This window comes from Seriola dumerili, unplaced genomic scaffold, assembly GCF_002260705.1.
Source record: "Seriola dumerili isolate Sdu_G_001 unplaced genomic scaffold, Sdu_1.0 BDQW01000191.1, whole genome shotgun sequence".
Taxonomy (NCBI): Eukaryota; Metazoa; Chordata; class Actinopteri; order Carangiformes; family Carangidae; genus Seriola; species Seriola dumerili.
In genome coordinates, this window is record NW_019174446.1 from 9,357,005 (window position 1) to 9,465,447 (window position 108,443).

General features: G+C 39.0%; 4 protein-coding genes across 4 annotated transcripts; 3 read left to right on the forward strand and 1 right to left on the reverse strand.

The window, feature by feature from the left end:
* Positions 1–755: 755 nt before the first annotated feature.
* LOC111227876 (F-actin-uncapping protein LRRC16A-like) lies at positions 756–65,380 on the forward strand. The gene is made up of 37 exons (XM_022753604.1): positions 756–1,316; positions 10,649–10,699; positions 17,459–17,518; positions 19,195–19,316; positions 20,018–20,115; positions 20,349–20,419; positions 20,762–20,835; positions 21,049–21,124; positions 25,051–25,139; positions 25,989–26,083; positions 27,323–27,409; positions 28,959–29,062; positions 30,240–30,317; positions 30,910–30,986; positions 32,368–32,475; positions 32,916–32,985; positions 34,865–34,946; positions 35,101–35,200; positions 36,359–36,413; positions 40,615–40,787; positions 41,432–41,500; positions 42,795–42,888; positions 43,118–43,216; positions 43,843–43,971; positions 44,116–44,247; positions 44,493–44,668; positions 44,781–44,868; positions 45,350–45,490; positions 47,456–47,522; positions 47,766–47,992; positions 48,271–48,380; positions 48,588–48,845; positions 48,959–49,169; positions 51,062–51,098; positions 53,034–53,294; positions 53,596–53,745; positions 62,093–65,380. The coding sequence occupies exons 1-37, from the start codon at positions 756–758 to the stop codon at positions 62,263–62,265; spliced, it is 4,653 nt and encodes a 1,550-aa protein (XP_022609325.1). The 3' UTR covers positions 62,266–65,380.
* Positions 65,381–65,578: 198 nt separating this feature from the next.
* LOC111227755 (secretagogin-like) lies at positions 65,579–79,757 on the forward strand. Its single transcript, XM_022753452.1, has 11 exons — positions 65,579–65,750; positions 66,159–66,229; positions 69,412–69,504; positions 72,937–73,026; positions 73,788–73,844; positions 74,313–74,390; positions 76,525–76,580; positions 77,014–77,059; positions 77,190–77,249; positions 78,675–78,743; positions 79,177–79,757. The coding sequence occupies exons 1-11, from the start codon at positions 65,681–65,683 to the stop codon at positions 79,303–79,305; spliced, it is 819 nt and encodes a 272-aa protein (XP_022609173.1). The 5' UTR covers positions 65,579–65,680; the 3' UTR covers positions 79,306–79,757.
* Positions 79,758–92,855: 13,098 nt separating this feature from the next.
* Positions 92,856–96,848, forward strand: nov (nephroblastoma overexpressed). The gene is made up of 5 exons (XM_022753357.1): positions 92,856–93,044; positions 93,592–93,820; positions 93,975–94,229; positions 94,796–95,025; positions 95,230–96,848. The coding sequence occupies exons 1-5, from the start codon at positions 92,988–92,990 to the stop codon at positions 95,521–95,523; spliced, it is 1,065 nt and encodes a 354-aa protein (XP_022609078.1). The 5' UTR covers positions 92,856–92,987; the 3' UTR covers positions 95,524–96,848.
* Positions 96,849–100,485: 3,637 nt separating this feature from the next.
* LOC111227887 (E3 ubiquitin-protein ligase TRIM39-like) lies at positions 100,486–102,595 on the reverse strand. The gene is made up of 2 exons (XM_022753622.1): positions 102,503–102,595; positions 100,486–102,406 (listed from the first exon to the last, which is right to left on the reverse strand). The coding sequence occupies exon 2, from the start codon at positions 102,397–102,399 to the stop codon at positions 100,603–100,605; it is 1,797 nt and encodes a 598-aa protein (XP_022609343.1). The 5' UTR covers positions 102,400–102,406; positions 102,503–102,595; the 3' UTR covers positions 100,486–100,602.
* Positions 102,596–108,443: the final 5,848 nt, after the last annotated feature.

Below are 108,443 nucleotides of genomic sequence, written 5' to 3' on the forward strand. Positions count from 1 at the left end.
CGTGGCATTTATGTATTTTGGTCAACACCTCTTCCCTGGCAACTGTCCATATCACTGGATGAAAGCTATGTTGCACCTGCTGGATCAACCAGTTGATCACCAGCTACTTGCTGGAAAATACAGCTGGATGTATTTCACCTAGGATCTGGATGAAGAGTGGAGACTAAGGACACCAGAGGATTACGAAGAAGTAACTGGTGTTGAGCCAGTAGTTTTTGAGAGGTTTTTGGACTGGGCTTGGAATTAAGAGGATGCAGTAAAGAGATATCCAGCGAAACTCAATGATCTTGAGTATGAAGACAGGATGGCATTTTTAGACCTCCAGAATTGGTGTCTGTATCCAGATAATGAATGCAGAGTTACTCCCAGGAGAGCCCACAAATACCCTTATTTAACAATGGTTCACCTGGTTGATAAAGTGGAGACCAGCACCTATGCGGACTCTGCCATTCAGTTCATTACTGTTTCCCCCCAGCAACATTTTGATGGATCATATGATGACTGGGTTTATGAAGAGTCAGCCTTTATGAATTATTATTGTCATGATTCAAACGCTGCTCTCATGACTGACTTACAGACAGAGCCATCTACTGGAGAAGATTCATCAGCTGACATTTTCTCTGTTTATGATGCAGGCCTTGAGGATTACAGGGCTGCAGATTCAGACACTGTTCATTCTCACCACTGGAACTCACAGATTGAGAGTTACACTGAGAGCTCTAGTGGAAATGTTGCTGATATTGACTCTTCTATTGATGAAGACGGTAAAGAACCAGCCACCGGTGACTCAGACGATGGAGAATCATTCTAGCCACACCTTAGTCACAGTGAGGATATTGACTCAGCCACCAGTGGAAAAAGATGACCTGGAGTATGATCCAGCGAAATGTTGTTGCGGTCATTCAAATACTTGCAATGACACTGATACCAAGACCTCCAGTCAGCCAGTCACCAGTGACCCCCATGAAGAAGACCCATCTCCCACAAGCCCCACCACCAAAGATGACATTGAGCCAAGCAAGCCACCTGGACCCTCAGCAGCAACTGACCTTTATGATGGGGTCAGAGACACAGCCACTCCCCCAATAGAAGAGCCAGGCACCACTGCTACCCTCATTAATGACCATACAAACGTCGATTGTTCACCAGTTGCTAGTAACACGCCTGATAACAGACCACCATCCGACGTTGTCCCAACTAATGGAGCTGCAGCTGCCATTAGACCCGCTGATGCTGATGACGTCAAGACTGGCCCTGATGGAGTCCCCCGGAAGAATGTATTTCAAAGAATCTGCAAATTCTTCCGCAGTGAAAAAGTGAGTGGCTTCCATCTTTAAATGCTGAAATAACTAATCAGCAATTATTAAATAAATGAGGACAGCACAGAGCCAGTTTATTCCAAGTCATTCTTGTGAGTTAAAGTTAGACCCAGGCTTGCATTTATAAGAATGACCACGAGACAGCCCTGTGACAAACTTAACCCATTTCACCAACGCAGTTCCAGGGTCACTTTAATTTAACTGCTGCCTGATCTCAAACCAGTTCTTTCAGTTTCAACTGCTAAAAAAATCAGCTCGTGTTCAGGAGAACTGGTTTGAGAGCGCCAGACACCTTTGCTGGTCTAGAACTTGGTATACCCCCACCCCAATCATTTCTCTCTCTCTCTCTCTCAACCCAACTGGTTAAGGCAGATGGCTGCCCTCCATGAGTCTGGTTCTGTCGGAGGTTTCTTCCCATCAAAAGGGAGTTTCTCCTCTCCACTGTCGCCAAGTGCTTGCTCATGGTGGGAACTGTTGGGTTTCTCAGTCTTGGTTATGGGGTGGTAAATGATCTGGGCTTGATGTGAACTGTGCTGAATAATAAATAATAAAACAAAAGTAAAAAATATTAACATATTTTGTATTATTTTCATATATTTATTTTAATTGTATTAATTATCTTGAGAGTTTTGGGTATGAAAAATGCTTCCAAACTCATTTATGGAATAAGACAAAACTGTGTTTAAGTTTTAATTTAATTCTAAAGGTTTGCAATGACAAGGACAAGTGTTGAAATTATTTGCAACCTGAATGCAGTTGCAAGGTGTAACATTTCAGAAAACAGCTACAAATTGCTTTATTGCTTTAAAGTAAAAACAAGGAATAAAAGTGATAAAAACATGAAACCAAACCAAGATAAAAAATTTAAACAATTACAGAAAATATCATCAGGTAAGAAAAAACCATAGGATAAAAGTGAGTTTCAAGAGGGGTCTTAAAGATAATACTGAGTTTACCAAACTGAACCAAGGGGGAGTGAACTGTGAAAATGAATTTCAGTGATTAATCATTAACCAACAATCAGACATGTGCATATTCAGACTACATCAAATCCATTACAGTTTAACTAAATAGTTTGAAGTTGGGTTATACGTTTGGGAAATTATTATTCTGTTTTCTTGAGGAGAATTACATAAGATCAATACCACTCTAATGTCTGCTAGAAGGTGGGTTTTGTCCAACGAGCTGTTTTCCAATTTCCATTATATATGCTAAGGTAAACTTATAATTTCTTGGCCATGGCTTCATACAAGCCTATAGCTGTGTCTTGCTTCATGGACTGCATCTTTCGGAGGACACGGAGGAAGGCCGAACCAAAATAAGACGGTCTGGCCTATAGAATTTTCGCTTCGCGTCACAAGCTGTGCCTGCCCTTCCCGTTGCGTCACAAAGCATCACTCTTGTTTCTGCACTGCTTGGTCGTATTTGAAGGAGTCTTCGAAATCGGACCGCCTAGTTGCACTGCTGTGATGCAATTGCTCTTCAAATGCAGCCTCCGAAGGATGCGGCACCTGGATTGGAACACGTCTTACATCAACGAAAACATAAAGTGAGGCGACTTAGTCAGTACAATTTCTCCTATGGAACCAAAAAAATGAAAACAAGTTGCCAGTCGTGTCAAAAGATTCAGCTCTGAGGACACCGTGTTGCACCCCTGTGCATCAATTAGTGATCGTTTCAGTGCCACTGCTGATAAACAGCAATAGGCAGGTGCACTGTCTCAGTACCATCCCTTTTTACATAGGAATAACATAAACACTAGGGCTATGTATTGCCACTGATTTCCTGAATTGATTCGATTCCAATTCACAAGGTCCCATTTCAATTTGATATTGAATTAGTCAAAGATATTTCAGTTATAACATCAATTTTTCTTGGATATAAACGAGATTCTCTGAGTAATACTGCTGTAAATTGTTCCTTTAGCCTGGTACATTATTAAAAACATTAATGCTTACATTATGAATGGACCCCAAAGCAGTTACATTAATGCTTTTTTCTATTCAACATGACCTACAGTTTAGACAGGCATCTCAAGAAATAATAGATTTTGGCTAATGTGTGTTGTTAACGTAGGCTACCCCAGTGCACCGGCTACAGTGTGTATGAACAGGTACACAGCATCTTCTTCTCATCTTGCTCATAGCTTTGCTTTTCTTCCAGCTCTTCACTCTGTACACAGATTTTAAATCTGAAATGCGGCCACACATCCGTCTTTAGACTTGCCGCTGACTTCATTGGGACCTCATCTGTCATTTCTTTGTTCCTCATTCAGAGATGTAGTGCTGTTCGTTTACGTGCTGGAGCACACGCGAAAGCGCACGCACATGGTTGAATAGCAGCTGGTTTCAGAGGTTAAGTAACCACTGTTCCTACAATGACACGTTTTAATCAATTTACTGACTTGTGTCAGCAACAGAAGCTGCATTGGAAACTTCCATTCAGAGGAGAAGGGATCAAGCTTAGCTAACAGGCTAGGCTATAAAAACGTTGCTAAGCTAACAAGCTAGGCTATGACAACGTAGCTAAGCTAGCATTCTGTCCAAGTGTAACAGACTGACTTTGTCATGGTTCTGTGTAAATGCATCACAGATAAAGAAACTGTCATAGTCATTCTTATAAATGCAAGTCTTGTGAGAATGACCACCAGACAGCCCTGTGACAAACTCAACCTGTTTCACCAAGGCAGTTCTGGGGCTGGTTTGAAACTGCTGCCTGATCTCAAACCAGTTCTTCACGCTTCGACTGCCAAAAAAACGGCTCTTGGTCAGGAGAACTGGTTTGAGAGCGGCACAGACACTTTGTTGGTCTAGAACTTGGTTACTTGGTTATGTCTTAGATACGGATCTAAAATGACTTAAAACAGAAGCATCCAGGGAGGATCCAGTTTAAAATTGGAGAGAAATTGTCAGTAGAAGGAGAAGAGCAGGTGGATGATTTTCAAAGCGCTACGTTCCAGGGTTGACAGAGAGATTTTACTAAAGTGAGTTAGTGCTGAAGATGGGCAGGATTCCACATGAAGCCCTCTGAATCCAGTGTTAATGTGCAGCCACTATCCACTATCTTGTTATAGAAATGATCTATGCTCTCATCCTATCTCATCCTAACAGCCCCTTGTAACACTGAAAGTGAAACATGCTTTTGTGAACAAGTGGGGGAAAAAAACATACAGGGTTATTTTAAAATTAAATATATCTACATATACTAACAAGCTCTACATTGCTGAATAAGAACATGGGAACAAGGTTGCTGTCTCTTGGAGCTTTAACCTCAGAGTGGTATCTAAATTCCCATCTAAATTCCCATAATGTAATTTCCTCAAGGACAGGATACAAAACAAACTAGAATACTACACATATGTAAAAAGAACTAGATTCTTTTTTGCAAGGGACTTATTTTTTCATTGGTTACATTTTCAGCAAGATGAATCAAGCGTACCTCAGGGTAGGGCTGAACGATTTGGGAAAATAATCTAATTGCGATTTAATATGCTGTTATTTATTTATTTTTTTTAGAGTTCCTTATCTCCTGTATTATTCAACAAACACAAGCAATAAATCATTCTATATTATGACACAATATTAGGTAGATTAAAAATAATCAGTTCTTTCCTGTAGGCCAGGCATATTTGTCATGATGAAATTAGATGATGCATGAATTGATATGAATGACATATTTTTATCTCACTACTTAAATCACAAGTATATCGACCGATTTGTTTAACTTACAGCCTTGTAAGCATGTCAAATTGTCCGTAGTTATGCAGACATGGTTCTCTTCATGGATGTCCCAGCTGGTCGAAGTCTTCATTAATGAAATGCACCGCAAGACTCTGATAGGGCTCCGCTGTAGTAGCGAAAAACTCTGCTGTTTTCAGCTCCGCTGCGACTCTCAGCTTGTATTTTTTATATAGCTCCGGTATGCCAACCTTGCTAAAATATGTGCGGGAGGGCATACTGTACCGCTTATCCAGTTTATTTATCAAAGCTGTAAACCCAGGCTTGGTCACCGGGCTGAGAGGCATCGTATCTTTCCCTTTGAACTCTGCTAATGCCTGAGTAATTTCCCCATGCCGTTTTGAATTATGCTCATATGGAGGTATGCTTTCAAACGTTTAGGTCAGTAATCTTTGTCGGTTGGTATTTGGATAACTTGACACACTGGTGGTAGGCATTTTAGCCATGCAACTATCGTACATGGCTTTGTTGTGCTGATTTTTTCTTTTTATTATTATTTTTAAAAAAATTTTGGCTTTGTTGTGCTGATACAGGTTGGTAGTGTAGCCCTGTGACGTAGCAACGGTAGCAAGGCAGGTTCTGCACAATACCTGACGCTGTGCAGCCTCTAAAGCCAAAATAGTTCCACACAACTGACGTACTGCTCCTCTTTGACACTGACGTTTCCGCAGTGCCAGGTTCTGTCGAGCCTGAGGCCATTATATAACAGGTCAAAGTGTAGCGTGCCAAGTTTTTGCTCCCTCTTTTAGCCGACTGCTCTACTCTCGTTTGCATGTCACGCGACCAAAGTGTATTCGCAGCCTTTGCGGTTAGAAAATCGCATTTGATCATATCGCGATACTATCGCAAAAGCAAATAATCATTCAGCCCTACCTCAGGGGGGTCAAACATGAGGCATTTGTAGTTAGCATTTTTTTATTATGTTCTTTGGTGCCAACAGTTTTTAAAGAAAATGTTCTCACCCAAACAAACTGAACCAAAGGAGTGAACAGTAAAAATGGTGTAATGGATATAATAGAGTGTGAATGCACACCAAGACATGATGGATGAATAAAGCATTTTTGGCGGGGGTAGATTTCCTGTGGCTGAGTGCTGCCACAGCTTGAATGACTGTGGATCAAACACTGCTCTGTATTGCAGAGATTCAGTATAACTGTAGGCCAGCGTGAACGTTGTTTAAGGGGCTGAAAACTCATTGACATTCTCAAGCAAGGCTTGGCACTGCAGAGTGCTACTTTCATGTGTGAGTGTCTATCAGTGTCTGTCTGTGTGTGTATATTCACAAATGTGTGTGTGCAGTATGGGCTAGCTGTTACCATAGTAACACAGTGTGTGACTCGCACATGTGGGGTGGGTACATGGGAGGGGGGAGTGGATGGGGTTTACAGGTTTGACAGAAAAAAGATAATCTGGGAACGGTAGTCCTGTAAATGGACTACACAGCACACAGACACACACACACACACACACACACACACGCACTCAGAGGGACATACACTCCACGGGCCTGTGTGTCTATTACTGACCCTTTAATGCAGTTTGAGACCTTGTCGACTATCTTTCATGTTGTGTCTTTAGTGTGGGTGTGTCAAACATAATTTATGAATAGTGTGTTGTATATTCTATGAAATTGCTTTTAGACATGATTATTTTATCCATATAAAATAACAAAAAATGTATCGAAGAAATCTGTGTCATATTTTCATAAATAAATGGAATTGGCTTAGAAATTCTCCAGTGGAGCTCTGTGCGCGTGTGTGTGTGGCATGTGTCTCAGGCCAAGGAGACAAATGGTGCTTTACTGCCTGTGGCAGTTAACTTGTATGTGAGCCACCAGTTTTGGTGTGTGTGTGTGTGGGTGTGTGTGTGTGTGTGTGTGTGTGTGTGTGTGAGTGTGAGAGAGAGAGAGAGTAATAGCAGATGCTCTCTCTGGTCTTGTAGACATGCTCCAATGCTGCTGCCATCTGGTTGGCTGAGTAGAGCTAAAGGCGGGATGGTGGTTGCTGTGAAATCATTGGCTGATGGGAAGGCTCAAGGCTTTAAGTCCACTTAAGACTGAGAGCAGAAAGAGAGAGAGAGAGAGGGACAGAGAGAGAGCTAGTAGGGCAGTTACAGGGATGAGGGGGGTCATGAAACAGGGGCGTTATGGCTTTGTCCACTCAAAAGGGCAGATGGAGAGAGCACTGCACTGGGAAAGTGCAGAAGGCAGTCATGCATTGACAGGAGGAGGATGGGTGGAATGAAAAACTAAAGGGAAATCCAAGAGGCTGTGGCAACAGGAATCAGAGTATGTTTTAAACTAAGTTGGAAGAAGCAGTCACAGAAGTGTCCTTGTGTCCATTTTTAAAATATCTGGCTACTGTTGACTGATTGCTTAAAGCCTTAATTGATTATCAAAGTACTGAATGATTTACTACCCTAAGACTGCACAGAAAAGAAGACTCCTCAGTGGACAGTTGGTGCCTCCCCTTCACTCACAGTCAGCAGGTTCTTGGTCATTGCAGGGTGAGATGGCAGCTCCTTTTCAGCTCCTGAAAAACCACTGATGTGTATTGTTCCTTCTTTAAATCTTGGTGTTTTTTACTTATACTATAGAACTAAAATTATTACTCGCTGCCACCAGACACACACAACCAGGGCTTCATCAGTGGGTAATAAAAAGGAGGAAGGCTTGTTGTGTTACACAGCCCAAAGGACTTTTTTCTGTTACACAACTTTGAAGTTCTGCAGCCAAACTCGTATGTCCACAAATTGCATGTTATACTTTTTCACTTCTGAGATCATACAGACTTTCAGAACTCCATTATTTTACCTACTGGCCACTCTTCTGCTGTTGCTCTATGTACTTTAAAATGTGACTTAAGGATAATTCCAGTTTATTACAACCTGGAACTTATTTTCAAAGTCTTGGCCATAGTGCGTATTGGTTATGATAACATCGCTTGCACAAAAGGGATTGCTGAGATCTCTGATCGGAGTAGATGAGTATTTCTGGGGAAGTCACAAGAGACACAGTTTAAAAATAGTGGTCAAAATCTGTGCAGCGGAGGTCGTCTGACTTCTTAGTTCTTATTATGGGTCCAAAATAACCCTGATGGTGTCATCAGGGTTAGACCTTTACTTTAGCTTTGGAAAGTCCCTCCAGAGCACAAAATACATTATAAGGTGTAATATCACCTATCCCCATCTTAGCTTGTCCATTGTGTACATCCATCACCATTTACTGTATTTTTGGCTCAGACCTAAATTGCTCATCAAAGTTTGCTGATATTTTAGTGAACAATGATTATTACAAACATTTTTAGTGAGTGAGATAATCTTCCTGATAACTGTTGGCTTGTTTTCAACCTGTTCATCTGACCAACCAAGTTTCCAGCCGAGCTTGATGTTATTTTAGCAATGACACATTTTCAAGTTTCCATAACTAATATAGAAATAAAGCTCAAACCCATGAAAATAAGACTAAAGCTAAAGTAAACCAAAATGATCCTTTAATAATAAACATTCAGATAATTTAATGTAGATGTAGCTTTAAAAATGAAGCTAAAAGATTCCATCACATAGTGTGTATTATAGCTACCTTCTAGACAACAGAAAAACTGAAAATGAGAGGGCGAGTTGAGTGAAGCAGTGGTGACTGGTGCTCTTTAGGAGAGGTTATCTTTGGTCACACAGGCCTGCCTGTCTGTCTCCATCACATCAAACCACACAGACCCTGCTGAGCCACAGAGGGCTGGGAGATACTGTCATCCTTTTTATCCCCGTCTCTAATCCCTCTGTTTCTTTTTTCACGTCTTTTAAAAAGATTGTGATTGTTCATAGACTTTCCTTAATCTTGTTTTCTCTCGTGTGCTCTACCTCCTTTCCTACTTTCTTTCTCTCCTTGCCCTTCTTGCCAGTCATTGTTTATTTGGGACTTGTTAGTATGCTGTGCTCCCCCTTCCCTCCTTTGTAGTCTTATTTTATCTTCTGCTCCTCTGCTTTAAAACCTCATCCTCCAGTTTTCTTTCACCTTTGATCAATCTTTCTGCTCCCTCTCATTTCATCTCCTTGATGTCGGTTTCTACTTCTCTACATGTTTCATCTACTCTAACCCAAGCTCTTTTTTTTTTTTTTACTTCTCTTTATTCTTGTATTCCCTGTTTCATCCATTGGCATTTGTTTTCTGTGGCTTTTAACCTTGATCTTTTTTTTTTTTTTTTTTTTTTTTTTTTTTTTGGAGCATTCAAAACTGAGCAGGTTTAAGTCGCCTTTTTCTTGGGCTTTAAAGCATCTTACACACTTGCCCTTTTAACACAAAGATTATGACTGTTGTAGAGCTGTTATCTCATGCAAGCTCATTGCATCTCCCTCTACAGAAAATTAATCAGCAACAATTTTCTAACCAAGAACCCCCCCCCCCCCAAAAAAAAAATCACTTATTCTAGTTTCTAAAATGTGAATGCTTTTTGGTTTTCTTAGTTGTCTATGATAGTGAACTGAATATCTGTGGATTCTGTTGGTCGGACAAATCCAGCCATGTTCGACAATTTCCTCTAGAAATGAGGCATGATACATATTTTTCTCAGCGTTTTAGAGACTTTATTAAAAGATGAAAAATTATCTAATCAATCTATTGAAAACAACTGTTAGTTGCAGCCTTTCTTGGTATGTGCCTTTGCTGACCAACCAGGATGTTTCTCTGAAAAAGGTTGATGGTAATGTCCCTGTAATGGTTTTAAAGGTCAGCCTCTGGTGTGTTGTGATTTCTTTTTTTTTTTCTTCAATCCAGTGTCATGGCACCAGACATTTAAACAAAACTTTTTATTAGGTATTGAACTTAGTTTAGTTTCATAAGTCTTAAGTTTTTCCTTGTGTTGACCTTTGATCCTCTGATGGATTATTCTATGGTGCATAATGTTGTTACTACGGAATTTGATATTGTAATGTGAATGTACAATGATGTAATGTAGAGAATACAAGAGACTCAGTGTAACGAGTGTTCAGTATAAGCAGCACAGGGCAATTACGTCTTTGTCTGGGGTAACACATTCTTCATAGCATGAGTTGTGCAAATCATTGCTATAACAATGTCACACTCTATGGCAACAACAATAAAGCAAGGCTGTTTGTCTGGATAGGAATGTCAAGTTTATGTATTCCAGTTCTGCCTCCTCAAGCCTGGACTTTTTTTTCCCATGGCTAAGCAACAGAAGCAAACTCAGTCCTCACCATGTGCTCTAATAAACAGTGGCAGTTGGTGTCTCATTTGCTCAGCAGGAAGAAGCAACACAAGCAAGAAATCAAGGAAACCACACTGACCTATGATAGTCTCACTATGACAGGGTGTATTCCTATAAGAACAAAGGCATCTTGGCTGCATGTAATATACCGTACACCTCAGTGTGTTGTGCTGGTTAAGACCAGGCACTCGAGCAATATTTTTCCTCACTGACAGTCCTCAGACAGAGATGTTTCAGGGTCACAAGCCTTTTCATCTTGATGAGTCAACAGGAGAGCTCCCTGTGTTCTTTGTCATTTCCTTGTTCTTGTCATTCAAAGTGTATATTTACAGCTACATACTCATTATTCTCTCTGTTCTCTCTGTCTCAGGCTCTCGCGTCTCACCGAGCTTACCTCTTGACGGCACGTATTCCCACCAAGGTAAGAGCAGTAACACAGTTTTATGTGTATTTTGTGCTGCACAGTCAGCACACATTCTAGGGACCAGAAATGAAAAATTTAAAAAAAACTGTAATAAAATATATAATAAGAGTATTATGTCAGCAAATGTTGTAAAATGTTTTCTCCTCCTCAGAAGTGACCTTAGAATAGTTTTGGAACTTCCTCCTACAGCCCCAACACAATCTTTGATTGACATCACAGTTGCATTGAAGGTTTTATAAAACCAGTTTTGGTGATTGGTTCATGGTTTAATCTTCCTCTAAATTCCGTGTCCATTCTTTAACCTTAATTCTTTAAAGCTCCATTAGATTAACTTAAAAAAGCAAATTTATGTGTTTGTATTTGTTTAGATGTTATTGTTTCACTGATTAGCAACTGTTTGCATGCCCCTGCAGCCCTCTTTTAGTCATTTCCCCAACTCACCCCTTTTGCTATAACTGTGATTTTGTGTGTATATGTACATGTGTTTGTGTGTGTTGCATGGGCCATACAAAAGAGTAGATTAAAGCTAAAGTAGTAGCTCTGTGTGGCAGGTTATAGTGCAGTTTTTTTTTTGTTTTTTTTTTTTAAACATTGAATCACTTTGCCATATGCAGTACAGATGGCAGTTGTTAGCCCCATCACCAGCAATGAAACATCTGTCATCAGCTTTACCAGCATCGTTGTCACCACTACCACATAAAAACCAGCGGTGCAGTAACACGATGCAGATGTTCACTCAGACTTGTAGCAGCACCGGTCAAACAACTATCACTATCACTACTGCCATTATTAAACTTCACATCAGAGTCAGGTGCCTGTATTATAACCCCATTAGCTGGGACTGGCCTGCTAGCTTTTGAAATTGGGCCCACAGCAAACGTAAATAACATCCTTTGCTGGGATGTTCATAATGAATGTACATAAAGAAATACCTGTTTGTAGACATTTCCATATGTGCAGGGGTCAGCGGTTAGTGTACAAATCACTTTGCTTTAAGAGTTTCAAAGTTCATTCTTGACCTTGGAAATAGCAGTTGGCAAAACCATATCACCTCATGGTCCATTTAGTAGTTGTTCTGGGGCCTTTCAGTCATAAAACATGATTTTCATCAACAGATCTTTTAAACAGAAACTTTTAATTCCACAGAGATGGTGAGAAGTCTTTTAAAATGCAAAAACTGAACATCTGCAATTCCGTGATGAGCAAACTCCATCTGGTGATGATCATCTGATATGATCAAAAGCTCCAGAACAGCTGCTAAATGAACTGTGAGATGAAATTGTCATGTCAACTTTGCTGTTTTTACAACCAGTGTGCAAACAACATATGTTGCTGTAAATATGAAAATGATGCTCTGTACGACTTTCATATTTGATCAGGATCTCTGCAATATTTATGTAAAATGGTAGAAACACACTCACCAAAACATAAAGTTACAAAACCAAACAGTACTGTGATTGTATATGGAATATACAACAACAATACCTACATTAGCTGGACTGACGATCCCGCCCGCAATGAAAGAGTAGAACTTAACAGTATTTTCCCCAACTCATGAGATCACATAACAACATATCTTGTACCAGGCCCAGGAAATACTTAATGGCAGCCATTCAAATAGATGCTTTCCAGTCAACAGGATGCCTCCAGGGACAGTTTAGGTGATTTATTGGTTGCTTGAAAACTGATTTATAGGTTTGCTGGGGGGGGGGGGTCAAAGAGGCCATAAAGAACATTCAAGCTGACCCTGTTTTTTACATGACGTCATATGTTTCCAGTGTTATGAGCCGTTTATTTACCTTGCTCTGCTGTTTTCTATTTGTGTGCTTTCCTCTGACCTGGAGGGATTAGACACTGGCTTCATGAAGAACTAACCTCTCTGCCCTACTGTCTACTGTATATCTCACCCTGTCTCTGTCTCTGTTTTTCCACGCTATCCTTTTCTTGGTCTAATTTTTTATACTTGTCTATTGTATTTTCTCTTCTGTACTTTGGATGTTACTCTTGTTTTAATCAAGAGAAGCTACTGTAAGTTACTTGATGCAACTTCTCAGAGTATTGGCAGTCAGGTCTTTCTATTGCAGCAGACCTCTATCACTCTCTGCTCTTAGCCAGATTATAGCCACAGATGACCTTTGCTCTCCTCTCCTCGTTTCCTTAAAGCTGTTCATTGAGGTTTCTCACTGTTTTACCTTCTTTTTCAACAATCCAGATTACTTCCTTCTCTCTTCACCCCATTCACTCGCTCTGTCTCTTTACCTTTATCCTCTTCCACTCACCACTGTGCCAAAGGTTAGCAGGGATAACCTATACAACATCTTAAATCCAGTTGAATCTGTTGGTTTTTATCTCAGAAGTAACCAGTGCAAGGTGTTCCCTCCAGGAACTCTCTGCAACTGAATATAATTATTGTTATCACTTAATCACTTATCAGTAAATAAATAGGGAAAATGCCTGATTTTAATTGTTTTTTGTTGCATAGCAAAAGCAGCAAATTTGAGAAGTTGGAAAGGTATTCCAATTTTTCCTTGATAAATATTTTAAGGGATGAATCATTGTTACAGTTATCAATTAATTTCTGGTTAATCAAATTGCTGTTTAATTGGCTCCTCATTTTGGAACTAGCAAAAAGGTTTCCAATCAGCCAAACTCTGTATCACTTAAGGATCTTTATGTGTTCATATTTCCACATTGCTACCAATAGTGCAAGTGCTGGGTGGGTTCTTGCTGCATCATGACATCCTTAAAAGATGAAGCCTGCTAACATAAGAAGCTGACTGTTACAGTATTTCTCCTCGTATTGATTTTTTGATGTGAAATCTATATCAGAGTGGACACCAGTCAACTGCAAATGAAGATTAGACTTTGCTCACTGTTCCAACACATGAACTATTGACTCTATTCATCTGTAAAAATCTGTTTTTGTTGACAATTTCGGCTGTGTATGCTTCTGGCCGTCTGAATGCATTGGAGACAATGCATTTGTTTTATTGTATGTATGTAAAAGTGGAACCCTAGAGATGCATCTAAACACCCAAGAGAGCAATCTGTTGGTGGGGATTTTGTTAGTATTGTTTTTCCGAGCAGAGCCCAAGGCCTTAATGTTGAAGTGTTGTGTCGCAGTAAACCTCAGTTAAACACTTACTGTGTATTCCTCTTCTCTCAGTAATAGTTGAAATCCCCCCTCCAGCTCTCTCATGCACCTCTCAGTGGGTTTTCTGTGTGTGTGTGTGTGTCTGTGCGTCTCCAATTGATGGTTTGGCTCCTCTTTAGAAGCTGCAGGGCCTTACAGTCTGTCAGTGTCTCCTCCCAAACATCACACATGCTCTCTCTCTCTCACACACACATACATTTTCATTCATATGTCCCTCCTTTCCTTGTCTACAGCCTATTGTTGCTGTACATTTTATATTCCTCTACACTCTTTATCCCTCTTTTGTCTCAGTTTAACATCAGAAGTAGGAGAGTGGGAGAGCTTATGTAACATAAGATTGGACTGATCTTTCATAATTTAGCTACCCAAGACACAACTTGAACAACAAAACATCTCATAGAAACCTTAAGTTACATTTGTTCATGAACTATGCCTCACTATATAAAACATATGTTTATAAATCCCAATAATCCCAAAAACTACAGATTACTGTTATAACTGACTATAGCAGCATCCTAATTGTTCAGTTATAATCAATCCTAATGACTAAAACTACACATTGACTTTTTCATGAAAATAGTAAAAATAAAAAAGAGTGGATAAAGTTAAAGTGACAGATGGACAGTGAACGAATGAGTGAACGATGCAATTACTCAGGCTCCTCCTTGGTTCCTCCCCACACCTCTCAGCATGAAGCCTGCCATTGGCTAGAGCTCAGATTTATCAGCAGGCAGCGCTCACTCATCAATGCCTGGTGCTCAGTTCAGTATGTATGCTATCATGGCAGTTACTGGCTGTATGAATTGAACTGATTGACCCTTTCAAGTTAGGTTTGGACACTGCAAACTGTAACATACAATACATAAATCAACAAAATATATACTATAGACTGCTGTTCCACTTGCACCACTCTATAAAATGTACAATGCTTGTACTGTACTACTGTACTAGCCTGTCTATGGGGCTAGAACGGAGACAGTAACATTTTGACATTGAAATTCAAATTTGGCGTTAAAAACAAAACCTGGACTGAAAAAATAGATAATGGCATTGAAACACTTGTAATGGAAAAAGTTGTATTGCCACTGGAAAGGTTCCACTGAAAAATAAAACACTGGCATAAAAAAACAAAACAAACTACAATTACAATCTTATTATCTTATTTAATTTTGATGTTTTTTGTATTATGATGTGTTGTCTTCAGTCAATCAGTTAGTCAATCAGATTTCTTCTCCATGTTTATCCTTCTTCAGTGACAGGCTCCCAAATTGCAGGTAAGTCTGCTTATCTCTGTTGCTGTTTTTTTGACAGGGAACCAGACTGAGTTAAAGTTAAATTTTAACAGTCGTTATGCTCTTTTGGCAGACGTCTATTGCAACAAAAGCTAACGTTAGCTAATACAACTCAGTTAGCTAACCTGTGGTTAGTGGTCGCTGAGTCTCCCGCCCTCTCCTGTCTTTTGTTCAGCAGGAGATTGAGGCCAGTGCTATTGCTGCTGCACAAGGTCTCATCAACGTGCTAAAACAAAATACTCAGCAGCCTCAAACCGCAGCACAGTAGAATTCAGTGCAAAATGAGCAGCAGACTTGGCTAAAACCCCAAAACAAACAGTGCAGTAGGAGATGGCCAGGTTTTGAACCACAGGTTTGCTAACTGACTAGTATTAGCTAATGTTTGCACTTGACCTCTGTCAAAACAGCATAACGTCTGTGAAAAAACAGCGGCAGAGAGAAACAGAAGACAGACATGAAGAAAAAATCTGAAGATTCACACTGAAACACACCATAATACAAAAAAAAAATAAAAAAAGTTAAATAAGATAATTGTAGTTTTTTCGATGCTTATGTTTTTCTGTTTTATTTTTCAGTGGAACCATTTTCTTGCCAATATTTATTTCAGTGTTTTTCAGCGCTGTTGTTTCCAATGTCAATTTTTATTTTTAATGCCAGAATTTAATGTCACGTCATGTTCTAGACCCATACCTGTCAGACTGAGGTGTTTACACATTGAGGGTTCGCTGGATTAACATAAATAATTTCAGTTACTTACGTGTCATGTGTCAGACTTTATCGTCATACATGGAAGGTTGTGTAAAAAGACATAAGTAATAAACTGTTAATATTAACATTAATAACCATCTATACTCTCAATATGACAAATTGTTCAGCAGTTCAGTTTTCGAAATCTACATTAGACAGTGAAAAGACTCCTAAATTGACCCAGAACTTTAAAATAATTGGTAAGCAACTGCATTTATAAATGACTCTAACGTATTATAAAATTTATGAAAATGTTGCCAGATTAGTCTACCTAATAGACTTTTTTAGCAGCTATTTTACCTGCTCCATCTGTAGTTTTAAGTTATTTCTGTTTCTGCAAATTATTTGATCATGAGTGAATAACCACAAGCAACACTGAAATACAGTACATGCACATATGCACATGCACGCACACACACGTGCACACACACACACTGCACGCTCCAGTCAGACAGTAGACAGACAGTCTACTTATCCTCTCCCACCTCTCATCTCTGAGCCAAGCCTCAGGAACACAGTACCCACCTGGAATAGTCTGCCCTCTCTTCCTGGCCTGCCCTCAGGTGCTGGACTGTATGTGTGTGTTTGGTTGTGAGAGAAAAAGAAAAAGAGAGATGCAGAGACAGTGCAGGGAAATCATCTGCTCTGTATATAGTATCAGGAATTTGTATTCAAGCCCCCCCCCAGTCTCACATAAGAGAATCTTCTCCTCCTTTTTAGGTATGGAAAGGCAGGCTGCTGCTTTTCTTTGTTTGTCCTGAAATACGCTCTTGAAACAGGATACATTTTTCCTGAATTGTTTTAAAAAGGGTGTCTTTTGCATGTGAATAGAAAAATCATGATGATAAGTCCTTTTTTAATTTTCCAGTTTTTGTCTCAATTCAAATAATTCACGGAGTGAATTGAAAACAGTGAAAAGGAAAAAAATGCGTATTAGTTCTTCAGTGTTCTTTTCGTTACTGTAAATTATTCAGAACAAATGCAAGCAAACTGCATACTAAGGTATTATACATTTCAAATGTATTCAGCATGTGGACATTAAATACTGCTAGCTAAGTGGGACAGAGGAGCTGATTTAGTTAAAACAATGAAGTATCTCAATTCCCGATCTTGGTTTTCATTTGAACCTACAAATGTGTCTAATGGTGCTTTGAAAAAACATGTGAATGTGTGAATCAGTGAAGCAGTCTGCACAGGAGCCCAGAGAGAAACAAGGAATTACTGCATCCCTACCTGTTAATTATGGATCGACACACTGTATTTTTACACAACATTCCTCAGTCAGAAAGTCACTGTACTAGACTGTTATTGGCCACTGCAAGATCTCACACAAGCACACTAACACCACACTTACACATTCATTCATTCAAATACTTACACCCATGTTTGCACTAAAAATATAAGCAGCTTTCCTTTCTCTGATAATTAGGTTAATTTAATGTCATGTTTAGTAGACAGTCATGCACAATTTTTCTTGTAATGTGCCTCCATTAACTATATCACCCATTGATTTAATAGTGGTATTATAAGTATTTTAATGGTGATTTCTATGCTCTTTTTTAGGTGGAACACTCCTTTAATTATCTGGAGATCCAGGGGATCGCTTGTAACAAGCCTACTCAGGTACAGAACCGTAGTCCAAAAGCACGTTCGACTAAATATTAAAGCAATAGCTAAACATTTTGGGAAATTAGCTTATTTGTGTCCTTGCCAAGTGTTAGATGAAAAGATCGATACCACTCTCATGTCTCTGCGTTAAGTATGGAGCTGGAGCCGGGACGCAATTAGCTTAGCGTAGCATAAAGACTGGAAGCAGGGGGAAGCGGCTAGCCTTGCCACCTCCAAACCCCCGTCCCGCCTGCCCCTCTACACCACGTAACTCTGCCTAACATCACGTCGTCTTTACATTTCTGTTAGTGTGTAGACTAAACAAATGAGATACAATGGCATATTCATAGTCTGGACAGGGCTAGGCTAGCTGCTTCCTAGCAGCTAGCCTAGCCTTGCCAGTCTTTTCGGTAAGCTAGGCGTCAGCTAGCTCAAGATCCATACTCAGCGCATAGATATGAGTGGTATCAATCTTCTCACCTAACTCTCCACAAGTAAGCAGGTAAGTGCATTTTTGTAATTATGCTGTTTTTATGCATTCAGGAGGATTGTTATGTTGTCATGGTAGTTTTAAAACAGACAAAACTTGATGCTAAAACACTAACAACTATAGCAGCATAGAGTAAAGGGTTATAATGTGATAAGAGTGCATTTCAGTTTGGTTCTTGAAAGCTACATTTTTCTAACAAATCCAATCAGAGGAATTCTCTATAAGGTTACCAGGTCAATGCAATGTATTATTTTCACCTCGAATCCCTACTGTAAAGTAGCAGATCTATCAGTGGTACAGGGATCAACACTACTACTTTTGTGCATTAACTTGTCTCCAGTGAAAGGTCATGGTCAGCTACAGGACAGGTGCTCAGGATTCAGTGTCTTGTTTAGGGACACTTCAGCAGAGTGGGTGTTTGCTGATACCTTCAAGTTTAAGGTCAGTGGTTGTCATCACAGCAGAGGCTTTAGTGAGTGAAGGAGACACAAAACTAAGAAGATGGCTGAAAACACATCACAAAGCCTTGTATAATCCTGAAAAAAAAACTCATTAACATATGTGACACCAAAATCTCTCTGAGTTGGGTGTTTCCCATCTGGAGCGAGCCTCAATTTGGCTTTTTGACCAGAGCTGGCTAGCTGTCAGTCTACAGGATCTACCTACAAAATATGATAATCTGTCACGAACCACACTGTTCCTGCAGCGCAACCTCTCTCCCACTCATCTCAAGAGATTTCAGTCCTCTTAATATCTTGACTGATGGCCTCCTGTACCATCTAGGATTATGTTAATTTTGGCCTAAAGAGGAGGCATATATCACCTTACATCAGCATTTGCATAATATAGCTAGTCTTGGTAAATGTCATTAAATCTTCATTTTTACTTCATGCAAAGATGTGGGATGAAGATGTAGTTGAGTGGATAGAGGGTGTTATTCATATTATCTCTGGGTAAATTCAGTGGCTAGATACATAGAAGTACCTGGGGAGAAAAGTTGAATATGAAACGGAAAGGAAGAACTATCCTTTTCCAGTAGATTTTATTTTTTTGAAAGTAGACAGGCGTAGTGGATGGAAAAGTGTAAAGGAAAGAAAGATGACATTTTACAAACTAAATTAAGTATAACTGTGATTGAAGCAGGTGAAGGTACAACCATGCATGCCAGTGTGAATCACTGATCAATGTTGTGTTCTTTTAGCTGCTGATAGAGTACGAGCGTGGCTCCTTCTCTCTGAAGCTGCTCTCTTCAGATGAGGTTAATGAGGTCGTCGCTCACATAGGAAACTGCCTGCTGAGGATATGTCCTGGTCTACCGCCTAGGTGAGTTTAGCTTCTGTACGTGTGTACAAGAATTTATGCCTTTCTTTGTGGAGTTATTATGATGCTAATGTGCCTGTCAAGACGTGTAGAGATTTGAACCAGTAATTCATTTCATTTTACTGTTCTGTTGATTTTGCATGTCATTTGTGAACCTGATCTCTACATGTTTCACTTGGTTGAGGATAAGAGCTACAGAATATTGTATTTAATATCCAAAAAACCCGATACTTACAGGCATTGTAATGCAGATGTGAATCCCATTTGATATATTTTGGTGAGAACAGGAAGCATGAATATAAATGCAGAAATGAATACAGATGTAAAACCATAAACTTTTATAACCTCGTCTTGTGAACAGGACAAAGTCTTTGAGTTGATTGAGAGGCAGTCATTTGTTCTTCTGAGCTCCAATCAATTCTATGTTGCTAATGCTCTTTTTTTTTTTTATTTTCCATTAAACATCAAGTTGTGTAATTCAGTTAGCTTCATTTACCATTATTGGAGCACTCTGCAGTGCAGCGACTCCCTGGTTGCTTGCTTGGTAAATGTCCATTGACAAGTAAGACAGCGAGAAAGTAGCCTGGAGCTGCTTGATTGAAAATCTTTTAACGGGAGTGGAGGATACGTTTTTGAAAATTTCACCAGCTACAATATAGAAATGGGATGACTGAATTATGTTTTCATTCGTCTTCTCTTCTCAGCAAAGTGATGAAGAAGCTCTGCATGGAGCCTCCAGACAGGCTGACCTCTCTGCAGACTCTGTGGGAGAGCAACAAGCCTGCTGAACCTGGACCCTGTGGTATGAAATCTGTGACTGTGTTTACTTTCTACAAAACATTTGCTCTAATGTATGTGTGATGTGTGCACATAGTCAGTTATAGAGTGTTTAACATCAGTGGTATTGTAGTTTTACATAGTTAATTAAAGCAATCATAGTTTGTTTATACATTGATTTTAGTTTTAAGTTATTTGCATTTTTGTAGAATCTTTGCCCAAATTTTTTTTGTTGGGTTTTCCGTCTCTCTTGTGCAGGTGGGTTTTCTCAGATGTACAGATGTGTTTGTGACTGGTTGGGGTTACCTTACAGAGAAGAGGTGCAGTGGGTGAGTATCATTTACATTCTTTTATGCAGTTGTACAGGATTGACAGATCCCGGTTCAGCTATGCTTCAATGCTTTTGGCTGGATGACATAAAACTGCATAAAGCCCTTTGATAAAAACGACAGCCACAACAGTTCATGAATATATATCTCTATATTTCTGAAGATCTTCTCCAAGCTCCTGCTTCTGCTCATCCAAAATGAAATGACTTCTTCTCTGCTGTATATATTTCATCTGCTCTGTGCAATTTCTTGTTTGTATATGACTCATCAAGAGCGAGCAGATGCTTTTTTTAATAGCACACGTTTGTTAATATCAGCTGCGATTAATTGTTTCCTTTCCAGGATGTAGACACCATCTATTTGACACAAGACACCAGAGAACTCAACCTGCAGGACTTCAGCCATCTGGAGAACAGGTGAGTCAAAATGAAACCATAAGATAAAGAGAAAAGATGAAGAGAAAAAACAGATAAAGGCCACATGGCACCATACAAAAGAAACAAGAGGTATTGTACGTGTGACATGATTTATGTTGTAACGTAAAAATGCTGAAGTCACCACATAGTCGAAGGTGATACTGATGAAGAAGAATATTTTTTTCCAGCTATGACCTTTTGTCTCCTCCTCAGGGATCTGGTGGCCATAATAGCAGTCCTTGAGTTTAACCAGTGGTTCACCAAGCTCTCCACCAAGGACTACAAACTGGTCAGTCCCCGTTCTCGCCATCCTCTTCCCGTATGTCTCACTGTCTTCCAACCTCATTCCACGCTTGTCTGTTCTACCCACTGTCTCACGAACTCCTTCCTTTTAAACTAAACACACAGACTTCTCTGCAATCATATAAATAATAGGGTGTAGTGTGTCCCTTGACACCAAAGGCAATGAATAGGTTTTATTACCTCTTCCCATTCCAGTAGTTCTTTCACAGTACTTATGTTAACCTTATATTACTATACATGTTTAATCATGATGCTGGATAAACGGTTAATGTTAGTTAGTTAATGCTGCCACAAAATAATCCATATTTAATCTTGCTGTGTGTCCCTGTGTGTCCCTGTGTGTCTCTGTGTGTCTCTGTGTGTGTGTGTGTGTGTGTGTGTGTGTGTGTGTGTGAGTGTCCCTGCCTGTCAGATTCTACTCTGTTCCTGTCACCTTTGTAAAGGTCCTGCTTCTCACTTCCTTACCGCTCTACTCCTCACTGCAGTGGTTTCTGCGTTGTTGTCCAAAAGGCAGCCGACATTATTTATCTGACATGTAGGGCTGCAGCTAAAGTTTTTATTATTATTCATTAATCTGCTCATAAACCCAAATATATTCAGTTTCATGTCATAAAAGACATTAAATCAGCAAATATTCACATTTTAGGAGCTGGAATGTAATTTTTGGCATTTTTTCTTAAAGATTACTGAAACAAATAATCGCCAACATCGTTTCAGGACAGTGTTCTGTTTATTGACTAACTGATTAAGCACCTAATTGTTTTAGCTGTTCTGACATGTTTTACTTGTTTATGCATTTTATTTCTGTTTTTGTCTCTTCCCATATTATATATTTATAGTATCTATCGCCTCTGTCCTTCTCTGTCTGTTAACTTTTCCATCTCTCCCTCTACTCTACCTTTGCCTAACAGTGTGTGTAGCTGTATGTTTCTGACTGTCCAGAATATCTCTCCTTTGTTTCTTCCACCTTCCCTCCTGTCTGTTGACTGAGGATCAGTCCAATGTTCTTGTGTGATAAGACTCTTAATCCTAACGAGACAAAGGGGCTCAATGTCTAAGGCTGTTGCCCCCCCTGCAGCACTCCATCACTAAATCTCTCGTCTTGACGCTTCGCTCAGTCTCACCAATTACCACACGCAGCTTCCTCAGTCCAAACAATTATCTCATGCCTCCGTCACAGACAATTCCTTTTGTATTGAATTTTAAAATCCTGCCCCTCCCCATGCTGTGCACATATCTAGTGACAAACCCTTGCGCAGGCACATGTGCAGCCTGTGTCTAACATGTGTCTTTTCTATCGCAGGGTAGTGTGTATTATAATGGATGCATAGGGTTGTGTGTTAGTAAGGTTTGAGCGGATGCTTTTTCAGATGTTTTATAGAGTGTATTTTGGTGATGTTAGCCACAGATGCCACTGTTTGAACAGCGTCTGACTTGTGTTTGAGCCAGATCTGTAAAGTGCGACAAAGTCTCCTCTGGGTGTTTTTAAGGAAAATATACTTCCCTTTTTTTCCTTTTTCCCCAAGTGTGCATGTTTGCAGGTGATAACAGAGAAACTGGAGAAACAAAGGCCTCAGGGATGTGCTCTGGAGCATGATTTTGAATTTTTTTTGATCCTGTGCCAATGGGAACAATAACAAGTTAGAAAGAAGAAGTGGAACACAGAGGGAAAGAGAGAAAGTGTTGACAGCAAACGGAGCAGTGAGACAAAAATATGAAGGTCAGTGTAGAGGTCAGTGAGAGGGAGAGGTGTCAGATGAGTCGGGAAATTAGTCAGAAGGTTTTTGGCAAGAGAATTTAGATCTGACGAATGAAGGCAGAGTGGGAGACAGACACGCTTGGGAAACAAGTTTTTACTTTCCACAACCAGTAGTTAGTCAGTTGATGTCCCTGCCAAATCTATTGACATGCAAAAGTTCAACTCAAGGGCAACACTGCCCATCAGCCTGAACTATTGTATCCGTGCTGGTGAACCATACAGTCGCATTAGGAATATCTAAAAAGATATGTCTGTGGAGCATAAAAAACGAAGAAAAGAAAAAGTGAATGAAAGGGAGACGTGGAACATTAAATTCACAAGCCTCAGGCTTAAATTACAATCCAACTATCTCTACAAACAGATAAGGAATATCTCAATGCAGTGGACTGGATAATATAACACACACACACACACACACACACACACACACACACACACACACACATACATAACACACACACAGCCGGCTATCACAGCGAGGGATTATGCTGCTCGTCCTCAGTTCAGTCAGGCTGTTTGTGTCGTGGTGTATAATCAAGATGCTGAGCCATTAATGAGAAAAGAGGAGAAGAAGAGGAAAAGACAACAGAGATAAGAGGACTTGCCTTCTGATCACCTCATGATCACACTGTGTGTGTGTGTGTGTGTGTGTGTGTGTGTGTGTGTGTGTGTGTGTGTGTGTGTGTGTGTGTGTGTGTGTGTAAAAGCGTGTGATATTTCAGCAGGACCTTGGGTCAGAGCAGCACAGCATGACAAGACTGTTATTTAATGAGTGGTAAATGGTGCAATAGACACGCTGCCAGTGTCACCCAGCAGTTTTGTTGTGAGTCTTGTGGAAAATACAGACCTCTTTGTGCGCCTCTCTGCCTCTCTGTAAGGCTGCAACCAACCGCTCTCTCTCTTCTTTTTCTCTATTTCATCCCTCACTACCCTCAAATCTCCTTTTTCTGTATTATGTCATCCCCCACTGCCCACCATCATTCTTATTCCTCTTCTGTAATACTCACAGTTTCCCAGAGTAAACATGTGAACAACAGTCCCTTTCTTCTGTCTCTCCCTCTCGCTGTCTCTTTCTCTCTCCATTATCCCTCTCTCCTTTCCTCCCCTCTTTCTCTCCCCGTCGCTGTAGATAACAGTCTGGGACAAAGTCGCCAGTGTTTTGGCCTCACAGAGGCAGCTGGCTGAAAGAAACAGTCCCTCATAGCAGGAATGTCAATGACAAAGAATAACAACAACACAATGATCCATTAAAGTTCAGTTGTTACGATGGAAAATGTTTGTGTTGAGAGTCTGTGCAGATAATTAGAGATTTACTGTAACACTGTAGCAAAAGCGGAATGTGTGGGTGTGTATGTGTCTGGGTATGACACAGCACACATTGAACTGGGTCAGCGAATATCTGGGCAGGGCACTGACATGGAACTGTTGAATTTTTAATTTTTATCTAAATATGAGTGCTTTTGCTTCCTCAACTCACCTCCTCTCCTGTGGTGTTGAGACCACAGAAGCAAGACAAGTTTCTCCCTCTTAAGTGTCCAGACTCTGCTCTCCCCAGTCTCTCCTTGTCACGCATAAATGCTCTTTAAGTGAAAGAGATGGAATTTACTGCTGCTTTTTTTTTTTTTTTTTTTTTTTTTTTTTTACATGCCACAGTACAGCTTTAATTAGCATCAATGAACAGCTTCCCATAGTGGTTTCACCACATTTTGCACAGGAACACTTGCGGGAACATCATGTGTCCCAAAAGTAAATTTCTGTGTTAGTCACATGACCTTGAAAGTTTCTGTTCAAGGTTTACTGTTCCCGATAAAATAGGAACGTAAGCCTCAGAGATGATTCAGTTGATTAGTATCTTTTTTATACGTTTAATCAAAAGTGATGAAGAAAAGCACTAAATGGATCAGTGAGATAAGACTGCCGCTGCTCAGCTGTGAATGTGAGATGCATAATATGTAAGACTGTGTCTCTTTCTCACCTTTCATATCACTCATACATCTGCTGTTTTATAGAGAACGCAAAAATGGTAAATTTTCTTTTCCCTATGTGTGCATGTCTATTTTTCCTTATTTTCATTCATTATTACTACCCACAAATCTTGATCTTAACTTGTAACTTAACTTGCATCTGTTTTGTGTGTGTGTGTGTGTCTCCAGTCTGCAGATGTGTGTGAGCAGATCCTCAGGGTGGTATCTCGATCCAGTCGACTGGAAGAGTTGGTTCTGGACAACGCAGGACTCAAAACGTAAGGTCATGCAAGCTATTAAAATCGCACTTCCAACAATTTTACATGTCGAGATCAACTAACTTGTAACGAGGAGCACCACTCAGCATGTGAAACCTGCAGCAGAGCTCCATCAAGCACGAGAAAAGTATATGTACTTATATATAAGTACTAGCACTAGTACTAGTATATATTTCAACTTGAGCTCAATTGCAGACGGTACCCTGCATCATGGGAAATGTAGGATTCAGGCTTTTTGGAGATGAATCCATTCTAGTGACTAAAAGTTGCATCAATCTATCAATCAAAGTCTCCTAACTTTCTGACGATGCAATTCTAAAGTGCAAGATTTTGAAATAAAATGTCAAACTGTACTGTCTGACATTTGATTTAATTTCATCTTTGTCTTTGTAACAGAAGTAAATGTTGCACATTTACAGATATTGTCAGGATAACAAAATTCAGACTTTTAAGACAATATGAAGTTGCAATGTTAAATATGTTCTGTACATATATAGACTTATACAACTGCAGCAGCTCTGCAGAGGACTATGTTCTATGAGAGGAATGGTTCTATATTACACTTCTGGTCCGGCTTTGTTGTTCATCTCAGTGCTGACATGCTGGATTGTTAGATGCTGTTTCTGTTTATTTAGCTGTTAAAAAGATTTTAGTCTTGCAAAACACATTTTATAGCTATTTTTTTACAAATTACACAAAGAAATTCAGTGCTAATGTACCTCTATTCGGCCTTGCTTCTGGGTATGGCTGGGTTTAGATAGTTATGTTGCCAAAGCACTTTGATAAGTTGCACATGTACAGCACATTGGTCATACACACATTATGGATACGCTCTTTGTCACTCAACAGTGATTTTGCCCAGAAGCTAGCTGCTGCCCTGGCCCACAACCCCAGCTCAGGACTCACCAACATTAATCTTGCCAACAATCCGCTGGAGGACAGAGGTATGATACCTGCTCTAATCTAGTCTAATGTACTCATCTCTGGTCTGTTATACTCCCCTCTGTAATTTATTCTCAACGGCTGGTCGAGAATCCCAACGGTTTCTTCTATCTCCAGTATGACTGTACTGAAATTTGCAATGTTACAGCAGCAAAGTGGGCAGTACAAAGAAAGAAAAACTGTGAAAAGACAATATCAAGTACTTAAAATAGATAAATAATATTATAATATAGTTTGTACAATAAGGCATTTAATATCACAAAAACAGGAAAATAGCAGCAGATAAGTGATATTGCACAGATAGTGAATTAAATTATTGCACATGGTGATTTGTCAGTCTGTTGGTGTGTATGATCTACTAGCATGAGTAAGAAAGTCAGTTATGGATATCATGTGTGAAAAGTAATTCTCCTAAAGTGAAATATTGAATCCATAAAATGTCATTCAAAAGTCAGGTATCACTTGCCAAGTTTAAAATGCAAAACATGTTTTATTTGGCACTGTATATGTACTGTACCACAGCCTGTCAGAGGTGTTAGGTATGTTAATGTACAGTATATTCAGTTTAGGTTCCCTTGTTACAGTGCAGAGAGTGCAACAGGTTTAATGTTTCATCGCCTCTAGCCTAAGGCCTGTTTTTCTTTCCAGGACACATAAATTAAAGATACATTCAGGCAGCCGCATGTAAACATACAACACCACAATGATCTTTTCATTTTAAGAATAATATCATATTTACTGTCATTTTGACTTCATCATTTGGCCTTGATAGATCTTTATATATTCATCTTTTCAGGTGTTTTTTTCAAGTGAAGCTGTTTTGCCTGTTTACTAGTCACTGTGGCTGATTACATACTGCAGATATTTTACTGGAGCAAAAGGAGGCTCCTTCTCCAAAACAAACATAAGAAAATAATTAAAGAGATAAATTCAGCCACATTGTTGTTTCCCCCTTGAGATTTGTGTGTATTGTTATCTGTTTTAATTTCAAGCAGGATTTATCAGTGCTAAATCAATGCTGCAACCTGTTTTAAAATGAGGCTGGATTTTAATGAAAGAAAGAAAGAAAGAAAGAAGTCGGATGAGGACATACACTGTTGAATAAATGTGCAAAGTAGTTTTGCATTTAGAGGTGAGAAGTTATAGTAGCTATAGTCACGCTGGCTGTCGATGAAAGAAGCTACAGCAGCCCCATGGGAGAGAAGTGACATCGTCTCTCTGTTTCCCCTCTCCTGCTGTAGGTATCTCCTCCCTGGGTTCTCAGTTTGCCAAACTTCGAATGGGACTAAAGCATTTAAACTTTTCCAAAACCTCACTATCACCCAAAGGTATGTGCTGTCTTCCCCTGTCATTTGTTACAAGTAAAGCTGCTAAAACTGGTGAATGGTAAATAAAAACTTGGGAGAATCTGAGATAAAGTTGGTTGATTTTATTTAAAAAATAATATGTAAATGCTGCTTTGTGATCAGCTGGCTTTTTACAGGCTCTGCGATCTCATGCAATTCACATGTTCCACTAATCTGATCACACTTACCACTGGGATGCAAATGACACTTAATTATTGCACTATTACCACTGTGAGTATGGGGTGGGGGGGGTGGATTATCAATGTGTGAGTGCACAAAGCCAGTCTAAACAATATGCATGTTTTCATTTGCATCAATGTTATTCAGTAGATCACTTTCCTTCAGTCACCAGAGCCACAACTTCTTGGCATTATGAAAAAATCCTTCTGCACTAATGTCCTTAAATGAAATGCCGTGAAGTTGGTTGTGCAGAGGCTATTCCGGCAGATAAAAAAAAAACAAAACTGCAGAGGATTATCATAATTTCCAGATTAAATGTGGCTGTTGTCACTTGCAGGTAAAATTTCCTCTTGGTTCTCATCCAAAGTGCTGCAGCACCAGGCACCATCTGTAGGGACTCACTGTAAACATGCTCTGCTCTCAGGCAATCAATGAAGAGCTATCATATTCCACAGTGTAGGGTTGGTGAGGGGGCTGCGCTGTTTTAACTGAGCCCTGCTCGTCTCGCTAAAGGCCCGATCCATAATCCAAACCCCCAAAAGCCCCCAATGCTCAGAGCAGATGTAGAGGATTGAGGACATTTTATTCTTTTTTTAACACTGATATTTTTTTTTGATGTAGCTTGTAATTCAGCTGTTTGAATTTTAGTTTCAGCTGAATGTAACTTGAGTAAGTTGAATCCTTTGCATTTGATATGAAAATCTTGAATACAACAAATATTCCTTTTCTTAATCATCTTTATTTTTTCCTTTGTTGCATCTCTTTTCATCTGTATCTCTTAATCAAATCAGTCATCCGACTGTCATGCCTTCATTCACTGGCATACAGAGTCAGAGTCAGGACTTTATAAAAGTGCAAGTTCAGTGTGTCAGTCATGTGATAGATGTTACACGGGTTAACACATTTTATCAGTTGTATGTCAAAATACAGCTCGTAATGTGGCTGCTCAGAGCTTCATTTTACATCATTATTAATTACACAATCCTGCTTTTATTGATTTAATTTTCATAAATTATCTTATGACATTTAAAAACTGTTTTTTAAGAATATATAAAAAACAGCTCAACATAGCGTGACACAGCCTAAGGCGTAGCATAACATTTACACGACCATGAGAAGGCCTTCTCTTTTCACTTTTCCATGCATTCACTCTGCATTCTGCTCCTGTTCTTTCCTGTCTTCACCCACTGCTCATTTCCTCTGCTATTTCCTTCAATATGCTGTCAAGACATCAGGGGGAGACTTGAGGGTTGAGATAATGCTGACACTGTGTGTGTGTGTGTGTGTGTGTGTGTGTGTGTGTGTGTGTGTGTGTGTGTGTGTGTGTGTGTGTGTGTGTGTGTGTGTGTAGGGGTGAACAGCCTTTGCCAGTCACTGAGTGCCAACCCGTCCATCCCCAGCAGCCTGGTCCATCTGGACCTCTCAGGGAATATCCTCCGAGGAGACGACATGCAGGTACATACGCACAAACACACACACAGTTTCTAATCCATCTCAGAGCTGGTATCAGTAACGCTTAATTGATTGAAACAGTTCAGTGCTGCAGTAGATATGGGGAGGCCTTTTCAGACCGTTATAAATCAGTTAGCGAGTCACTCTGTAGCAGAGCATCAACTCAGGACATTCAACGTCTATTCAGAGCACAGATACTGAGATGTGGGAGAAACTCTTTACTGTGGGGTTACAAATCAGAATCCAGTCAAGCACACCCAATCACACCCATCACAGGGATTTACTGTATTTGTAGCTGGACAATAAATCATGATATATACAAGCATCAAGGTTAGTATTATGGGAATCATGCTTATTTACTTTCTTAGCAAGAGTTAGATGAAAAGATCAATACCACTCTCACATCTGTTCAGTAAATATGATCTGGCCTACATGCAGCACAAGAAGTGGAAGCAGGGAAAACAGCTTCTACAGATCACTGAGTAAAGGGGTGAGCTTTGAAGGTGCTGGTAGGCAGACTTTGTTACCTGACAGAGCTAAGATAGTTCTTTCCCCCTTTTTCCCCTCTTTATGCTAAATTCAGCCGCTGAAGCTAGATTCATATTTACTGCACAGACACACCAGTCAAGTCAGTCCAACTCTAGGCAAGAAAGTGAAACAATGTATTAACCAAAATGTAGAGCTATTCCTTTAATTTGTGTGCAGGAAAACTACGGGAAAACATTAACTCCTATTACTAGATCAAGCTGGATTTCCAAAGACGGAAATGAATAATTTCTTTTGTACTACACTATATGGAATAAGCCAGTTTGTCTGAGAGACAGAATCTCAGTTTTTCTTTAAAAAGAGCATCTAGCAACTGATTGAAAAGATCTGGTGACGTATGAAATGATAAGAGGTTTGATGTGGGAAATCAGAAATGATGGAGAGGCAGGAAAGGTATGAATGAAAATTGATGAGGAAAGAGGAGACAGATGGTAGAAACTCAACAGTAGGAGAATAAATCAGAAACAGTAATCTACAGCAGCACATGAGAAGTGCTTTCTCACTATGGTCAACAACACGGCAGTCGACTAACATACATTACAGATGAATGGTTACACCCCTCTACATTAACGTGGTCTCATCTTCTGTTTTGTAACGCTCTGTGCTGTGGTTTGTTTTATGCTCTGTTTTCTAGCATTTCTGCCACTTCCTTGGTCAACCCAACGGCCTGGTAACCCTTGACCTCTCCAACACTGACTGCTCATTGGACCAGGTGAGTCGGGAGGCACCCACTGATATGACATCCCACCTGGTGCTCGGAGGGAATAAATGAGTAAAGAGATACAGTTTTATAATAGTGAGACCCCTACGAATGAGGCCCTAAATAAACAACCTGCAGCTAGGGTTATATCTCATTATACTGCATTGTAAGATGAAGTGCCAGCCATTAACATCTGTGTTGCAGGGAATGTAATCCAATTTTATACACCCACTCAATCTGAGTTGTTGTCTGCTGCTTGTGTAGTTGTCAGAATACTGTGTGTGATATATTGATGTGGGTCTGAGAGCCAATACAGCTTATTGATTAGTCTGAGATGTAGCCAGCTGTCAGCCTGTCATTGAAGATATTGATTAGCTCTTAAATCATATTCTGTCGCTCTCACGTGCAGCCACATATACATTTACACATTTGCAGACTTGTATACACACAACAGGGTTGGAAGGTGCAAAAAAAGAAAAAGAAATTGATATTAAAATTTTCAAAATAAGGATTTAAAATGTAATTGAAAGTAACAAATCAAACAATACTTGAGACAGTTTATCCAGTTCAGATGTTACAGTGACACATTGCGTGTGTATTCCAGGTTTGCTCTGCTCTGCTGCGAGGTTCGGTCCAACACCTCTCTGTTCTCAACGTGTCAAAGAGCGTCTTCCCTCACAGGTGAGAACTACCACCAGGTACCTGATGATGAAGAGGAAAATTCTTTTGTTGTTGTTTAGTTTCATTCCTCCAAGGTTTATTGATCAAGTGTACATTTTGAATGACTTTTGCATGCTTCAACTGAAAGCAGACAGTTGCACAATAGGAGATTAACGATAAAAAAGTCTGATATAATAAAAACAAACTGTGTAATATAAGTAATAAACAAGGCAACTACAGTAGGAATTCACTTAAAGAATTGGTCAAACAGGTACAAAAGCACAGCTGTGGTTATGATAGCGTTAAAGAAGAGATTTTAAAAATGAGTCACCTCGGTGAAATTAGAGAAGCCCAACTGAACTGTCTTCTCATTCCTAAACAGTTCAATTCTTAATTTTTAGCAAGAAAAAGATCTCTTTGTTTTAATATGAAATTTATACAAAGCCATCCATCATGTGAGTGATGGGAGATTGGCTTTTGTCCATAACCCATCAACCAGAGTTTCTTGCTGTGTTTACAGTAAGTTGCTTATACAGCATCTATCGAGGGCTAGTCAAGCTTAATGTAGGACTTTGCCCTAAAATTCAGATTTGACCAGACATGACCATGAGCTCTAACCATGTAGTCTGTATGTTGGTGTGTGACACCTGCTGGTGACAACATGCTATTACAGACAAGATAAAATACAGGATCAGGGTGACAAGTGTGTGCGTATGTGTGTGTGTGCATGTGCGTTTGTTGAGTTTGTAGATGTGCAAGATTCAAGACTGTTTAAATTTCAGTGCGTGTGTGTGTGTGTGTGTGTGTGTGTGTGTGTGTGTGTGTGTGTGTGTGTGTGTGTGTGTGTGTGTGTGTGTGTAACAGATGGGTGATGGGTGGAGTTATCGTCCCATTATTATCTCTCTTTCCAGTGTGTCTCTAGGGAGTTGAGGACTTCATCAGGGGAAGAGGGGGGCAGAAGATAGGGATGGGTGGGGGGTGGGGGCAGAGAAAAAGTGAGAGAGTAGGGGGAGAGGAGGAGAGGATGTGAGTGTAGCAGCAGTGGAGGGAAGAAAAAGAATTGAGAGTGGAGAATGTGAGTGCACATACTGGCAGAGGTGGGAGAGGGTTATTGTACATCTGGGACCTAAACTGATTCTGCCTTTTTGAAAATCCCCTCTGTTCCCTTTTTGTGCAGTTAAAACGATTTCTTGAAGAGTAGATAAAACCTAAAATGGGTCACAGGCTTTTAGGCCATGGCAAGTGTAATAAAAGCTTAATGTTTGCCTGAATCTCAGGTCAGCTTAAGAAACTTCATCATTGAGGCTTGTATGGTATTAGATCAAAAAAAGCCTTAAAAATTGCTTGTAAAGTTGATAATCGGTGTATCCGTCTAATATCATTTTATTTCCTCCTCTTTCAGTAGGAAAGGCAAAGAGGTGCCGCCATCATTCAAGCACTTCTTCAGCAGTGCCATGTCTCTCAGCTCCATCAACGTGTCAGGAACCAAGCTGCCACCAGAGGCCCTCAAGTGAGACAACAATTCATTCACATTTAATGTGTCTGTGAGGAGAAGCTTCTTGTGTCCCACATTCTCTGTGATCGTACACTTTGTTCTTGTTCCTCCTCTTATTTTACTACCTATGTCATCATTTAAAGCTTTTAAAGGTACAGAAAAAATAAACTTGCCTTGTCCACCTTTATCACAGCGAGCAGCTGCTACAGCTCTGACTAACTGGGACACTGAACCTTTTTTTTCTTACTTAAAGTAAAATTACTATTGTTTTGAGAACAAATAGTCACAAATTTGACAAAACAGAACAAAATATAACTCATCCATAGAAACGTGGATGTACACATGCATTACACATGTACTCTACTAACATTTAGTGTCATGATAAAAAACTGAATTACATTGCTGAATGCCTTTCACTTTTTTCATTTTAACTGCCTGTAATAATACTGTTTTAGGGCACTCCTGCTTGGTCTGGCCAGTAACCCCAATCTGAAGGACGTATCTCTAGACCTCAGCTGCTGCGAGGTGAGATCCGCAGAGATACACTGCACATCATTTTCCATCATAAATCATCTGATTAAAAGTCAAGATATTGTTTTACAATGTGTCCATTTGTGCCTGGCTCATGATGGATCATTCCCTTGTGGCTTCTCAGTGGATTTTTACTCATTGGGCAGGGTTCATTCGTTCATATTGAGGAGTTGGGGGACGGGGGGGGGGGTCTCCGTGCATACTCAAAATCCAGATCAAAGCCTTTCTAGTTTTGCAATGCAGCTTGTCAATGTGTGCAAGGCAAGCAGGAATCTGAGAACTTTTCCAAACCATGTTCAAAATGAATATGAAATGATGTGAATGATATGAACACGCTTCTAAAATCAAATTTTAATGTGACGAGTTAAATCCCCTGACCTTCATTAGAGATGACTTAAGTGTAAAGTGCAGAGGAGCTTAGAACTACGGATCCCGCAGCTGCATTTAGATTCAATGCACAGTGATGCTGATGATAATGCAGGCAAACCTGTTCAGTATTTAGGCAACACTTAACAGTTTAAGCACAATGCTGCCAAATACAGTGAAAGCTATGTGGAGCAAGTCAAAAGACTGCATCCAGTGGATTTTAGGGTGACACTGGTTTTGTTTGATTCCTGTTTCTAGTATTAGTAGCGTTGGCGTAAGTGCTCTTCTCAGATAAAGTTTTAAGTGTGGTTTTTTTTTTTATAGTTTGGAGGCAATATTCATTCAATGCAAGCTTTTTAGGATCCACTCCAAAACCCTCTGACAGGCCAGTGACACTGTTAAGAGGCTGTATAATGGAATACTTGGCAGAGATGAACACAGAGAGGGAAGGGCAAAGTTGGGGGGGGTCAGGGTGGGGTGGGGTGGGGGGATGTTCAGTTTCTCTCTCTAATTGTTTCATCATAACTCTCTCACACGCACAGACACACACCAGCTCGTCGCCCTGCATCCCTGCTCAAACAGATAAAGACAGCTTGCTGCAGATTCAATGGGATTGCTAAAGATAACACATGAATACAAATTACACAGGAAATCCAATTCCAGATTCCCATAGAAATCTTCGCAAACTGAAGCTGCAGGTGGGGGGGGTTGATGCGTTCTGTCCTTTTTCGAAGCCTTAATGAACCGTTTGGTGGAGACAGCCCAGAACTGTGCTTTGAGTGGGTTGACAGCGTGCAAAATAAGGACTCCCTGTTGAGTGTGTTTGTGTAATTGCGTGCGCCTTTGATGTGTGTGTGTGTGTGAGAATAGAAGAGTGATCATTAAGCATCTGTGAGTTTTGTTGTTGGTAATTGTTGGCTTGGTCTGACATGCTGTTCTTTCCCCCTAATGCCTCTGTAAGCTTGGCCATTGTGTAAGTACTAATGTACTGACTCTTAATAATTAACATTTCATTCTTCCTTATTTTTATTTGCACGTCTGTTTTGGCAGATACTTTTTTTCCCCGCTGATCCTGTTCTTCTCTGGGTCCATTTTTACACAGTATTTCACTAGGAAGGAAATGATTAAATTTACAAGTAACAGTTGCAGCTGCAGTTGTTCTGGATGATCTGTGTTGTTATTTGCCATTATCATGTTAATCATCTAATACCACAAGTTTCTCTTCATACTGTAAAACTGCCCGACACGTTTCCATCTTTAGTTGGATGTTTCACCTAAAGAATCTTGTGCATACAGGTTCATAGATCCTTGAATGTCGTTTTGTTGAATATGCACAGTGGAGGCTTGACCTCTTCTGTGCATCAACTTTGCAGTCAGTGTTGGAGTTTGTCTTGTTCCAACAATAGTGCAGCAAGCAGTTGAAGAATTGCAGTTTTACAGGGGTTACTTACAGTGAGATAGACTGTTCTACATTGTGTCTGATGTACCTTACCCCCCGTCTTTACAGCTGCGGTCAGGAGGTTCTCAGATCCTTGAAGGTTGTATTGCTGAGATCCCAAACATCTCCAGCCTAGACATCTCTGACAATGGTGAGATGGCAGCTTCCATGCATATTGTACCATGTATTTAATGAGCTTTTCAAACCTAATTAACTCTAAAAGCTGTGGAAACCCAGCTACCAAAAATCAGCAGAGATCAGTCAACCTTATTTTCATAATTTCTAACCTGTTTCTGTACCCGCAGGCCTGGACTCAGACCTGTCCACTCTGCTGGTGTGGTTGGCCAAGAACCGCTCCATCAGACACCTCTCTCTGGGCAAGAACTTCAACAACATAAAGTCAAAGTAAGAATACAGGGCAGGAGGAGAGGGTGCACACTAGGGGTGGGCGATATGGCAAAAATATCATATCACGATTTTTTAAAAATAAAATCACGATTTCGATTTTATCACGATCTTAAATTGGAAAAAGAAAAACAGACAATTTAGACCAACGAACCTTTCTTAACAGATTTTATTTCAAATAGTCGCAGTTTTGCCTGCATGTGCAGATAACGTAAAGTTTAAGGAAAACAACAACATCCTAATAAAGTGCACTCTTGCAAAAGTAGTAACAGAAAGTAAAATATCAATCAAAGACATTACTGACATTCATTTAAACAGGATTTATTTATCAAAACACTAAATAGCTTATTGAAACGCAAAAATACAAACTAAAGTGACTGTGGTTATCTCTTTTAGTGCAACAGTTGCTAGTGCTAGTGCTTTAGTGCTTCCTCTTCAGGTGATTAAACAGGTTCGTCGTGTTACCACCCGACGTGCAAATGGTTTCTGTGCAAACTTTGCAAATTACATTTGCTTGCGCTTGATCAGTTGCGGAAAATCCAAACCAATTCCATATAATGGAGGTGGAATTTTTTTTAGCGACCAACTCCGTTTGGCTTTCAGCCATCGCTCTCCATGTGCTACCGCTACACACACAAACAAGGAGGCGGGTAGGAAAGCGCGTCACTGCCCGTAATTCGCTATGATTGGTCAGTCAGGTTGACGACGTCAATATGTCTGGTGCGTCGGTGCATCAGCATAGAACTGCAATTTATAGAATGTGCCCTAGACGATCCCACGATCTCTGCAGTTTGAAAGATCGTCTTCACGTTGTAATCCTTCACGATCTAATATCGTCATATCGCCCACCCCTAGTGCACACACAGTGGACACGTACAGTATGTGGCTATGAGAGACACCTTAGTGGTTAGTCCTGGGATTGGTTTGGTTGTGGCTTAGAACGATTTGGCTTGGTCTGTTGTGGATGACAAAAGACCATTTCATTACATGCCCATCACTGGGCCAAAAAACCAGCTAACATCAAACAATAAAATTCAGTAGATTTTTGTAGACTTGAGCATTTTTCAAAAGATTGTTCTCTCTGTGAGTATCATTTTCATCACGTGCATTCAGTTCATTCTTCAGTTTCTCATCCTGTCTTTGCTCTACGTTACTTAGAAACCTCGCTCCGGTGCTGGACAGTCTGGTTCACATGATTCAAGAGGAGGAGTCGGTGAGTTTTTAATTTCCTTCTACTGTATGTTTTGCTTTGTCAGGAGCTCTAGCCTATTGGTAACAGAGTGCGTCCTCCAAACAGATGCCTCAGGTCCAAATCCTGTATCAGCAAGCATCTAACCGGCTGAAGCAAATTACCGAATCTCCACCAGCTGCTCTACAGCTGACCTCCGACCTCTCCAGTGGAGGGTGGTGCGAATAGAATTTACTTGCATTGATCAAATTGATGGAAAACCATGTGCTACACACAACACTTGGGTGTAACTTTTTGTTAAATCTAATCTATGTCATTTAATTAGTTTTAAAGTGGTAGTAAAAGTGAGTTGTGGGTGGGTTATTGCACTACAAAGGGAAACCACCAAAGTATAGTACGCCAGAACTCATGGGATTATGACCCAAGTATTTAAACTAAGTACCATAACTTTTTATTATGCTCATGAAAACCATCTCTGCTCGATCCAGGGTGTCGATCAATATCTAATGGGGTATTATATAGACATTAAAAGATGCTGGGTAAGTGGTCATTTTCTTCCATAGTTTTTTCAGAAAAACCTGAAGTCAAAACAAAGCAATCTCCAGCTTTAAGCCATCTCCCCTCCTTCCCGTCCCTCAATCCATCTCGCTCCTTTTATCTCTCTCTCCATCATGGGAGGTGTAACAAATTTTGCCCCAGTGCCTGCCTCTCTTTGTCTCCCACAGTGCTGGATGTGCTAGATTGATGGTCCTATTGAGCTGCTCTGTGCTGGATTGGTCTCTTGGTGCTTGTAGTCTGTTTGTGTGTGCGTGTGTGCGTGTGTGTGTGTGTGTTATTATGTGCATAAGAAGATGGAGCATGTGTATGAGCTGGTTATCTGGCTGTGCAGGTGGACGCTGGAATACAAAGAAAGAAGGAAAGGAGGGAGAAACTTGATGGATGGTGAAGAAGAGAGAAAGAGGTTAAAAGGGGTGGGTCAAAGGATGTATAAATGGCAGATAGGGAGGAAATGAAAATGAAGGTGGAAGGAATTGAAGTTTTTTTGTAATATGCACAGGACAGCTGATCTCAGAAGGGTTTTTTTCTGAAGAAGTTCAGAGTGCAGAGGTTTGTTTAGAGCAGGGGCCTGGGAGTAATATCTCTAAGGTGCACAGTGTGTTAAATGAAGGCCTGTAGCGAGACTATAAGTTTCAAATTTTATTCAGCAGTACACCCTGACCTTTTTTCGCCGTGTGTGTCCCGGAAAACATGCATAAACACACATACAGAGTGTGAGACACACACACACAGCTCCAGGCAGCACATTTACCCTGTTGTGTTTCTGTGTCCTGGCGTGAGTCCAGACAGTTAGACCTGGGATAGCTCTTAACTGCCAGAATATAAACAGATAAACAAACTCTATTCTGTGTTTTATCAGTGAGAAGGTGTCTGCTTCACTAATTCACCAGGATCAGTCTTCATAAATTAATGAAGATCTTAATGAGAATTCACAGAGCGCCTTAAAAGAATAAAACCCCTGGTGGAATAGAGTTATCAAAGAGTAATTAACAATGCTGTTGCAGAGTAAAAACCTAAATGAGAACCACATTCGTCTACTTGCAGAAAAGGCTGTGATAAACAAATAACACGGTGCATATGTATTCCATATACAAACTTTATACAAAGCCCAAGAGAAAACATACTTGATAGTAATTATCAGCCCATGCTTGTGAATGTTAGCAGCTAGAGAAGAAGATGCAGAAGAGGAGAAGAGTATCTGAAGGAAAAATCAACAATAGAAACAGCCCCACTTTCTCCTGCGAGACAGTGATAATAACAATTCTTAAGTGTTTGATATAGAATAATCAGTAGTAGCATACCATCTTCCCTTTTGCAGAGCCAGTGCAGACTGTAGTGGAGAGATAGGATATTCTATTGCTGAACACACACTGCAGTACACACGAGTTTCATCACAATATTAAACACAATTCATCATTTTACGGACAGACATTAAATGGGTTAATTTGTCTGTGGTAAAAGGTCACTTTTATTTGCATGTCTTGGGTTACAGTTTCTCATTTTCTTGATTTGATTAAATTAGATGTGCATGCATATCCAGGGTAATAATTTCATGATTTCTAGTGATTGACAGGGGCTGAAAATGTTGTAGCGTCAGCCATAGCAATTATTTTTACTCTACGACAGATCTTACTATCATAGACTTCTCTTCTTCTGCATTTACTGTGACAACCAGATGTACGTTGTGCACTGCTTTTTAAGTTTTTATTCTTGTTTAGCTGTTGACAGTGAGGGAACCCAGTGATAAGGATCTCATTTCTTCTTTACAGCACTGGAGGAAGAATTAGCTACCGTAGCTACTGGTGCATAAACTTGTACCTATTTGAATTTGCATGTTTAATGTCTGCCGTGTGCCCGACATGAACACATGCAGGCAGTAAATAATTCTCTCCGCATCCTCAGACAAGACATAAAAAAAGTAATTTTCTGCCCATATAACCATGTTGATGCTGTTTCTCCACACACTCATCACCACACACATAGACAGATGCCCACAGTAGTCGACCTCTATAAAACCATCTGAGCTCACAGAGCTTACTATGAGGGTTTCCTGCATTGCTGTGTGCTTTTTCATCTGCAGAATATGACGTCCTCTGTGTCTCCCATCCAGAATCGTATTTATCCACTAGATACATGTCCTTAACATTAAGTGATGTCATGTTGTTGTTTTTTTTGTTGTTGTTTTTTTTTTTTTTTTTTTTTTTTTTTTTACAGTTTTATAAAAGCAATATGTCGTTATACAGCGAATTAAGCCACTCAACACTATATGAAACAACTAAACCACAGCCAGCTATGGCATTCAAATGCAGTTTATATGTTACTGCCCAATAATAATAATAGTCAAATAGTATGATATACGATCATGTAACTCAGAGACAGAGCTCATTTTGCATGCAAAATAAGTACTAGTACTTTTAGAAATATAAGTACATTTTTCCATTAATGTTTATGTCTTTTTACTTAAGATTCTGAATGCATTATTTTTAAATTGTGGTATTTAACTAAAGTATAAGATCTTAATCCTCCACCTTTGCAATGAAACAGTACTGTAGAGCACATAGAAAGTAAAAGGGACATTGGTTTTTCCTTTTTGTTAAGCCAATGTACCTGTATCATTGCTCTAATGTCGAAAAAAGAAAAAAAGCAAGTGACTCAGCAGACGGTGAAATGACCGGCCTGTACAAAGCAGATCATCACAGCAGTCTCCAGCTGTGTAAAGGGCATTCATCACAGAGCAGCTCAAACCTGGTGAACAGACGGACGCTGTTGGGGATTTGTAAACCCTCGTGTCACTCTCACATCACAAAGACATATCCACCTGGTCCAGTGATGAATGTTTCATTTTGCCCCGTGGAGCTTTGAATGATAATGTCACTGACATTTTAGACTCTCTTGCAAGTCCACATGACCCTTTGATAAATGTTTAATTGGGGTTTGCCCTCTTGAATCACAAGCCCCCGCAGGAACATAGAGTTTAAATGCAGTATAATTGCGGTATATAGATATGGAACCTCTAGATTTATAGTTCTGGTAATGACAATAGTCTAAAATTGTAGACAGGGAATGAATCCTTAGGGCTTCTGAATATGAAGAAAATATTCTTTTTATAGTTTAAGCTAATTTTAAAAAGCTTCACAGACTTTTGTAATGTCGTGAAAGTTGCTGTGAACTCTGATAGTAATGCCCGACTGCATGCTCACACTTTCTCTAGAGAAGTGCCAAATATCACAGGGTGAGTGTAGGACACAGAGTCAGCATTAAGCCAAATAAAGAAGAAAACAAGGCATCCACTTACAGGGAATAAATTCAAGGACACTATTACAGGAAAACAAGCTGGCACTGCTTGAAGGAATATTAATGCTCTCAATGACAAAATACAACAACAGCTTTTGTTAAAGTTGGCAGTGATATAAAACAAGAGCCCAGAAAGCTCCTTTCTGAATGCTCACTGGTGAAGCTAAAGCCGAGTAAACACACACAACTGGAGGGATGCTCATCAATTCTGCCACTATTGAAAAGCCTGCAGGTGGCAGATAAACCCTGAGACTGCCCTGCTGTCCTGTAACACTGTCAGTCACACACCAGATATAACACGCAGTGTGATTATAATTTGCCTTTTGTTCTCATCATACAAACCCTCAACACTTGATTCTCCTGCCCTCCACAGCCCCTCACCTCCTTGTCTCTAGCGGACTCCAAACTAAAGAGCGATCTGACCATTGTTCTCAACGCCCTCGGCAGCAACTCCTCGCTCACCAGACTCGACATCAGCGGGAACGCCATGGGCGACATGGGAGCCAAGATGCTGGCCAAGGCGCTGCAGATCAACTCCAAACTCAGGTGAGTGTACAGTATGTTCAGCGGTCACGGGGTATATCACATGGCTGTCGATTATGGTCAATAAAGGTCAGTAAAACAATTAAAATGAGATTAAATGAAATAACTTTAAAACTTTCCTCTCTCTTAGCATTTCTAAGCAGTATACAGACAATAAATGGTAATTGTAGATATTAGCACATTTTTTAAGCGTTTATTCATGTATAGCATTGGTCAAAAGTAATGACTTCTTCTATGAAATTGTCATTCATTGTCTCTTTATACACCAGCCTGTTAAAGTTGGCAAAAACATACATAAATGCTCATGTCTACTTGCAGTATCCAGAGTGTGTTACACACCAATTATCAAAAAAAAAAAAAAGATAAATAGAGAATTAAAGTAAAGTGTTACCAATAAAATGATATAAACTACAAATTTAATAAAAGGCATGAAATACAGTTTTATATATATTATACAAGTTCCATTATATTGTGTGGTCACAGAATGTAGTGTGAGAATAATGGTACTGCTATTGTGCTGCTATGTGCATTGAAACCCACACACGTCTTTTTTGAGGAATAATTTTGTCGATCACTGTGAAGAAGAACATTGGATTTTTTTTGCTTCTGTCACATTGTGTGTGGGTTTTTTGTTTTTTATTGTACAGGACTGTGATCTGGGATAAAAACAACACCAGCCCTCAGGGTCTTCAAGATGTAGCAGCCGCTCTGGAGAAGTAAGCAGCACTGCCTGTATTTATGTGTTCGTGAGTCCATGCATGCATGTATTTCTACTGTGGATGAAATTTAATAATCCTGCAATATCGTCATCCTAACAGCATACATGCACTGCAGTGGCTCTGGTGTATTACACGCTGAAGGGATGAATGTGTGGTTAGCTCAGATGTCATTTTGCCTTGTGCTGGGAAGGAGGAAACCTCAAGGTGTGTTTAGACAGGAAGACAGGATGAGAGGCAGGAAGGCAGAGAGGGGAGAGAGCGACAAACACAGGGAATACTACAACAAAGAGGGAACAGCGCGGGGAAAGATGCTGAGGAAGGGAAAGGAAGAGAAAGCACAGCAGATTAATGGAGAGAAAAAGTGCGAGTCAAGAGTGAATAAATCAGATGTTTGTCTACTGCCTCTTCTGTCTGTGGATCTGAATGTGGAATATATTGTGTGTGAAATGACGTGTGTCTAACTAAATTTGCTTCTGGGACACATCTGTACATCAGCCTCTCTCATCTCCTGTCTCTGTTTATCATATTCTCCCAGCAGCACATCTCCCCATTTCCCCTCTGAGTCTTTGTATTGTATTATTGAAATAACCATTTTCTTTTTCTTGCTCCTGATCTCCACTCTGTTTAGCAGTGCAATTGTGTGTCTGTGTCTGTGTGTGTCTGTGTGTGCAGTTTTGTTACCTTCAGTAAATCTACTCCTGTCTCCTGTTTTCGTGTTTCCTAGAAAATCTTTTGTTAAGATATTCAATACTGCAAAACGTTGCTTTTTTCATTTCTCTGTTTTTTATTTCTCCTTTCATTCCTTCCTTTCATTCCCGCTCCTCTATCATGATATGAATATTAATACTGTGTGGTGACCTCTATTTCAAGACCCGTAACCTCTCTAATGGTGCCAGTTCATTGCTCTGTAATAGACCAGTATGATAGCAGCTGAGGGGTCGGGCCACACTTAATGCTATCTCTGCCTTGTTACCCCACACACACACACACACACACACACACACACACACACACACACATACACACACACACACACCCACACCCCCGCCCCGAGTTACTGATTGATTGATTGATATATAATGAATGAGATATGTAGATGCTGTTTGAGTCACCATTTGTTTAATTTTGTACTAATGAAAAATTAGAAACTCTGAATTGTTTGATTCTACCATGTGTGTTCAAATGCATCACTTCCCTCTGTCTGTGCATCACTAAACCTGTGTGTCTCTTTCCCTTCCTCAATAATGTGAACTAACTGTGGAATAATGTCCTCCGGCTGCGTGTCTGTTAGAAACTTCACCATTCGTTTCATGCCCATCCCCATCATCGATGCCTCACAGGCTCTGAAGGCCAGCCCCGAGAAAACAGAGGACGCCTTGCTAAAGGTATATAGAGAAATCCCACTGATTCCTCCATCACCTCTGTCTGATACGTTACTGTTTTCATAGTGTTTAAAACATACTCTATATAAACGCAGAAAAACAGTGGCTACAACTTTCAATCAAATTGGATAAATTTACTTTGCACCATTTCAATTATTATCACTTTGGTTTATTGTCTTGACAGTGTTTATGTCTGTGTGTGTGTGTGTGTATGTGTGTGTCTGTTTCCTAGATTGAGAATTACCTCTACAGGAACCATGAGACCAGAAAATACCTACAGGAACAGGCCTATCGGCTACAGCAGGGCATCGTGACCACAACCACACAACAGGTGTGTACACAAACTGAGACAACGCACACATATTTATTACTGACTCCATGTGCACTGGAATCTGTATATTTTTGACCAAACTGAAGACGTACTTGTATAATGTACATTCAGCTCTGCCAAATACAGTAAATAGGACAGTTGATATCTAAATTCTAAATGGCACTTTAACTTTCTTTGTAAAGGTCAGAACTGGGAAAGAGGTTTCACAGCTGGAAACATTTTTGTTCTCTGTCTTTTTGCCCAGTATGTTTTTTGTTTTTTGAGAGAGAACTTTTACATTTTTACTTGTGCTCTCATTTTCCACCTTGGTAATATCTGTTCAATTACTTTTTTAATCTGTGCAGACAAAACTAAACCAAAAGATATCTCACCTCTATGTTATCATGTAGCAAATGCTCTTAATCAGTTTTCCTCCACAGTGTCATAGTGATAACAGTGAATGGCTAGAGAATTGAAAACTACTAGTTGCTGTTAAATGTCAAATTAGTATTGAACTAATATAACATTGAACCCTTGCGTAACTGTGTCACCAATGATACTAAACTGAGTCAGGAAACCCAGTGAAGCCACTGGGTCTGTGATATATCACACACAAACTTTCCTGTCTTGTTGTTTTTGTCTTCCAGATGATTGACAGGATTTGTGTGAAGGTGCAGGACCACCTGAACTCTCTGAGGAACTCAGAGACAGACACCATCTTGGAGGACGTGAGGTCAGCAGAGAACCTCATCAAAGATGCCAGAAACTCAAAAACGGTGAGGAGACACAGGTTTTTCCACGAGTCTTAGAGGTGTATGTGAACTCACACTTTTCATCAACAAGCTCATTTGACTATGAAGCATTTTGTTTTTCTCCTTAGTCTAATATTATCTCCATGTCCTCTTCTGTCTAACCCCCAGCTGCTCCCTAACCTCTACCACCTTGGATCAGCATCCAGAGAGGAGGTGAACAGCTCCTCAGTGGGACCCATCCAGGAGAAACTGGAGTCTATGGCTGGGGAGGTGACAACTGTCATGGACCAACAACTGCAGGTAGGGTTTTGTCATAAGTAATGTTTTATTTTTGTCCCTGAAAGGAAGTAAAGAAGGCGTCAAAGCCCTTACAGCAGATATGCAACAGATATTATCATATATTATATGCATATATGTATTTGTGATTTACATGGTTTGTTTAAGACAGTCAAATCTGGTAAATGGATGCCACCTAGAGACATTGAAAGTTAACCACCACACAATCTAAGAAAAAGACTTTAATTAATTCACTTCACTCTTTCCAGACTCTGTTGGAGTCCATGGTAAACACAGCAGAGTCTTTGTGTCCCCATGTGATGAAGAAAAGTAATCTTCGTCCAGAGCTGATGAAGGCCAGCTCAGCCAAGGTGGTTGTACCCAAGAGCTTTGTCACCAAAACCCTCCTGGAGCAGTCTGGGGTGGATATTATCAACAAGATCAGGTGTGTGTTACATAGCACTGTTATGTTTCAGTCTGTTGTGAACGTCTCTTGTACGTCCTCTCTTCAGTCTTGCTTTGCCCTCTGACCATCACTCACTTTCTCTCTGTGTCAGTGAGGTGAAGCTGAGTCTAGCCTCCTTCCTGTCTGACCGCATTGTTGATGAGATTTTGGAGGCGCTCTCCACTTCACAACACACTCTGGTAAGATTACAATCACCACAGCTCTCAAATGCTTTACTGATTCATTCACAATGGCTCTTTAATTTCAGGCCTAAATTGTCTGTAACATATTTTCTGCCACATTCAGGCTCATATTTTTTGTCAATTCAGAAATTGCAATGACTTTCTTTTCACACATTAAATAATTATGTTATTTATGCATTGAACTAACACACAGGCCAATGCAGCCGTTTTTAAGTGTTGTCACTTTCTTTAGCGGCACTTTTTTTTTCTCCAGTCAGACTCATTGAAATAAAGCATTTTAAGTTTTAAAGCATAAATCTGACCCTGCCTTTCCTCTCTTCTGTTTTTCCATCATTCGTTTTCTCTGTCTCCCTCATTTCCTCCTGGCCTTTACAACTCCCCGCTTCTCATCCAATCTTACCAATCTTTGTCTCTCTGTTCACTTTCTTCCTTCATCACCTCTCCTCCACGGTTCCTGTCTTCGCGCTCATCCTCTCAGGCAGACCATCTGGTACGTCGAGGTCGCCCTTTGGTGCAGCAGGAGTCCGTGGATCTGGACGTCCCCGAGGAGAAGATTCCTAAACGGGCTTCAACTGAAATATTGGAGGCTGAGAGGCTGGAGGATCTGGAGACATGCATGGTAGGTTAGAGTAAGTTTTAAGTGACCATGATTTTTATCTGTGTAGAATCAACACAGGTTGTCTTAATAAGCCAGTAAATGAGTGTGGGTTTGAAGTGTGGTCCTGTTTTATAATTCATAAACTAGTTGTGCTTTGCATGTGCCTGGATTTACATTAAAATACAAAATGTTGATTCTGTCTTGCCACCAAGATTAAAGGCCAAGTTAAAGTTGGTTGCTTTACACAAATACTACCAATTGCACCTGTCTTGATATTTCCCTCTGCTGGGCAAAATAGACAACTCTAAATCTATGAAAAGGATCAAAATCAAAAGGATTGATTTTGATATTCATTTCATGAACTGTCTTGATGTACTGTATACATGCCTAAATCTAACAGGACCAAAGTTTTATGTTTCTAGAAATTCAATTTTATGGATTATGTAATAGAAGAATAAAAATAGGAAATCATTTATGTAGGATTTTTTTTTCTCCCAGACTAAAAAGATTTAAACTAAGGCAGAGTGAAACCTATTTACTTTACCTATTTACACCTTCACCTATCTCTGTTCAAGATTATTAAACCTTTGTGAACATTGTATAGGTCTTGAGATGAAGGATGGTTCTAGTTGGCCATGTAGATACTTTTGTTGGCAGCAGAAAGGGAATACCAGTGTGATCGATCATTCGACAGAAAAGAGTTGTAAATGCAGGCTGCGGTCGACAACAAGCCGCATGTTCGTCTGTGTGTGCGTCTGTCTGTATGTCTGCTCTCTTACTAAATACACCTGCTCTCCCTGCTCATCTTTTATCCCTCTCTCCTGCCTACCTCTGCTTTGTGCTGCAAAAAGGCTACATTTAGTGGTCACAGCTGTCATGGCTCTTTCATTATGCCTTTTTGTCTTCGGCCTTACTGTGTGTTGTCTTTCTTTCTCTCCAATCTTCTTTTCCTCTTTTCTTCCTTCTCTTTCTACCTTTGCTCCATGGAGACTTTGTGCTGCACCAGTGTAAGTAATCTTGGACTGTCCCTCTACACTCTCCTTTCTATCTTGAAGTCTTACTATTCTTTTCCTTTTCTGTGTCTCCTCACTGTGCCTGCCTGCTATTCAGTCCTGTGCTTTGCTGTAGCACAGAGCCTCCTGTATTTTTGGATATTTGATTTCTTCAACTTAAAAAATAGAGTAGAAAACAACAGCTTGAGTACAGTAGGATGCATATAGTTATTTGTCTACCACTTCCTCACACTGTTGAATGCTGATAATAGAAACGTTCTATATTTTTAATGTATTCAGCCGTATTGCACTGCTCCTCTCCGCTCAATGCACCATGTCTGTCATCACCACCCTGTTAATGCACAATATAATATGCAACATGTGTTTGGTGCTACTGTGTAAATATCTACTCATGTATGAAGACAGTGGAATTAGCTGTATGCTCCTTCATAAGCCCAGCAGCTGCCCGGATTCTTTCACTTTATGTTTTAGGGCAAATAATGAGGGAAACATTGAATTAATTCACTAGTGTGCCTTGTTAACCTTGTTTAACATAACAAGTTCCTTTCTAGATAAAGATGTCTGTGCTGTTACTGTACCATTTACTATTATTAAGTGGCCACAACAGTGTCGGTGAACTTTTATTTTGTAATTATTGACCAGCTATCAGTATAGTTTTTCTTTAACCAAAGAATACGGTAGTGAATTCTGGAGAGTTTTATAGAGAAATTACTTGATAACCAGTATAGTTTGTTACGAAAAGACTTTGACTTACATAGATCTGCTTGATTAAATGACGTTTAAACTAACAGTCTGTAACCAACTATGTGTTTACATTTAAACTCCCTAATGGTAATCCAGGGTCAAACAGTTGCAGACGTAGTTGTACTCGTCTATAATGTTTTTGTGATATATATATATGATATATAGTATATAGTAATCAGTTTTTGTTCACAGTTGCCACAAATGTCAATTTATTTGTTTCTGTCTTCAGATGACTCCTAAATCCAAGAGGAAAAGCATCCACAGCAGAATGCTTCGACCAGTGTCTCGTGCCTTTGGTAAGCAGTTTATTTAGTTTTTTTAGTTTATGTTTTATAGGACATTGTGTCATATATGAATCAAGTAGTGTGTAATTTTTCTGCTTCATACTGTGAAAAGCTTACTTGATGGCAAGTTTCAATCATCCTGTATGTGGTCTTTCAAATAATTCCTCAATATTGATGCAACTTAGGCTAGATAAGAGTACATCTAGTGTATTAGTATATCTAATATTCAACATATATCTAATTACAAACCTACAGAGATGGAGTTTGACCTGGACAAGGCCCTGGAGGACGTGCCTATCCATGTGGAGGACACTTCAACTTCATCTCAAACTCCGCCCACTCCATCTCAGGTCCTGCCCAAACTGGAGCAACGTCCGCCAGGAACGATGGTGGAGCTGCCGTCTGAGGAGGAAAAAAAGCTGCAGCACTTCACCAAACTACGACCCCGGAGAAACAAAAAAACACATTCCAGCAAAGTCCCTGTGAGTAAAGCTGTGCGGGAAAACAAACTGAAAACTGACTTCTTTGCAAGATGAAATTAAACCGCAAAGATGAATAGTTCTTCTATGAATTGATCATATGCAGGTAGTTCTTTCAAAATTGATAGCTGCACTAAAGAACTAAAAATCCATATCATGATTTTGTGTGTGAAGTCTAAAACATGAGTAGACCAAGTACCCACTCACGCTTGGAAACAGTAGATCGACTGTTTGTCAGATGGTCCAGACATGGTGTCAGATTCTTCAACCTCCTCTTTCAGCAAATCAACAGTGCTCCATCTCAGGATGGGGAGCAGAACGGCCTCATGGGAAGGGTGGATGAGGGTGTAGATGAGTTCTTCTCTAAAAAAGTCACCAAGATGGATTCCAAGTAAGGACTTTGCTGTATTTGTATTTTCCTCATTAAGGACAGTAGTGTATTTGATTCTTTTCCAGTAGATGTGTATTAACCTGTGCTTGTTTCTAATGTTTGTTGTAATCATCATCATCATCTGTTTCATATACAACAAACATGTTAAATCTTCTTCTGTTTTCTCTTTCTGTTGCTTTGTCTGCCTTTCTGTCATTCTCTTCTCAGACGCTCCCTGAAGAGTTCAGAGTCTCAAGATGGAGAGAAAAAAAAGAGCAAAGGAGGATTCCTCAACCTCATCAAACGATCCTCCAAATCTGACAAATCGGATAAATCTGACAAATCAGATAAGTCAGAGAAAAACCAGGCGACCCCTCTGTCCTCATCCTCAGCCTCTGTAGGTTCAACGACAACTTCCACCATCCCTGAGGAGCCCTCCTCACCTAAGGTGGCAGTGAAGAGCCCAGCACCTGAGTCAAAGTCAAGGTATGGATGAACAAAAGTGAGATAATTTTTCTGTTTTAGAACAATAGAGTATCTGCATGTCTGAATGTACCAGTCTACCCCAGCTTCACCAATAAGTTCTGTCTCCACTGTAGAGATGCCTCCAGCCGCTCACAGCCCACAGACTACAGCAGCAGCTCAGACCGATCAGAAGAGCTGAGGACGCCGGACTCCATAGATGAGCCATGGGAGGGTTCAGACGGCAGGGGCAGTCCACAGGGAGGGAGGCGGTACCCGGGAGTGCAGATGATGGGCAGCGGCCTGCTGGCAGAGATGAAGGCCAAGCAGGAGAGGAGAGCACACAAGGTGAGGCGGTGCGATTTAAACAGTACCAGGGGAGAAGGGAAAGATGGGAGACACGTGGCAAAGGTTGTGCTGACTCCCAGCATTTGAGTAAACAGTGGCAGCAACTAATATTTATTTTTATTATCAATTAATCTGATGATTTTGTCAAACATACCTATCACAACTTTACAGTCTTAAAATGTCTTGTTTGGTCCGACAAAAAGTCCAAATGCCAAAAAGAGAATATTTGGCATTGTTTCGCTATTTTTGATGAAATATGACTTAAACAATTAAATGATCAAAATGTTTGCTGATTATATGTCAATGTCAATCAACTAATCAATGAATTAGCTTCTTGTTTCATTTGCATTTTTTTACAAAGAAAGCCTCACCATTCAATATTTAAGTTATGCAAAAGGAGTTGAGAAAAAATCTTAAATCAAGGTCCCCTTACTCGTTTTTTGAGGGCATATAATATGGCCATTTGTGTCAACATGGATGAGAAGTTGTAGAGAGAATCAAAAAGTTTAGTGGCTGGACTCAAGTCTAGACTGAAACTGTAAAAATGGTGTTTTGGAAAAGCCATTTTATGATAGCTGTATGTCAGTACTGAGACGAGCAGTGAGGCACAGAAGAGATGCTTGTTTAAATTAGGACACATTAGACTTTGTTTTGGGGGCAAATCGCTGTAGGTGTTCAGTCTCCACTTGTCAAGACTGTTTTGTTCAACGCTCACCAACAGTGGATTCTAGCAGCGAGAACATGTAAAATAAGAAGCATTGACAGACACACACACACAAACACACACACTCACACAAGCACACAGGCATGCACAGATGCTGAGGCTGGTGAATATCTTCAGGCTAGTCACTGTGACTGTCAACATGTTGACATACAAACACCAACAGCCCTGATTTTCTGCCAGACGACAAAGTGAGAGGAGGAGGAGGGAGAGAGGGGGAAAAGTGGAAAAAAGATGGAAGTATGAACAGTAAATGGACAGAATGAAGACAAGAAAGAGGACTGAGATGCAAATTATCTGTCATGATTCACTGTAGGATTTAAATTGTCACTGGAATATTTCACCTACTTTAAATTCCCAGACTCACAAAGATGCCTTGAACTAAAAAAAGGCTCTCAGCTCCTCCTTTGCTCTCTTTCCTACATTTATTTCCTCAAAAGCAAATGGAAAATTACAAAAGAGAATGTTGTTTGAAATAAACCACAGTGTGATTCAGCAGAATTAATGGGATAACAAGCATACTAACATATTCTCAGTGTGTGTTGGTGCTTCAGCATTTAAAATGTGAGTTGGTGTTGGCACCTGTAAATGTATGTGTGTTCACTGGATGTATAATTGGCACCTAACTAGTCACTGAACTGTAAACTGTTTGTGTGCCTGTGTGTGCACTAAGAGGTTTATGGTGTTTGCAGCATTAGGGTTTTTTTCTGACCTTGTATCAGTGGCACTAAAGCTTCTCCTGCCATCTGCTTGTTCTGGCTGGCTTCCAGGTGTGTGTGTGTGTGTGCGTGCGCGCGTGCGTGTGTGTGTGTGCATGCGTGCGTGCGTGCGTGTCTTTGTGTGTGCAGGTAAAATGAAGAGAGCTTTTCAGGAGGCAGGTCATCAATACAAAGCTTTGGGTGTGTGAGCTGTATCATTTGCATTTTGTAACACAAAGGCGCCCCCTTCTGTTAAAATGCTGCTTAGCAGTACATGTAACAGCGTTACATGTACATTCAGTATCACAGCACTGGAATAAGAGCTTGACATAAAAAAATAAATATAAATGACTGAAAAGGTTTGTGGTATATGGCCTTAGTATTATGTAGTGTTTGTATAATGGGTAGTTGTACATACTAGGTTTCCTTTGGTCATAAAAATTAGTAATCCAGTATTCTGTCTTTTCTTTCAGTCTTCCAGCCCCGATAGACCTGACAGCAATGCAACAGGTGAGATGTTAATTGAATTTATTTTTGTAATTTTCATTTATTCACTTTACATTTAACAAGAGTAGACGTTTAAGATTAAATTAACTTGAAAAAAATGAGAAATGAGCTACATTAAATTCAAAATGAGGTTAAGTGTTAATGGGTTAGATTAGGGCTGTCAAGTGATTAAAAATGTAATGTAATCTGATTAATTGCATGCATTATGATCTGAATCTAAATTAATCGCATATCAATATTTGCCATGAAAAGCATTTATTTCGAAATATTTCAGTTGAAATCAATTTTGATTTAAAAACTTTAAAACTCAACATCTGTTATTTCCTGTACATTGAGAACATTTTGTACATCTGCAGTAAAGGCCATAACAATCAAAAATATGACCCTGATGAATTGAGGAAATAAAAAATCTTAAATTTTTCTGCAAGAACAATGATGAAAACAAGTCAGTAAGTTTCTCACTGTATCCTTGTAATGACTGTAATGTGTCTTATTTTAGATACCAAAAAAACTAAGCTAAAATTAAAGAGGCAACACAAACCAACAGTAACATACGGTGCAGGTTAAGATACAAGGCACAATTTTCATTTCATAGAACATACACAGAGTCTCAGGCCACAATTGTAACCTAACTATAAGCTAACAGTCCCTTTGACCTCAATACAGTTTCACCAGTATCTTATATGCCACCACAGATCAACAGTGTAACATATACTGCAATTTCTAATTCAGGGCGTAACATTTTCATTTAACTGAACATATAGATCCTCTAAAACAGTCAGTAGTCAACAATAACAGTCCCATTGACCTCAGTTCCTTTTATTTCTCCAATATATTGTATGACAAAATAAATCACACCAAGCAAAAGTCTCTGTGGCAACATAGACCATAACAATTTGATTTATCGTCATGTAGTGTAACTCAACAGCAACAGACCCTTCAGCCTCACAGTGCCTCTTACTTCTCCTTCAGCCAGTCACTGAGACAAACAAAAGTTCATGGCTGCCCTCTTCTCTTGAACTATATTGGCTTCAAGTCTCTCTTGAGGGACAGAGGTTGCAGTAGTGGCCAGATATTTACAAGCCAGGGCAGACATCTGTAGATAAGCCACTGCATGAGTTGATCACTGCAGTGCGCAATCTCCCATGCTGATGCTGGGCTCTGTTTTATAAAAGCTCAGAGCCCTGTTAGGCCTCATTTCATCATCTGAATCTGTGTCTGAAGCCAACAGTGAGAGGCTTCTCTTCTTCTTTGCTGGCTCCTCTGAGAGCTCTGCAGGGTTTTCTCTTGCAGCAGTGCCTCAAGGCCGGTCCACACCTCTTTGCTCTCTCCTCTTGGTAGAGACTTTAAGTGCGTGGATGAAGTGCTGAAGCCATCTTGAGCCATCCATTATTGATGTTTGCTTGCCGTTCGGATATATATCCTTCTTAAAGGCAGTCTTGAACCTCTCCGTGTAGGATGGGTCCTCATCTGAGACCTCCATGGTGTGGCATAAATGGCAGAGCAGGCAACACCACAGAGCATGAGACATAAGTGTCATCTCCAAGGAGCTTAGTCACATATCTACAGTGGACAATGAGAGATGCATACAAGAAACCAAAAGGAAAAGAAGTTATATGCACTCGTTTCATTTCAGCTCAGTGAGTCTCTACTTTGTTTTGCTGTCATTTATGGTCATGTTTCTATCTTTTGAATTCTGATTTACTGTGTGTTGTAGCCCCTCCCCCCAAACATGGAGAGGATCTCAGCAGAAATAGATTGACAACTTGTAATGTTAAGCTCAATAAAAGCTTTCCAACAAGTGTTATAAATCCATCTAAAACCAGAGATTTAACCCAAACCCTTGGATCACAGTTTTGGTAGCCAGTTTGGCTGTTCATGTTTTGTTCATACTAGTGTATGTGAAAGTATTACATATGACTTTTTCCTGTGTTTCAGCAGCCAAGCCCACAACTCCAGAAAGCAGGTCTCCCAGTGGTTCCATTAATAAACCAGACACTGGTTCTCCAGAAAAGACCCTGTCGCGTGGTGAGACTAAGCCTGAACCGGTGCCTCGTCTCAGAGCTACTTCCTCCTCCAGTTCCCCCGGGGGACCAGTGAGTCCCAAACCGCCGGTGCCGCAGGGGGCGAAGCCAGCCCTGGCTGCCCGACCCACCATCCCACAGAAGCCCAGGACCACCAGTAGCAGCAGGAGCATAGGTATTGATCAAGCCCTGGATCTGAATTGGTTGTCACACTGAGGCGATTGCTGCCCTAGTGATTCAGTTTTTCCTTCCTGAATCTTTTGACATTTTTGTACAGTATGGTTTTAGATTCATCTGTTAGAGGGGTGATGCATATGATTATTTTCTCTGCAACTTGTGCTGATGGATAGTGTTTTATTTTGTTTAAGGAATAGAGACAAATTTAACATGGTAACCTCTTGCTGCTGTGTTGACATTGTATGACAGGTGGTAAAATGTTTGATTTTAAATGTTTTTCCTGGTTGTCTTTCTGATAGATGAGAGCCCAGATTCCCCTAGCATTGGTGGCATCTCCCCTAAAGTCACAGGTCTCCCTCTCACACTGAAAAGGGGGTTGTCAGAGAAAGACAAGGAGGGCCAAACTAGTCTGCAGTCAGGAGGCTCTGCCAACAAAACCACTCAGGAAGGTAGGTCACAAAATCTTTCTTTCAAAATCTTTGAGTTTGTATACTTAGCCCATTCACACCAACAAACAACAAATAGATTTTTAACTGCATTGAAAGTGAAGTGAGCAGTTGCTTTTATCTGGCCTCCTCCTCCATCAAAAAATTGTCCTCTGGCCAGAGCAGATTTCCCTTACACCGGTAGATGTTTGATGTCACTGTCAGGATCCGACAATGTGTTGACTTCCCGTATACTTTCATATTATTGCGTTATTCCCACGGAAGCTGACTGTTGTCTGTCAACATATACAATGACAGACAATCCTATAATCCAAACTCCAGCAGAGCCAGCCCAAGCCTTTATTGGAAATTGGAACAATGTCATATATTGACATTTACAATATGTCTAGCTAATACAAACATGTATTTTAGTATGTCTTTTGATATTATAGACATTCGTTAAATTAATAAATATCCATCCCAAAGCCTGTTAATATATGTTCATATCATATATGTAAATATAAAAGGTAGACATGTTTAAATTTAATAAGAATTTTAATTTTGATAAGCATGTTTTAATGAAGGTCCATTTTACTAGGAGTATTTCATATATGTTATAAACTTATATCTTCATATATCTGGAGAATGTATATATCATACATCATAGTATAGTAAGTTATAAATGACATCACATAATAGTATAGTAAGGAGCAAAAAGCATAAAAATGTCATAAAAACGTAACGGTATTGTAAGGTATAAAAAATGTAATGTTATAATAAAGTATAAAAAAACGTCATAAAAACATCATAGTATGGTAAGAAACAAACGTAATGGTAAAGTGAAAATCTTGTTTATTGCCAAGTAGGTTTTTCAACATACAAATAATTGGCTTTGGTGCATACTAAACATAGAAGAAAAGACATATAACGAGGATTAAACAAGCAAGTACTACAGGTCAGATATTAGATATAAGTAGAAAGATTTAACAATAAGATGAAATATGTACAATAAAATGTGAGAAAAAATAGAAAATAATAAATAGAAAAATATAAATACATACAATAAAAATATGTACACTGTGTGAAAAGACTGAGGGGTGTGTGCAATAGTTCACGGGGGGGGGGGGGGGGGGGGGGGGCGCAGGTGTCAGTGACAGTTGGGGTCTTTAGCCTCGTTAATGAAGCTTTTCTTGTGGCAGGAGGTTTAGGTCCTGCCAGAGGTGAGTGACTCAAACAGTTTCGGCTACAATCTTTTCTGCTTGCCTCAGGGTCCTGGAGGGTTGGCAGATTGCAGCCAATAACCTTCTCAGCAGAGTGAATGATACGCTGCAGTCTGCCCTTGTCCTTGGCAGTTGCAGCAGTTTGTAATGGAGGAAGTGAGAATGGACTCGATAATGGCAGTGTAGAAGTTCACCATCATTGACCTTTGCAAGTTGAACTTCTTCAACTGCCGCAGGATATCCTCTGCTGAGCTTTCCTGGTGAGGAAGCTGATGTTCAGCTCCCACTTGAGGTCCTGTATGACAGTAGTGCCCAGGAAGTGGAAGTACTACACGGTGTGCTTCTGTGGAGGCCATGATGGTGGAGAGGCATAAAAAACGTATAGGTATAGATAAGTATAAAAAATGTAAGGTGGTGTAAGGCATAAAGATGTCATAGTAAAGTAAGTCTTAAGGATATAGTAAGTCATAAAAAACGTCCTAGTATAGTAAGTCTTAAAAAAACATTATGAAAACATTAGGATATAATAAGTCATAAAAAACATCATAAAAACGTAATGGTATAGTAAGGTATAAAAAAAAATGTAAGGTGGTGTAAGGCATAAAAACATAGTATAGTAAGGAACAAAAAATGTCATAAAAATGTAAGGGTATAGTAAGGTATAAAAAACTTCATAGTATAGTAAGTCATACAAAAATTCATAAAAACGTAATGGTATAGTAAGGTATAAAAAATGTAAGGTGGTGTAAGGCATAAATAAAAAATGTCAAAAATATAGTATAGTAAGGTATAAAAAACGTCATAGTATAGTAGGTCATACAAAAATTCATAAAAAAATCATAGTATAGTAAGGCATAAAAAAACGTCATAGTATAGTAAGTCTTAAAAAAACATTATGAAAACATAAGGATATAGTAAGTCATAAAAAAAAGGAACAAAAAATGTCATAAAAACATCATAGTATAGTAGGTCATACAAAAATTCATAAAAAAAATCATAGTATAGTAAGGTATAAAAATGTCAAAAATATAGTATAGTAAGGAACAAAAAATGTCATAAAAATGTAAGGATATAGTAAGGTATAAAAAAACGTCACAGTACAGTAGGTCATACAAAAATTCATAAAAACGTAATGGTATAGTAAGGTATAAAAAATGTAAGGTGGTGTAAGGCATAAAAACATAGTATAGTAAGGAACAAAAAATGTCATAAAAACGTAATGGTATAGTAAGGTATAAAAAAGAGGGGTAAAAATTCATAAAAAATGTAAGGTGGTGTAAGGCATAAAAAATGTAAGGTGGTGTAAGGCATAAAAAACGTCATAGTATAGTAAGTCTTAAAAAAACATGAAAACATAAGGATATAGTAAGTCATATAAAATGTAAGGTGGTGTAAGGCATAAAAAACGTCATAGTATAGTAAGGCATAAAAAATGTAAGGTGGTGTAAGTCTTAAAAAAACATGAAAACATAAGGATATTGTAAGTCATAAAAAAAAAAGGAACAAAAAATGTCATAAAAATGTCATAGTATAGTAGGTCATACAACAATTCATAAAAAAAATCATAGTATAGTAAGGTATAAAAACGTAAGGATATAGTAAGGTATAAAGACATCATAGTATAATAAGTCTTAAAAAAATGTCATAAAAAACGTAATGGTATAGTAAGGTACAAAAAACGTCATAGTATAGTAGGTCATACAACAATTCATAAAAAAAATCATAGTATAGTAAGGTATAAAAACGTAAGGATATAGTAAGGTATAAAGACATCATAGTATAATAAGTCTTAAAAAAATGTCATAAAAAACGTAATGGTATAGTAAGGTACAAAAAACGTCATAGTATAGTAGGTCATACAACAATTCATAAAAAAAATCATAGTATAGTAAGGTATAAAAACGTAAGGATATAGTAAGGTATAAAGACATCATAGTATAATAAGTCTTAAAAAAATGTCATAAAAAACGTAATGGTATAGTAAGGTACAAAAAACGTCATAGTATAGTAGGTCATACAACAATTCATAAAAAAAATCATAGTATAGTAAGGTATAAAAACGTAAGGATATAGTAAGGTATAAAGACATCATAGTATAATAAGTCTTAAAAAAATGTCATAAAAAACGTAATGGTATAGTAAGGTACAAAAAACGTCATAGTATAGTAGGTCATACAACAATTCATAAAAAAAATCATAGTATAGTAAGGTATAAAAACGTAAGGATATAGTAAGGTATAAAGACATCATAGTATAATAAGTCTTAAAAAAATGTCATAAAAAACGTAATGGTATAGTAAGGTACAAAAAACGTCATAGTATAGTAGGTCATACAACAATTCATAAAAAAAATCATAGTATAGTAAGGTATAAAAACGTAAGGATATAGTAAGGTATAAAGACATCATAGTATAATAAGTCTTAAAAAAATGTCATAAAAAACGTAATGGTATAGTAAGGTACAAAAAACGTCATAGTATAGTAGGTCATACAACAATTCATAAAAAAAATCATAGTATAGTAAGGTATAAAAACGTAAGGATATAGTAAGGTATAAAGACATCATAGTATAATAAGTCTTAAAAAAATGTCATAAAAAACGTAATGGTATAGTAAGGTACAAAAAACGTCATAGTATAGTAGGTCATACAACAATTCATAAAAAAAATCATAGTATAGTAAGGTATAAAAACGTAAGGATATAGTAAGGTATAAAGACATCATAGTATAATAAGTCTTAAAAAAATGTCATAAAAAACGTAATGGTATAGTAAGGTACAAAAAACGTCATAGTATAGTAGGTCATACAACAATTCATAAAAAAAATCATAGTATAGTAAGGTATAAAAACGTAAGGATATAGTAAGGTATAAAGACATCATAGTATAATAAGTCTTAAAAAAATGTCATAAAAAACGTAATGGTATAGTAAGGTATAAAAACGTAAGGATATAGTAAGGCATAAAAAATGTAAGGTGGTGTAAGGCATAAATAAAAAATGTCAAAAATATAGTATAGTAAGGAACAAAAAATGTCATAAAATCGTAAGGCATAAAAACATCATAGGATAGTAGGGCTTAAAAATGTCATGAAAATATCATAGTATAGTAAGTCATACAAAAATTCATAAAAACGTAATGGTATAGTAAGGTATAAAAAAAAATGTAAGGTGGTGTAAGGCATAAAAACATAGTATAGTAAGGAACAAAAAATGTCATAAAAACGTAATGGTATAGTAAGGTATAAAAAATGTAAAGTGGTGTTAGGCATAAATAAAAATTATAGTATAGTAAGAAACAAAAAATGTCATAAAAATGTAAGGGTATAGTAAGGTATAAAAAACTTCATAGTATAGTAAGTCATACAAAAATTCATAAAAACGTAATGGTATAGTAAGGTATAAAAAATGTAAGGTGGTGTAAGGCATAAAAACATAGTATAGTAAGGAACAAAAAATGTCATAAAAACGTAATGGTATAGTAAGGTATAAAAAATGTAAAGTGGTGTAAGGCATAAATAAAAAATGTCAAAAATATAGTATAGTATAGTAAGTCATACAAAACTTCATAAAAACGTAATGGTATAGTAAGGTATAAAAAAAAATGTAAGGTGGTGTAAGGCATAAAAACATAGTATAGTAAGGTACAAAAAACGTCATAGTATAGTAAGGCATAAAAAATGTAAGGTGGTGTAAGTCTTAAAAAAACATTATGAAAACATAAGGATATAGTAAGTCATAAAAAAACGAACAAAAAATGTCATAAAAACGTCATTGTATAGTAGGTCATACAAAAATTCATTAAAAAAATCATAGTATAGTAAGGAACAAAAAATGTCATAAAAACGTCATTGTATAGTAGGTCATACAAAAATTCATAAAAACGTAAGGATATAGTAAGGCATAAAAAATGTCAAAAATATAGTATAGTAGGTCATACAAAAATTCATAAAAAACGTAAAGTGGTGTAAGGCATAAATAAAAAATATAGTATAGTAAGGAACAAAAAATGTAAGGGTATAGTAATAAAATGTCAAAAATATAGTATGGTAAGGAACAAAAAATGTCATAAAATCGTAAGGCATAAAAACATAGTATAGTAGGGCTTAAAAATGTCATGAAAATATTGTATAGTAAGGAACAAAAAATGTCAAAAAACGTAATGGTTTAGTAAGGCATCAAAAATATAGGGTGTTGTAAGTAGGGGTGGGCGATATGACATCATGAAGGATTACAACGTGAAGACTATCTTTCAAACTGCAGAGATCATGGGATCGTCTAGGGCACATTCTATAAATTGTAGTTCTATGCTGATGCACCGATGCACCAGACGTAGTGACGTCGTCAACCTGACCGACCAATCATAGCGAATTACAGGCAGTGACGCACTTTCCTACCCGCCTCCTTGTTTGTGTGTGTAGCGGTAGCACATGGAGAGCGACGGAGTCGGTCGCTAAAAAAAATTCCACCTCCATTATATGGAATTGGTTTGGATTTTCCGCAACTGATCAAGTGCAAGCAAATGTAATTTGCAAAGTTTGCACAGAAACCGTTCGCACGTCGGGTGGTAACACGACGAACCAGAATGTTGTTGTTGTTTACCTTAAACTTTACATTGTTTGCACATGCAGGCAAAACTGCGACTATTTGAAATAAAATCTGTTAAGAAAGGTTCTTTGGTCTAAATTGTCTGTTTTTCTTTTTCCAATTTAAGATCGTGATATGATATTTTTGCCATATCGCCCACCCCTAGTTGTAAGGCATAAAAACATCATAAAATCGTAATGGTATAGATAGGTATAAAAAATGTAAGGATATAACAAGTCATTAAAAACATAAAAATGTGATTGTACTGTAAGGCATAAAAAAACGTCATCAAAACATAATGGTATTGATAGGTAAATAAAATGAAAGGATAAAATAAGGCATAAAAAATGTCATGAAAACATCATAGTATAGTAAGGAACAAAAAACTTCATAAAGACGTAATGGTATATAGATACGTATAAAAAATGTAAGGATATAATAAGGCATAAAAACATCATAGTATAGTGAGGAACAAAAATAAAAATGTAAAGCTATAATAAGTCATTAAAAACATAATGGTATAGTAAGGCATGAAAACGTCATAGTATAGTAAGGAACAAAAAACATTGTATAAACATAATGGTATATAGATAGGTAAATAAAATGAAAGGATATAATAAGGCATAAAAAACATCATGAAAACATAGTATATATATAGTAAGGAACAAAAAAAGTCATAAAAACTTAATGGTATAGATAGGTATAAAAAATGTAAGAATATAATAAGGCATAAAAACAATGGTATAGTAAGGAACAAAAAAAGTCAAAAATGTAAGGATATAGTAAGGCATAAAAAACATCATAGTATAGTAAGGAACAAAAACATTATAAAAATGTCGTACTTGTAGTGGAATATCTGGATCCTGCTGCTCCAAGAACAGAGATACCTGCAGAATGAGGACAGATAGAGAGACACAGATAGGAGAAGCACAAACTACCGGAGAGAAAAAATACAAAGTTATTTATATGAAGTAGTACGATATAAATGGAGAGAAAGAGAATCATGGGAATCCCACAGCAGTCTAGGTCTATAGCAGTATAACTAAGGGATGCGCTCACAGTAAGGCATTAGAGTCGTCAATTAAACTAATGTGCATGACTTTGTATTCCTTGGACCAGCCTTGGGCTCCAGGAATAATGTGTACAGTTAGACATACTATGAATTATAGACCAACCACAAAAACAAAGGGATCTGATGGGATTTATGAAATAAACAATGTTCTATCACACCAGGCCTGATTGTTTGCTAAAAGTAGAAAAAGAATAAAGGTTAAATAAAATGTTCTATAAGCCTTCAAATAAGCTGAAAACTGACAACTGCCTCTGTTCAAAAACTATATGGTACAGCTCCTCCTGAGGCCCACCTGGGCTCTGAATACCTCCCATGATACAGGAGTGGTAAAGGGGAAACATGGGGGCAAAAAAGGGCCTGGACTCAGGCAAGACTATATTCTATTTTTTTTTATCAAACAAAGCACAAATAAGTTAACAAACTGAATATCTTATGGGGCAATAAAGATAACATTTGCACAATATTTTGACATGAGGACTTTTGCTCCTACAATCAGACTGATAGATTCAGGTCACAACTCACTCAGTCTCACTGCCTTTCATACTATCTATTATGTAACAGCCAGCCTGGAAGCGTGGTGATATTTTTGTCTGTCTTTCCTCCTTATGCTCTGATGTTGTTTTGGTGAATCCCACTGTTGCCTGGCTGAGGTACACATATCATATACATGTTGACATTTGTAATTCTTCCTCTCAGGCACGTCTGAAACCTGTGGCTATTTGTTCTGCTCGTTCTTTGCTGCAATAAAAATAATTTATGCTTTATGCTGCTGTTCTTATCATCTATATTTGTATATATTGATATCATATAGATTAAAAAGCAAGACGGACAGATACTGTCTACACATTACAGCCAATGCAATCTCACTATGTCCATGCCAACTTCATTACAGAGTAAATCAAGAGCCATTAGGTGGCAGTATATACAAGAGGATGTTCAAATGCCTGTACAAATGTTGAAGAAGATGATCATCTGACTCAAGTGACGGTGTGGAGTAAGATCCCTTTTATGTAGTCACTCTATCCCAGCATGCATAGGGCAGAGAGCAGTGAAGTATTCTGGACAGACCTCAAGTCCATCACAAGGATAAAAACCTCCTTCCTCTTAAAATTCACATCAGTATGTGTCTTACAGAAGCTGCAGATTACTTATTCAGTGTAGTGGAGCTGCTCTTTGGATCATCAATATTAGGATTTTCCTAATACAGCAAAGTTAAAGTGGGATTGAGGTGCTTTACATCTCCTCTTTTTTTAGTTTGTGTTCACACAGGCTTTAAGGCTGGCATTGGTGGCTGATGAGCCACTTGTAGCAGCATACTTTGTAGCAACTACATGAAACAACATCAAAAAATCAATCCAATGCCATTTTAAAAATAATTTGTCAAGTTTCCATTTTTTCCTCACCTCTTATTTTCTTTTCCCTGTCCCTTTCTCCTTTCTCCCCCTTGAACTGCCAAGACTTACTGTCATTTAATCTTCTCCGTCTGATTTTCAGGGAGGATGGCGTCAGATTCTGTTCAGCGACCCAGCCCTCTCCGTACCAACTCGGAGGATCACGGCCCCTTCAAGTCCAAGGACCAATCTCCAAACCCAGACAAGGACAAGGCAGCGGGCAAGAAGTCATCGGACTCTGGGGAGGAGGCAGACAAAGACTTTATTTTAATATGAGCGAGACAAATTGACAACAAAAACTTGTTGACAAGACTCACTTGTTTTTCTTTAGAAAAGCAACTAAGGGGGAATATAATCAATATGTTTTCATTTATGTTAGAGCTTGTACCTGCACTGTAGGTCCTGTCTGACCATTAAGTACACATAATGTGTGGTTTGCAGGCAGGTTACCTGCTGTAGTATCAGGTAACACACAGTTTCAAATTCAGTTTAATTTGATGATCTAAGAAGAAGATATTGCTAGATATTAACACTGTGGGGAATATCCTCCAGGGAATATTTTCCTGTCATGTCTCCTAGTAAACCAAACTAAATCTCCCTAGAGCTTCCTTCTCACACCCTTTTCTCTAGAACTGGTTTCAGCCTACTCTGCTGTCAGGTCAAAATCTCATGTCTGTAAAAGAATAAACTTTTCAGGACTTGAAGAAATAGGTCGTGGGATGGAACTGAGTTTAAGTTTGTAAACCACTTTTTAAAAAAAAAGAAGAGATGTTGCTTTCAGGACTTTTTGTGCAAACGACAGCAAGAGAGAGAGACTGTGAACAAGTGTACATTTAAAATGACTCTGTAACTGATAAGACTTACTATTATTTTGCAGTAGCTTGTCTCCCAGGGACCAAACACACACTAACAATACCACTACCAATGTACTGTACTTGAACTCAAGCATAAAACTAGACCAGGACCAGGCATTCTTTTCCTTCAATATATTTGTATGGATTTTTCTAGAGGCTATTTTCAGTATGTGCAAGTTCCTTTTCTCCAGACTGAATCATTATGCAATTCATCTTTTTTTTTTTTTTTTACAGGAAAATACAGGTTCAGCTGAGAAAATCAGCACAAAAATAAATCAGTAACACACATTTGATGTAGCTTGTCGGACAGTACTAAGGACTAAATGGACTCATCACTGAAGGACTGAAAGATGGCTATAGACTTTATCAAACACCCCAACTGGACCCAAGTTTGGCTCATGTGGGAGCAAATCAGAGAGACCATATGATGTGTTTGTGCTTTGCTAGGACTGTGGTACACTTTAACTTCCCTGACGACCAATCAATAAGGCTTCGGCACTGTTAACAAACACTAAACACTGTGGAAGAAACACATTTAAATTATTTTTTACATTTAGCTGCTGAGGTCTTTTTTTTCATGAGACATATATGAATATCCCCCCGATGTGCTGATGGTCCAATGAAAACAAAGAACATACTCAAAAAGAGGAATAGCAAAGAGAATCTGAAGATAACATGGGAGATGCAGTCTTGTGTTTCCCATTTCAGGAGCTGTTTTGAGCCAAATTTTGACATCAACCTCTTCAGTTTGTTGTTTGTGTAAAAGAAGAATACTGAGGGAACCGCAGCCCTCAAACACTCCTCTTCCTCTTGAGAATTTTTCCTTCAGGACTTTCAGCTCACTTTCACATTGTTCCATGCAAGACAGGACACCTCTTCAAACTCACAGCATTTCAAAACACATAGCCTCTGTTAAGTAATTGGGAATACAGTGCCTGGAGTGAAAGTGAACTGAGGGTAGCTGTATTTTGACCAACATGGACCTCTGGGCTGTTCTGTATATACCATTTTAAGGACCTGAATGCTTCACAACAACAACAACAACAACACAGGTCTCAGGATCGTTCCTCTCATTTTTCTCTTTTAAGAGCAAGAAATGCCCTTTTCACACTGCTACACAGTCTGCAATCAGTTTCTCAAACAGATCTTGGCAATTCCTCATTTCATTTACAACCTCTAGCTTTTTTGTTGATACAGAATCAGGCAATTTTACTCATGTTGCATATATAATTTGGGACAGAGGTTTGGCCTGTAAACTTAAAGTATACTCTTCACATCTTTAAACTTCAGTATATTTTGTCCACTGTTCTAATACTTATGCTTTTACAGCCAAACTACTAAGCATTTATGACAGATGTAACACCCACACAGAGCAGCAGACTTCTTATGCATAACCAGTGTGAAAGGGGCACTGTATTTTATTGTACTGTACAAGAGTCAAATTCAAGTCAGGGCCAAAGGTCTTACTGGTGCACCTTTTCCTATGGTGTCTATCAATGTCTTTTTGTAGGATTATAATTAGGTTTTAGCTTCTTTATCACTAATCATGGCTTGGAAATAACACTGTTCCTGCTGTATATAGTCAGTCAATCTGTACTTGATGTCAATGGCCGCTTTGACTTTCAGTCTCAGTCACAAAAATCAAACATCACTTTTTTTGCGTGGGAGTGGTTCAAGGACACTGAGGAAAAAAAAAAAAAAAAAAAAAAAAAAACGAACTTTGCAATATGTTCAAAGCAAACACATGTGGCTGCGTGCTGTATTCTGTTGGCATTTTCAACCCTTTTCCTGATGCAAGGGACTTATCTCGACACTGTCCTCTATTGTTTTTGCTTTCTGTGTAGGAAGCAGCTGGCTGTGTTTCTGTCAAGTTGTGCGAAAGATGATTTCCTGCTCAATTCTGAAAAATGAACATTCACTTCTTTTGTTGGTGCACGGAGTGGAGAAAGTGAAAATATCCAGTAGCATTGAGTCAAGACTCCTGAGTCTACATGTGTGTGTGACTGCATGATGTGGCTTTGAGTCGTACTGTATGTATATATGTGCTTTCATACATGTAGGTGTATGCGTGTGTATATATGTATGTGTAATATATGCACATGTAATATACACACTGTGGTATATTCACACGCCTAAAGTGACCACAGCAAATCCTATATTGTTTTGGTACTAAGTACACTACTATACTAGGGGTTTGTTTGTTTGTAACTTATTTGGAGTAAAAAAAATGGCCGGTGATCTCTTGATCCTTTGTTGTTTTTCCTCTCACTTGTACATTGTGTTCATAAATGTAGAAATTAATTCTTTGTATGTATTCATTTGTTTTTGCATATAATCAATTCAATGTTACTTTCTTCATAATTCAGAAAAAGAATAATCCAAAACAATGACTGTTTTTCTTGAGCTGGGAAAAAAAAGCATAAATACTAATGACATATTTGCTAATTTTATTGGCCTTCATGACGTTATTTGTTCCATTTTGTCATGGATCAGTATGTTTCACAAAGTCATTCTGCCGGTGTTGGACATTTCTTCATGCAAATATTAATAATGATTAAAATAATTTTACAGTCTTTTTCTGCATTGTATCTTCTTTGTAACTTTTTCTGATGTGTTTTGCAGTATAACAGTGCAGCCACCAGATGGCAAATACAATGCTCTCTCTCGCTCTCTGGCTCTCGCTCTCTCTCAGAGGAGGTGTGGTTTTTACTAAGTCAGAAAGAGCATATGTCAAACAAAGCAGGCTACTGAACAGTGCAACAACACAGTTTGTCACCTCAGTCTTCATTGTTTTTATGCTTAAAAGTTGACAGCTTGCTTTGCGTTTCTTTATTAAAATGGACACTGCATTTGATAACCTGGATGCAGCTGGTTTCCTGGAAATCTGGCAACACTTCGATGCAGATGGTAAGGACAGTTAAAGACACGGTCATATTTTTTGTCCATTGTACATATTAATATATTCAGACAGGCAGCACAGTACTTTTTAATGTATTTAATTTTATTTCCACTGTTACTAGGCATTAGGGAGAAAAGGACTATTTGTTATGACAAATATCTGAGTTTTGGTTGTAGCAACTAATTTCTGTTCTGAGTATCATGTTAAATATTCTTATTACAAAAAAAAAAATCAGAACATGACTGTTTCTGTCTCCGGAGACAGTAAAGTCCTGTGTCACATGAAACGAGTAATAAATTATCTTAGTCACTTCATTGAGAGTTCGCAGTATTTGAATTTTGAAGAAAATGCCAACTTGCTTCCCTTCATTTACAACCCAGCGACTTGCACAACTTGTTTTTTTTTTATTCGGACAGATAATGGCTACATTGAGGGCAAAGAGCTTGATGACTTTTTCTGTCACATGATGAAGAGGCTGGGTCCACAGGTAAGTAAGCTTTATTTGGACGAATTTATCCAGATCTAGTGAAGAAAACTAACAGCAGCTCAATACAGTCCGATGCAGTGCATGTCATCTGAACAGGCACAAAACCACTAGCACATCATTTTCATCTGATAATGGCAAATGCATGAGACACATCTGTCGATCTATATGGCACCCACAATAACATTACTAGAGGAGGTTATATGACTAAACATTGCTGTTTTCCAAATATAAGTCCAGACTAAGTATTTGCACAGTTACACAGGCTCTGAGCTTCAGTTCATGGACACTGCATTTCAGTGCCAAGTTTTAATTTGAGTAGGTTCACATCAATATAGGAAGAACTGTGGTCAACATCCTTCTCAAAGACTTAACTCTGTTAAAACCCACTTTCAGATTTATGAAGCCTTTACTTTATTTTAAAATGCAAAAAAGGCAATTTCATGGTTTGATCAATCCAGACAATAATAGACCAGGTCTTGATGAAAGACCTAGTCACAAATAGAAAAGAAATGAAAAACTATGTTGTAAATATTTCTCTCCCTGTTAATCTTCTTCAGGGTTAGGGTTAGGCTAACTGAGGTGGTTTTTGATCTACACCTGCTCTGATGTGGTCTAGATGAGGATAAAACAGTGTAATAGCCCATTTGGATTTTTCAATTAGTCAATTTATTAATCAAATCCAAGTGTAAATGTGCAGGTTTTTAAGCTAGACCTGACTTATTTTTGTCTGGAGGGTGAAAACACAGTGAAATCGCCATTTCATGCCCTCATAAATAAAATGAAGGTTTCATAAATCAGCAAGTGCTGACGACCAGACTAAAGGCAAAGAGACCACACAACATATAAGAGCTGCATGTGGCTGCAGTGAATGCCTGGGAGGGAAGATACAAAGCGTCTGCTGACGTCCATGGATGTTGGATGTCCCTGAATGCAAAGGGTTTTTCCACAAAATATCAAAAATTATGATTGTACACTATGTGTTAAAAGGGCTACATCTCCAATACAGTTATTTCAATCCTGATTTGAACGACCTGGTCTGGGCTGTATATATCTTAGTTAATTTTTTTATTTATTATATTGCATGTGACATGGTCTACAAGTACAGGCAGATGTTTATTTTGAAATTTGCCATTAAAATCACTAAAGTTCGCTACACAATGATAATTAAATTTCTCATGTTTAGATTGAAGGGTTTGTGGGAAACAATTTGTCAAAATTAAAGCTTAAATCAGCTTTTACGAAATACAATTGCTTTTGGGCACAGACTTTGCAGCACTTATGGTCTCTGCTGTGTGGGCAGCTGAACCTCTATGCAGTTATCTGGATGGGTGGGGTGACTGTAAGGATGTTAGACAAAACACAATTATATAGCTCTGGTCCCTGTCAAAGGAAAAGCCCTAGACTTGGTTACAAGTTGACCTAGGGGAGCTCTGTATTTGTGTGTGTTTTTGCGTGAACATGTGCTAAAGACTCATTTTTTTTTACTGAGCAATGTTAAATGCTGTGAACCTGACAGACTGAGCCCTTTCCCTGACCAGTTATAATGGAAAACCAAACGAGTATACAGTACACCTATTAGTGCAACATCTTGTGCGTGTGAGAGACTGGACTCCCTTGGATACTAATGAGGTTGTACTCAAACAAACAGACCACCAACCACAGGTCACTTTGTCTCTCTAATGTTTGCTCTTTCATTAATGCCCCCAGGATGAGTTCTGTTTGGTCTATTTCTCTTGAGCTACAACACTGCACACTCATTCTGTTTTTTCCTATTAAGCTGCTGAAGCATTGGGTAACATGAACCACGTGGTGTTTGTCTATCTATTTGTGGTTTTATTTCCTGCAGTGCATCATATCTGGTGATTACGCATTTTCTTCCCACAATTAAATCAGTTAGTCAAAAGCTATTTAATGAATTTTGGGGTGATACACTGTTAGTTTGATGTATCAGTAAAACCTAGAGAATACATGAGTTCCTTATGGAGTGGGGAAACATGCTTTTTCAATTAATACAGCATTTCAGTTCAGCAGTGTACATGAAGTCAAACATTAATGTGTGTACTTAAAAAAGCTCTGCCTAGCAACAGCAGATTGCAGGTGCCAACAGGACTGCCTGACAGAAAGTTGAGGCTGAAGACAAATACTTGTCCGTCTGTAATGAGTGAGGGCCTGGCACCTTGTAGTCTGCAGACTGTGTGCTCTGCACCATGTAAAATGATGATTCACACAGCAGCATCATAGATCAACAGGTTTCTATAGTTACAGTATGGTTTGCAACGAGACACTATTAGATTAGCTGCTAAATGCATTTTAAAATAACTTGAAGAGCTAAATATATTGTTGCCTTCAGTTGCTTCAAGCTTTTGTCTGAGCTCTGTTAGAGAAAAATGTGATTCTTAACTCAGATAAGCATGCTATCAGACTGTATTTTTGCAGCGTTTGTAGCTCAATTTATCTTTGGTTATAAACTGCTACAATATGTTTTCCATATCCTTAAATGCATTACGTTTCGTGAGTAAAAGTAGTTCCTGACTATTCGTTATCTACAGAACAGTGGCAAAAACTGAGGAAGTTAAATTTCAGATTAGATAGTCATATTTCACTGAAGCATTTGCAGTGAAATGCTTGCTGAAAAAAAAAAAATAAAATAAAAAACAGGACCATGACACTGGGCAATAGAAATCTCTCCTCTCTTCCTAGATGACCACTCTTGGTTGCAAACGTTTGAGGTGTACACCATCATAGTTTCTGTTCTGTATATTAGAAAGACTGAGAAGGCCAAGCACAAGCAGAGTCAACTACAAAAATGCTTTAAGAAAATTTTGCCAGCGGTTGAGAAAGCAAACCTTGAGAGGAGAATGGCAGGTACAGGTCAAAGAAGTATCCATGGTGACATTGCTTAAAATAAGCGTGACTCAGCCAGTGAAGTATCTGTCATCTAACGTCATTATTTTCTATGATTTTCAAATACATTATATGCTCGATTTAAAGACATCAGTGTGATACAACAATTTGTTTTCAATTTTGTTTTAATCTACACTTTACTACATAGCCCACTTCATTTTGTCCCATCCCATACTCTGTCATCATCACTATATCTGTGTCCAGTGGATTTGTAATGGTGGCTTTGGGTAAAAAAGAAAAAAATCAATGCTGCATTTTAACCTATTGTGTCTCGACAGGAGAAAGTGACTGAAGAACGAGTTCAGAGACTGAAGCAGAGGTTTATGTCCGCCTATGATGTCACAGCTGACGGGAAACTACAGATTCAGGAGGTAAAATACAGTTTCTGTATCCCATTCACTTGACCATCATTTCCTTAATAAACTTTTGGTACTCCATAGTGAGTAAAGGTGAAGCACTAATTATTCTTCTTTCTTCATTAATTAGAGAGTGTGGACTTTTGTTATAAATAAAACATTAAAACTCCCTCACAACACCACCTCTCTCTTTTTCTCTGTCACTCTCTACAAAATGAAAACCTTTTATCTTCTCCCACTAACTTCCTCTTTATTCAGGATTGTCGTCCTCTTCTCCATCTCCTCTCTCCCTCTCTCTCTCAGACTCCTCTATTCTACCCACCCCCCTCTCTTTATCTACCACCCCTCCCTCTGCTTCCTCTTCATCTTTTATTCATCTCATGTATCTATGACAATAATACAGCTTGTACCATATTCAAGAAGAACAGAAGCTCATTTCCTGGACTGCTGAGGGTCACTTTAAGCCATCCTCTTGCAGTGAAGAGAGTCAGAGGAGGGGCACTCAAACCATTTATCAAAATCGAATACCTAACAGTGCGCAGTATGTAAATAAGTGTAAATAAAATCTAATCTGAATGGCACAACAATTTTTCTAAATGAGACAAATTGCTCTTTATTGATGAAGGTTGATACTCGAATGACTTTTTGATTGAGCCAATTCATTTAATTAAATCAAACCTGACTGACAACTTAACAGGCCGTGGCTGTTTCCCAGAAATTTATTTTATTTTAAACATATTATGATGACACCGCCTTCTCAGTCTCCACTCAGTGTAATTGATGCAGCTCCTGGCACAGCAGCAGTGCTTCATCAGAGCAAAGTGCATTTACTTTATTCTGAAAGAAAAAGAAACGTATGCCCATTTATTAGGCCAATCCGTTAATGCATTGCACCCACAGGCCACAAAGGTTTGGCTTTTTCTCATAAAGCTGTACAAAAATCAATACATGTATGCAGTAAGTGGCCATTTGAAGACACTGATTTACTGAGGGTGATGCAGAAACAGTGTGGTCAAAGCTCTTTTTAGCTCCTTTTCTCTCCTAGTACCAATTCTGGCACCTCAACCCAGAGTAAATACCAAGCAAACAAATCCAATAAATTAATACTAGTGCCTTTCCCAAATTTAAAATATGTATACATCACCAGTTGGAACTCATTTGAAATCATTTTTCTGTAAAGTAACACTTTTATGTAAAGTCACATGAGGCTAGGGACTGCTGGGTATGCTACAAATTTAGGTGGTTATCCATCCTGACTAGATGAATGTAGCTGAGAGCAGAAACACTAAATTCAAAACTGTGTTTAGTGTTGCTCAGTCATTTATGGTTAATGTCTGATCCACTTATTTAGGACAGTAACAGCCCTGATACTGACCCAGTGAATTAGGTCAGTGCATCCCTACTGCAAAGAGTAAGAATTTAGGTTCATGTAGTGAATATACACTCAGTTACCAGTTTATTAGATACACTTTGCAAAACCTAATGCAGTCTAATACTTCAGGAACTCTTCTCTGTGTAATGAAATACAGTTCAGCACCACCACAAGTTACACCCTTCAAAATAAGCATAAAGTTCAACACCTCTCTAAAACAGTTTATTGCAGGATTCTTGTATTACCGGTGAACCTAAAAAAACTGACACCTGCTTACTATATATATGGTAAATATGTTTCTACTGACCAGGTTTTTGTAATTTTTTCATGCTATTTCCCCATATGCTGTTGCTTCTGCTCTATGGCTGACAAAGGGAAGTTAGCAATGCAAAAAGCCACAGTTTCCTGTGTGATAGCTGTATGAATTCCAGATATCATAAGACCGATCTGTTAGACTCAGTGTTCGCTTACGATCAAACATGAAATGTGACAATATATATGAGGACACTGTTTACTGTGTATAGGCTATTTAAAGTATACTGCAAGTACTCTTTGCTGCTTTTCTCATTGTGGATGAATATTTTTGGGTTTTGGACTGTTGCTGTAACAAAAGAAGCAATCTACAGATATCGTACTCTAGGCAATTTAATGGAAATGTTTCACCAATTTTCAGCATTTTTTCAAATACACAAGTATCAAAAACATATCAACAGATGATTAGATAATGGGTTAGCTCTACTTCTTATTAATGCTTTTACCAAGACATTTAGCAATGGCATGACTTGTGTGTGTTATCAGCATTTTATCTCTGAATGTCTGGCTCGTCTGTATTTGGCAGCACTGTTGGTGCATTGCGCTTGTTCTCTGAGCTGTAAGCTTTGTGAACAAAATGGCTGCAGTACCATCCTGTATTTTAATTAGAATGATGATAGTGTCCAGTTTAATCTGCTAATGGAGGGCTGATATCGTTAAAGAAGGACAGACTACAAGAGGGCGACATGAATTGGACAGGAGCCAGGAGGAGCCGGTGTAGGGATGGTTCATCTGAATGACAGTAAAACATGTATTCCCTGTACATGCAGATTGTATTCCAGTTTGTAGAGGTTTTCAGATACAGTCCAGCATTTGGACGCATTTTTTCTTCTTCAGGCTCTGTACTTCAGAACAGTCAATTTGAAATAAAATGCCAAGTCCGAGCGTGAATTTGACTAGGTTTACATTAACATACAGAAAACACTTTTAACAAACAGTGTCCACATTGCAAGGGTTCAAAGTAATTGGACACTTGGCTGCTTAATGTTTCTTGGACAGCAGTGTGTTGTTTCAAACTTAGTTCATGCACAAAAGAGTTCACACGTGGCTCGGAGTTTATTAAGAGTTTCAAATTAGTTTAAGGTGGAGTTACCTGTCAATATGAGGAGTAAAAAGGTAACTGTGCAAGGGAAGAAGCTAATAATGAGACTACAAAAACTAAAAATCTGTCAAAGAGGAAATTTGCATGGACAAGAAAAACTCTTATGACTGCACAGCAAGTCAAGAACACTCTCCAGGATGTAGGCGTACATGTTTCCTTGTCAGCTATCAAGAAAAAGCTTCATGACTCTCAAAGACAGAAGGCCAAGGCTGCGACTTGGCACTTTAATGTATTATCCATTACTTCATTTCAAACTGAATGTGCTGAAGCACAAAGCCTGAAGAACAAAAACAGTCCAAGTGTCCTAATACTCACAGTCTACACTCTATCTGAGGCTTCACCTGCCACCTTACTACAAAACTGTATTTGTAAAATTCAATAGCAAAGTCTCAGCATCTTAGTTTCTCAGGATAATTCAAGGACCTCATTGTTGAGAGTTTAATCAGATTCATTTCTTCTGTAGAAAATAGTTGATAAAATTGACTCCTTATCTGATCAAGATTTCAAGACTGTTTGTATCCTGTAAACTTGGTGGTGACTGTTATTCTCTCCAAGAATAAAATGGGTAAGACTTAGGTACTGTGGAGGGAAAGCCTCACAGAACATCAACATCCAATCACTGCTCTCTGGTCTGACCTCTGCCCCCTTTCCTGTCTTCCAGCTGGCCCATATGATCCTCCCTGAAGATGAGAACTTCCTGTTAATTTTCCGTAGAGAAGCTCCCCTGGACAACAGTGTCGACTTCATGAAGGTAAGATCACAATATCTTGATGAAAGGTAGAACTAACAAAACTGATTATACAACAGCATCAAAATCACCAAAACAGAGGTGTCCTAGTTGACCAGTGGTCCAACATATACCGTGTGTTGTGATGATCATAGTTTAATTGGGTACTGTTGCCACATGTCACCACCAGATAAAGATGTCTTCCAGGATTCCCTGGTGTTCTTGTAGTGTTATTGTAAGTTGGAACTTAAATTTGTCAATTTTCCAGTGTCCATACATGACAAGTATCAAGATATAAACCAAAGCACCAGTTTAGTATATTTTCAAGCTAAAAAGCATCTAAGAATTTCAGCTGTATATCAGCTGTTGTTCAGTTTCGGGCTGATATAATGGAAGGTAGAATAGATTATTGCAAAGAAAATGATAATGACAGGTCATGTGCAACACTTTCCAACATTTCCCTGCCTAAAACCAGATCAACCAGCAACAGGCCAGCAGAGCAGAAAACAGAATGTGCCAGTGGCTTGGCGTGGCACGCAAGCAAAGTATGAGGAAGTCTTCCAACAACCTCAAAACAATAAATTATAAAATGATTCATCTGAAGAGCTCGATTATATCTGCATCATAATTAACTTGATAATTCACCTGTGAACTCATGTCACCAAAAGAAAATCACTCCAGTGGCTATAATGATTTTACTGTTTCATATTAAGTTAGCTGCACTTCTGTTACATCACATTACATATGTAACCATTTGCTGACTTGCCCTCTTCTGCCCACTGCAGATATGGAGGAAGTACGATCTTGACTGCAGTGGCTACATATCAGCTCAGGAGCTCAAGGTGAGGTTGTCGACATGGACAAAGAACCCACACCCTCAAACCACAGAACCAATTACGCACCTCTTTTCTATTCAAGGAACAGTCAGCATTCGTGGCACCAACAGAGAATGACTGCAGCCTTTGGCCACTATTTCATGTTCTGTCATAAATTGAGATGTTTGTTCTTTTTCAGCTTCTGACGACACCCTTTTCTTCTAATAATAAAGTTTTTTTGCTATATTTTTGATATTTAGCCAGTGGTTGATTTGGAAAGAAAACACTAGCAGGACAGATTCCTTTGTTGACATGAAGATGTTAAAATAAATACTACTGGGGAGTAATTTCATGATTTTGAACAAAAATCCTCTTATTTTGGAACCAGCTCTTTCTCACTACATAATCTGCACAAATGAAGTACCCTTGTAACATATAATCTATCCCCCACTGGATTTAACTGTTTTGATTATAAAATAATCTATTTTTCTTTAGGCTTTCCTGAAAGACCTGTTCCAGCAGGACCACAAGGAAGTGTCGTCTGACAAGCTGGAGGAGTACACTGACACAATGGTAGCAATACAATTCACTCACACACACTTATTCTCCACATTCTGAGACTATGCCATAGTCTCAGACCACTTCCTAATTCACTTGAATGGGAAAGTGAAATCAGACTTTTGGACTCCAATGTACACTATATGGCCAAAAGTATTGGGTCACACCTTTTAATCATTGAATTCAGGTGTTTCATTCAGTCCCATTGCCACAGGTGTATAAAATCAAACACCTAGCCACGCAGTCTTCTCTATAAACATTTGTGAAAGAATAGGTCGTAAAGAGCTCACTAAATTTGAGCCGTTGCAACAAGTCAGTTCGTGAAATTTCTTCCCTCCTAGATATTCCACGAGCAACTGTGAGTGGTATTATTGCAAAGAGGAAGCGTTTAGGAACCACAGCAACTCAGCCATGAAGTGGCAGACCACGTAAAGTTACAGAGCGGGGTCAGCGAGTGCTGAGGTGCACAGGCGCCAAGAGGCGCCAACGTTCTGCTGACTCAATAACTGCACAGTTCCAAGCCTCCTCTGGCATTAACATCAGCACAAAAACTGTGCACCGGGAGCTTCATGGCAGGGGTTTCCATAGCCGAGCAGCTGCACACAAGCCTTACATCACCAAACACAATCCCACACGTCGGATAGAGCGGGTTAAAGCACACCGCCACTGGATTCTGGAGCAGTGGAAACGAGTTCTGTGGAGTGACGAATCACGCTTCTCTATCTGGCAGTCTGATAGACGAGTCTGGGTTTTAGGTGAATGCCAGGAGAACGTTACCTGCCTGACTGCATTGTGCCAAGTGTAAAGTTTGGTGGAGGAGGGATAATGCTGTGGGGTTGTTTTTCTCAGCGGTTGGCCTGGGCCCCTTAGTTCCAGTTTAGGGAAATCTTAATGCTCCAGCTTACCAAGACATTTTGGACAATTCTATGCTTCCAACTTTGTGGGAACAGTTTGGGGAAGGCACTTTTCTGTTCCAGCATGACTGTGCCCCAGTGAACAAAGCAAGGTCCATAAAGGCATGGTTGGGTGAGTTTGGTGTGGAAGAACTTGACTGGCCCGCACAGAGCCCTGACCTCAACCCCATCGAACACCTTTGGGATGAACTAGAACGGAGACTGTGAGCCAGGCCCTCTCATCCAACATCAGTGTCTGATCTAACAAATGCTCTTCTGGATGAATGGGCAAAAATTCCCACAGACACTCCAAAATCTTGTAGAAAGCCTTCCCAAAAGAGTGGAAGCTGTTATAGCTGCAAAGGGGGGACCAACTCCATATCAATGCCTATGGATTTAGAATGGGATGTCATAAAGGCTCATGTAGGTGGCCCAATACATTTGTCCATATAGTGTATGTTGGTATACGAACATCTGCCACCACTTTACTTCAAAACTGAGGTAGCGCTTTAACCAAGGTGTGTTCAGATGGTTGTCATGGTGCTCTGACTTGGCATCAGTCCATATGTAGAGATAAGTTTATGCTAAACCTTTTCTTGTCTTAACTTAGTGTGTGAGTGATTGGACACTGTATAATAACTGTGGACAAGAGATTCTGTTTCACTTACTGTCTGAAGTGGTCGTGTGGAGCTGGTTTAAACAGTCACATCCTGCAGTTTTCGGGTAGCTTGCAAATGCTAGTTAGCCTACTGTAGTTACACTAAATGAAATGGAAAAAACATATGCAACAGCTGTCCTCAAAACTTAACTTTTGACATTTTTATTTTCACAAATAAAAGCTTCAGAAGGCTGAAAGGATTTAAGTTGCTGCAATATACTATTCTGCCAAGAAACAGCAAAATTAGACCATTTTTCTTGATAAGAAAACCAACAACTGTTCAGAAGGATTTCTCACTTGTGATATTACGTTCTGGAGATCGTGTGTGATGCTGCAGTTGTCAAAAGGCAGAATAACACAGGCAATATATCTAATTAACTGTCTCCCTGACTTACATCTGTGGAAACTCCTAGCCTCAGACAGCACAGTCCTACTATTTTATAGATTTCAATTTAGAGGAGATTGATTCAGGGTCAAAGACAGATGAGTTGGCTTTAGAGGCACAGGTGGTGTGAGGAAAGTAGCAACTGCATAGACAGACAGATTCACAGTGGCTAGTTATTTTCATGCTTCTTAATACAGCCTCCTTTTCTTGCAGATGAAAATCTTTGACAAAAACAAGGATGGCCGTTTGGATTTGAACGACCTTGCCAGGTATTTTTCAAAGAGCAGAACGAAGAGCTATTCTTAGAAGTCCCTGCAATGTTAAAATGTCTGTAGCCTAGGATTGTATTGGTTATGTATTACACAACGCAAGTGTTGCCATGAAACCATCTTTATGTGTCTGTTGTCAAATGTTTGGACAGACATACAAGAGCTAATTGCCAAATGCTACCATCTCAAAAAATTATCAATCAACTATCTTGTGCCACTATTCAGTATTACGGTAGAACCACATTATTAAACTCTGGCTGTTAGGAGTCAATGCACCAACCTGCATAGAATTTTTAAAGAAATGTACACGAGAACATGGCTGAACAATCCCCGCCCCTGTTCATTTAAAGAAGGTGACAACTACCACAAGGAATATTTTTCTCTTCGATAGCTCAGACACTCCTTGTAAAGTATGTATGTCTCTCTCAATAAGGATCTTGGCTTTAGAAGAGAATTTCCTGCTCCAGTTCCAGATGGATGTAAGATCATTGTTTATCTTGTTCTTTTTCAGATTAAAAAATTAGGGCAAATTATGTTGCAACAGGTTAATAAGTTATCTTCTATCTATTTTTATCTAATTTCTAACAAGTCCTCCCTTCTGTTTTCAAGGCCTGCAGTAAAGAGGAGAGAAAGAGAGACTTTGAGAAGATCTTTGACCACTATGATGTTGTAAGTACGGTAATGCACTGTGAGACGGATGAGGACGGCTATTTCATAATGTTATCATATCTAAGCAAATGACTCTTGTTGTTCCTGTTCCTGCATGAAAATTTGTGAGAATGTGGAAAGTGGGTAGTTTGGTTTTAGGAAAAACCTAAATATGATCATCCTGTTGCTAATTCCAGAGTAGGTTGCACTTGGCCAGTTGTACTACAAGCATAACCATTACTCCTATTCCAAATTAATTAAAACTCTCAAATTTGCATAATGTATGGCAATGTGCATGAAATGATTCAGAACAGTGACACGAATCCAATTAGCTCCCTTTCCTCAAATGTAACTTAATAGAATAAAGCACCAATTATGTTGTCAAGTCCCTCTCTGGGATGATGATCATTCATAGTGCAGTGGCAGGTAGGAGTCAGTAATTCATATCAAGACCCCCTGATAAGCTTCCCTTATCCTGTTCAATCACATGTATGACTTCGTCTATAATGTCAAATGTGCATGAGTTAATCTGTCTGAAATCTTCTACCTCTATCACCTTACATTTCCAGAGAAACTTTGAGAGAAGTGCTCTATGGATATCATCATTAGGGTGTAGTATTGTACTATGACTGTGATTGGAGACTCGGTACGACATTTTCAATAATTTGTCAGGTCACATCCATCCTGCTCGACCGTGGTAATACAGTCTGATTAAAATATAGCCAGTGACTCAGTGTCAGTCACATGTTTCACACCATGGCTACAGTTTCAAGCCTTTAAATTAACAGCACCGCAAGTGACACCTTTTTCAAGTTTTTTCTGAACAGCATGCCTTCGAACATTATCTTTAACTCCTGGAGAGTGTGAAAATGTTGGTCTCATAGTCTCATGGCAGGGGGCAAATATCTCATATGGCCTTGCATATTCAAGCCTTTTGTTGTGGTATATCTGCAGTAAGGAGGAGGGACAGCAGCGTCATACTGTTTCCTTCACTGTGTGACACTGTCAAGTAGCGCTCCAGTACTTCTCATTCAAATCATTCTGTGTGTAGCCTGTAGGTGGATATTTCATATAAATGTACATTACTGAAAAACAGCTTGTCAGGAGCTGTAAGCTCCTCCTTCATTTCCCTTGTGCACTGCATTGTGGGAGAATAGTGTGCATCAACAGCACATTCAAAAATCATACCGTAACAATATGCATACTGTCTGCTTTGAGTGTACTTAATTTTGTCACTTGATTCAGTGTGAACACACTACATACTGGATGTGTTTCAGGCCTGACTATGACCCTAAGATATACGCCCAGTAGAGGAAAATGAATGAATGACTGACATAATAATGTGAGTGGGATGTAAATTCGGGGAAGTAATTATCTCTGTCTTTTTCTCTTTCCTTTGGCTTTTTCCTTTTCTTTTCCTTTTTCTGTCCCTTTGCTCTTGTTCAGAGTAAGACAGGAGCGTTGGAGGGTCCTGAGGTGGACGGCTTTGTCAAAGACATGATGGGGCTGGTCAGGGTAAGAGTCTGTGCTGTTGTTCCAAATGTGTTTTTTAATGACTGTGCTTTTTTAACAGAGTGTTGTTTACCTAAAATGTTGTGATGTGCACACAAAATATGTCTATTAAGAGGTATATTTGCTGCTACTTCTACTACTCTACTTCTCTCAACAGCTCAGTATTAAACCACAATAAATTTGGACACCTGATCAAAACGTGTTTTGGCAACAAGGTTGCAGTGTGCCGCTTGATTTGCTCCCACTCGGGTGCACGGCGAGTCACCTAGATACCAAACTGACACAGTCAAGGAAATAACTTCAGTGCACTTCAGGAAAATAGCAACGCACTGATGCACCACTGAATGTCACACCCTGTACCAAAGCTAAAAAGTGCTGCTTACAAACACCACTTTTACAGTGTAATGCCTTCTTGTCCCTCCTCTCTCCTCTGCAGCCCAATATGACGGGTCCTGAGCTGGACAAGCTGCGCGCCGTCCTACTGCGTCACTGTGACGTCAACAAAGACGGAAAGATCCAGAAAAATGAGCTTTCTCTGTGTCTGGGAGTCAAGCCTAAACCTTGATTAAAGATCTGTGTTATTATAATGTATTATGTAACACTCACTCTGAATTTGTTGTATAGTCAATAATGGTAGAATGCTGTTTTAATGCAGATCAGTCTGAGGTTATTTAAGGTCACTATTCATAAATTGTTATTTGATCCTGAATATGATAGAAACAATTGGACACTATGTACTACGACTTCAAGCTGTGCATGTTTCAGTGCCAAAAAAATTAGATGTTTTTTTGGCTAAAATGGTTGTCTGGTGCTGTGAGATTTGTCAGTCAGTAAACATGTCAGTGTAGCTTTTGAAAACAGAATGTTTTTCATTGTAATATTGAATTTTATTCATAGAGCTGGACTATGTTGGTCATTACTGACGTTTGGCTACTTGCATGTTTCTCTGCCAAGTACAGGATATCGTTTATTGTCATTTTAAAATAAAGGGCCTATGAGAAAATAAAACAATGATGACAAGTGCTGATTATGTTTCACATAGTTTTTACTACTGTAATGTATTAAACAGCTTTTATATAAATGTATAATTTAAACCTTCATTAATTAGATTAACTTAGGTTTACTCATTGAGGGAACTAAGATTTTGATCTGATGATATAATAGAAATATACATAATTTCATTTTACAAGTCACTATTGTATCATTTAAAAATCTTTAAAGTAATCCTTGATTATGAACAACTATCTACATATTCCAAATGCTGGTCAGCTGTTGCATTACCTGATATTTACTGTATCATCCATAACTATAGAGCAGAAATACAGTATGAATTTAAAATGATTCAAACCTAAAAGCTGCAAAACGTTCATTGATAACATTGCATGATGATGATGACATGACAGCCTCCACAATGCCTCTTCAAAAATCATTCATTCACTCATTTTCATCACGCTGTAAATGATGTTTGGTTGGATGCAAAGAATGAATTACAATGAACATGTTCTTTGAATTTCACCTTCCTCATACAATGACTAACACCTCAAACATGCAAAAAATGCAGCAAGGATTTTTAAAGACTGATGAGTCAGCGGGAGAGAGGAACAGTATTCGTATGGAGGTCATATAACATAATATAATACAATTTTGTTGGCTGAACATTGTCATAGATTCATCAAAAAAGATATTTAATTTCATGTCTCATAATGAAAAAACAAGTCTAAACTAATGTAGGTTTAGAAATGTAGAGGTTAGCTTAGGCCTCAACATTTTTACTGAACAGTTTAATATCCACCAGATACACTGTAACACAGGTCAGTGTGACCCTTCTCCTGTGAGATGCAACATGCGGACAGGGCAAGTCTTTGTTTGTCAAGTAGGAGACAGAGTGAAAACCAACATGGTTAAGTAGATGGAAACCTAAAAAGGAGCTAATGGTGCGGACCTAAAAGCTCTACTCTGCCTCATTGCCCTTTGTGTCCTTACAAACCCGTTGTGAGTGGTTTGATATTGCCTCTTTCTCTGTTTTTGTGGGTGGGTGTAAACAGATAAGCACGGCTGCGGACATTAAAGAGGCTATGTTAGATAGTGTGATAATATAAGGTAAAAAAGATACACTTGTGTGGGTGTTTGCATGTGTATGCCGTGTGGTACAGTACAAGGGCTTATGATTGTGTGTTTTTGTGTGGACAGAGTGGCTGCCACACAGCTGCTGCAAAACAAACAGTTTCCATTTAGGCTGAAAGCTTTCCTCATCACTTTGCCACAGGCTTCCGTTACACTGGATGTTTAACAGTCATTGTGGTGCAGTAGCAGGGAATTTCACTGAAATACTAACTGATAATAAAAGAAACAAAGCACTCTAATGGACGCAGAAATAATAATTATTTTCCAACAGTTTCTATTATCTGTGTGAAGAAATGAGCTGCTGTCACTGACCCTATGAAGGCAAACATGTTTTCTAATCTGTAGAGAATCAAGTTTTACTGTTTTATGATTCTTTTATATTTCCTATTGAATGAAGCTCCATTTTAGATGAATAACAAACTGAATCTGGACTATGTTACTTTAATTTCCTTGTATCCTGCCAACCAAAAATATATCTTAAGCCACAAACAGGAAGCCTGGCCGTTGAGTCTTTGTAGCCCTGCTGTGGAAGGAAAAACAACCTGAGAGTGATTATAATGTATAGACAGCTGTCTCTGATAATATATAAATTCATTTATAAAAATGACAGCTGCATGTTCAACAAGCCATCTGTGTTTTTTTCCTGTTTAAATAATTTCCAGTGTGCAAAATTGTTTCCATTTATCCCACAGTGATGTGGCCCTTCTTGAACCGTGACGCAGCTTTAAACCAGCAGGGCTCAGGTCTGCTAAACAGGTTATACGGCAGTTAGATGGGACTTAATTCTTAACTAATGACCCAGTTGGATGCATTATTTAGTGGTGTGTTCTACTGCTGTCACATTAACAAGTGCTTTACCTGAGGCTTTACAGCTCAACTGTGTGTTCTGTTGTAAATGACGCCATGAATACAACACAAATGATGCAAAACCAATAACAGTAACAAGGGGAAGCTATGGAAGAGCTTGAGCCCAAGAATCAGGCCCAAAGTTATTACTACTGTATTTTATGCTATTTAATTACATCAGGTGACTCACAGACAGATAGTATAATGCAAACAAACGAGGGACACTGAATATATCAATAATCAACACCTCACCTGAAAATGTTACTGGAGGTAATATTAATGCTACGCCTGTTGATCTAATATTGGTGTGTTTGCAGGAGGCACTTTAATATTAAGGGTACATCTGTTGAACTAATAAATGTGTGTGTGTGTGTGTGTGTGTGTGTGTGTATGTATGTGTGTGTGAGAGAGAGAGAGAGAGAGAGAGAGAGAGAAAAAATAAAAAAACTCTCCCTCCCACACAGAGCATCATTCAAGGATTACATTGCACAATGATGCCCTCTAGTGGTAGGGCTGAAGCGTTGCCGTCCTTGAATAAAATGTAAACATTTTACTAATTAATATTTTTAAGTACAATGAGAGTAAAATGAATAAAAACATATCCTTAGTTTTAATATTCTACTGCTTTTACTATTTTACTTCAACAGTGTCAACTTGTTAAAACACTTACAGTGGATAGGTTCACTTGTATCCCCAGTAGATGATGCTATACCTCTACACATTTTACAGCACAATACTTCTATTCTGTCATTATTGTCACCAGATATATAATTTACTCACAGCTGCATATGCAAATAAATTAATGGTGGTTGTAGAAAAAACAGACAATCACTTTTTGCCTGTCCATTAGTGCTGACCAGCCACAGGACGACTGATAGTCGGTCACAAAATGTTCCATGTTTCTATCGACAGGCACATTTCTACTCAACTTGAAAACAGAAAGTATGACGTGACTACATTTCATTTGTATTGACCAGGCATGGCAAATACTTCAAGTTAACGGCTCCATTAAGAAAGAGTAGCCGGCTTGCTGCATGAAGCTGGTGTGTGCTTTGCTAAGAACAATGTCTAGTTAAATATGTAAAGGCCATGGCACCAGGCTCCTCACAACGACAGACCACTGACCCCATTTTCTTGTTCATGTCTTTTGTCTCTCTCCTTCTTTTCTTCTGTGCCTCCACAGTTTGCTGACTAAGTAAACAACAAATAAGAAAGGTGCTATAAATTGTAACTCTTTAAAGTCTCCCTCTGCCCGTCTTTAAGGTTGCGTTTCTGTCCCTCTCCTAGGTGAAACCTAACGTTCCCATTCCCATTCCCAAAATGCCAGTGCTAAATGCAGTTCAGGGGACTTATTAGCTGAACTGTAAACATAATTCACGATGTATGGATCTGCCAGGTCACTAGTTGCCATGGTTTCACATGAGTACCTCAATGACCTTTACGACAGAAGGTAGGTCAAAGAAAAAAGATATGTTTTGGCAAGAGAACTCATATAGACAGACAAGAAAGTGAGACAGACGTGTTGAATGGGTGTACTACCAACCCTCTTCTGAAAACTGCTATAACTATAATATACTGTGATTTTGAAATAAGTTCAACGAATTGTTTCACTTTTGCTCATTGGCCTGAATTCACTTTTCTTGTTTTCTTGTGGATTATAATGGATCGGATCTGAGGCAGCTGTTATTGGATTAAATTGGATTAACTGTCTAAAAGATTTAATTTAAATCTTTCAGATGATTTGGCATAGCAACAAAACCTAATTAAATCGACAATGCACATTTTGTAATTCTGGTATTTGATAAAGCAAAATCTGTGTAAAAAATGTACATTCTTTTCCAAATAAGGAGCAACAACTAAAGAGAGAGAGTAAAGACTAAAAGATAATGTCATAGTACTGTCACGGTTTCTTTTTTAACAGTTTTACTATTTCTGTAACAATCATAAAGCGCATGTCCACCACACAGCACTTTGGAACCGGGACATAAACTGCATAAAAAGGTTGTGTATTTAAAATGGTGTTGGGTAAATATTACAAAACGTTTGTGCGCTGTTTTATTAAGTGTGACGCAAGTCTCTTCACTTCACGTCACATTCTTTAGAAAGTGGACTGTGAGACTGAGTCTCATGTGGTTGACAAACACTGTAGATTTACATCCACTGACCAAAACAAACCAGGTAACAGCAGTGGAAAATGTGACAAAGCCAATGACTCAAACCATCAGGGTGATTAAATACTATGCATTTGTGCTGTCATTTTGAAACTGGTTATGACGACTGGCCAATTAATTCAAATAAGCACTGTGTTTGTTTGAAGCTAGCAATAAGCCACACAGCTTAAAAATATGAAAAATATGCAAAAGTTATTCTACAAATGTTTTGTATGAATTAATTTAACAGGACAAGTAAAATACAACAAGAATCGTTAATATAAACATTAAACTACAAAGTCCACGCTGTGATCTATTGTGTTTCTCTGGTAAAAAATACTGCTAAAAATAATGCCTATAAAAGTGGGACCATAAATTTGAATATTTTTGTTTGTTTTCCCATTAGATCTCCCCTGAGTGGCAGCCATGTGTTCAGGTCTTCAACCAAGAAGAAGTTAAAACAAACATCACTATGGAACAGACGCAGTTGGTCCATGGCTGCAAACTGAACACTCAACAGCGAGTCCTGTCAGAGATGTAAAGAGCAACTGGAGTGGCAATAAATGAGTAGGGATGGGTATCGTCAAGATTCTAACGGTACTACTACTTTTATCAATACCACTTATCGATCCGGTATTTTAACGGCACTCTTAACTGTTATCGGTACTTCTTGTCTTTTTGTGAGAGAAAAAAATAAAACAAATTAAGAACAGAATTAACATTGCTTATTTCTCATTTGTACAAGATTAACATTAATTCCCCCACCCACCAGTGACCTGAAACTGAATTTTTGAATGACAGTTCATATTATGCATGTGAATATAATATGAATTTAAGAATACACCCATAATTTATCATCCTTAACCCATGTTGGTATAATTTAGTTAACTCTGTGTGTGGGCTCCAGACTGCTGCATACAAAACACACCTGACGCAACCACGGATGACAGATGAACTACGAGGTAGTCGGTCGAAAACTGTACATTTCTCTGTCTGTATGTGACAGACTTCCACTGAATGTTTCCAGAGATCGCTCATGTTTCCACTCTTACATGTAAAATACTGAACCACACCTCAAAACGTTTAGTTTTCTCCACTAAGAGCAGGGTGTGTGTGTCTGTGTGCTGCTCAGTGCTCCAGAATGACAAGCTGCCCCTGCCCCACACACACAGGCTCTGAGAGAGAGAGAGAGAGAGAGAGAGAGAGAGAGAGAGAGAGGTCTCTCCTCTAAATTGCGAAACTGCGAAAATGCATCTTTCATAAACAAATGTCTTAATCAGAAACAGAGTTGGTCAGACAAAATGTGCAAGAGAACTTTTATGACACAATAAAAAACAGGAAATCTGTTTTCATACTTTCTCAAATGCCGAGATCAGAACCGATAACATCGTAGCTGATTGATGAAATTGTACGCATCCCCTATGTTAGCCTGTAGCCAATAACCAATAGGTATGAGGAGAGTACTTCCCTATATTTGACACAATGTCATGAGTAAACTGAGTAGAATGAGTAGACACAGTTGAAAGTAGTATTTTGTCATCTCATACACACTGAGACTAAGCAGCAATGTACAGAGCTAGCTGACTTTCACTAGTGCACACTGGTAGCTCTGAAGTGGAGTACTGTTATTTAAAAAAGATTAGGGACACCAAACATTTTAATCCAAAACTAATCTTACAGTTGTCTGACAAAAAAGCAGGAACAGGCTACAAGACTAGAATACACTTAAACAGAACAGACTTCTACTAAGGCTACACAATCCTGTCCTGCTCCACTATCTGCCAACAGTCATTGCTTAATGAACATACAACAAAAACATTTATGATAAGGATGTCCTAAATATGTGTTTGAGCAGGAACACTGCTCTGTGGTGGAAAAACCCTGTTCTAAAGACTCTGAATGACCTCACACATCTCACTTTACTTCTCGGCCAAAATACACAGATACCCATATACATTACCTGAAATAAGCTAATGTCGGCCTATAGTATAAGATGATTTAGAAGTCTAGGTCTAAAATACATAAGATTCATGAGCAAATATTAAAATCAAAAATGTACTCTCAAAATTATTATAGAGAGAGCTGCAATGATTAGTCAATTAATCGTCTAGTTAATCAACAAAAAATTATGAGACTATTTTGATAATAATATGTTTAAGTATTTTTTCAAGCAAAAACAGCTGTTTTCAGCCTCTCCTGTTTTTTTCTGTTTTGTTCTGTTTCATATCATGGTAAATTGAATATATAGGAGTTTTGAACTGCTGGACAAACAAAACAAGACATCTGTAGACGTCACCTCGGGCTCTGAGAAACTAGGACTTTTTTCACCATTTCTGACATTTTAAAGACTAAACAATTAATCAAGTAAATAATTGTTAGTTGCAGCCCTACTTTTAGATACTCCTGGCCTTGCACTGACGTAGACCCAAATCTGCACAAAAAGTTGAGACGTCCTGCTAACTAACTAACACCAACAAAGAGACACACAGGGGAGTAAAGTCATAACCATCTTAGCGGTAACAATACAATAGAGCTGAGATCCCTTTCAATATCAATGTAAAATGCTGTTCAACAGCACCACAGAATATAGTGTTGAACTGACACCTCTCTAAGCTTCTCTAATAATTTCAACCTACTGCCTCCTCTTCCACATAAGCTGCCATCAGGTCTTTGTGTCTGCTCTGACGGAACATAAAGCCTATGACATCCTCTTCTACTGCATGCTGAGATTTTTCCATACCACATGTTTTATTAGTGGAAGCTACAGATTGCATCCATCCACTGCCACCCACCATAAGACACATCTGTCCCAGTGTCTCAGCTCATGTACATGGCGTAGAGCAAATAAACCATAAGTGAGAGATTTGTGGTGGCCTCCCAAGCTGTTAAACCCACTGCCCGACTGCCACTTGGCGAGTAAATTGAAATAGTGAAGAGCACTCAACTTCATATTTGAATCTCTGGAGGAAGTAATGTAAACCCACGACATGTGTGTGGGAGAGAGCAGGGAAAAGATTCAAGAAGTAGAAAGACAGACAGGAATAGACCTGAGTTCAGAGAATCAAACTGAGTGACAAAGACAGTAAATGACAGAGGACTCTGACAGTAGCATATACAGTACCACACACACACACACACACACACACACACACACACACCTTCCCAGCAGATACAGTATGTGGTCCTGGGCAAATAATCCAATCTGGGGGGCCACCAAACAGCCACTTTCTTCAGGACCTTTCAACTCTCCCTGAACCCAACCAGAGCCTGGGATGAACTCCCAGTGAAATATAAACTGTCTCCAAACAATCCCTGCAGCAACATCTGCTGTGCTTTAACTCACGGCTTGCATAGCTCATTAAATAGGCATTTCCATTTTGTGTCTAGCAACACGGACAAATTAACAGTAATTAAAATTCCTCAGTAGATTCAGGAGATTTCTTGTGTAAGACAGTGTGCTGTGGAGTTACATGAGACTGGAAGCCAATGTTTAAAGATCTTAAAAAAAAACAATATTTGGACTGAAGGAAATGCTTTGTTAGCCATGTGGAACTATTCGAGTTATTTGTCTGAGTTTCCCTTGGAAGAGCATTGATCAAACACACTCCAATCCCTGCTGCTTAAACTATTTGATTTACTCCACACATTTCTGTAGCACACACAGTGCAGAGAAAGATGGAGCACTTGAAAACAGATCACAGAAACATGTCAATGAATTAAATATTTTGTGGTGTGCCTAAATACACATACCACGGAGTCTGTTAACCCTAAATGAACTCTATGCGTTCAGTTTCACAATTTTTAGGAAGCAATAGAGACATATGATGTCATGGAGGAAACAAGTGTATAGTATGTCATGATGAGAGACAGTTATTACAAACAACAACCTGTGCATGTAATTACATCATTGACTTACAGTGAATTCAGTCATTGTTATGAAGCCAAATTTGCACTATATTGCATAACTATTTGGATCCAAGTATGACTAGTCCCAGATGATTTTCAGGTGTTGTCAGGTTCTCACAAACAATCAAGTCACTGTTATTAAACTAGTGTTGGAATAAAATAAAATAAATAAAATGACATATTATGAAGAAGAAGAGTATGGAAATAGCAAAAGACCTTTTTAATAAACAAAAAAAAATGACTTACTGGAATAGAAAAACATCAGACCAATATGATTTGCCTCATCTGAGTTCATTCCTCCCTGAACCAATACTGTGTCTGCAAGCAAGGACACATGAATGAATATCCTCACAGTGCCAGTAACAACAGTGAATGAGGAAACTTTATTTCCCAAAAAAACTTCAAAGAGAATTTTGTCCAAACTAATGAATAATTAATTGTACTGCATTAAATTCATCAAGAAAATGGCCAAAAATGAATTTGGGGTCTGAAACTATAACTCATGAGAGCAGAATATTGACCATAAACTGAAAACACAAAGACAACTTCAATGTCTGCAACAGAATATAATAAAATGTAAGTTCCTAGATGTGGACAGAACAACATGACATAAGGAAAGGCTCAAAGAAGATGTTGAATCCTCAACCTGCTGCGCCACACAGACTGTTGACCACAAATGTTACTATATAATTTGTTGTAAAATGTTGCTGGACTGTCCATGTAAACTCTGAGCAAATCCTTTTGAGCTCTCAGAGGCGGCATCGACTGTGTGGCCTGACCACTTGGCAAAAGGCTTGAAGCCATAGAGCAGAGTCCAATGCCAACAGCCAGCAGGCTGACAGACTAACTGTTAGTTGAAGGCTTTCACTGTGTGATCTGTCTTTGTTTTGAAATGACTGTGTCAAACCTCAATTTAAAGTGGCACTGAAACATTTCCTGCCACTGGAAGATGAGGTGCGTTTTCATGCTAAGCAAAAGATGAGTGTGATAATAACACATGTAAAATCTCAACAAGCACTGGTGCTACCACAGACCCCCTCTGGACAAAAAAAGACTGACAAGCAGGGGCACACAAAGAAACGTCCAGTCAACCTACCTACGTGAGTTTTTTCTCTCTTTAAGATGCCAACTACCTCACTTGCGCTCATTACTTCATCTCCATCTCTGTCCCTCTGTCTGTCTTCTTCCACATGCTCCTCTCTCTCCTCTCTAAAGTAGAGTGGAAATATTTCACAGATACTGTGAATGTGCGTATGTAGACTTCCCACCTCGTTCCAGGGAGATATCACACTTTGCCATACTGTGCCAAGCTGTCAAACAGCAAATAAGCCTATGCTGTTATGTTTTCCAGGATGTATTTGTATTTTCAGCCTATTGCAAATGTTCATAATTTAATCATTACTATCGTTCAGATCACCACAGGGTACTAAATATAGAGATCCAAGTATTTTTGGAAAAAAAATGCAGAGCATACCTATATCAGGTATAAAACCAAATTCATATGTTATTGTGAGTACAGCAGCTGTGAAAAATATGTCTGGTAGCATCTCCTGGTTTGTCTCACTCTTCAGACACAGAATTTGCTGGAAAAAGACCAAAGTAGAAGCAGTAAAGGAGCAGAAATCCGCACAGAGTCTGCAAACACAGCCATCCTGTGAAGTTTGACATTCTTCAACTTCCACTTGCAAACTGTTTGAACAACACTGAATCAAGATTTTGGCAGAGCTATCTACCTCCTGCTGGAATCACAGGTCATTTAGAAAGCTGTCCTTAGCCTCACTTTTCTTTCTCTTATTCTCTATGTGGATGAGAGGCTATAAAGCTAGATGTGTTGGGTCAGGCAGTAAAGACCAAGAATTCCTCAAGGTGTTTGAAGGTGAGATATTTCATTAATAAAGGAAGAAAAATGTTATCCAAAACAACTGGCCTGATGCGGGAATTTTTTAACGGTTTCTAGGTCACATATTTTAGATATCTGACTTTGTAGACAAGCAAACTGCTATAGCAACAGACAACAGATACCGCCATAAATAAAACTGATGCAGTGAGTGTAACCAAATGGTATATGCCAAGTATTAAGAAAAATAAATGATGAACATTGAACTCAGACTTTACGTCAACTTGTAACTACCTACTCCTTTAAAGGCATTCCCCTATAAGCCAAATTTTCTTTCATCAAATATCAGTTCAAATTCAAGTTAGTGCTCTGGATTTCTTCTTCTTAGAGGAACTACACCTGGTGTCTTTATTTATTTTGGCTAATTTGACCTCCTCTCAGGCCTGAGTGGGCATGTCCACACAAGCAGCTGCTCTAATCAGCTGCTCTAATCAGCCTGAATATCTGGGTCTTGAAAATTCGTATCTAAAAAATACGACAAAATAAATGTGACCACAGACCTCAAATACCTTGTAACATAATTAACTATAAATGCTACAAAAACCTACAAAACTATAAAACTCAAATGAGCTGCATTTGAATAGCAAAGGAGACACAACAACTTGCAAAGATATGCACACCACTAAATCACTGACAAATCATAATAAAAAAGCTAATACTTATCAGTAAGCCATCTCTATCAAACCTGGAGTACAGTACATATTTAGCCAAGAATGAGCCAATGGAGTTAAACAAACTTGTTGTTGTTGCACTGCTTATTAAACCAGCAATAAACATTAGCAAAGTAGCAAAGAAAGCTGTCTTACCTTGGACCAGGTGTGTTGTCTGCGGCCTTTCGATAGAGTTATCCGCCATGAAACAAACTCCAGAACAATAGACAAACGTGGTCAATCTGATAAGGACCTGGATCATCTTGGTGTAGACCAAACATCCGAACTTGAAGGGAGGCTCTTGAAGGTGAATTAGCGACTGGTCACATCACTAACAGGCTAACATTATGCTAGCAGTTAGCATTTAGCTTCACGCTGTATCAGCGTAAAAAGGACACAGCCTTGGTCGGTGTGTTTATCTTCCAGCTTCTCCGCACAGTCTTGTTGTTGTTGTTGTTGTTGTTTTTTTCATTAGCTCTGTGTTTGACAATAAATGTCTCAGTCGCTCACTTTACCAACTTGGGTTTGGTTAGTAGCCACATTCCTGCTTCAGTTACCCCGCCAGCTGAAATCTCGGTAGCCTGAGTGAGTGAGTGAGGTCGGCGCCCTGTGGGCGACCAAAGTGAAGAGTCAATGTAACTGGAACTCAAAATTACAACCACTGCGTGTACATTTGTATTATTTTATTATTTATTTTTAGCACCTTTCTGATATCACACGATTATTCTGATAATTCGAATTTCTTATTTGTGGAAAGTTTTGATAATTAGAGGAGTTGCTACATCATCTTTTTCAAACTACCAGTGGAGGGCGCAAAAGTGGGACAGGAATCAACTGTACACATACTGCTGTGTAACCCACCTGTAGAGAAAAAACTAGTGAGTTTTAGCATCCGTATTTTTGTTTGTTTATTTTTTGTAACTCAAACAGTGTCACATGTCAATGTCAGCTTTACTTTCTTGTAAAAACACTTTTACATGAATATAGCAGAAAATTAAAAACCCCTCGTGGACACAGAATCTCAGTACTTAAGCCATCACAATGTCAGCTGCCAGTTTATTAAGTACATCTAGCTATCGCATATCTAAAACTAATGTGGTCTAATACAATAATCCTACAGCTTTCACAAAGGTTTTATCTTTTGTTGTTGTTGTTGTTGTTGTTGTTGAATCTTATTTAGAGAAGTTATGATTGAACTTTGTGGAGTAGTAGTAGTTTGCAGTGATGTTGAGTATTGCGTGAAGAAACACTTCTCGGTATAACATAATACAATTCAACAGTACTGTAACTGTAGCTGCCTCTCTCAAGACTGATGTATAAGACTGCGTCAGTTTTGCAATAAACTAACAACTGAGTGTATAATGTAATAGAATATCATAGGTTGATGTCCAACCCGAAACATGGATACACTCACATACATGCAAAACATAAATGTACATTCACACTTATGTCCCTCACTTGTAAGTTGCTCTGGATAAAAGCGTATGCCAAATGAGTAAATGAAAATGTAAATATTCCTCCTCTTGCTTTCATCTTACACTCACACTCAGCTCAGACAGGTTCTTATATACTCACTTAGCCTTTTCCATGACCAAATGATTTCTAATATAATCAATTCTTTTCAACTCTATAGAAGAGGGATGTTGTTTTTTGTTGGCTCTTTGTTTGGTTTTTAGAATTAATTTCTTATACAGGGGTGTGTTTTCAGTTGTCCAAAAATTCAGAACTCAGGCTGAGAGTTGAATTTTTGATTTACAAGTAGCAGGTATCCATTCTTTGATGTCTGTCCATATTTGTCACTTTTGATAGGGTCTGAGGGAATGTATGAGGGAGTCATGAAAGCCGGTCTTACTCGAAGGACTGGAAAGAAACTCAGGTATGCAGTCAGCTTCCCCTCAAAATCCATCCACATGCCTCTGCTCAGAAGAAACCATAACATGTCTCTGACCAGATATGTCAACCACAGTGCCACCCCCCACCGATCAAAGCTACTGATGAACCAAAGTTTCCACTGTGTTGCTATTTTAGGAAGCAGAAACGATTCTACAGGGAATAAGAGGGTTTTCCATTGTGACCTCCCAGGTGGGGTTTGGGGAGAGAGGTCAAAGGGTCACCACCCAGTGTCAGTGGGAAAAAAGTAAGGAGCCCAGGTCCCATGTAATAGCATGAAGATCACAGACTGCTAACTATACTTGTGTGAGGAAGAAAATGAACTAATTACTTAGTGTTTAACAAATGTCCAAGTATACAATTTACAGTGATTAATTATAAAATGGATACAATGTGTGTATCATGTGTGTATAAAAACAAAAGTAATGTTAGCAGAATGTTAAATTGTAAAGTCTGAAACCTCTCTCAGTGTGTTTGTGGTATTCTCTTTGACAGGATCTCACAATAAAATGTGACTCTCGTCTTCCTCCAACACTCTGGGCGATCTCTCCAACATTCCTTCTTGTTTGTCGTCATGGTGCCAGCAGGAAAGCCCCGCTATATAAGGCCCACCTCTCCGGAGTCCTGAGCCAGAACGACAAAGAGAGTACAACCTTCTGCAAGCTACGCCACAGCCAGAGAGGAGGGAACATTCAACCCTGAACCAAAGGACTCAATTCAGCTCCTGCAAGGACAACTCAAGACTTTCTTGACTGCAGATATTTTTGATTCTGCTCTACTTAACATGAAGATGTTCAGCCTTTCAGAGAGAGCTCTATTTGTCTTTTTTTTTACAGCACAGGTAGGCATTACAACTTTAACCGAGTATCCTTGTGTGACTTTCATTCAGATAGCATTTTATAGTGTAGCAACGGGTTTAAAATAATGCCAATATTTTATTTTCAAAACAAAAATCCTTTCACTGTTGAAGACTTTAGATTATCTTTCAGCAAATCATTTGAAGATTGGAAGACACAAAGACAATGTTTCTTTGATGATGACCGTCTTTAATAATAAAGCTTTAAAGCGTATCCTAATTTAATTCTATTAATGGAAAACAAAGTTTTAGCCTCTTTTTTCCCACATTAAACATCAATTTCGTTGAGCAAGTAACTGAAGCTATTGTTTGCTGCTCTGCTAATTCCACCTTATTTCACAAGTTATGTAATATTACACTACCTTACAAAATGTTTACCAGCTTCTGTATTCTGTGATTTGCATTTTTTTGGATGTAACATTTAATGCCAATTGTCAATATTCATTTATTGATCATATTAATTGGTCTAAAGGGGATGAGATTCACCAACATGTACAGTAAAACACCAAAATTGATTTTCTTTCCCACCCAGGTGTTTACAGCAGTCTGGTCCCAGGCGTGTCTGAGGAGATGCCAGTGCCCTAAGGAGCCCCCCATGTGTCTCCCTGGGGTGCCTCTGATCCTGGACGACTGTGCCTGCTGCCTGGTGTGCGCCCGTCAGAAAGGACAAGTCTGCTCTGAAATGAACCCCTGTGACACGCGTAAAGGGCTGCAGTGCGACTACACGGCTGACGTCCACAAGAGGACTGGTATCTGTGCAGGTGAGTGGGCTGTTGTGGGTGATATCATTTACAGACGTATACAGGATGTCCACTATATGGTAAATGCTTTATAAGTACACAAGTGGGTCCTGCCATGAGTAATTTTTGAAAACTAAAACATAACTGTTCTGCCATGTTTCTCTGTTTCCTCCAGCTCATGAGGGAGATGTGTGTGTTTTGGATGGTACTGTCTATCAGAACGGCCAGACCTTCTTCCCCAGCTGTAAGTACCAGTGTATGTGTCGTGACGGACAGATCGCCTGCTTGCCGCGCTGCAAAGTTGATGTGATGCTGCCTGGACCAGACTGCCCCATGCCACGCAGGGTCCAGTTACCTGGAGAGTGCTGTGAGACGTGGGTGTGTGAGCCCCAAGCTGAGGCCAGTGCACTGGGCGGCTTTGCCATGGCAGGTGAGTAGACTGGAAGTTGGTTGAGATGAAATGAGATGGACCATATGAGCAGACCATATAGACAGATACGCACATACAATTGCCTATTCCTCTTTGATGTTAATGTCACTCCAGTGTGAGGCATGAAGTTAAAAGGTTGTGTACATTTCTTTGACCTGTTGGTGAGGGTGAGGAAACAGGACCCAAGGAAGGAAGGAAAGAGGATAATAGAATAATGGATGAGGAAAGAGGAGGAAAACAAAAAGTTTTGAGACAGTGTTGTCACCTCAGTCTGGAATGTGAAACATTAATGTAATACACCACTCTGCAGTTAGTTGAGTCCAAATGAAAACTCAGAATATGCTTTTAAACTTTTGTTTATAGAGCGTTGCCTATCAAGAGACGAGCACTGCAGTGTATGAGTGTGTTAATTTTCACTGAATATTATATTATTATTATGATAATCTTGGATTTGTTGTTGGTCATTTTCAAGTTTTCGGCTAAACAGCTCTGTCTACTTATCTGAATTATGTGAGTTATGATGATTTCTTTCTCCACTCTAACCCATAGTCCTTCTGTGTGTTTAGCCTATCGTCAGGAGGAGACGGTGAGCTTTGACAGTTGGGACCCCAGCCTGAACTGCATTGAGCAGACCACAGAGTGGGGGGCCTGCTCTCGAACCTGTGGCATGGGGCTGTCCACCAGAGTGACCAATAAGAACCGTCGGTGTGAGATGGTGAAGCAGAGCCGTCTGTGTATGATCAGACCCTGTGACGACCTGCAGGATCAGACGCAGCTGACACAGCTTGCACCAAAGGTACTTTTTGGGAAGTTCTTTGGAACAACATGGTTGCTGTATTCTTTATGTTTGAGCACTGCATCTGCTTTTTTTTATATAAGCTAATGTAGATTTTGTTCAGTACCCGGTGGACTTTGTTAAAACAAAGATCACACTTAATGTAATTCTTTTCTTCAGAGATATACACATTCAGTCAGTAAATAGCACTTTCTCTCCCTGCAGAGAGGCAGTAAGTGCCAGAGGATGGTGAGGAGCGACAAAGCCGTCCACCTCTCCTATAAAAACTGCACCAGTGTCCAGGCCTACAAACCTCGCTACTGTGGCACCTGCACAGACGGCCGTTGCTGCACCCCCCACAGAACCAAGACCACCCTGGTGGAGTTCCAATGTGCCAATGGTAAAACCTCCAGGAGGCCGGTCATGGTGATCCTGACCTGCGCCTGCCACAGCAACTGCCCCCGAGACAACGCTGTGTGGCAGCCGTCAGAGCTGGGATACAGCGGCATGAGGTCATAGGTCAGAGAGTCACCATAAGAACATTATGAGGTTATAATAAACAGTAAATCCAGATTGTAGTTGATGAGTGTGTGTAAATCCAGGGATTCCTTGAGTTGGGTTGAAGGACAGGAGCATCCTCTTCTCCACAAACATGAGTTGCATTGACTCTAAATTTTAGTTTAAAACAAGACGACAACATGATATATACAGTATGATAGTCCTAAAACTTAGGAGATTGTGGGGGTTTAGTTAAAATAGTCTCTCTTCAAGAGGGACTTAATCGTGTATCATCCTGTGGACAAATTAGTGTCATCTTCACTATTGCTAAGTAAAGCACTTTGACAAATTGATTCTCTCCGCTTCTGGAGATGAAATAGAGTATACTACCAGTCATTCACAACAGACTTTGGTTGGACACTGGTTTGTAGTTGCTCTTATGTACTTGGAGGAGATTGTGGGGGTTTAGTTAAAAAAGTCTCTATTCAAGAGGTGAAATAGTATAAAGGTGCACAATCACAGGGTCGTGCAGAAACGCAGCCGTGTCATGGCTGGATCACAACCTACCGGTTTGATCTGCACTAGGATTGACCAGTCAGGCAGAATTTAGCATTTTTTAGACAAGAACATGAAACCACTGTGTTTTGTTCAGCCTAAATTCTGAGGAAGAAATCTTTGGCAATATAATGTAGCCAACAGCTTCAAGTACTATCTATCCTCTAAATTCATCATTTGCTGAGCTGTGACACTTGTGACACCTTAATCTAGAAAAACACTTAACAATAATAATAATAATAAATAATAATAATAATAATACTCTAATCCCATTATCTTTGCATGGATAAAACAGCAGCAAGAGGGCAGAAGGAATTAGAGGATTATAAAGTGAGATGTTACCTTCCACTGCCGTGGAAGTTTTCCAACTATGGGACACATTTTTGAAATAACTGGACTGTGTACTTTGACCTCGTCCAAACCAAGGACTCAAACTATGAAAGAGAGGTCACTGTGGTGCCTTAGTGTCATTTCTAACATCTACCTAACATCACCCTCCCCCTGCTGCAAAATACATAATGTCTATGTTCCCATCAATAAATACAAATCTATGTTGTTTGTTTGTTTGTTTGTTTTTGTTCTAGAAAGGATATTATTACTCTGTCTGTTAAAGGTAGTGCACATAAACAACAGCTATTTTTATAGTGACAAAAGTTTTGTAAATACTTGCTGTATAGCTTGTTTGACTGAGTGTGTATCAAATACACAGTGGTAACAATGTAAACATTAATTGTATATATTGGTATGTGGTTTTTTTCACACTGCTTGCTTCTGTATCTGTTGGAAAAATACTGCAAAACTCAACATTTGAAAATAAATGTGTATTTTTTTCTACCAAGGTTCGAATCTCTTTATTGTCATAATAAAATATTTTTCATTTATGGTAATGGTGGGAAAGGGGTACCAAGAAGTGCATATATCATGTTACAGTGCAGGTGCAGTTCAATGGGCTGATAAAAGGGGGTGATGATTTGTATGTAAATGAGTTGAAGCTTCAGGCTGAGTTTATTGCACAAAGTGAATCAAGAAGGAATTACCTCTTAGATTTTAGACTGAGGATATTAGAGACAAGTAGGAAAACATAGAGGATAGAGCCCAAAAGGTGCAGCTGAGATTTCCCTCTAAGCAAATGAGGAGAAAATGACATAGCCTTAATGACAAATGACTTTTGTTTGATTTGTGGCTGATCATACATCACACTGCTATGTTAAAAATGCAGTTTTCATGGATGTGCTATGTAGGTTTTAGGTCAGTCAAATGTATGGCAAGTATTACCTAACACTAACAACATGGCTGCTCTACATTTATCAGCACTGTCATCTTTCTCAAAATTTGTCAAGCCAATATCTTTGGTTTTAGTATGTTATTTTAAAAACTACTATCATATCATCTATCATTTCCCTTCTAAAATAATATTAGATATGAAAATGGACACACATCTTGAGTGTTTTCACACATCTGCATTTGGGGTAAACCTCTTCCTGTGGTTTCCATTTCAACAGTCCAGGATGTTCATGTCATCAAATGGGACCCAGGAGCTATCAAACCCTCCAGGCCTCACTGACAGAGGGTGGTGACATTTGACCTCTCTCAGTGAACCCCACCTGGAGGGTCACAGTGGAAAACCATCTTATCCCCAGTAGAGTTGCTCCTGCTTCCTAAAATAGCTCCTCAGTGGAAACTTTAGCTCATCAGTAGCTTGAATCAGCGGGGGACTGACACTGTGGTCGTCACATCTGGTCAGCTATAGTCTCTGCCCAGCACAGGTGTGTGGTCATGTTACATGATGGTTATGTTTGTGGATCTAGGTTTTGAAGCTTGTTCTCGTGTTGCACTCACTGTAGATATGTTAAGATTACAGAGTCAGTTATGCGATGAAAACATGAGAAAGACAGATGCTAGTGGCATGGCTTCAGGCCATGCTGGTTTGTCTGTTGGTCGGTCCAACACTTTGGTCCAGACTGAAATATCTGAACAATGGATGGAATGCAATGAAATCTTTTTTTACAGACATCAAACAATATATCTGCTAAACACCAGCATGTTAGCACTGTCATTATAAGCATGCAGACATTAGCATTCAGTTTTAAAAAAAACTTTGTGGTGCTAGTTTTGCTGTTGACATTTGTCTTGTTAAATGTTACCTGTAATTGTGTTTGGATTTCTCTCTAAATATGGGCATCTCATTAAATCCTTAAAATGCAAATGTGCCCAAAATACCAGGGTCAGCTTCATACTGTAGTAAGATTAATTTTGGATAGTTTAATGCATTGCTCCTTTAAGCACTTCTCTGATTTTTGGAACAGCATCACAGAGCCTCAATCGAACAGGCTTTATGATTATTTTAAAAATGTGTGTGTGTGTGTGAGTGTGTGTGTGTGTGTGTGTGTGTGTGTGTGTGTGTGTGTGTGTGTGTGTGTGTGTGTGTGTGGTGTGAGTTGTTTTATTTTCCTCAACTGGTTAGCTGACAATCTCGCATTTCCCAAATGAATGACGGACTGGGTGCTGGACTGAAAAATGAAATGATCTGACCAGCTGAGCAACCACGAAGCTGCAGCTCAAACTTCACAGCTGACATGTTTTTAGGCCATCCATGTTTTCTTTGACGCCTCCCTGTCTGAATTATTGGCTGCTGCGTTTGAGACAGAATACTGTGTAGACTAGACCTGGCTGGTTTCCGGAGACATTTTATTACTCTTAGTTCATCTATTGAATTACTGTGAAGGAATGTTAAACCTGGTTTTTAGGCATGAGTGGGATGACAGATGTGTTCAGCTGCTGGTACCGGTCAGTAAAACGTGACAAAAATAACCAGGTTTGCCAGTTAAACCTCAGAGGGAACAAGATGATATAAGAATTGAAATTAATTGAAAGTGATTTTGTTCAGTGTGCAATGTTTTTTCATCCTCATGACGCAGAGCAAAGTACCAACAGGTTACACAAACAGATTTTAAGCTTTATCATATTCCATGTTCAAACAATTGTCTTTCTTTCATGTAAAGTTTGTGACCAGCTGGCGTGGTGATCAGGTATTTAGCCTGTTAGCAGTAATTAGCAACAGAAACTACAACTGAGGCTGATGGGAATGTTTTCACAGGTATTTTGTCAGAAACAAGAACTGAAAGTGTTGATGTGATGATGCTTGATGAAAAGTCAGGGGATCATGTAAATGCTTACAGTTAATCCCAACGGGGACAAGAATGCAATGAGTCTTTTTAACAAAGTACATGTCAACTGACCCAAGATGTTCTTCTCTAATACTTTAAACTGTTTAAAGTCTGATATATATAGCAATATATGCAGCAATATCTACGTTAAACATATAGACATGTGTTGCATAATGCAGTTTCATTGTTCTGTTTAAATTTGTGTTTAACAAACTTTTGATTTTAGTCTCAGTCTGGGACGAGTAATTAATTCACAAGCTTTAATGACAATGACAATAAAAGAGAAAAAAAAAACAACTAAAACACTATCAAGCATCTGTGCCTTTAACTCAAACACTAAAAGCCAGAAATTCATCTCTGAATCAAGTCAGCTAGTGCAATATTGTCAGCAAAGTCTCTGCTCTTAAAGGGTTAACTTCAAAAGAATAATATCTGTGTCTCAAAGTTCAAATGTGGTCGCTCAGTGGCTCAAATAAAATGTTTCTTGTCTAAACTAACATGTTTTTATCTCTATCTGAATCGACTGGGAAGTGAGCACTGCTGTTTGTATGAAAGGTGAGTAGATTGCTCCCTCTAGTGGTGTATTTGAATAGAGCCATGGTCGCCATTTTCACAACAGTGATCTTCAACCTGTGACATGAAAGTAGAATCCCACTGAGCACTTTAGGGAGAATAAACATACTGATACCAGCTCAGCAGGCTGAGGCACAGTAGATCCTCTAAATGTTTACAGTGGTCGAATCATTTCAGAAATGACACTACGATCATGTTTCATTGAGAAGCAAAACTTTATGTAAATTCAGTTTGCGTATCAAAGAGGAAATTCAAGAGCAAATGACAAAGCAAGCATGCAAAGTCATAATAACAACTTCCAAAGCATGTATTGTGATTTACAGACTTGGTGTATATGATATATTGCCATTTTGTTACACATAATTAACCAACAGACAGAGTTTGTAACTGGAAGGGGTCACTGGTTTAAACCCTCTCTGTCTCTATAAGTACATCCACTACTGCATAAAGCTTTTTAAGATGTTGTAAAACACCTTTTTAGTTCAATTCTTTTTTTAAAAGACTTTTGTCAAATGAGCATGATTAGTATAATTACAAAAATACACTCTGAAGGTATGGGAAAAAAACATGTAACATTGTATACAACAAATATCAAAAATAATTTACTGAGGAAGAAAGTAATTATTTCCAGTTAAACTGAGTCTACAGGTCGTCTGCGGGTCTGTATACTAGTATGCATGGTGTAGTTTTTCTAAAATATCCAAGAACTGACCTCAATCATAATCAGATTTCATTGGATTTAGATTTCATCAGAATCTGTTTCAACTCTAGACCTTGTAAAAAAAAAAAAAAGAAGATATATTTTTTACATCCACATCAAAACCAGAGCAATGAGAGTAATAATCAGGCCTACAGACTCTGAAAACTTTTCCCACGTGGTTGAGTCTTTGGCAGGTGAGAGGACCAGGGGGGCACAGTTTATACCATCCTCAGGGGGGCCGGGGCTAAAGAATGGGAAGATTTTCTCATTGAATATGCAGCCAGTGAAAGAGTAGATCACAGATGCAGTATTCACGTCATAGAAGGAGACCAGCTTCTTCTCATAATCTACAAACACCCCGACCCTCTCAGGTTTCTTTCTCAAGGAGAGGTTGACAGTGGTGTTATTTAAAGCCGTGCATTTGGTGTTGTTCCTCAATCTAATGATCCAGACTCCATTCCTGGGGTTTGGTGTGGGTGCCTTCTTTCCACGCGTTGACTCTCTGACTACTCCTAAATCCCAGCCAGTCTTCCTTGTGGCCTCAACCTCAAAGTAGAATCTCCCTTCAGAAAAGCCCTTTTTTCCCAGGACGTAGGCATATCTGTTAAATTTGTGTGGGACTTCATCTGCAAACCACCAAAGGTGAGAAGTTCGCACTTGTTTTAAATCCTCTGAAAACAGGAGCAGATCGTTCGCAGTGCATGGGTCAAAGGTCATGTCCACTGCATACTGCTGCCGGATTGCGTCCAACTTGACACCTTTAGGTAGAGTCTCTAGATCTGTGACTGTTAGTGCAGCTTTCTTCACTGTGTCAGTTTCTTCAGCAAGGATTTTACCACAGCACGCCCTGAATTCTTGAGTAGCTCGCTCCGTCTCTTTGGTGAGCGTCACATCCAGCTTCACCATAGCTCTCTTCAGGTCCTCCACACAGTGCTGACCACTGATACCGATGTCAGACCAGTTCTTGGTGTGTGGAAAGGAGGAGGAGGAGGACAGGAAGCTCTTGATGAACTGAAGGTGGTCTTCAGTGCGTGAGATCTGCTCCAGTTTAGTGCTGCTCCCCTGGAGCTCATTGATTTCCCTCTCCAGCTCTTTGACCAGCACCTCAGCCTGTCTTTCTGCTGCTTTCTGTTTCTCTTCAATCACACTCATCAGCCCAGTCATGCTGCTTTGAACCGAGGCTACCAAAGTACTGAAGACCTGAACAGTATTTGCTAGGGCTTCATCTTTGTCATTCCTCTTGGTGTCCACTACTTCTTTTATCTCCTGAACCTTCTTTTGTCGCTCTTGTATCATCACCTGTACTTCCACCTTTTTCTGCTCTAGCTGTGCCTTCTTCTTTTCATACTCCTCCTTTAATGGGACTGTATCATGAGTGCTATGTTCTGTACACAGGACACAAACCCGAGTCAGGTCATTCCTGCAGAAGAGCTCTAAAATCCAATTATGTTTCTTGCAAATCTTGTTCTCCAGGTTCTGCACAGGATCAGTCAGTTTGTGTCTATTTAAGGCAGCAACTCTCTGATGAGGCTCCAGGTGTGTTTCACAATAAGAGGCCAAACAAACCAAACATGTTTTGTAGGCTTTGAACTTGATGCCAAGGCAGAAGTCACATGGCACCTCCCCTGGTTTAACAGGGACATTATTTGTAGATATGACACAATGCTTCTTGAAATTCTGCACAACCTCCCTGAATCCGGTGTTGACACAAAGTTTGAGCCCTTTGTTGAACTTCTTGTTGCACAGTGGACAGTGACACTGGTTTTTGCCTTCCCAGTGTTTGGTGATACATGTCTTGCAGAAGTTGTGTCCACATGGAATAGAAACAGGCTCGATGAAAACATCTAGGCAGACGGAGCACAGGAACTGATCTTCAGACAGGAAACTACTGGCTGAGTCCATTTTCTATCTAGAGGAGAGAACCAATCAATTCAATATACATAAAATCTACAAATATCCTACAACATCATAGTATTGTTGGGTAAATCCAGGAGTCGCACTTCACCTTTGTTGATGCTCAGCTCTGCTGCCTCTCTTCAGACACAAATGGACAAATTGAACTGCGTTTACCAGTTGTTATGTTTTGTGCAGAACCACAAAGTTTCATTTCTCTGTAAATGACGCAACGGTGCTCCTCCCCTCTTTGATACTCCTCCCAGCTGCTCTTCCTACATGACATTAACCCCTTAACACTTGACCCTAATCATACAAATATGACATGTAGGAGGATTTTGAGCAATAATAAAGCTAATAAAGAATCCTTAATTACTTCTTGCTGTTCCCACTTAAGTCTCTTTTGTGTGTCATAGTGTAATTACAAATCCACTCAACTAAAAGAACACTGCATCATGCATTTGTGCCTCGAACTCAAACACTAAAAGCAAAAGGAAATTCATCTCTGAATCAAGTCAGCTAGTGTGATAGAGTCTGTAAAGTCTCTGCTCTGACAGGGTTAACTTCAAAGGAATGATATCTGATTGTTTGTCCCGGTGGGCGGTAAATGACAGAACTTGTACCCGAGCAGTGACTATGACAGCAAGTCTTACGTGTTTTTAATGAACCTTAGCTTATATATTAAAGCAGCTGAAAACTGATTAGACAGAAAAAGGCAAGACAATGAATATATGTTATTCTAGTGAGTAGTGGATCTGACCGTTTGTGTTCACACTATAGTTTAAGGCAGAAGTTTACATACACTTTGGCCAAATACATTTAAACTCAGTTTTGCACAATTCGTGACATTTAATCCTACTAAACATTACTGTGTTTGGTCAGTTAGGATCACTACTTCATTTTAAGAACATGGAGTGTCAGAATAATAGTAGAGAGAATGATTTCAGCTGTTTTTTTCTTCCATCAGAAGTCAGAAGTTCATATACACTTAGTATTAGTTAGTATTTGGTAGCATTGTCTTTAAATTGTTTAATTTGGGTCAAACGGCTCTGGTAGCCTTCCACAAGCCTCTTACAAAAGGTTTCTGGAATTTTTTCCCAGTCCTCCTGAGAGAACTGGTGGAACTGAGTCAGAGTAGTAGACCTCCTTGCACACATTCATTTTTTCAGTTCTGCCCACAAATTTTCAAATGGATTGAAGTCAGGGCTTTGTGACGGCCACTTCAATAACTTGATTTTGTTGTCCTTAAGCCTTTTTGCTACATCTTTGGAAGTATGCTTGGGGTCATTGTCCATTTGGAAGACCCATTTGCAACCAAATTTTAACCTCCTGGCTGAGATGTTAGTTCAATATATGCATGCATTTTTCCTTCCTCATAATACCATCTATTTTTTGACATGGCCCAGTCCCTCCTGTTGCAAAGCACCCCCACAAAATGATGCTGCCACCCGTTTGAAATCATCAAATCTGTGGAGTGGTTGAAAAAAATGAGTTTTAATGACTTCAACATACGTGTATGTAAACTTCTGACTTCAACTACTACAGACAAAAACTGAAGACAGACAATTTCCAGAGAAAATTAAAAAAAATTAAAATATGGACTCAATTGAGAAAGTCAGAGGCTGCCAACAACTGACTGATTTGTGTTTTACCAAAGCAGAGTCTGACCTAAACCTGCCAACAGTCTCAATCTCCTTCCTAAGTGACTTATTATGCTGACACTGTTATGCAATCTAAGCATGTCAGGCTGGTCCCAAACAACAAGCCCTGGGTTACTACAGGTCTCAAAGTATGCATAAATGAAAAGAAAGTGGCACTTTTGTGTGGTGACCTGATAGAGGGTGAGTGATTTAGAGAAAAGTTCACCACTGGAAAAGCAAGGGAGGCACAGCAAGGGCTCAACACCATGATGGGCAGAGACCGGAGTCCAGCTCTAATCAAATGCCTTGATGTTGGAAAGGAATTAAAGGGCAGGTGGTGGAGCAGGTGGGTGTCTTCAGATACCTGGGCCTTAAAGTGGACAGTACAACTCAGAGGTTTTAATGTTAGAAGAGACATTTGAACATCTGTCCACAGGTTGCTCATTGAGTCATTCATCACTTTCAAGTCCATATCCTGGTAGAACTTTCTGATAAAAAGAAAAGCAAAAAAATAAATAGATAAAAAAAACTCTTGCACCATGCAACTTTCATTAACCACACAAGTAAGATAAAAGGCACCACCCAGTCCTCACTATCAGAACTGTACACCCAGGCAGTTAGACGTAAAAAACAGCCCTCATTACACAGGAACCCTAACACGCCCTCCATAACTTATTCCAGCTCCTCCCATCAGGCTGTTCACATTTACTCATTTGCCAGATGCTTTTACCCAAAGCGACTTACAAGTGAGGAACACTAAAGCCTCAGTGCAATAGGAGACCTTGGTGTAAATACTAAGCACAACAGCTATTCAATAAGTGCACAGAGAAGAGGGAAAGAAGGGCTACAACAAATATTAAAAATATTACAGCCAAACTATTCTCAACTCTATATTTTTCCTCCAATGCTGTGTTTTTATTCTGTGTACCTGTGTGAGCCACATCAAATCATTCCCATCACCTTGCAACAGAAAGTTTCTAATTTTTGACTGATCCATTGAAGCTAAAGCTCCTCTCTTGTATATAAAAAAGGCTGTAATCTTCTACAAGTTTCAACTCACAACTTTCAAATTTACATTCAAAACCAAGACGCTTTAAGTGACTATTTAAGCTTCAAGTGGAACATGATCTTTCCTTTAAAAAAAAGAAAACTAATAAAAGGGTTAAAATGTGGTGGCTCAAGTAAAATATTTCTCACTAAACCGTGTTGTATGAAAGGTGAATAGATTGCTCCCTCTAGTGGTGTATTTGAAGAGCCTCTTTCCCCATCCTCACTACAGTGATGTTCAATCTGTAACTTGAATATAAAATCCCACTCTGCTGATCTGGTATCAGTGTGTTTACTCTCCCTTAAGTGCAGACTGAGGCACTGAAGATCCTCTCAATTTTTATAGTGGCTGATTCATTTCAGAAATGATTAACTGATAGGAGGTAAATTAGGAAATATGACTCTTCCTGTGTCAGCTGGGCTTTGGGAAACCACAGGTGGCTTCAGTGGCAGAACTCTGTCCATGGTGCTGGAACAGGACAGACCCTAGCGAGCCACTTCACTGTTGCCACCACACACAGATGAACATCACTGGTGTCCAGCAAAACTTTGAGTGTAATCTCCTGTGGTCAAGAGAACACTTGTTTTAATAAGGGAAAACATGTCTAGGCAAATACTTGGCTCACATCCTTGTTTCTAACTTGCAGATTTGACCAAGAAATCAACTTTGATGATTTCTCTGTCAAAACATAATACAGGAAAAAAAACAAAAAAAAAAAAAAAACAACTGGAAACAGGAAACATGAATAAATGATGCATCAAATCATTACACAGAACGCTTCATCTTCACCATAGCTCAGGTCCTCCAAATAGTGCTGACCACTGATACTGATGTCAGACCAGTCCGTGCTGTGTGGAGAGGGAGAGGACGACAGGAAGCTCTTGAGATCTGCTCCAGCTTAGTGCCGCTCCTCTGGAGCTCATTGATTTCCCTCTCCAGCTCTATGACCAGCACCTGAGCCTGTCTTTCTGCTTCTCCTCAAATCACTCTCTGATCCAGCCAGTCACCTTTGGATCAAGGCTAAAGAGGTGAAGATCTGATATTTGTTATTGCTTCATCTTTGTCATCTGTGTCCACTACTTCTTTTATCTCCTGAACCTTCTTCAGGAAATAGCCTGCTGTATGTAATATATGCTGTTCTGGTTTATATGCATCAGCACACTGGGCCCAGGTGTGTCCCATTCTGCTGATTAAGCTCCTAATTGGTCTGCAGCCCTGGAGGCAGAAAGCATAGCAACAACAGAGTGAACCAAGCAGAGAGGCCACTCCCCCCCATGAGAAGCAACCACAAACCATAAGACAACAAATAAATATAAAGTGTGCTCTTATCAAAAATAAGTAACTGCCCTTGGTCTCTCCAACAAGGCCAGTCTGCCATGCCCTCAACTCCTCTCTGGTGAAGCAAATTGGAAAGCTCGAAGGGAAAGTCAAAAGAGGAAAGTTAAAGTCCAGCAAGTTGGAAACAAACATTGACAGCATAGGGCTCTAGATCAAGCGCCTCCAAGTACTCCACGACTTGTCCAACTGCAGCCCTAATATGCAATAATCAGACTTATGATCATAATGATGCTTTTTCTCATGAGGCTTACTGAGCACAGGTGTTCATGCTGCTCTGCTTGTGGTCTGCACAAATACCAGCAGCTCTCAACACCATCAGGAAACCTGTTTGTACAGCCTAACCAGGGGGGTAAGCTGTGAAAAAACTAAATCTACCAATGTAAAAGGAGAGCCTGTATTCAACTGTGCCACAAAAACACCTAAGTACCTACTATCTGACAGAAAAACAGACACTCCAACCCACAATCCCCAGAAATTTACAAAACACCAAAACCACAACATTGACAACTTACTTAAAACAGAATATATCTGTCCAAAAGTGTATCCCTGTAGCACTTTATGCAACTTACCATTCTACACTGATTACACACTTAATTCACAAATGACCAACTCCACCTACAAAGGCTATGCGAATAAACTGTAGTAAAAAGCCCCACTCCACCTGCAAAAACCCAGCTCTTAGGCTGCAACAAAGACAGGTGACAAAACAATGCAGAAATGTGTGAGGGTGAGGATATCTGCCTCCCCCATTACACTGACTGAGTGCTCTGGCTTATATGCATGGGTGCACTGGGCCCAGGTGTGCCCCATGCTGCTGATTAAGCCCCTAATTGGTCTGCAGCCCAGGAGATAGAGAGCACAGCAACAGCAGAATGAACCAAACAGAGGGACCATCGAAATATCTAGAGAGGTTTTAAAGCTAACAACCATCAATGATTTATTGCTTTTTTATTCTCCTACAGTGATATTAGCAAAGAGAAACAGAGAGATGAGGTAGATGTGGGAGAGGGAGGGACAAGTGAATGGATAGATGGAAAAGTATAAGGACAAGTGATAAAGTTGAATTATTGAAGAGAGGAGGAATCTCAGAAAATGTCTAAACATGCAGCCTGTGGAGGTTGTTCACGTGTTTTACAAAGTTCTCTTTGAATGTAACCCCCTAACTGTGGTTACTGATATAATTTATGATGTGTTGTCTCTCTTTATTCCAGATTATTTCAGACTTGTAAATATTGCTGATATAAATTATTTTTGTTGACAGAAAGAATGTGTCTTAAACAAAGCTGGTTCATCTGTTCCTATTTTCCACACTGTCAGGTGCAGATAAAATCTTGAAACTACAACAAACAAAAAGAGCAAGGAAGTATTAATGGAGAATGGGAAAGGAGATGAAGAGTTGTGGAGGTAGAGAAAGAAACCAAAAGAGCAAAGCTAGAATAAAGAGGATGACAGAAGGTGGAGAGGAGTGGGTGAGGAGAGAACATTACCAAGGGGGAATAAAGTTCTACAGTCTGTTTTTCAGTCAGAAATAAATTGGGTCATGACATTCATTTGGTAACCAATCTCATATTCTATATAAAAACCATGTAGGGAGGAAGCATGAAGTGCTCTTGAGCAGGACACTTGACTCTCTTAATTACTCTGAAGAGCCTGTTCATACACCAATAACACAAAACCCATGTGTGACTGTGTGGTTGTGTGTAACCATACCTGTCTATGTCGCTGCTCCCTGCTGCAGTGGGGAAAAAAATTATGTAATCAAAATGCTGGCTGACTGAGGTTTTAAAAAAGATTCATTAACAACCTTTAAATACCATCACCTTTAATAAGATTACATTCTTTGTTTGTTTGTTTGTTTTGAAGGTCATTACCACAACAAAGAATGTGCATTAAATCCGATAACTCATTTCCATATAAAAGTAAAAATCAATTGTAGCTCCTACACCTCATTAAACCAAAACATTCTTCCTATTTCTGTTTCTCTCTCAAAATAAATAAGCTAATCCCCTCTTCAGTGCAGTTCAGTA

Coding starts and splice junctions, on each gene's coding strand:
- LOC111227876 (XM_022753604.1), top strand. CDS start 756: ATGAAGACGGTAAAGAACCAGCCACCGGTGACTCAGACGATGGAGAAT. Junction 19,317..20,017: donor TGTCCTGGTCTACCGCCTAG/GTGAGTTTAGCT, acceptor TTCTCTTCTCAG/CAAAGTGATGAAGAAGCTCT. Junction 30,318..30,909: donor CTGACTGCTCATTGGACCAG/GTGAGTCGGGAG, acceptor TGTGTATTCCAG/GTTTGCTCTGCTCTGCTGCG.
- LOC111227755 (XM_022753452.1), top strand. CDS start 65,681: ATGGACACTGCATTTGATAACCTGGATGCAGCTGGTTTCCTGGAAATC. Junction 76,581..77,013: donor GATTTGAACGACCTTGCCAG/GTATTTTTCAAA, acceptor TCTCTCAATAAG/GATCTTGGCTTTAGAAGAGA. Junction 77,060..77,189: donor TGCTCCAGTTCCAGATGGAT/GTAAGATCATTG, acceptor TCTGTTTTCAAG/GCCTGCAGTAAAGAGGAGAG.
- nov (XM_022753357.1), top strand. CDS start 92,988: ATGAAGATGTTCAGCCTTTCAGAGAGAGCTCTATTTGTCTTTTTTTTT. Junction 93,821..93,974: donor GAGGACTGGTATCTGTGCAG/GTGAGTGGGCTG, acceptor TGTTTCCTCCAG/CTCATGAGGGAGATGTGTGT. Junction 94,230..94,795: donor GGGCGGCTTTGCCATGGCAG/GTGAGTAGACTG, acceptor CTGTGTGTTTAG/CCTATCGTCAGGAGGAGACG.
- LOC111227887 (XM_022753622.1), bottom strand. CDS start 102,399: ATGGACTCAGCCAGTAGTTTCCTGTCTGAAGATCAGTTCCTGTGCTCC.